The sequence below is a fragment of the Diadema antillarum genome, unplaced genomic scaffold (genome assembly GCF_040938485.1).
Source record: "Diadema antillarum isolate AM-2024a unplaced genomic scaffold, OU_Dant_1.0 seq00000160_RagTag, whole genome shotgun sequence".
Taxonomy (NCBI): Eukaryota; Metazoa; Echinodermata; class Echinoidea; order Diadematoida; family Diadematidae; genus Diadema; species Diadema antillarum.
This window is the reverse complement of record NW_027271231.1, coordinates 7,048-150,714: the sequence shown is the minus strand read 5'-3', so window position 1 is coordinate 150,714 and position 143,667 is coordinate 7,048. Positions and strand designations below refer to the sequence as shown.

The 143,667-nt window shown below is 38.5% G+C and overlaps 2 protein-coding genes across 2 annotated transcripts; one reads left to right on the top strand and one right to left on the bottom strand.

Annotated features, from left to right (window-relative positions):
* The first annotated feature begins 54,635 nt into the window (after positions 1-54,635).
* LOC139727928 (sushi, von Willebrand factor type A, EGF and pentraxin domain-containing protein 1-like) lies at positions 54,636-121,521 on the top strand. The gene is made up of 30 exons (XM_071638900.1): positions 54,636-55,117; positions 59,992-60,264; positions 60,712-61,044; positions 68,535-68,752; positions 69,964-70,152; positions 72,208-72,369; positions 74,786-74,977; positions 75,416-75,616; positions 76,367-76,567; positions 77,958-78,200; positions 91,691-91,930; positions 93,236-93,439; positions 96,168-96,466; positions 97,508-97,753; positions 98,110-98,239; positions 99,335-99,496; positions 101,417-101,578; positions 101,995-102,255; positions 104,552-104,706; positions 105,234-105,519; positions 107,235-107,505; positions 107,855-108,065; positions 109,681-109,831; positions 110,571-110,738; positions 114,151-114,279; positions 115,073-115,195; positions 117,904-118,002; positions 119,241-119,766; positions 120,468-120,781; positions 121,305-121,521. The coding sequence occupies exons 1-30, from the start codon at positions 54,636-54,638 to the stop codon at positions 121,499-121,501; spliced, it is 6,828 nt and encodes a 2,275-aa protein (XP_071495001.1). The 3' UTR covers positions 121,502-121,521.
* Positions 121,522-137,205: 15,684 nt separating this feature from the next.
* LOC139727927 (E-selectin-like) lies at positions 137,206-138,945 on the bottom strand (the record flags this gene model as incomplete). Its single annotated transcript, XM_071638899.1, has 3 exons — positions 137,206-137,450; positions 138,010-138,198; positions 138,835-138,945. Coding segments are annotated over 3 exons (545 nt in total), but the record flags the coding sequence as incomplete, so codon positions are not given.
* Between the last annotated feature and the right edge of the window lie 4,722 nt (positions 138,946-143,667).

The window sequence follows — 143,667 nt, the reverse complement described above, 5'->3', positions numbered from 1 at the left end:
TCACTTTCTGTCATTGGACTTAGCGAAACCTGGTTGACTTCCACTACGGAAGATTCCTTTGCAATTGACGGATACAATATGTATGTCAGTAATAGATCGGACAGAAGTGGAGGCGGTGTGGCATTTTACGTATCAAGTATTTACAAATGTATTGTTCATAACGACATTTCTAGAATGGATAACACCGTTGAATCTCTTTTTGTAGAAATTTATATCCCAGGATGTAGGAATGTGTTATTGGGCATAATATATAGACCTCCAAATTCAAATATTTTAGATTTTGTGACTTATCTTTCAGACGTGTTGAAAACCCCAGTTTTTCGAAATAAGGATTGCTTTCTTCTTGGTGATCATAATATTGATTTGCTAAAATCTGGAAATGATCATATTCCCAACGAGTTTCTTGAAACACTTTTGTCTTCATCCTTTCTGCCACTCATTTCCAAACCGACTCGCATCACGGATCACTCTGCTACTTTAATTGACAATTTGTTTTGCAATATCCTACCCCTTCCCGAATCTTTTATAGTTCTTTCAGATGTGACCGACCATTATCCAATTATGACCCACTTTACTTTGAAAACCTTAGTCAATGACGCAAAACCTTCATCTCCTTTATTCAAACGCAAAATTTCATGTGAAAAATTAGCCAGTCTTGATGCTGCTCTTGACAATGCTGATTGGTCACGAGTGTATGAAAGCGATGATGTTAATGAGTCTTTTGATAATTTTATGGAAATGTTTGATTTTCTTTTGGATGTTATTATTCCAAAGCAAAAAGGTAAAATGGATTATAAAAAGACACCTAGGTTACCATGGATTTCTAAATCAATTCTCCGTTCAATAAACAGAAAAAATCGATTGTATTATAAATACAAAATGGAAAAAACTGAACGAACAAAGAATAAATATACATCATATAAAAACACATTAACCAGGATTTTACGTTTGGAAAAGAAAAGGTATTATTCTCAGCAGCTGTTGAGATACAAGTCTGATATTAAAAATACCTGGAAAGTTTTAAAACAGGCTATGAATATTCCGAATAAAAAAGCAGAAATTTGTGAAATAAAGTGGGATGATGAAACAATTGATGACCCTGTTGATATTGCAAATATTTTTAATTCTTATTTTTCAAAAATAGGTGAAACGCTTGCTCATGGTATTCCGGCTACAGAACAGAATTTTACTGAATTCTTAGGCCAGAATAACCCAAATTCTATTTTTTTAACTCCAACAAATAGACATGAGATTATCGACATTGTATCCTCTTTAACAAACAAACGAAGTTCCGGTTATGATGATATAGATAATTGTATCCTTAAAGGTGTTATATCCTCAGTTGCAGATCCCTTGGCCCACATTTTTAATCTGTCAATTTCTAATGGTATTTTTCCTGATAAAATGAAATTGGCTAAAGTAATTCCAATATTTAAGAAAGGTAATAATCTGGATGTCAGCAATTATTGTCCAATCTCTTTATTATCTTCATTGTCGAAAGTTTTAGAAAAAATAATATACATCAGAACTATTAATTTTTGTAATGTGCATAAAATATTCACAAATTGCCAGTTTGGTTTTCGAGAGAGTCACAGTACTATCCATGCAGTTCTTCATTTTATTGATAAAGTTGTTAATGCAACCGACAACCATTCTCATTTAATTAGTATATTCTTGGACTTCTCCAAGGCCTTCGACACGATTAATCATAACATTTTGCTCCATAAGTTATCGCACTATGGAATACGCGGGAAGGCCTTGGAGTGGTTCAAGAGTTATTTAGCTAACAGAAAACAGTTTGTTTCAATTAAAGATAATCATTCAGTTATAAGAGATGTTAAGTGTGGCGTTCCACAGGGAAGTCTCTTAGGGCCGCTGTTATTCATTATTTATATCAATGATTTTTCCTCTGTTTCAGAGCTACTTTCTTTTATACACTTTGCTGATGATACCAGTGTTTTTCTTGCCCATAACGATATCGATGTTCTAGTTCAACAAGTAAATACGGAATTGAAAAAAGTGACCAACTGGGTCAGAGCTAACAAGTTATCACTGAATGTTCAAAAAACAAAATATATGCTTTTCAGCAATACTGTGGATTCTTTGAACTCAGAAATAGTTCTGAATGATTGTAATTTAGAAAGTGTGTCATATTTTAAATTTCTTGGTATTTTTGTAGATAATAAACTTTCTTGGAAAATACATATAGATCATATCTGCAAAATTATTTCTCGCAATATAGGTGTTATGAATAGACTGAAATTTTATATTCCTGAAAACACCCTACTGGTGTTATACTCCTCTTTGATACTCCCTTACCTTAATTATGGAATTTTAGCTTGGGGCAATACTCATCAGACACTGCTGAATAGAGTGTTATTATTGCAAAAGAAAGCCCTCCGTATCATTTCTAATTCTCCTACACGTTCACATACAAATGCATTGTTTGACTGTTATAAGCTATTGAAAATAAACGAATTATTCTTATTTAACTTAGGTCAATTTATGTATATGTATGATAACAATTTACTCCCACCTATCTTTGATTTTATGTTTCAAAAAAATCAATCCTTCCATAATTACCCCACCCGACGTTCTAACGAGTTTCATTTACCACTTCTTCGAACGATTTTAGCAAAGATTACACTTATTTACACTGGACCAAATTATTGGAATTCCCTGAACCATGATTTAAAATCTGCTCCATCTAGATACTCATTTAAAAGGAGATTAAAGTCTTTTCTTTTACAATCTTATAATGACGACTCGCAGAGTCAGATTAGTTTATAGGCTTACTTAGCTACTCATCCGCAATATCGGCATTGCCGTTCTCTTTATTATTGTAACTATTGCTCAAGCCTTGATTATAAGATTTTCGTTAACCTATACTTCGCAGTTGCAGGGTTTTTTTTCTATATTCTTTTTTCTTCTTCTCTTCCTTCCTCAAACCCCCGAGGATTGTCATGTGTGTTGCATATTCCTGTCTATTTTGTTACCTCTTTATCACGCTATAGTTTTGTTTCCTCTTGTGTCGTCATGTCAGTTTTTTTTCTTGTTTTTCCTCCTACAAGTTGTCTTATTGCTGTCCCAGTCCTGTTGCATGTTCATTACTCTGTTTGTAGTTGTTCTATGTATAACTGTTTGTTCGTCTGTCTCTTAGTGGGCTGCCAAACTTTTTTTGTGACGAACTTTTTGTGCGGATTTTTTGCTGTTTTCAATTCAATTTTTACATCGGACTTCTAATAACGAGGGGCCCACACTCTGCAAGCTCTGTCTTTTTAGTGGGTCCCTCCGTTTTTTTCACACAGCGCATAATTATATTGAAAACTATTTCACTTTCGTTGTCTTAGCAACTGTTGCAATGTATCGATACTGTTAGTTTTTTTTGTGCTATTATTGTTGTTTTCTCTGTACAATTGTATGCATTGATTTTGTCACTTAAGAAAGTGAGATTTATGTTTGTGTTATGTATTGTGGAAAAAACGAATAAATATGAACTTGAACTTGAACTTGAAGTTATAAAGGTAAATTCTATCCCTACGCGTAATTTTGAAAACAAACATATCATTGCTCAGAACAATGTCCATTTTGTAAAGGGGATTTGGAAACACTAATTGAACATATTTATTAGAGATTCCAAGCGGAATATAACAATACAAGATTCGAGTTGAAATATGTTGTAATATCATAAGTGATTTTGTAATATTTTGGAAGAATGTATGTCCTTATTCAACAAAGATATGTATATATCATATGCGTGTATGATGTTCAACATTATATGACAGAAACATTTGTGAGGAATTGTTCAAATACCGGAAACAGCTCAGAGGGGGGACAGACCTCTGAAATAGTTTCCTTTTTATGATCGGGGGGAAAATACCCCTGAGTTATGGCAATAACCCAATATTTTAGCTTTGCTTGCTGATTTCGATTAACATCATACACAATCATTCAAGAGAGTGGAATCATTTATTTATCTATTTATTTATTTATTTATTATTTCATCTATTTATTTGTTTATCAAGTCTTCCTTAAAAGCAGGGTAGTCCCAAACAAAATCCGCACATATTTCATCAAAAGAAACGGAAGATCGTGCACGGTTGACATAATTCAAACACTTTTGTCGTTGCTGATTTTTATCATTCTTGTCATTATTACTACAACATAGTTTGCTAACATTACTGAACATAACATTAAACTCTGTTGCAATCCCATGAAAATCTTCAGTCGGTTCACCATCAATACATACATTTTGACTCATCATATACTTTCTTATTTGGCAATAAATCTTTAAAAACTTTCCACCTTTTCCTCATATCATTACCACTGTCTGATGATGCATTACGATAGTACACCTTTTTAAAACTTTTTATTCAAATTATTTGCTTTATTTCTGAAATATTTATTTTTTCCTACAATGCCATTTCCTTAGTTTCACTGTATTTTCTTATTAAAATCACGTTCCCTTGCTATATCAATATATTGATCATTTATCCATGGCGATCCCTTTTTCTTTTTACGAACTGTAACATAAGGTGCATCTTTATTGCACATGTCTGAAAACACTTCATGGAATTTACACCATTTCAGATCAACATCTCTATTTTGTGGCCACAGTCTTTTCCAGTTAACAGCAGCCAAATCACTCAGAAAAGCATCTTGATGAAAAGATCGAAAAGAACGAAAAGACGAGATCTTAGGTTTCGACTGTTGTGTCTTTGACTTTGTCACTACATACATTAGGGAGTGGTCACTTAATCCGAGTGATTGTACACCGCAATGAACTTCCCCTAATGACTGCGACACAAAAATCAAGTCTATAAGTGTACTGATGTTTGGAGTAACCCTGGTGGGTTGTTGAATACACTGAGATAATCCCACCAATCCACTCAGCTCTGTCAGCCTTTTGGAGTGGATTTACCGTAGATATGTTACAATGAAAGTCTCCCAATAGGATGATTCTATCCGAGATTGAATACACACGATCGAGGCTTTCTTCTAACAGATCAAAGAAAGACGGTTGGCCACTAGGTTTTCTACAGGCTATCCCAACAAAAAGACTAGCATCGTTTCTGGGCTTCACTTCTATCCATAAGAGTTCAAGATCAACTTTTTATGCCTCCGCTAAGAAGTGGTGCCGGAGGCATTATGTTTTCGGGTTGTCCGTCCGTCCGTCCTTCCGTCCGTCCGTCCTTCCGTCCGTCCGCAATGGAGTTTGTGGACAGGGTAACTATCAAAACCTTTTGAGGTATGCTAATGAAACTTTGCATGTATGTGTATTAGGGGGTGAAATTGTGCCTATCTACTTTTGGGTGCACATGCTCAAGGTCAAAAGGTCAAGGTCAAATACATAAAATTTCACTATTTCCATCATATCTATGCAATGCCTGCAGATATTTTCTTGAAACTTAATGTATACATGTATTACTCGATTAAGATTCTCTGGTGAAAGTTTGGGTCATGAGGTCAAAGGTCAAAAGGTCAAGTAAAAATATTAAAACTTCACCTTTTTTCTCTGTACCTTGGAAATTGTTCAAGGTATCTTCATGGAACATAGTATATATACATGTACTGACTGGCAGTGATCATCTAGAGAATTTAGGGTTCATGGGGTCAAAGGTCAGGGGTCAAAGGTCAAGGGCAACACTTAAAAAATTTACTATTTCCCTCATGTTTATGCAATGCCAGCAGGATTTTTTATTACACTTAGGGTATGCATGTATAACCTAATAGAGATTCTCTGGAAAGTTTTTTTTTCTTTTGTTTTTGCCTCAAAGGTCAAAAGGTCAAAGATTAAGTGAAAGTTTTGAACTAAGTTTTTCCTCCATATCTCAGAAGTGGCTCAGGTTATCTTGAAACGTAGTACATATTTATGCATGTTCTGCCTGACAGCGATTATCTTATGAATTTTAGGGTCAAAGGCCAGATGAAAATGGTAACAATTTACTATTCAATACAGACATTGCACTTTTTCTCCATACCTTGAAAATTACTCAATGCCTAAACGTATGAATGGGTCAAAGTCAAGTTAAAGTCCTTAAATCCCAAGTACATGCTCTCCTATTCATCCAATTAAACCTAGGTCAAGGAAGGTAAACATTCAATACATTTGTGACAAACTTGTCATTCTAATATTTTGCCAATTTTGTGAAAATGTAATCGCACATTGTCCACATGTACTATCTAGACCTATTAGGAGAATCATGCGTTATGGCGGAGGCATACCAGTCGCCTTAGCGACATTTCTAGTTCAAAATCGTACCTCTCACGTAAGGAATATTTTCACGAATAAAACAACACACTCCGCCTCCATATTGATCACGATCTTTTCTTTCAAGTTTGTAACCATAAAGCTGAACCATATTCGAACTTACTGTACCATCTAACCATGTTTCTGAAAATGACATTATTTCAAACGGACAACACGTTAAAAAATTATTCAAATCTGCAATCTTATTTCGAAGACTCCTTATATTTAAATGTGCTACTTTCAGTCCTTTTACTGTTGGAACCTGTGCTTTCACATTCTCTTTTTTAAGCAGAATTATTCATATTCAGGCCCCTCTCTCGTGCTTTCTGGATAATCAATATCATTCATAAAGGGCAACTGAGTCAGCAAACATTTAGCACATACTAGTAGCCAGTCAAGGAAGGTTTCTTCGAGATCATCGTATTTCGACTTTGATATACAGTCAAACCTGCCTTAGTGACCACCTGTCTATAGCAGCCATTGAAAAATCCCCCCGAGACAAAAGCCATGTTTAAGACCCTGTGTATAGCGGCCACCTGTCTAACGCGGCCAGCGGCCACAAATTTTGTTTCCCGAGTAGATTTTAACCTGTCTATAGCGGCCACAGACCCGGTATTTCAGCGTGTTTTTCTGATTTGTGGCCCTGCCAGTCATTCATGGGCAACGTTCATCACTTATTCAGTCGTAATAATGCACTAGTGTTAAGCTTTCTTCACGACTGTACAACATGCTACTGTGTAACAATTTCATAAACGCCGGCATTGTTCGATGCATGAAACACACGTGTGCATACGTACGCATGTACATGTACACTAAGTACTTATAGATGTATACAACGATGATACATGTACATGTACAGTACATGTGTAGGCAATGTACACGTAGAGTTGGATAAACCTGTCTATAGCGGCCACCTGTCTATAACGGCCACTTTTTTCGTTTCCCTTGTGTGGCCGCTATAGACAGGTTTGACTGTATCTACATGTATATATATATATATATTCAATGTGAACCCATTTGTGGCACTGCGTACATTTCAGAGCTCTCTGATTGTTTTTGACATTTTTATCACACCTAACTCATGGAAATGAAATAACCATTGACACTAGCGATCAAAATAACACACTCTGGTCTTTACACCGATGTAACAAAGGTAAGTACAAAATGAGTAAAAGATGATGTACCTGTCATACAACCACAGTTCATGAAATGTTCAAATCAGTTCGTTTCGTTAGATCTGATTTTCAAGTCACCTTGATGCGGATGCCTCTCGGTGTTTTCACGACGATTGCTCCATCCTGTGTCCAGATTTTGTGATCTTTTTTCTTGTTTGCTTTATTGATTCTCCAGAACAGATCAGCTCTTTCCTTCGTCAGGTTCTCGTTGATGAAGATGGCTTCGTCTGCAAACTTGCGGAGATTCATACTAACACCGTACACCTTTTCGCGAATCCGATAATTTGTGAATTTCACGATGATATTGCGGGGCATTTTTCCTTCCAGGGAGTCTTCTGCGCTGAGCGCCTGGATCCCGTCCCGTTGTTGCCAGGCCCAGTCGGTGACTATATGTTGATGTCCATATGTCGAGTTTCTACTTGCACACGGATCTGATGATATCATCGGTGTTTTCGCCCTTCTTTTCTTCCACTCCAGCGAAAATGAGGCATGACCTTCTCGAATATTGTTCGGAGTCGTCGATGGCGGCTTTCAGCTCATTCATCTCCTTTTCCAGCTTGGAGATTATGTCGTCCTGGGCGCCTATTTCAAAGTCGTGGAACTTAGAAAGAAAAGTACAATGTACCCTCGTAGTCCCTTCTTTAAGCTTTCATTATAACGTACCTTAACTTCCATTGACTTGTATTGCGTACCAGAAGGATATGCGATCGTTTTGCACTTTGAGATTTATTTTTCTTGGTTTTTATTAGGCAGTGATGAATCGGGGTTGGGCACCCCGGGGGCGCGCCTCCTTTAATTTTGTTTTCTTTGTTTTCTTTTTTTTTTAAATGAAAAGAAAAGATAAGGAACACCCCTTTTAGTTTTGTATGCATGAAATCGCATGTCATCTGATTAAACCCAGAAGTAGCACTAGAATATAAACTCCCCCCCCCCCCTTCACGGAATTCCTGAATCAGCCCTTGCATTATAGTCAAGGGCGCTAATTCCTGTAAGGGGGCTTAATTAAGGAGTTCGTTCAACCCACCCCGCAGAAAAGGTTTGACCACACAGGGTGGTAGATGGGACCTCCATGAACACCCCCAGGTAGTATGTGATTCCAAATTGTGGTATGAATAAAATTTTACAGGCCACTTTTCATCATTATTTGTTGGAAAAAACGTAAAAAGTCTGCGCACGCCAAGACTACTACACGCACCACGGGCACAGAGTTTGCAGGAAGCTCTATGGGACGCACAGTGCCAGTTACGAGTGTAGTAGTCTTGACGCAGGCTTTTTTTTTTACCAAAAAAGTTTGTGTCTGCTAACTAACAGAGCTGTCACACCTTCGCTAAGCTACGCCGGCTTGCAACGAGTAGGGATTTTCCAGCAAGCAGGAGAATTTTCTGCGGGCGGACAAGGGTGTTGGCGAGTTCCGTACTTGCGTCTTACCTGCTAGACGCGTGCTACTTACCTGTTACTTGAGTGTATTGCGCCGTGTGACCTGCGTGAAAGCTTCGAACCGACCCGTTTTCAGTTACGAGCGACATACGGGGACTGCGAAGTACCTGCGTGGGAGTCGCCTGCGAGGTCTGCCACTACGGGCCTCTTACTTGTGTTCTGCGTGTACTGTACCTCTGCGGGCAAACCCCCGCGACTCACCCGGAACAAGTTTTGAGCATGCTCAAGGCCTTGTCAAACCGTGCCCGGGGAAGCCTTGCGGGTTGACTTGCGGGGAAAAAAATAGCTACCTGGTGCTCCCCGCAGTTGGCCCGCACCTGGCAGTACTTATCTGGTATCTCGCCCGTAGTTGCCCGGAGGTGCGGACGCTAATCCGATACATTTACCCGCAGCCAAGTTTTGAGCATGACCAAAACATTTTCCGAGTGAGTCGCGGAGATTGCTTGCAGAGGTCCACGCAGAACACCAGTAGGAGGCCCGTAACTGCCGCAAGTCGCAACCAGTTGATCCGCTTGAAGTACGTAAGTTGCCCGTGAATCCATGCAAATCGAATTCCTTTAGAAGAATTCCTTCACCAAGTTGTCAGCCCTCATTCGCCACCCATGCGCCTGACACGCAGGTCACACGGAATGCACTTAAGACGAACGTAAGTAGCACGGGTCCAGCATGTAGGACGCACGTGAAATTCGCCCAAAGCCTTGTCCGCCCGCAAGAGTTGTCCTGCGTGCAGGAAAATTCCCACACGTAATAAGCCCGCGTACCTTGCCCGGAAAGGTGACAGGGCCTACTCTCTAAAGAAAATCGAGTGAAAATATTCACTCTTAAAAGAGTGAATACAAAAAAAAGAGTGAATTTAGAGTGAAATTGGAGTGAATTTTGAGTGAAAATGTTCATATTCACTCATTTTGGAGTGACCTCAGGGATCACTTGAAAATTTGGGAATGATCCCTGAGGTCACTCTAAAATGAGTGAAAATGAAAATTTTCATTCAAAATTCACTCCAATTTCACTCTAAATTCACTCTTTTTTGTATTCACTCTTTTAAGAGTGAATATTTTGACTAGATTTTTTTTTTTTTTTAGAGAGTAAACTTGACTGCGGGTAAATGGGACTTGCGTGCGCAATTCCGGGTAACTACGGGCGAGTTTCATACCTAGGTACTGTCATGTGCGGGTTATCTGCGGGGACCTTTCCTCTGCTCTTTTCCAAGCTTGTTTCGAATAACCATTGCTCTGTGAATACTCAAAAGAGCTAACATTAGAATATCATTGGCTTAATTTTTCTCTGTATTCACATATATTTTTACAAGGGAAATTTGTGTCCATACATTTCTAAAACTACATTTGCGTGTACTTTGAAGTCAAATTTGTGTTGAAATCACGACGGATGCAACTTTTTCATGCATTTTACTATTCCAAAATGATATCTTCCTTTCAATGGCCGTTTATTCAAAATGTGTTTTTATATGCACTTGTTTACAAATTTTGCTGTAACTTGAGAATGCTTCAATATTTTCTTTTCATATGCGGTACTAGTCTTATGCAGAAGGACATGCTTGTCGAGCTTTCTGAAATTATGGGCTTTAGTTTCTAAGTTATTGACAGCTGAATCCTGATTGGATAATACTGGTCGCCATGGCAACAGCAGATTTTTTTTAAAACAATAATCAATAAAAATGTTTGCTTTTTTTCATTGCATCTATCTAAAAATATGAACAAAAATACAAAAGTTTGCAGCAGTAGGCATTTTGGGGTTACCAAACACCTGTAGGCATCTGGTTACCATGGTAACCATGTACAATATTACTTTACAATGTATCAAATTGTATTGCTGACATCTCTAGCAACATGTACATATATGGTTTAATGGATTTTTGATGAATTCTTCATGAAGTAAATGCAAAAACTGTGATTATTTTGTCGTTTTATAGCGACAAGCGTCACCAGCCCTAGTCTAGTTTCTAGTCGTTTTTATTTCGTCTTTATTTCTCTCTTGCAGCTTGTGTATGTGCAGAAGCCCGCTGGCCCATACCCAGTGATTGCGACGCCCGAAAAAAAAAAACGGTTCGGGCGTCTCAATCACTGGGTATGCGCCCTTACTCAGCTTGCTGCGACTCGGAAAAATTAAGACGAAATAAAAACGTCTAGAAACTATACTACACCGACCCTAGCTTGGCATAAAAAGTTAGGTTTCAGGCAAAAACCCTTGTTTGTCGAAGAAAAAGTCTGCATGTGCTAAGACTTCTACACGCACCACTCACCACTGGCGCCTGTAGCAGTCCTAGTGGTGCGTGTAGTAGTCTTGGCGCGCGCAGACTCTTTTTTCGAACAATAAGATCTTGTCGCAACTAAAGTGGCCTGTAAAATTTTATTGATACCACAATTTGGAATCACATACTACCTAGGGGTGTTCCAGAGGGTCCAACCGACCACCCCATGCAGTCAAACCGTTTCTGCGGGGTGGGTTGAAGGAAGTCATTTTTTCTGGGTCCCTCCGCCTTGACTATTAGGTGACTAGTGCAATGTACAGTCTGCAATACAACTACATAATCCTATTTATACGTCAACAAAGACGTTGAGGTGAAAGTAACTTTATTGTTTCTGATGACTGCGTGCTATTAAAATGATGATTGCTTAAGGCAGTTGTGAAGGTTGCTTACTTTTGTGAGTTTTGTCTGAGGGGACTGCAATACTGGTATACGATTACCAGTTATTCGATGTAACCTTCAATAATTACCCACGCCCATGAAAATCGGCAGGGGGTTATGTAAAGGGTTCCGTATGTTTGTTTGTTTGTTTGTTTGTTTGTTTGTTTGTGTACAAGATAACAAGAGAACGGGTAAACGGATTTGCGCGAAATGTTATGGGGATGTTTGGATAATGGCAGGAAAGAATCGAGTAGATTTTGGTGATAATCGGTTGACCCTTGCAAATTCTGTGTGACCTTGAAGTTTTGACCCCATGGTATAGTGACCACTCCGAAAATTTCCCGTTTCTCACTTTGCGATTTTCCGCTACCATACGAAAACATAAACTCCCAAACGATCCGACTTCGCTGCTCAAATGTTCGTAAGAATTCCGAAATTTACGTTTAGGCCTATTTGAGGGACTATGTCCTTCTAGATTTATGAAAGTTTGTTCTCCGTCATCACAAACTGGCCCGTATTTTGATGATTTTTCTAATTAACATTGATTGTTTTTTTCGCTGGAGGAGCATTTGCTCGGTCGCAGTCACACTGCACGATATAGTCCATGGGCCAGGTCAGATATTGGTACCACCAAAAGGGACAAAACCTTTGTGGTGCCGTTTTGTTTGTTAGGGATATATAAGCGTACCAAACTATGATAGCAATTCCAAATGAGTAGCTTAGTCATGAAAAATGTAGTCTTTAATCAATGTATTCTGGGCCGTAATAATCAGCCCGCGCGTCTGAACCGAGACTATACACAGGACGATAAAGCACGGTCTCTACGGAGCGCGCTGTTTTGAACACGGTGTATCTCTCTGTGGAGTGATAGTTTACGTTCAAGGCAGCCGCGGCCATATCCAAATGCTGTTCTAATGGTACATGTACCTCTCTTTATGTAGGAAAAATTGTATGGAATGTGAGACGTTACCGCAAAACGGTATTTTCATATTATTCATTGCCATTCATTTTCTCGCTAAAATACCCATGGAAATTTATTTCTACGATAAATTGCTACATTCCACTGAGCATATTTTCATATCTTTTGCCGAGCAAGAACTTACAATTCAAGGTTGTTTTCATACAGTTTTATAGCCAATTCAAGGGCTACATCTGGATGAGTGACTATTGTATCAATGAATATCTAAGACATAGCTTAATCAAGGCTTACATATTATTCTGATAAGATAAGTGATAACAAATTTCCTGTTTGAAAGAACAATGAAAATTGGAATTATGGAGTAATCACAATAAAGATGGCAGTTCAAAATGACAAGATTATACAGAGTGGAAGAGAGTACTGATGTAAATTCCATTAGTTAGATTACAGCGTCAAACAAGGTATTTGCAGATCTTGATACCAGCAAATGACCGCGGTCGTACCCCAAGGGTTGTATACAGCAACGGGGAATTGGAGGGTTTTGCCCATTCCCATTCCTAGACTTTTACCCCAAAACCAGACTTTTTTTTTACTTGGACATCACATTTTCAAATGATTTATCAGATATTGAGTAAGCCATTCAACAATTAAAGAAATTATCCTTTTTAGGGGGATAGGGGTTGTTAATTGTGCTTCTCGCAACTTGGTTATTCTAGCATGACGCATGGCAAGGAGCAAAGTAATATCGATTTAGCAATTTTATTTGTTTCTCGGTATCTACTGGGATTTTTTTTTGTACCTTGTGTCAGAGAGGATCGTTATAAATATTCTTCCCTGTTCCAGACTTATAAAACTCCACCAAAATGCAATTGCTCTGAAAATTCTGACAAATACTCTGCAACAAACACTAATTTGCTCCGTCGACATAGCTCTATTTGCATTTGCGGACATTTGCTACTCTCTAAAAAAAAATCGAGTGAAAATTTTCACTCTTGAAGGAGTGAATACAAAGAAGAGTGAATTTAGAGTGAAATCGGAGTGAATTTTGAGTGAAAATGTTCATTTTCACTCGTTTAAGAGTGACGTCAGGGATCACTCCAAAATCTTCGAGTGATCCCTGAGGTCACTCCAAAATGAGTGAAAATGAACATTTTCACTCGAAATTCACTCCAATTTCACTCTAAATTCACTCTTTTTTGTATTCACTCCTTTAAGAGTGAATATTTTCACTCGATTTTTTTAGAGAGTATACTCTCCAGTTATATCGAGGCTTGCTGACTTTCTGAAGTTGCATGGCGGTGACCAATAAAAACAAAACAGAAGAACAAAGCCGCCCCGAAACTCTCTCTTTTCGATTAACACCCATAATAATAGTATACATCTGCGTGCCTATTTTGTGTTTGCTCATTAGTTTGTTTGAATTAGAATTAATGTTCGTTTTTCGTATATCTTTTGGTATGATTACCATGGCACGATCTATCCTATTTCCTGTCACTTTATCCTTTCCATTAAGTGTCGAAGTAAATTTGCTCTGAATTAGTGTTTCGTATATTTAGTAACATTAACTCACCCGTTTTGCAGAATTATTAGTATTAAGAAGGATGTTTTGCTATCTCTCGTTGTGCTCTTAATTTTGCTGAATATGTAGATATCTCGCTATTGGCATGTTGGTACTTGGGAGTTGTTTGTTGAGGTGTCTATGTCAAAATGATATCGAAATGTTGGTGATGATAGTGGCTCTGATTATTTGGAGTAGTACAGAATTATTTGATTACGAATATAGTAATCATGATTTTAACAAAAGGTGACAGATACAACTTCGCCATTGATAGTGTCCTTTGAAATGCCGGTGTGTTTTTTTTTTCACTATTTTCCCCTAAATATTCCCCAAAGTGTTGATCGCATAGTTGAATAACAACTCTAAGAACACGAAGAATGCAACAGGTCGCGTGTGTGGAATGGGGATGCCCTCGAATTTGTTTATGTGACAGTGGATGAATTATTACTAGTATCTCCAAAATAGCAAAAAATTTGGAGAGGGAGGTGCTCCGCTGATACTGAAAAATATAATTAGATTTTGCTCACTATAAGTTTGAAATCTTGTCTGATCACCTCCAAATTTGACGTCGTTTCCCGAAACTTATTACGCATATACGTTGTATAAGATATGTTTAATTAGTGTTAAAGTATTTTCGTTACCATGGCAACAAATAAACATAAGCAAGTTCCGTTTCACATTTTGATCCTTTTTAGTTTCTTGTTACTTATCATTGTATGTATTCACAACATAAAATAATAAAATTTTATACTTTTAAAGGAAGTATTCAATTATGTTTGAAAAAGCTACAGCGCCCTCTTGTGTTTCGTCCTGATTTTTTTTTTCTGTGGTAAACACTATTTTTTAAAGATTTGGACCTGTAAATGCTCCGAAAAGGTTAAAATGAAGTTCAAATGTGTCTAAATATGTCTAGATAGAAATCAACAGCAAAAACTAGCTGCAATTTTGCCTTAACTGCCCGACATATGTCTTAAAATTAGTTAATTTGATATCATTTAATGGAATTCTCTTTGTTTTCTTTGTATTTTGACAAATTGCTCCCCCTTTATGGTTTCCAAGAAAGGTTTTGATGGTGCCATTTTGTAGAGTATGTCTTGATTTACATTTGTGCCACATTTCAGAGCAATTGATAGAAAAATATTGAAATTATAGAGGGAGCGGATTGTGCCCACCATGGTTTACCGAGCTTAAAAAAGGTATTTGGAGTTATGAGGGTTAACGGCTGATACTGAGACTAAGCTACTTCTCTGGAATTGCTATCATAGCCAAATATTATCTACAGATACATACCATTTCAAAATGCATAAGCAGAGTTTGTCCCTTTAAGTGGTACCAAAATCGCAAAAATCTGGTCTTGGCCCATGGACTAATATGCGTGCTCAATGTCAATGCGTGTGCAAGGCCGCTGAAAATGTATCGCGCTCTACACTGTTGGTGCAAAATTGCATCGGGGACGTTGCGGCGCTCGTTGGTGGCCGAATACTGGTGCAGTAGACATTTGCATTCAACCCTTGCATTGAACAATTCCCGTAGAAACTAATCATAGGGGTAATTGCCTAAGGGGTACGTAAATTTTGTTTTTCTTTTGCGCTTTTGTGGATACCATCAAAGATCGTACACTCATACGACCTTTGATATCATCACACTCTCGGCTTGCTATAATCAAAATATCCCGCAAGAAAACGGCGTATTTCTCGATTTTTAGCGCTTTTTCCGCCACCCGTCGCGTAGACAATACTCTTAAAACTGGACTTAATTCGCGCGCGCTTGGAAAAGTTCCGATTCTGCACTTTTGACGGTGGAATTTGGGATTTTCGATGGATTTTTGGAGGATACTTAAGGACTTTCCTGTACGTGAATGAGTGTTAATACCGTATGTGTAATGATGTGATTTGCGTGTGATGTGACTGTAGAACCAAAGATCGTACACTTCAGTGTACGATCTTTGGTAGAACTCACTGGCTGGTGATAAAGCACACTGGCAATAAAGTGGCCGAATTCTGGTAGATGACCGAATGCACATTATGTTTACCCCGACTTTGTACTTAGGCGTGGGTCTGCCGCCTTTGACGGCCCCTCTCTAGTTGATGTTTTATGAAAGAGGGTATATACAAACCAATAAAACCACCCATTTGATATAAAAACCTTCTATAGTCGCAGTATAGAGCCCTAAGATGTCTTTTATATGCGACCTGTCAATCACAAGGTACCAACGATCACGATAACGATACCGCGGCGATATCGCGATTCCGATCATCCAAACGATATATCGGACAGAGCCGCGATAATCGCGGCAGGGGACTGAACTGCACGCACACGGATTCTGCAGCAGCTGGGTTGCCCAGCACACGGAAATGCGGGGCATAGCCGGTGATTGGCCCGACTTGGCCGGCTCGGCCCGGGCGCGCCCGCGGGAAGGTTGCTTGAGCACAGGATTCTTTAGCTCTTTTTGTTTTCTATGCAGCGCCGCAGCGGTTTCAACATGCTTGATTTTATGCTTTCAATTTCAAAATGTTAATCTTGCATATGGTGTAAATACACTTGTTTATGATGTAAATAATTTTCTTGTTGAATTTATATATTCTTTTTCTGTATTCAAGGGCCAACGTCCACTAGCGTTGCTATTTGTTGGACCCTTTTACCAAATTTGTAAATATGTTTATACTTTCATATTCATATTGTTGATAAGTTCGATTCTATACGTTCATGTCTTATATTCCTGTTAATTGTATTATTATTATTATTGTATTCTCAATGATTGTATAAATTATCTGTGATTGTAAACGTGAACTTAAAAATTTGGTAATAAATCATTCATTCATTCATTCATTCATTCATTCATTCATTCATGCCTCGTGTCTACTTAAAGGACAAGTCCACCTTCATATACATGTGGATTGAGTGAATGCAGCAATATTAGTAGAACACATCAGTGAAAGTTTGGGGAAAATCGGACAATCCGTTCAAAAGTTATGAATTCTTAAAGTATCTGCGTAGTCACTGCTGGATGAGAAGACTACTATAGTGTATGATGTCATATGCGTACAACCATATAAAGAAAATAAAAAGAGAATTTCACAAAACTTTACTTTTTGAATTAAGTGAACATTTCTTCGACTTGTTACTGACATATGTTAAGGGTAATATTATTCCCCCTGCCTTCTGAAAGAGAGAAGTCAAGTATTCTTTTGTTATGCGAGAAAAGTGAGAATATGTTGAATTTTCTTTATTCTTTCTTTATATCGTTGTACTCATGTGACATCACAAGCTATAGTAGTCTTCTCATCCAGCCTTGAGTGAGCAGAAACTTCAAAAATTCATAACTTTTGAACGGATTGTCCGATTTTCCTCAAACTCTCAACGATGTGCTCTACTAATATTGCTGCATTCACTCAACCCACATGTCTATGAAGGTGAACTTGTCCTTTAATAGAGATCATATCCCACCTTTTTTTTTAAATGCTTTTCTACTTGTATACCGTGTTGAAAACTGTGTCATCAATGTCACTGCATGTCTTTCTCTTATTTCAAAGTACACTCGTGGAGACTGCCAAGTTTCACTCTTACATACTATAGTTATTGCCATGGGCATACAAGTGCAAATTTGTCTGTGGAGGGAGTGGCGTTGGTGGCTTTTGTACGAATATGAACTTTCACACAAATTAAATGATACGCCAGCTGACAAAAGTGTGTTAATATTCAAAGTAAACTGGAAAGACCCAGTGCCTGCATACAGTATGTTACTTTCCCACAACCCCCCCCCCCCCCCCCCCCCCCCCCCTTTGCGTGTCAATGGCTAGGCGCCAAGAACTGCACTAATATCACACCCATATAGAGTACCGAAGTGTGACGTCGCAGCTATTCATCACCACAATAAACAACAATAAATAACAATAAACGTACCCAGTTCCAGTCCGTCGCCTGAAGCCTTGTGCAAGGAGCTCTTGTGTAGAACCATCACTAGGCTAACACAAAAGACTGTGACATCATCACTTTGGTACTCTATACACACATTTCACATATTTTTGTGATTATAAAGAACACTGATAAAACAAATATTGCTACAACACAATTATTTCGTTCCCAAAGTTCAAAGTTTATTTTTTATTTCAGGTTTTTCTTCTTCCTGATATGACAAAATTTGGATGTAACTGAGGAGTTTTTTATAACAAGAGTCCACTGCATTTTCATTTCTTGACTTATCTCATTACACTCCTATGACATATTTACGGAGGAATATAACCCACCATGCATCAAATAGGATTTCTCAAATTAGGGATATTTTGAAATGAAAAAAAAAAGAGGGGCTTATCTGCCGATATCTATGGAGACAAAATATTGACTGATAACCAATTCCAGTTTTGATAAAAGAAAGAAAATTCATTGAAAGTTTTCCAAGCACCCTGAATTATGAAAACAAGTTTGGCATAAAAAATACTTTGTCAATACATTTTCCTGAAGTTGGCCTGTATTGAAATATATTGGCTGATGAGCAATAACATCAAAAGATCCCTCTCTCTCATACTGTTTTTGAAATCATCTTGAATTATCAACGCAATCAACAAAGCAAAATGCACAAGGTTGTTGTAACATCATGTCTGATTTCTTCAATATATTTACGGATCTGACCAGTAAAAATTTAGATTACATTTATAAATAAAGTCCGATGAGTATTGGTTCCCAGTGCTCCCATAGACTGTTTTATCGTCATGTATTTCCAAACTAAAACAAATCTATTACAGCGTCTCTGAAGTCTGTGAAGCTTTCACCATCATCTAAAGGAAACTCTTGACGAATCCGAGTGACAACACAAGCTGGTAACACAATGCGATTGTGTCTACCAAGTCGTTACCCCTGCTATCCGATAACTTGGTCACTCCCACAAAGACCAACTCACACAGTTCATTTTTCTCTGTTCATATTCAACACATAGTTCGCAGTGACATACCGTATCTTGAATATGCAGAGAGAAAATGGACAATGGGTTAGCATTTGTTGGAGTTAAATTTATCGACAACGTGGCCATGTTGAAGGTTATGGACCAAAAAAAAAAAAAAAAGGTAAGAAAAACACTAACCTGTAGTGGCCTGCAGGCTGGCCTGTTAATTTGACCGCTTTCACAGATCTCTCCCATTTAGTGAGACATCCATTGCTCTTTCACGATAACGCTCAATCTTGGAAAAGTGTAATTTGTTATTGCTGTCTTTAAAGGGACTGTATAGTACTGGTTGAGGTGGGGATTCAGGCTTATAACATTCCTAAGTGAGATTATGAGAAACCTCTTATGAAATATGAAAGAGCATGTAATTTCAAGAAGGATTGAACATTAATTATTTGATGAAAATTGGTTTTCAAATGGCTGAGATATCCAAGTGATAATAATACAAGGCGACAGGCCACGTATTTTATTAGTATTTCTTTGTTTCACCTTGTTTTTTTTATATCTCAGCCATTTCAAAACCGATTTTCATCAAATAAACTTTTGATAATTCTTAGAATTGCATGCTCTTTGGCATCTCATTGAGTGGTTTCTGAATATCTCGCAAAACGTTAAAAAACTAAATCCTCACCTCAACCAGAACTGTACAGTCCCTTTAATGTTCATGTGCTAAGTCATGCATGATATTTGTCAACATGATTAGATATCAATGGAAAGAGGAATAGTTTCCCTTTCTTAACAACCAACATTGCCCTCTCCATAGCTGACAATTATGAAATAGTAGCCCTGAAAAATTGGATTTCCTTTTTTTAATACGCACTGCATATTCAAACCACTGCAACGTCCTGTATTGGATAACTTGTTAAGATACATCCGGTGATGATGCAGAATAGTTTCAGGCTTTCACTCTTGCGTAATGTCAACTTTATACAACAATTATATCGCGTGACTGATTTACATTGATTGTCCATTTTAAAGGTAGCATAACTGACACAGCGCTGTCAAGATCGCATGTTTCATGTAAAACAGTCCTCGTGTAGCCTTGACCTATGTAGGAATTGCGATACATGGCAAGCATGGACGACTCAACTTTTTACATTACTCAAGGAAACTTTCACTTATTCAAAGATGAATACAACTTTTGTAATAGCGGTAGGATGAAAGTAAAATCAAATCTCACTGAGGGATTTGGAATGTCTTATACTGTAGATCTTGAAATGAACATTCAAATAACCAACAGGTGTTATACAGAAATCTGTATAGTTTGCAGATTTTGTTGTAGGAATGATTTTATATTGATTAGTAGAATTTTAAAAGACATGGAGTACAATGCCATTCTAATTCTAATTAACAACATTAATCACAAGCCGAGGCTTATGCAGGCAAAATCCTTGAACTTGGAAAGAAAGAATGATTGTCATTGAATGCACTTAATTTTCCTGGCCACTTCTTCCGCCTCGCGATGCGCTCGCAACTACACCACGACCTTTTTGGCTCGCGCTACGCTGCAATATAGTAAAAGGATATTATGTTTATCACACAAGACTGCTGATCAGTCTAATATTTCTAATAACACCACTGTTTGCGCTCTTAAAACAACACGAGCATGTGTGAATATCTGCCAAGTACTCATCACGAAGTTTGGTTCCGATGGCAGGTCTACACTCATAATATCTCGATTTTCTCCACTATGAGTTTAATAAGAAAGTATATTCATCTAAATAGGCACCAAATCATTTTAGCTCGTATACAGATAAATTATTTAGTGATTAAAGCGTAACTAATTTGATTTATTTCATTATTCCTCTAACAGTTATCCGCTATTTAGTTGCAATAAAAGATACTCGCAATCATGAATGCCTGTTTCTGTTAGATTACGACTTCAGAGCTGGATTGTAATGCTGCAAAATGCTTAAAGTATCTCAAGAATTATTTCCTCTGTGTCTTTTAATTTAACGGGGTGGACTATTAATGTTCTCTCTTCTCCATCTCTCACCCTTCCTGTCTCTCCCCTCTCTTCCTCTATCTATCTATCTATCTATCTATCTTTCTTTCTTTCTTTCTACCCACTTATCTTTCTATCTACCATTGTCCGTACCATCAGCCGAAACCTGTAGTCCGCTGCCAGACCCCAGAAACGGAAGAGTAAGCAGAAGCTGCGGCCGGGACCAAGGCGACACCGGTCTACCGGGTAAAGAACCGCAGAAAATTCTCCGCAATAAAACACTTACGAAGCTCTGGTACAATGCACTGCTCAAATACTGATATAATGGATTATCTATTCTATCACTAGGTTATTCTACTTAGTCTATAACTCGCCCTTTGTCCTTTCAGTACTTGTTAATGTAGCACTTGAAAAGCACAATTGTTTTTTAGTTGTAATGTAACTGCAACACCCATTCATATACCGTGTTCTTTATCTCTCTTGAATTACACAAGTGGAATAGATTTTCCTTGAGTGAGAGGGTATACTTGTTAGAATGAAACCTTATCGAAAAACAAAAATAAAAGGAATAGTCAGTGCATGATAACCATTAGAACAAACAACCTGAAACCTGGGGCCGACGAATAGAAAACTGCAAAGTAAGGGTGAATGTTCATAATCTTGAAAAGAGTGGAAAAAAAAGTCGGCTGAAATATTCAAGGCTTCAAGCCGTCACGCATAATGACTATGCTGTCCTATGTTGGCAAAAGGAAGCAATTACCATGTCGTCATAGTAATTAATGTGTTTAGACTGACTAAGCATATTTGTTTCGTTGCCGAACAGCAACACTCGTCCTACTGAGGTGTTATGTCCGAATCAAGACGTCCTATGGTTATATTGAACGGGTGTCAATGTAAATTACAGATAAATTTCGCTCATCTATATTAAAGAAACAGCATTCTGTCGCTTCCTTCTCTTTGTCAGGCTAGGACATAACATGCATTATAAACCTGTGCTCACCTGAGATTCAAGTTTCCTTCCTCAAGATGTAACACGACTTAATTTGCATATAATTTATCTACGAACAATATCGAATGACTATGTTCTCTCAATGTTGTTTCCCTCACATTTCTTTGCCATCAAGACTAATCACAATTACACCTTAATCAGTGTAATGTGAGTGCGATCTCATAAAGGGGGCCAAAGAGGCGCAAAGGCACCAATATGTATATGCCATCCAATACTATCTGGTTTTTTTCTTCTCTTTTTCAGTCCAATCAACATGCACGTATAACTGCAACCGAGGTTACCACTTGGAGGGCGACGAGCAGCTCGTGTGTACAGCCAACGGCCAGTGGTCAGGGGGAGTTCCCCGTTGCGTTCGTGAGTAACCGCATCGGCCACCCGTTTAATCTTAAGCGGAATTGTCGCCTTCCTTGTGATTTTTGTCACTTTTTTTCCCTCAAAATCTTATGATGTTATTGTATTGAATATATCAACTACACCTGCAAATATTTCAATTGATATGCATGATACTTATGAATAATATGTTGAGCTTGCACATGTTATTCCTTCCTTCCTTCCTTCCTTCCACTGGGCCATTTTCTGCGTCATCAGATTAAAGATGCGCTCATTTCCCACTTTCCAACGAGAGTGAAAAAGATGAGGAAGACAAGAAAACCTATTCGCATGACAGTGGTCATGATTTTTTTTTTTTCATATCATAGTACACATTCCATACCTTTCAGCCCAATACTTCTAGGAGTAGGGACCTATGTGAAATAAGTGGATGAGTACAAGTCTAGTTTGTCAAATGGAAAACCGCTTTGATTCTTGTTAAGAATAAAGTTTTGGGTAATGTATGTGTTTTTTTTAACCTTTACCGTGTTCGTAGTGGTAATGTTATTTGTTTAGCTATGGAATATTCCAGTGTATTTCGTTATGATTCATGTTCATGAATGAACAAATTCCAAGTGAAAGAGACTTTTTGTCGGGCTAATTTTCACTGAATTTTCAATCCGTTTTTCCATGTGCAGGAACCGACTGTTCCAGCTTTGAGCCTCTCGAGTTCGGCCAGATTCTGCCCGAGAGCTGTCGCCTTGGGCCCAGCGAGCCTCAGTCCGCCTGCACCTTCTCCTGCCAGAGCGGCTACCACCTTCTTGGTGCCTCGGTTGTGACGTGTTCGCGAAGGGGAGAATGGTCGCGGAGGGCGCCCATTTGTTCAAAAGGTAAAGGAGACCTCCTGATGATTTTCAGATTTTTACATTTGAACAACTATAGATTAGACCCCGTTTACAGTGCGAGGCTCGGCCGCGGCCGAGCCGCGGCCCAGCCCCGCTTCAGTGTAAACGCACAAAAGGCCAAATGAGAGGCCAAAATTGGCCTCGCATTTATTTTGGCCTCGCTCTGGAGGTGGTCTCGGTCGCGGCCGAGCCGCGGCCGAGCCCGGCCTTTTCTTGGTGTAAACGCAAACTGGGCCAAATGCGCGGCCAATTGCGCGGCCAATTTTAGTCTGGCTTCCAAACCCTCTGCCTGTATCTTTCGCTATTCAGGATATTAACCCCCTCAACGTCGAAAACTAGTATAGTTTAAGGTGGTTTTGTCCTGCAAAGGATTCTTTCCTTCGGCAAAGGCCTTTGCCCGAACGGCGACTTCGTCGCCATGGAATTCATTTGGCAAAGGGTCTGAAAACCAGACAATACCAAATTGCATTTGTTTACAAGCAGAGCGCCACTACGACAAAATATTGAAAGGCTTGAATCAAAAGCGCGGCCGAGCCCAGCAGTGTAAACGGACAAAATTGCGAGGCTCGGCCGCGCAATTGAGGCCGGTCTCGGCCGCGGCTCGGCCGCGGCCGAGCCCGGCCTCGCACTGTAAACGGGGTCATTAACTGAGGGCAGAATTTCAAAATTTATGATAATTGGGATGAAGAATAAGAGTATTTTCAAAATTTATAACAAATTGTTATGAACAAGGATGATGACATGGTAGGGTCACCATAAGAATGCATGAGCTGGGGCTCAAGGAAGCAGAACAAAAGTAGAAAGCATGCATAGATAATACACAGGTGAACTCGCGAGCAAGTGGTATTGTAATGGAATTACACTGCTACATTTCTGAAATATGTAAGCCTCTATGTCATCATCCTTGTTCAGTGTAATATGTTTAAGGTTTTTCATATCATTGTCTCTCTGCTCAAGAACCATAATAAATGCCGCAAATCTATACATGGAGCTGTTGATTTGTGTACTACATGATGTGATATTATGAAAATCGTCTGGAATGCCCCTTTAATAAATTCTTATGGTGCAGAACTCATAATACCCTAATTGTGCAGAAAATGCTATTGCTGGGTTCGATTGACGAGGCTAAACGAGTTGAACTCACGTACTTGAACGATGAATATGAACTTGATGCCGTACTGTATTAAGATTTGAAATAGATTTTGTCAAATCATTTGAAATCCAGATTTCTTTGACCCTCGTTCTTATTGGTAAATCAAGTTATGTTACCGTGAAATCACAGCTACCTCTGTATCAAAAGATAAATTGAAGAATGCCTTTGATCTTTAATCACTATGTAATATTGACCAAAAAAAAAACCAAAAAAAAAAAAAACAACCCCCAAACACCCCAACAGAATACTGATCATTTCATAGCCAGACAAACACAGAAAATACGATTATTGAGAAAGCAGTTTTACCCCAAGCTCTGTAAAGCAGTAGAAAATGAAATCTAAGAACGGGATCTTGCTTTTCGGCACATACCGGGCAACGGGTCACGGGTTTGATTGACAAGTTGTATATTGTATGTTAAAGTTTGTCATGATTTTTCTCTCGTTTCCGCGTCTTCTCATGCAGATTCTCGGATTCGATGCCCCGAAAACATCACGGCTATTTTACCTGAGGGGTCATCGCAGATGATCGTCCCCCTTCCAGAAGCTTATCACCTCCTGGACTTCGTCAACGCGTCGCATCCGCTGTCGGGACACTCTTTCGGGATCGGCGAAACCCTGGTTTCGTACACGGCCTACACGATTGAATCCAGGACGGCCGAATGGTGTAGGATGGCCGTCAACGTCGTGGGTAAGCCGCTGCCACTAAACCAATTACAGGGATGATGTAGTTTGTTTGAGATGGGGGCTTCAGGTTTCCAACTTTTTGCGAGATAATGAGAAAACGCTCATAAAATATGAAAGAGCATACAATGCTATGACCAGTATCTTTTGATTAAATGTTATTGCATGAAAATTGGTTTTGAAATGGCTGAGATATCCAAAAACAAAGTGGTCCTTATAAAAGATGGGACCCACCTCTTATTAGGATTAGGGCCACTTTGTTTCACTTTGTTTTTGGATATCTCAGCCATTTCAAAACCGATTTTCATCAAATAAACTTTAAATTCCTCTGAGAATTATTATTCTTTAATATTGATTTATATAAGTGGTTTCTAATTGTCTTGCAAAAAGTTAAAATCTGAATCCCCTCCTCAACCAAAACTATACCATTGCTTTGAGACTTGCTGAATAAAGTTTGGTTACTTTATCTTTCAGAGTAACGAATTCCAGCCAGCCGGCGATATATGTGTCTCTCTTCATTTTTTTTTTTTTTTTTTTTTTTTTTTTTTTTTTAGCACTGGCATTCTGAAAAAGACAGACGTAGTAAACAATAGAGTGGCATAATGGGCGTCGGGCAGTCGGGCGTCTTTGTGTACTGAGTGTACATGTATGTACATGTATATACCGTATGTAAAAAAAAAATACAACGGGACCCTCCGCAGTGAACTTTAAAAGTAGTGAATCAATCCAAATACAATTCCAGGGTACAAAACTATAACTCATTGCCCACATCATACAAAAAACCTCATTCAATTTGCTTCAGTGGTCAAAGAGAAATTAGGAATTTTGTCGAGCATGTCAGAAATCTCTTCCCTCCAAGTTCTGTCTATTGTGTTCACACACTAGAGCATCCAAGTGCTAAACTTTGAAGAATCAGACTCATGACATGCTTTACAACAATCCACATTTCTCTGTTACCGTTCAACCAAATTGAATGGGGTTTTCTGAAAAATAGAGCTAAGATTTATATTTTAAGACCCTGAAGTAGCATTTAGACAGTTTAATCATATTGCGTGTTATAAATGCGAAAATCTGATTGTAATTTTTTGGGGGGACATACTGTATGTATGTATGTATGTATGTGAGAAAGTTGCGTCTTAGCAAAATTTAGATACGCCCGAGCCAAGTAACTGAATGGCTCCGTATTATTATATATGTCTGCACCTTTGATATTCTTTGCCATTTGATGAATGTAGAGCAGAGAAAATCATCTATTGATCACTAATAACTCTGTAAAACGTCTCTTTACTCTGTAGTTGTTTATTTAAGCCACAATGTGAAAAAAAAAAACAGGTTATAGTTCACTTCACTTCAAGCTACCAATATTGCAACTTCCCTTTACATTGATTCTCTCGGATAACACACTTTGGTTCGGATTTCCGATATTTCGCAAGCACACGCGTCAGATAAGCAACATTTTTTTTTTCCACTTAGCTCGGAAATGAAGTGTGCTCGTTCACCATTCCGTAGATCATATTTCTTCACTTGTCTTTGTACAGTCTAACCTCGATTACCCGGTCCTCTCTTATCCGAACATCTCTATTTTAATATCTGGACGCCTCCTAGCAGTGAGGACAAAAACAACATCAACAAAGAAAAAGTGATTTGAAATTAAATCTAAACCCCATCAACTCACGCAATTTTTCTATGTGATGATGCCACAGAAACATGTGAATTTTACAGTTATAAAACCTTTCAAATTACATGACTGTGATTTTAAGTAGCCTAGCATGAATCACACTACTGTTGCGGTGTACACTACCTTCGTATAGCTACCACTGGACTGGAACATTGAAACATTGTTTCTCCCATGTCCGGCCAAATCGCTTACCCGGACGGGTGGCAGTCCCGACATGGCCGGATAACAGAGGTCGGACTGTATATTGTCACTTTGATGTTCCCATAAAAATAATATCATAATATACCACAATTCATCCCAACATCAGACAGCGAGTCCCCGCAGCCCCTCCAGTGCCCCCAACAAGTGACTTCGAAGGTTCAAGAACGCTACCCATCCTCGATCAACCTGACGCAGCCAACCTTTACTGATAATGTGGCGATCACCAGTGTCATACGTGAAATAGTGAGTCCAAAGCAAGTGCGTTTGTTTTTTAAGTTATTGTAAGATCTTGCTATATTGCTCAATTTATTCTGCAACTGTGCTTAAATGTTTAACACATTTTTGTTTCGGTGTTTGACGGCTGAGTTTTCTTAATGTTTCTCTCGAATATAAAACTCTTCTAAAATGTCAGTCCATGCAAGGCTGTAATGCATCTGATAAAGGTATGCGTTTTCGCCGAGTTCTAGTCTGTAGGTTTCAAACTGGTGAGCAAATCACAAACAAAAGCGTGTGATCTCAAAAGCGAAGCGACATTTGCTCCTGCGTCAGTTGCTCCGATCTTGTTTTCTCCAAGGACTTTGGGTTAGGGTTAGGGTTGTGATAGGGTTTTACTGGATTAGTTTGATGTGAGGACTAGGATTAGGGATAGGGTTATGTTTGTGGGTTGAATATCATTATGTTTGGTTAGTATGCAGATATTTCATGAGAGTAATTGTCGCAGGAGCAAATGTCATGGAACCGATCACAACCGACAAAAGATCTTTTGTCACACCATGGGCACTGATGAAGAGTGTGACCTTGCCTTTCAGTATTTGAGAGCTACGCTCCGTTTTTAAGATCTTCAGATCTTTGATTTATTTTTTTACGGCGTTCTTCTTTTACAAATTCTTTCACTATATATATATATATATATATATATATATATATATATATATATATATATATACATGCGCAGTGAGCAACATACGTTCTAATGAAAGGCTTAGCTGAAAGCAGTGGGTTCAAGACAATTTTGATTCCCGGAAAAGCAAACGAGTCCTGGACGCTAACACACGAGAAATTTTATGAACCCACAGTTTTGTTTTGCTTTCATCAAGTTCATTATCTTTTTTATTCTATCATGAAAACTGCATTTGGATCGGCAATCCTTGGCTCCTAATTGTTATGGCCTCTCTGTTCTTACCTAATAATCATGACTGATCCTTTTGCGTATAACTATTTAAAATCTTAGAATTGGCATCTTCAAGGGGAAGATCACACACATGCAAGCAAAAATTTAATATAATATCAAAATGTGGGATAGAACGTGTTGAAGTTCCTATTGCTCACGTTGGCTGCGACACAATGACAACGACTGTACATTCACAGACAGTAAAAACAACGCAGCCCCTTAAAGATAGAAGGTTGATTCTTTGGCTTTCTTGGGTATCTACCACTGGAACTGCTCTTGTGTACGTGCAGTTTGCAAATGTTGACTTGAATGTTGTCCTTTTTTCATTTCTGTTGAGCGAAAAGAACAGACATGTAAAAAAAAACGGATGTTGAACATGTTTAAGTTCAGGAGAGGTTACCGAGGGTATCACAGGATTACTTCCTGGAGCCAACTTTATGTGATTACGGAAGGAACTGTGAGGCGAGTTTCGGGAAACGATTTAGCCTTCAGCATCCGAATGGAGAAACTTTGATAAAATGTGTGAACTTGTCCTGATATGATTGTAATCTCATTGAGCTAACCTGTTTTTGTCCCTGTTTTTTTTTATGGATTTGCATAAAGAACTATGGTTAATTTCCCTTTTGGTAACAATTGCCTCAGCTCAAAAAAGAAAGGGGAAAATTCGGCGAACCTTTCTCTTGTTGTTCGAATGTGATTAATCACTATTTTGCAGCTTAAAGGGCTAATGTCGACTTAAGCTATAAGTAAGCGGATATTAGTCAGTCACCGAGTTGCAACCTTTTGCAATCCGGGTTCGTAGTTTGAATGCCCAGTCTCCATGTTTGTAGCTCATCTGTTTCAAAATGCGGTTATATTGATAACCAAGAGGTGCAAAGCATCATAATGCATATATATATGCGAAGTTTTCGGCCATTCTCGGCCTTAGTCGCGCCTGTTGTACAACAAACCAATAACCTAGTCTTAACAAATCAGAGTCTGGACATAACACAGTAATGATTAGGCCTATATCATAGATAGTCTAAAAGTGCTTTGACATTCTGTGTGATTTCGTTATAATAGACAAAGTCATGTTGTTCCTCCGCTTACAGTGGACTGTCCCCGTGGTATGTTTTCCGTGGACCTGGGTCCAGCCACGCAGCCGGTGTGTAAGCTGTGTCCTCGAGGTCTGTACCAGGACAGTACCGGGCGGACCTCGTGCCTCATGTGTCCAGACGGCACCACGACAACTATGAGGGGCGCCACCAGTGCCAGGCAATGTGAAGGTGAATAAGCCATTTTGTAATTAGCTCATGTGCACATTTTGGAAAACGACCTTTCTTTCTTCTTTTTTCTCAATTTTTTAGGCACTTCACTCGTGATCAAAGTGTCATGATACATAATCTTGCCAGAAGTAACCATTTAAGGCATTTATATGATGTTCAAACAAAGAATGTACAATGAACCTGTGCAGACCGGATGACTAGAATGGCTCGTTGATTAATATTCGGAAAGAATCTATTTCATTGTTTCGCATTGATGACATAATGGCTTTGACAGACTTTTTCTGGTAGTATTGCCAAATACTAGGCTGTAATGAATACTTTATTGCTGTCAGGGTGATGTGCTGCCAAGCACCAATAGCCCGTCTCTGTAATTGATTACAATTCATGGATATTTCTTTTCCTATATACAGTCTAGAAACGAAAGAATGCCATTCACCCGTTTGCTGCATGTAACTAAGTTCCATAAGCAGGAATTCATTTAGTTTTTCCTAGGTAGGCCAAGCCTCCGGCAAGCTTTGTGGTTGTTAAGGTCAACTGTTGTGTACACAGCAGGCATAAAATGTGAATACATTTTTAGAACCGGTTTAATCTAAGTATTACACGAATAATCATTAAATCACACTTGCTTGTCTCAGTGAATTTAAAAACAAACGTGCTTGCTTATTATCGCAAATTACTTCTTCTTCTTTTTTCTGCTCATGCGCACAGTGGAATTACGGACGGGTCTATTTATTAATCACGGGTCCCTGTTGGAGGTTATACCTTCTACCAGAGATCAGTGATTATGACGTTTCTCACCGTGCACTTTTCGCCTACCACCTGCTGATAATCACAAATGGCACACTCATACATTCACATAAATTTTCATTAGGGGTTCTTCGTAACCTCAAATGAATGGTTCTTATGCGTAATGTATCACTATAACACAATGTATTATTGTCATGATGCAACACTATGCCGACCTGTCAATTACTCTCGTGTGGCTGGCACTCGCGAAGAAAAACGCAGGGAATTCAAACTAGGGCCTATTTCTTTATACTTAACAATTATGTGCCTTGATTGAGCAAAGTTTATTTGAAATGCGTGTTTTGCTGCCACCTAGCAGTAAAAGATGGATTTGGGTGGAAATCAAAATGGCTTGCAAAGTCACCGTACATGCCATACGGTCTAGATGTACGGTAACTATTCGACGTAAACTCCTTGTGCCCCAAGTTTGGATAGAAAGGTCGGAAGTTTGTGGCGGAGAAAGAAAGGGGAACTTGAACTCTCACTGATTCAGGAAGTGCACTGTATGGAAAAAGTGTGCAGTAATTAATGTAATGCAAAAATAAATATTATCATAGAATACACGTTAAACTACAAAATAAACAGCCAACCAGCTTACTAAGGCTCAAAACGTTTTTCACTTTGTTTGAATTCGCGTGATTCTTACTGTTACATTCGTTGTTATTTTTTCAACAGTTTTCCTTCCTACAGCCTTGAATGTATCCGTTCTGTTTTGCCACAACATTATGTATGATATGTGATTATGCGACAAACGTACTTTAAAGGATGATATAATAGTTTTGGCTGAGATGGAGTTTTATGGGGCTTTCCCCCTACAGATTTTTCCTACTTGTGTGTGTGTTTGTGTGTGTGTGTGTGTGTGGGGGGTGCTGTGTTTGGGCTTTCGAACCCTGTTGACACTTACCGTTCAGACATTCTATGAACTTTGCATTTTTTCCGAAATTGTGACCTGATGATCATCCGAACTTTCGCATAAGCGTCAATACCAGACAGTTATCAAATCAAACCACTTTTTAATGTTCTTTATTTCAACTGTTCAGTGTGACAAATGCAATTCAGCTAATTCCTGTTTGTTCATTTGTTTGTTTATTTGTTGTTGTTGTGTTTTTTTTTTCTTTGCAGTCACAGTCGAAAGTACCAGGCGGCCGGCGCAGTGAGCAAAGATAGATCAATGCGGAGACATTGCGGGACGCCTTGAGGACATTACAATGACGAAATAATAATCTCTTGTGACGTCATTTTGTCAGAAAAATCGGTTCAGTCTATATTGTACGTCGGTCCATGGATGCGGCGTGAAATTATTAAACAAAACCACACCTTGTCATTATATCTAACACAATGCTGCATTTTTTTTTTATATTGATGGCTGTACTTGCATGTGGATTGTATGTGTGTTATGCGTGGTATGGTGCATCTTCGAGAAGTGATGAATGTTAAGGCGAATTGGAACGGATTGCTTTGGGGATTCAGGTATGGTCTGTATCAAGGCTACAAAGTTTACCTTATCACGGAGTCATCCAGTTGAGAATACCTATGTACTTCTATTCTGTTCATATATTTGCTTATATACTTCATTGTATATACTGTACATTTGTATTCTTGTAAGACTCAGAGAGAGAGAGAGAGAGAGAGAGAGAGGGAGGGAGAGAGGAGAGAGAATATTATGTGCGTATGTGGCCATTGATTTCGTCCAGTGATATTCATAACTTTCATTACTTGTTACGACTGGACACTAACATCTTCGTCCAAAACTATTGCAAACAATGGATGCATTTGAGCCTCCAGTAACTTGAGTGTCACAAGAGATGTGAATAATCATGTTTTCTGTGTGGATTCGTTTGCAAACCACGTGATTATAATCACTACAGCATTGATATGTAAATAAAGAGTGCTTCACGCTCTGATATACTGGAAAAGTCACTTTTTACATAATTATAGTATATTGTTATTTTGACTATAGATTGATAAAATGTGACTGTAAAAGGAGTGGGAAAGATAACTGATTATATACCTTGTTTTGTCTATGATAATTTCCTGTAACGATGTGTCCGAAAGAGGTATATATGAATTGGTAGTAATCTATGCGCTGATGTGCATCACACCAAAACAGAATGATGTGAGCCAAAAGTTACTTAGTACAACGTACTACCGACGAATGAAGTCGGGGAAAATATGATGATTTATAATGATAAAAGTTTTGTATCTTTCAGGGAATTCTCGATGGAATTTTGAGATGTCTGTCAGCTCTGTATTAAATGATTCTGACAAATTCTTCCTTAGTTTGAGTTGTGAAAAATAGGTATGTAATTGTAAAGTTACGCGAATCATTTACACATCTTTTTAATTGGGAAAGTGTTTAGAAATACGATGGTTTTCCCGTCTTTCGGGGTTAAAAAAGGCATGAATTAGCATATCGCTGTTGGGGCGATTAAACTTTGTATCTCAAAAATATCAAATGCTCAGGAGAGCGGAAAAACCCCACACAGCAGCCAAAGCACTATAACAAATGGGATTGCCTGTCCTTTGACATGCCGTGGTGGCTTCATTGGGGGAAGACCACGAAGACAGCTAGGATTTGGACATCACTCAACTGATCATCTAACAACAATACTCCCCCCCAAAAAAAAACAAACAAACAAACAAACAAAAAAAAAACAAAAAAACGTGATTTACACCAAAAATTTGAAATACAAAGCCTTGTCACCTCAGTGACGATTTGCATTTCACAGGAAATTATTCACTAGATAATGATATGATTGCATAGTGAGACAAGTTATGTGACAAGAATCATTTAACTCACGGATTTACTGTCAAACTGGTTGAAAAATCCAACATTCGTGACTAGTAGGAAATACTCGTGAAGTATCCCTTAGCTAAAAACGAAAAACAAGTAGTAAAACGCAGGATATGATACCCTCTAACTTTTTTTTGCCGCCATTTCCATTTATTTTGCACTAATTTTAGGTCAAATACACGTCTATGTGTATATGATATTAAATACAAAAGCTAACCTTGAAGACAACACCTACAACTTAAATTAGCACCTTTTCGTGATTTATAGTGAAAGGTCACTTGTATCATTCTATGCCTCGTTGTGTTGTTTAGTATTCGGTGAACGAAATCACGTTAATAGGTTACTTGACGCGATTACGGGTGTGTAATTCTTAAATGAAAATGCGTGCTTAAAACTGCACATTTTGTACTTTGCGATGTTGTCATAAAACATTATCATCCACAACATAAGCAATGTGAAAAGTAATTTGATAGGCCTTTTACTTGTCACATTCTTCCATTTGTGTGTGTGTGCATACGAGTATGTTGATTAATTGCAAAACAAAAACTTTGCCAGTTGTTGCTAATGTGTTCCGTGAAATAAAGTTAACAGGAAAAATGATTCAAATCAGTCCTGAACGATTTTGTATTCCTTTCACTACAGGCCCCACGTTGACTCGGGGAGCATTGGCTTATTATTTCCTTTTGACACTGAAAGTTATTATTCCTTTCTAATACTGAAAGTGACTATTCCTTCTGACACTGAAAGTGATTATTCCCTTTAGACACTGTAAGTAACTATTCCCTTCTCACACTGAAAGTGGTTATTCCCTTCTCACACTGAAAGTGATTATTCCCTTCTCACACTGAAAGTGATTATTCCCTTCTGACACTGAAAGTGATTATTCCCTTCTCACACTGAAAGTGATTATTCCCTTCTCACACTGAAAGTGGTTATTCCCTTCTGACACTGAAAGTGATTATTCCCTTCTCACACTGAAAGTGGTTATTCCCTTCTCACACTGAAAGTGATTATTCCCTTCTCACACTGGAAGTGATTATTCCCTTCTCACACTGAAAGTGATTATTCCCTTCAGACACTGTAAGTAATTATTCCCTTCTCACACTGAAAGTGATTATTCCCTTCAGACACTGTAAGTAATTATTCCCTTCTCACACTGAAAGTGATTATTCCCTTCTCACACTGAAAGTGATTATTCCCTTCTGACACTGAAAGTGATTATTCCCTTCTGACACTGAAAGTGATTATTCCCTTCTGACAATGAAAGTGATTATTCCCTTCTCACACTGAAAGCGAGTATTCCCTTCTGACGCTGAAAGTGATTATTCCCTTCTGACACTGAAAGTGATTATTCCCTTCTGACGCTGAAAGTGATTATTCCCTTCTGACACTGAAAGTGATTATTCCCTTCTGACAATGAAAGTGATTATTCCCTTCTGACACTGAAAGTGATTATTCCCTTCTGACACTGAAAGTAATTATTCCCTTCTGACACTGGAAATGCCTTTAACAATCGAAATTTGCTTCCTGTAAGAACACTTTAATGTAAAACCTTTGATAGTGATTCTAACAAGAGCGAATGTCACTTTGAAAATGCTCTTGAACCAAAAGTCGTACTTGACAATATCTTTTAGAAGGATTTCTACGATCGAAAATTTGTGTAAAATTTTAAGGGTAAATATATATCGCATGTGAATGGCACTTAAGGTATCAAAGAACAGCGGGACATTAGTCTTTTAGCTTAACCTGTTCACTGATTAATTTGAGACATGTCTTAAGGTTACCATCGTTTTCGAGATGATATCATAATTTTTTTTTTAACCTTTATTCTATTCTTCGATTTCGCCTTATTAAGCCAGATGAATTTGTTTCTTTACCTCTAATTATTTCCTTTCTACTCTTTTATTATCTTTTGCCATCCTTTAAAGATTCCCTCGAGAGGAATGTTAGCAGGAAATACAGAATTCGAGTCAGGTGATATGTCACTCTCTTTGGGGTACAGCAGCAGTTTACAAAAGCAGGACACCACTTTCGACATGTGGCTGTACATTTGCCAACCCTTGACAATCTAGTTCAAAACGCACAACACACAGCAAAACAAACAGACAAGGAAAAAAAATGTCAACAGGTGTGCGACGACCTGTGTCATTTACATCGTATACTGAGTGATAAATAATGATCAAAAATTATTTAAGGATGCTGTTCCAGCCCTCGTAACCCATCATCATGTTACCATGAGGCCTGGAAAGGTTGAAAATAAAGTGATCTGGGTGTAAAGTCCGAAAAAAACCCTCCCCAAACCTGGCGGTTAATTTCAATTCCTCGAGATATCAAAAAAAAAAAAATATATATATATATATATTTTTTTTTTTTTTTTGGGGGGGGGTATGAAGAGAGTGTTTATGGTATTATGAATTAACCAACAAAATTGTAGTGCGGCATCCAAATGTTTGTCATTACACTTCTTCTATTAAACTTCATCTATATACTTATCAACTTATATCTAAGGTACAAATTAAACCGGATTCCTTTAAACTATCATATTTGGAAGATTTTCTTTAACTGCTTTTTTGTTTATGCCTTTGTTTGAATATTATTCGAAGAGTTATTATAAACCAATTTGGATAAAAATTCTCATGATTGGTCCGTTCTGGTAGTTGAGCAGGTGTTCGGTTTACGTTGAACGTGGGCCGATGCATGGTCTGCATAAATCCAGGATTTTAGTTGTTTATCGAGGATGCGTTCACAGATCTGTAGTGCTAAGGCTCTCGGTCACAAATGCCTTTACGAACTGCTACGAACGCCGTACGAACGATTTTTAGACAATTTCGTAAGATCTTCTTAAGAAGGCCGTACGAAACCAGCGTTCGTAGACCGTTCGTAAACCGTTCGTAAGTTCGTAGCCTGGTCGATGGTCTTGTCCAAGATTTTTTTTAAAACTTTGTACGAAACCCTCTCTTCGCAAGGCGGATGTACGAACGTCGCGCAAACATCGTAAGAACTACGCAAGATTTTGCAGGGTCGAGAGACAATTCTAGAAGCCTTAAATTCTTACGATGATTACAAGAACGCCTTAAGTCGTTCATAGAGGGCTCTTACGTCTTTCGTAAGAATGCCTTACGAACGGAGATTCGTACGGCGTTCTTACAAACAACTCTTCGAGTTTGTAAGGGACTCATAAGGCGTAGGTACACAATATTTGTGCAACTGTTGAGTTTTAGGGGTATAAAGCCAAACGTGCGAAGTTCAAATCCTCACTTTGTTCTCGGTGGTCGACCAGAAATCATTTCTGTTAAATATGGGACCAAAGGGGAAGGCAATCAAATGGAAAAGAGGGAGATGAGGAGGAAGGAGCGAGAGGGGGAGAGTTGGAGCAACAACCTCCTCCTTCTCTACTTGTAGATGCAGCTGCAGTTGTAGTCCCCTTGGCACTACTGCCATCTTGAAGTATAAAACTTTCAACTGTTACAGAATTTTCGACAGGACACGGCAGCGTCTTTTTAACAACCCGACAAAATATATATTTAAAAAATCGTAAATCTTCTTACGAATGACTTGAGAGTGCCGTGAGTTGCACGAACGACCATCTTACGACAAAAAGAAATCGCAAGATGGCCGTAAGTCTGACGAAAGAATAACTCAAGGCATTCTTACGAAAAACGTACGAATTCTAGGGCCATAGATCATTTCGTTTCTCTGAAAGGTCTTAAGTCGTTCTTGCGAATTAAACAGCGTTCGTACGGATTTCGTATGAAGGCCGTACAAGAATCTGTGACCCATCTACGAATCTCTACGAACTCCAGAATTCGTACGAACAGTGACATTCGTACGAACCTTTGTGATTCCGTGACCTTGGTGTTAGTTTAAGCACCTCAAGTGCTGTTTTTTTTTTCAATGCTATTTGAATTAACTTCTTTCATTGCAAAGAAGTTAAAGTTTGAGGGATTTAGAATGGGATTTAAAATTAAAAATCAATGTGGAGCAATTTTATCCCCCACCCAACGTTTTCCCCAAAATGATGCCGAATCGTTGCAGGTTTTATTTGGTCTTTATGAAGAATGTGCAAGAATTTGATTGGCCATGTAGTTGTTCTTAATACAAAACTGTAGTTCAAGACGGATTACATACACTTTGAACATAGTAGTACTTGGACGGATAGACTTCCCAGTGCTGTGATATAAACGGCGTAGCGACCAACTGCCCTGAATGTTATTGTTCTCTTGCTTGTTTATATAGGTTCCTGTTATACGTATACACGAAATGCATGTATAAACTGCATATATACAGTTTTGTATATATATATATATATATATATATATATATATATATGTGTGTGTGTGTGTGTGTGTGTGTGTGTGCGTGTTTGTGTGTGTTTGATATGCAACATACCATGCCCTGAAGTACAAAGTCGGAAAGAAAAACAAAGGCTTTTCTCTAGTTTGGTACATACTGAGGACAGAACCTCGTATCTGGGCGGAAGCGAATACATATAGCTAAAGTAAATAAAAACATCAAATAAAAACAACGGCAACTTTTATACATAACTGTTCTGTAGTAATTACCACTAGCTACTATTCCATTAAGACCAAAAGATACATGATATAGAGCATTGCCCATACAAATCATTTCTCAAAAACTTAAAGAGGTATGCTAATACAGTTTCGTTTTCTTCACCACGGTCATTGTTGAAATCGACAGGCCTATCAAGTTGTCCTTATTGAATTGTCCAAATCACGAGAAAGCATTCTAGGAGTACAATTGGTAACTGGTGGTTTTTACATTATAATCATGGTTGAAAGTTCCTACTAATTTACTATGGGTTTTCATAGGCATCTCGGGATAGAACAGAACAAGGAAGTGATTTACAGGGCTTTAATACGGAAGTGAGGAAACGCGGCCTCGACTCTTTCTGTAGGTCGAACATGTGGCTGATGCCGCTCGAGGTTGTAAACAGGTAAACCCACGACGAAAGGAAGGAAATTCAAGAGATAATGGACAACTGGAATGTTGCCATTTTTATTCGTGTTTTAGTTTTATTTTTTATTTTTTGATGTATTGGTATTTTTTTCACCAGGACTTTGCTTGACTATTCCGCTTTTCAAACCCGAAGATACTTAATTGGCCCCCTTTGCCCTAACCTCGACTTGCCATTTAAATGCATGGATGCTGTCGATGGGGGCCATCGTCATGCTTCTCCACCACCACCACCACAACAACAACAACCACCACAACAACAACCACAACCACCACCACCACAACAAAAACAACCACCACCTTCACCACCACCTTCACCACCACCACCTCCACAACAAAAACAACAATAAAACCAAGAAGATAACATTCTCTGACTTCACAGAGACACTTCTTGCATATCTGGCATATGTCGATTTGAGTCTTCTTGTGATATCTTTTCTCGCCTGTCCTTTCTGACGCGATCGTGACTGAAAACGATGTTGCGAGCCAGCTGAAAGGGATTTGATTTTTTTTTTAAATCTTGATTTGATTTATTGGTTTCTGTATTATCATTGTACATGTACATGCATGTATACGTACATGTACATACATTGTTCGTGCCATATCCGTAAATATAGGTTGTTCACAAAGTATTTTTTTTTACATTGCCTTTACACTATGTGCAACAAAACGTATCAGCAATACAACAAAGAATAATACAGTGACTGTGAAGAAAACGCTGTACAAAAATGATGTCAATCAAAATATATACCACTGGCATCCTGAAGCACGATTTTTATTTTTTATTTGTTGTTTTTTGTTGTTTGTTTGTTTGTTTGTTTGTTTTTTTTTGGGGGGGGGGCACCTCTTTATTTTTGTTTGCAGCTGTAAAGCTGGCAATAATAGACAGGGCAGAGCCAGGTAAAAACTGCTTTTTTTCAGTCAAGGTTTTCTCACTTGATTCTGGTACTTTAGACCATACTTAACAAAATAAGCTTCTGCGCCATCTTGAAATCTGTCCCGAATCCAAGATGGCCGCCAAAAATCCAAAATGGCCGCCAGAGGACCTAAAAAGTGCCTTCTGTGGTTAATATTTGTCTGGGGATGGGTTTTTTTACTCTATTTGATGACAAATGGTAAGAGAAATAAGATTCAGTGGATTAAAATTAGAATCAGTTTCTTTCTTATTGCGAAAAACCAACATGGCCGCCAGATGCAGCTCACGAAATTAACAAATGTCATAATAACCGGAGGGCCAAACCATAAAAAAAACTCGCTTACTTAACGAGTGAGTTCCACTCTCTATACAAACTAAGTAGACCATGCTTATTTTCACATTTCTATTGTAACAAACAACATACCGTACCACTGGTCTACCTCAAAAAATGTGTTGCGAAAGCCTCCAAATCCAAAATGGCGTCCAAGATGGCCGCCATATATACTGAATTTGCTATTTGAAAGATAGAATTTGATAGAAACACCAGATTTCAACAAATGTGATGTCATATGAAAGAAAATAAAATTTCCTACAAGTTGATACCATTTTTGTGGGAGATTGTGATAACTGGATTGAGATTTTAAGGAAAAATAGTCATTTTTTGATATATTTCTGAAAAAAGGAAAATCATGAAAATGCTTGATTCAGCATAAATCAGAAAAAGACTGAAGAATTATCTTAAAACGTTTTTAAGAATTTTGTTTAACATATAATTAATGTTTGGAGAAAATTAGGGGTCAGTACCATATACGGTTCAGGAGTTATAATGTCTCAAACTTGAAAACTCACTATGTAAAAAATTTCCACTTTAGCTGTGACAAGACCTTGTTGGTCGTAAAGAGAGTCTGCACGCGCCAAGACTACTACACGCACCACTGGCACTGACGCTTGTAGCAGTGCCAGTGGTGCGTGTAGTAGTCTTGGTGCGCGCAGACTTTTTTGACAAACAAGAGTTTGTGCCTGCAAACTAACTTTTCATACCAAGTGGTAGCTCAGGTGACGCCGATCGCTATCATTTCAAAGTAGATTGTTCTGGAGCTGATGAGATGAAGCAAAAAATGTATGTCAAATAGAGGTAGAAGCTTGAAACAACCATGCTATAGAAAGTTTAAAACAAAATTTGGATCAATCACTCAAAAACTTCAAGATTGCAGGCCATCAAAGCTGATATAGTTTATTGCGCCAAATTAAATGTATTATTTCAATTTCGGTACAATTTTGTCTGTTGTGCTATCTATTTATAGTTTTTATATATTTTGAACATTGTAGTGCTATTTCAAACAGTCATGGGTTTTTATGGAGATATTTTTAAAACCAGTGATATTCTACTCCGAAAAAGAAAAAAAAATCGAGTGGAAGTTTCATTTTTGAAGGAGTTAATAACGGAAATCAGTAAATTTAAAGTAAAATTGGAGTGAATTTTGAGTGAAAATTTTCATTTTCACTCATTTTAGAGTTGTTGTTGTTCATTTTCCATCTGTGAAGATGGCTGGATAGCCCATATTCAGCTACACTAAGCTGGTCTTCCATGGGGTCCAGTTGGATGTGGGGTAGGACCACTTCACCGGGTTAGACACCCTGCTCTTTGCGATGAATGAATGAAGCGGGATCTTTTACGTGCATGAGCTGTGACTCTCTCATACACGGGACCTCCATTTTATGTCCTATCCGAGGGACAGAGTGTTTTGCCTCTTGCTAGAGGGGACGGTATGTTTACACACAACATTGCTCAGTCCAGACTCGGGTTCGAACCCGGGCCGCGTGATCGTGAGGCAGACGCGCTACCGACTGAGCCAACTCACCGCAAGAGTGACCTTAGGGATCACTCGTCACTCTTTGAGTGATCCATGAGATCACTCTAAAAGGAATGAAAATGAAAATTTCCACTCTCGAGTGATCCTGATATCTAAAATGTGAAAGCATCTACCAATGGCATTAGTTCAATTCAATTTTGACACTATAACCCACATGAAATCAGCCTAAAACGATGTAAGAAAAATCTATTCACAGCGAATACACTTTCAGCATGCTTATTTGTAAATTCGATTCAATTCAATTCAATTCAATTCAATTCAATTCAATGTTTTATTTTATTTTTCGACAAGAACATATAAACATCACTTCTTCTTTTTTGGTAACAGAAAATCAGGTGCTCAAAACTATGTAAGATGAAAAGAATACAATAATTGTAGCACCTTACAATCATTACAGATTATCATAAAACTCGAGTGATTTGAAGTAAGTAAACATTGTGGATAATTCGAAAAATGGAGGGACCCACTAAAAAGACAAGTCTTGTAGAATGTGGGCCCCTCAGAAATGTGAATATACAGCATAAATAATCATTTTGGACAGTGTTATTTGAACAATATACTGAAAAGTAATTTCGCACAACACATTTAAAAGCAACTTTGAGAAATTGCCGCCATGTCGGATTTTTCGGGGGGGGGGTGCTCGGATCAGAAGGGCTTTCAAGGACGGTTCCAGGAACACTGCCCCCTGGAAAACCACCCTCCGGATAACTACCACCCGGATAATTACCCCCCAGGACAATTCCCCCCTAGGGCAACTACCCCCCGGACAACTACCCTCCAATGGCAATTACCCTCCAGGGTAATTACCCTCTAGGACAACTACCCCCCGGACAACTACCCTCCTAGGGCAATCACCCCCTAGGGCAATTCCCCCTTAGGAAAACTACCCCCTGGATAACTACCCCTCGGATAACTACCCCCTCGGATAACTACCCCCTGGATAACTACCCCCCGGAAAACTACCCCCTGGGTAATTACCCTCCGGAGAACTACCCCCTTTATAACTACCCCCCGGAAAACTACCCCCTGGGTAACTACCCCCCGGAGAACTACCCCTGGGTAACTACCCCCAGGATAACTACCCCCCGGATAACTACCCCCCGGATAATTACCCCTCGGATAATTACCCCCCGGATAATTACCCCCCGGATAATCACCCCCCCCCCCCCGGATAACTACCCCCCCCCCCAGATATAATTACCACCAGGATAATTATCCCCATGTTAATTACCCCCTCCTCCGAAAACTAGACCCCAGATAACTTCCACCCGATAACTACCCCTTCCGATAACTTCCCATGGATGATTACCCCGGATAAGTAGGCCTACAACTCCCCCTCCCCTATAACTATCAAGAGGAAAATTACCCCCAGGACACTGCACCACGCCAATTACCCCCTGGGTAACTACCTCCCGGGTCATTGCCCCCACCCCCACCCCCAATCTTACTTTTAATATAAAAAAAATCATTACTACAGGAAACGAAGTTCTTTGTATTTGCCAGGAATCACGGAGATGCCATACTGATACATCATCTTATGAAAACAAGATCTTAAGGATTTACGATTTGTATCGTTTGCATTTAGGACGATTTATGTACAAGCTTAATTTCTCCCTCTGTATTTTGACTCTATGTTCATAAAAAACGAAGCTGTCCCTTCATATCCTACCCGGTAATCCAGTAAATGTCAATGCCTTTAACCAAAACTATTTTCGCTAAATCTGTATTTTCTTTTGCTGTTCCGAAATTTTGGATTTCTCTTGATAGTATAGTATAAAAAAAAGGTTTTAAGTTTGAATGCCTTTACCATTGAACTAAAGACATTTTGAAGAAATGTTACACTTTAGAATGAGTTAAACTTTTTGCAATATTTTTTTAACCACAATTGTCTATCGTTTACCACAACTCCATGTAACACTTCTTTATTTTGAGGCGCTTATATCTCATGCCTCACGTGCCCTGGTTTTGACCCATCATCTTCCTCTTCCCTCTCGCTTTTCTCTGTCCACCGTGAAGGTAGTCTATTCCTGTCATTCATAACTCACCTTTCCTCTTTCTCTCATTACAAGGGATTTATCTCGTGTGTGTTCATGTGCAGTGCACTCCCGTTAAAACGAAATGCTCAGGACCGGCAGTTTTTTTTTTTTTTTCGTTTTAACGAAATTTCGTTATAACCGAACAAATATAATATGCAATGTATAACGAAAAGAAGGAAACCACGCATAAAAAATTATGTTTGTTGAATCCTCATCATACGCTGGAAAGCTATGTGAAATGGGAGGATACCTTTTTAATTTCGTTTAAATATTACATTTTAAAAAGAGCATAAAGTTGTTTGTGTTGTCACACATGTGTAGAAAATGACGGTGTACGATTTGGTTACAGTTCGCTATTCCAAAGGTTTTTTCTTACTAAAGTACGTTACTCCGAAGGCTCCTTATTCCGAAGTTTCGCCATCCCCGGGATTCCGATGGTTTGTTTATGTGAAGGTTCGCATTTCCGCAGAATCATTATTCCGAGAGTTCATAATTTAGATCAAAATAATATATTGTTCATTTTCCGAAGGTTCGTTGATCTGAAAATGAAATGAGGTTCGTCATTCTGAAGGTTTATAAATCAAAAAAAGAGAAAGGTTCACTATTCAGAAAGTCCGTTGTTCCGAAGGCTTTTTCATCCGAAAATGAAATAAGGTTCGTTATTCCGAAGAAATTTTGTTAATGAAAAAAAAATGAGAAAGGTTTGTTATTTCGAAGATTTATTTATCTTAAGACGATTATAAGAATTGCAATTCTTAAGCTTTGTTAGTGTACTCTCCTTTTTCCACCATGGATTAACGATACTTTTTGTAATGTTTCGATTAACGAACGTTTTGAATTCCTGTCATTTTCGGACTAACGAACCGTATAAGAATAAGAATAAGGACCATATTTTATTATGGGATTAACGAACCTTTGGAATAACGCCAAAATGTGCTTAATAACAAACCCTCTTTCATTTCCGAACTAACGGACATTAAGTTGTATCAGAATCTGTGTGTTTTGTATTAAAGGACTTCGGAACAATGAAACAAACCTTATCTGAATTCAGATTATTGTATTACAATAACGCAAGTTCCCCTCGGAAACTGTGCGTGATACACGGGAGTGAACATTCAATGATGCGTTCGCTCATGCAGAGACGCTTTAAAAATGCTTGTTCCGCTATGCATTTTCGAATGCGATCCGCATTTCGTTATAACGGAGCACATTTCTTTTGTTTTTCTTTGTCAGTGGCGGTCAGAAAAGACTTCGTGATAACGAAAATTTTGTTATAACCGTCTTCGTTATAAGCGAATTTTGTATACATAGACTTTAATGGCCATAATTTTGGGACCAGAAGTTTTGCTTCGTTATAACGAAATTTCGTTATAACCGTGTTCGTTGTAACGGGAGTGCACTGTATCTTTATTTGTGTACTTCGTCTCTGTCTTAATGTGCTTTCTTTGTATTGTTTCATCAATTTTGTAACTATTTTACTGTTTTACCGTTAACGCTCATTTCAGAATTGCCCTACTGCATTATTGGCCATTAACAACTAGTATATCAAGGATGTGGGAAGAGATTGTCACCTCCTTGGTATGATCACCGCAGAGCATTACCTCCCTTGACAATTACTCCTTATTAAAATTAGGCTCCAAACAATCACCCCTCTTACAATAACTCTCCCCCAGAAAAGTACGTCTCTCATTATTATTTTCGAACAACGTTTGCTATTTGAATTGAAAAAAAAAAATCATATCATCTGGTTTTGGTCGAGACCTAACTTCAGGTTTTAAACTTCTTTTGGGTGAGATAATTAGAAACCCCTTACGAAATATTAAAGAGCATGTTATTCCAAGAAGGATTCAAGTTTTTGTGAAAAAAAATACTCTTGAAATGGCCGGGATAAAACAGAGCAGCCCTATAATGTAAAAAGGATTCTGTCAACTACAACCCTTTATAGATCTATTCAAAAAGAGGGTGCAGGACAAAAGACTTCGTTAACAACTAGGGGTGTTTTGTAAAAAAAAAAGAAATGCCGTTAAACTCGTAATATTTTACTCTTTCTAATGAGACTAACTTATATTTGAGCTGGATTTCCTCTTAAAGTGTCGAGAACATTTAATTTGAAAACTAGCACAATTCTACTTGTATGTAAAACAAGCTGTAATTTTACTCTTATGACAGATTAGGGCACCGTTTGATAAAAGTTGCCAGTTATGACATCTTGTTAATCTCTAATAATTTCAATAAAACCATGGGTTCTGCTTGATTGATAAGCTCGAGTCACTGACTTGTTACCATGGACCTGCTTCAATCGACCTCCAACGAATGGTAATTGTGTGGAACTGACAGCTTGTCAGGACTGATAACTTTCAAAAAACCGTGCTTGGATCCTATCAGAAATTATGGCTTTATATCGAAGGGTCCCTCGCTAATGTTAACGGAATATGAATTGCAGTGAAATCAACTCTCCTTTTCTTATGTTTATCGTCTAATGTGTTGTAACGGTAGAAAATGACAAGCCAAAAGAGTAAATGTGACCGTGCACCTCAAAACGAACATAAAGTCGCACACACTGATTTTGCGTGAGGACTGAAAATAAGTGAAATGCCGGGGTCAACCTAGCCGAACTTGACTTTTTCATATTTTCTGAAAGAGCGGATCTTATTTTACATTATGCTAAAATTTGGTATCATACAACGTGCAGAAAAGTGTGTTTTCTTAGCAGTTTATCTCGAACATTTTTGGTAGAATAGTGTGATTAGGCGTGTCTTTAGAATCCCTTTTTCATTTCTGAAAAACCTTGTCCACACTCATCACTTCCAACTCAAATAACTTTTGAAAGGATAGTGTTATACTGCTTTGAAAATTGGCATTAATTATGGACAGAATGTGTTAATGAGGCATGCTTAATTTCAGTTTAATCTGATAATCCCTTCATTGTTGTAAATCTGGTGGCTTACTTCCTGTTTTTTGTCCCATTCATCGCACAGCCAGCACGGTTTGGTAAAGATTAAGCGCTTGAATAGACACTGTACTTCAGAGCCTCTTTTCTCAGTTCCCACTTTTCCCGAGTTTGTGCTCTCTTTCCAATATTTAGATAGGTTAGGAGAGTCTATTTGATTTGAGTTATACATCATTTTAAAGCTTAAAGTATGCTCTTTCAGAATATGGTCTTAACTATAAAAATTCATATCTGGCGACTTTTTGTTTGTTTTGAGGTGCAGGGTCACAAATGATGACAGTGTAAGAGAAAGGTGCATCTTCTGATATGGTGTTATGAACTTGGAAAAATTACAACGGGTGGTAACTTTCGGGGGGCGGGGAGGGAGGGTTGTCCTGTAGGTAAGTATCAGGAGGGGCGGGGGGGGGGTTCGGGGTATGGTTATGGGGGGGGTAGTAATCCGAGTGGTAGTTATCCTGGGGGTAGTTATCCGGGGAGTAATTATCCGGGTGGTAGTTATCCTGGGGGTAGTTATCCGGGTGGTAGTTATCCTGGGGGTAGTTATCCGGGGGGTAGTTACCCAGGGGGTAGTTCTCCGGGGGGTAGTTATCCAGGGGGTAGTTATCCGGGGGGTAGTTATCCAGGGGGTAGTTATCCGGGTGGTAGTTATCTGGGGGGTAGTTATCCGGGGGGTAGTCATCCAGGGGGTAGTTACCCAGGGGGTAGATATCCAGGGGGTGGATGTCCTAGGGGTAATTGCCCATGGGGGTAGTTGCCCTAGGAGGGTAGATGACCGGGTGGTAGTTGTCCTAGGGGGTTATGGCCCTGGAGGGTGATTACATTAGGAGGGTAATTGTCCGGGGGGTAGTTGCCCTAAGGGGGAATAGACCTGGGGGGGGGGGTAATTATCCGGGTGGTAGTTATCCGGAGGGTAGTTGCCCAGGGGGTAAGTGCCCGGATACGTCAAGGACATGTACGGATCAGATATTATTACACATATGCCATCATCATTCACGTTTCTACAACAGCAGAGTAACATACAAGTACAAAAGCATATCTTTGATACAGAAGCATTTCTTTTTTAAATCAAAGAAAGGGGCTTACCCAAACACTAAAATGAGCTCCACCCCCCCCCCCCCCCCCTCAAAAAAAAATAAGTAAATAAACCCTCAATATGGTTTAAACAAGAACAATATATATGATAGACAGCAATACAAGAAATTCTAAAAATATATCAAATTATTAATCAAGATTTGACTCTGACGCAACACACTAAGGGTATCGTTTACCATTGGAAGAGATATCACATTCGATTTATATGTGCAGGTTAGTTGTATCACAAAACATTCTACCATGTTAAAAAAATACATATATATATATAATGAAGCCTAAAACATACGGAGATATCACCATTTCTTTTCAAGAAACCATAACATTGATAACTGTTGACAGCTTAGTATAAAAAACTAGAAATGTCGCTACGGCGACTGGTATGCCTCCGCCATAATGCATGGTTCTCCTAATGGGTCTATAGTACAATGTATTGACAATGTGTGATGACAGTTTCACACAATTGGCAAAATATTAAAATGACAGGTTTGCCACAAATGTGCTGAATGTTCACTTTCCTAGAACTAGGTTAAATTGGATGAATGATTAAAACGTCCGAGTGCAGGTATTTGGGGAACTGATGATTTCTACTTGACTTTTGACCCTTTTATAAGTTTATGCATTGAGTATTTTTCAAGGTATTGAGAAAAAGTATAATTTCTGTATCAAATGGTAAAATAGCATTATCTAAACCTGGCCTTTGACCTTTGACCTCACAGTTCCAAAGAGAATCACTGTCAGGTAGAACATGCATACATATGTAAGTTTCATGATGATACCTTGAGTTACTTTCGAAATAATGGAGGAAAAAGTGCACTTAAGCACTTTCACTTGACCTTTGACCTTTTGACTTTTGACCTTTTGGCAAAAACTTCCCACAGAATATATATTTGGTAATACATGCATACATCAAGTTAAAAAAACAAACCTTCAGGCATTGCATAAATATAAGTAGTGATATTTCAAGGAGTTGACCTTGACCTTTGACCCCCGACCTTTGACCCATGACCCCCAACTTTCCTAGATAATCACTGCCCATCGGTACAAGCATATATATGGGTCAGAATTTTGAACGATGTACAATTGAGCCAAAACAAGGCAAAATTCAAAAAGTACGAAATTCTCCAAATCATTCATCTTACCTGAAAGAGTATAACTCAAGCTTTAATATGAACCCAATTATACTAGGATTTTCCCAGAGGAACAAGTTTTTATTCACCGCTGAAGTTTACCATGTCCAGAGCAGCGAACGTCCGTAAGGAATAGTACTGCACATACATTTGAATACCATTTAACATAGTTTCCAAAGATCTGATTCAGTTCAATATCCTAACGAAATATCTTAAGGGACATGTGTACGTGATTGCAGAATATTAAGCTTGTACTCTTAACCTGTACGTAATGGTAGACAACTGATGATTTAACTAAATTCGTCATTTCTGTAAAAATATTGCTCTTCCGCTAAACACTTTCTCCACTTTACGCGCATTTTACAGAAACTCAATATTTTCACCTCTTATTTCACTATCCTATACTTTAATCCTCACTCCCAAATAATAATATACCTTTTTAAGATGTATCTCATCTGGGCAGTCTCTACAACCCAACAAACATAGCATAGTTTTCATCACGGAGGTTCGCATGTAGCTCACGGACGTTCGGAACAAACAAGATATTGAACAATGCAGTTCTCTTGAGTTGGAAACGCATTCTACTCACAACAAACAGCAATTTCATGTCGAGAACAAACTCCTCTGCAAAATCCTGAATAGATATTACCCATTCTCAATTATATAAGCTTGTTTATCTTCTCATACTGAGGAATGAAAGAAAACAATTTTCCATCTCTCGTAAATGAACGTACAAACGTACGTGTAATCTCAGTGACGTAGTCCATCCTTGAGAACGAATATATTTATCAAAATTTTGCCATCATGAAGTAAATATTCAGGTCCTAAACTTCAATAAAGTCTACAATGCAAAGTTTGCGTTTTATATAACGAACATGGTCACAGCTAAAATTATGACAAAGAATTAATATAGAAAAACAACAGAAATGTGCTCCGTTATAGAAATACGAAGTTTAGCTGGGGAGGGCAAACGAATACGTTAGGAAGAAATCCCTCTGTGTTTGCTTCTTGTGTTACACACTGTTACCGAGAAAAATTTGTGTTATTATATTAGTCAGAAATGATAATAGGTTCGATACTGCGAAGATTCGTCATAACAAGACACAATAAGTCCATATATCTTGGATGGATGTTTGTGACTTCGATATTATACAATATGGTTTGTTATAACAAACCTTTTGTAGCGCGTCATTTCGGAGGCTCGTTATTCATACAGTTTGTCAACACGAAAATTGATAGAGTTCGTATAATTATGACGCTTTTTTATTCGGTAAATGATAGGAATCTCCGAAGGTTAACCGAAAGGCTTCTTAATTGGAACATGAAAACTTATGTTCGCTTATCCAAATGTGGAGAAACAAGTTAACAACTAAAATCCTCCAATTTCAAAACCTCATAATAACCGTTTTCACCTAAACGAATATCAGACCCATTCCACTTTTAGAAGAATGGACCTAAAAATAATGATCCTTAATATCTATTTTTCGAAGAACATTTCTAACAACAAACCTCCTGAATTAACTTCATTTTTTTTAATATTTTGGAATAACAAACCCTTGGACATCGGAGTAACGAATCTTTGGAACGTATCAAAGTGCAACCTTAAACCTATTCTTAATCATTACTTTTTTAACATGTGTTTTCAAAGTAAGCACAAAAGCACAAACAAACTGACGATCTCTCTGTCTCTTAAATGTAAAATGAAAAAAGAAATCTTGGAAAAAATTACAAATGAATATTGCTTTTCATTGATGAGTACAAAACAACACCATGTGATGATAAGCGGATGATTTGTGTGTTTTCATCAGACAATAATTGTATACTGCATGATTTTTGTTCGCTTGTGACGGCATTTCAATGAATAAAAAACATAAACAAACAAACAAAAACTTCTCCAGAGGAATTTGGTATAACGGGAGTGCACTGGCAATTCTTTTCTCTGTTTGTTGGAGCTCGATCCCTTCTCTGTTTCTCAGTCATTTTCATTCAACTGCTTCCACGTCCTTTTGAAACTTTTCCGTTTCTTATTCAACACATGCTCATTACAGACTTCTTCCGTCATTATCCTGAATGTGATTGCGTAGCACTTTTCGGATATGTTTTGGTTTGTTTTGTTTTGTTTTTGTTTTCTGTTTGGTCGCAGCATGTTCAGGCTATTGAGGGAATGAGAGAAAAATCGTCATGAAGAGAAAAATAAGAATGAATTAAGGCATTTAATATCATGACAATTACAGCGAACGTCCGTTATGGAGACCAAAACTGGATGTGTTCTGTTTGAGACGGCAGCTACCATACTCAAAAGATAAACTCTTAGAGCACCTGTCACTAAAAAGTGGCACTGATCCTCTTTCTCCTACTATGTAATCCATTGACTTATTTAACCAACGAACATCCGTGAAAAAAACGTTTTCCGTTTGTTATTACAGGTAAATTGAGTGCTGAACGCTATTCATTTTCAGGTATGAGCGGCTCGGTGATTTGGTAATATTTTCAACTAACATCAATCTTATGTGCAGTGATATATTTGTAATTGTCAGAAATTTCCTTTCTCGGACAGAACGTCCGTGAGCGAAACTTTCAGAACCTGTAACAGTACAAATTGTCTCCAGAACCTCATTAGAAAGAAATTTAAACGCACAGAAATTACAGATTACGCAAAATTCCATTTTCCCATAACTTTGTTTTAAGCGTTTAGCTGTTTTTGTATAATTAGAGGGAAAACAAGCGTAAAATTGTGAGTAAATTTTCAATTGTTTGTTCATCATGATCACATAACGCCTTAAAAATTCTGAAACTACTGCTCTAAACTCATTATTTACTTTGTAAAACTTTATTTGTCGCTATTCGAGCCAAAAGTTTTAAAGAATACAGGACACTTTCGGGACAAGTTATCCCTATTGGAGGGATTGCATACGTCACGGACGTTCTCTGGAATTATCACGGACGTTCGTTCTACTACTAGGGTCATGTTCCAGGACGGATAACTAATCGGCAGAGAGTACCTAACCTTCCTAACTCTTTCAAAAATTTGAAAAGGTATTGTCAATGCAAATTATAAGAAATTTGACATCCTTACAACATATGTATTGCTCAGAGGGGGATCAGGAGGTGAATTTTCAGAGAAAATATCAATTATTTGCTTGGTTTTTGGTGAATTGCATGGTCCAAAAACTGCGGACGAACCTCAGTCCGCTCCAAAAATGGCATGCAGCTCCTCGGCAAGAGAGCCAAAGGTAAAATGCACCTTCGCCATCAAAGCAAGATGGTGTCCCACTCGAAAACGTTTTAATCATCACGGACGTTCTTTTTTTCTTGGAGGTTCGTCTAAAAACACAATTTCGGTTCCTATTTGACAAAGGATGGACAGAAACTCAAAACAAACATATTATCGTGTTGCTAGATCTTAGTTGATTACGACTCAGAACAATATCGCCGATAACGTTTCATGGGCTACGATCTTTATTAGAAAATAGCGGAAGCACGTCCGTGACGAAAACTGAGTATAATTTTGCATAAAAGAATATTACGTCCCATGTACAGCCAGCAGACGTACAATTTTTGCAGGATATGTTCATTAGGTGGAACACCAAATTTTCGTATATGTTACAGTTGGGACAACAAAGTAGAATTTGCAGCAGCGATAGAAATAAAAGCATCACGGACGTTCGTCTGTTTAGGACTTTAATATTTTAATTGTTCTCTGTAATTTTGTACGTGCTCATAAAGTTCTTATAATTTTGTGGTACATACCCATGATATGTAAGATCCAGAACATGGTCAGATATTAGATGCCACGTACCATTAAAAATGCACATCATTAGTTTGAAAAACAAAAATTATTGTGAAAATAGCGTTTTTACCGTATTTTTACGCTTTAAGTCCTTGTGAAATGAAAAATATCAGGCAAAAGGCAACCAAACCATATATTTCCTGAAAGGAAATTTACCAATCTTTGAGATGACATGAAAAAATCTGGTTTCTTAGATCATCCTGGCGTGTTCTAAGGGAAAGAATGTCAGAAGGTACGAAAATTGGCAATTGTACATCGTTCAGAATTCTCACCCATATACTAAGTTCCATGAAGATACCTTTAACCATTGGCGAGATATGGAGAAAAACATGAAATTTCAACCTTTTTCACAAAATAACCTGTGACCTTTGACCTTTGACCCCATGACCCTAAAATCCAAACAAAGTATTATCCCCCAGGATATACCCTCATACCAAGTTTGATGTAAAACCACCACACGGTTCTTGAGATATCGACAAAAACAAAACGGGACGGACGTCCGGACGTACGTACGTACGTACGGACGGACGACCCGAAAACATAATGCCTCCGGCCACTTCGTTGGCGGAGGCATAAAAACATATCAGAACAATCTACTTTGAAATAATAACGATCAGCGTCACCTGAGCTACCACTTGGTATGAAAAGTTAGTTTGCAGGCACAAACTCTTGTTTGTCAAAAAAAGTCTGCGCGCACCAAGATCACTACACGCACCACTGACTGGCACTGCAAAGTTGCTGCTGCAAGCGTCAGTGCCAGTGGTGCGTGTAGTAGTCTTGGCGCGTGCAGACTCTCTTTACGACCAACAAGGTCTTGTGACAACTAAGGTGGAAATTTTTACATAGTGAGTTTTCAAGTTTGAGACATTATAACTCCTGAACCGCAAATGGTACTGACCCCGAATTTTCTCCAAATATTAATAATATGTCAAGCAAAATTCTTAAAAACGTTTCAAGATATTCCTTCAGTCTTTTTCTGATTTATGCTGAATCAAGCATTTTCATGATTTTCCTTTTTTCAGAAAAAATATTTAAAAAATGAGTGTTTTTCCTTTATATCTCAATCCAGTTATCACAATCTCCCACAAAAATGGTATCAACTTGTAGGAAATTTTATTTTCTTTCATATGACATCACATTTGTTGAAATCTGATGTTTCTATCAAATTCTATCTTTCGAATAGCAAATTCAGTAAATATGGCGGCCATCTTGGACGCCATTTTGGATTTGAAGGCTTTCGCAACAAATTTTTTGAGGTAGACCAGTGGAATGTTGTTTGTTACAATAAAAAATTGAAAATAAGCATGGTCTACTTAGTTTGTAGAGAGAGTGGAACTCACTTGTTAAGTAAGCGAGTTTTTAGGGTTTGGCCCTCCGTTTTTTATTGATTTCGGGAGCTGCGTCTGGCGGCCATGTTGGATTTTTGCAATAAAAAAGAGACTGATTTTAATTTTAATTCACTGAATCTTATTCCTCTTACCATTTATCATCAAATAAAGTAAAAAAAAACCCATCCCCAGACAAATCTTAACCACAGAAGGCACTTGATTTTTAGGTCCTCTGGCGGCCATTTTGGATATTTGGCGGCCATCTTGGATTTGGGACAGATTTCAAGATGGCGCAGAAGCTTATTTTGTTAAGTATGGTCTAAAGTACCAGAATCAAGTGAGAAAACCTTGACTGGAAAAAAGGCAGTTTTTGCATGGCTCTGCCCTGTCTATAAATAAACGTGCGATGAGAAGTCTTAAGTAAAGAGACGAAATGGTAAATAGGAAAAAAGAAACGTACGTGGGCGTATGTGTATGATAATGTCGGGTATACACTGTTAAAGGCAGCCGATCGCCATCCCTAATGGTACGTAAACTCCGAACGACCGAAGTTTGTGCATGCAATTGCGCAATGCTAACACTGAGACAAGTGTGTGTGTGCGTGTGTGTGTACGCATCATACACAAACATTGAGCTGCGGTGATTGAAGGAGAGAGGCCAGAAGACGCTGCGGCGTGTGTGTGTGTGTGTGTGTGTGTGCGTGTGTGTGTACGCATCATACACAAATATTGTCACCGCGAGCTGCGGTGATTGGAGGAGAGAGGCCAGAAGACGCGTGGCTCTTTTGGCCTCTCTTCATGCGCATGCGCACTGAGAGTGGGCGTCCATTCGGAAGCTCTCGTGGCTCGCTGGGACAGCCATTTTGGGTTAGGAGATAAGCACAGGGAGCTTTCTTGTAGCCTACCGTATTTTCGCTGACCCATTGAGCCAGCGCTATTCTCATTCGGGGGTCACTACATTTGATACAGAATGGGGGAGGCAGCGTGTTGCGTTCGTCTCCGTGCCGCACAAACCACTCGCCACGACTGAGTGTCTTTAATAGATGTTGCCTGAAACATAAACAAAAACAAAAACAAGATGATCGTTCGTGTGTGTCTGGGCACATGTGTGCATCAATATTTTGTGTGTACGTGTGAAGTTCCTCCCCCTCCCCCCCCCCCCCCCCCATCAACGCCGCGCAAAACGCAATGCGACCCCGGAAGACATAAAACGATATGGTCGAAACCAGATGCGGGTAAATGGTTACTACTACTACCATGCAAGTGCGCGCAGATTCACCCAGTTGGATTCAGTGAGTGCGCAGTTCGTATGATATCACTCGATTAGTCCCATTATTCCTCTAGTGGAATAAGCTCTGTTGTTTCGGCAGTTTCAAAACAGTAATCCCCTAGCTGGCACTCATACAACGTTATTCAGGTCAGAAGACAATCCAAACGATAATAATTATTGTAGCGAGTGAAATCATTCGACGCCCAGGGATCAACCTCTCCAGTATGTTCGCGTGAACACTTCGCGAGGAAGCTTGTTTTTCTCGCATGATAACACTAACAGGTGACTGAATGTGTTCGAAAACTCTGATCCCGGCCCGTCAGATTGGAGTTGTGTGATCAAGTGTAGTGAGCTATTTTGGGAAAGATTCCATTTTGGATGGTAAAGAGCACCTTCTCAATCCAGCAGCGGTCGACACTCCACTAATGATAAGCTTATCCACTGTAAACAAGTCACAATGAGGAAAGGAGGCTTAGTGTTCGTGGTGTCCTACCTTTGCCATCTCCTGATTACATCCTGTGGCGGTCAGAGCACGACATCCAACGCTAAGACACTGTCAGTCGAAGCGAATAAGTTCAAGAAACAGATCGAAACCACCTTCGGTTCGGCGACCGAATCCAACCTTGTGTTTCTGCTCGATTCCTCGGAAAGCGTGAGCTTGACGCACTACAGACAGGCGATTGAATTCGTCCGGCTAACCTCGACCCTTCTCAGCGTGTCCGCCAACACCACACGTATCTCTGTCATTTCGTACTCGGCTTGCAAGTCCATCTACACCTACATAGACTACATCTCGGCTCCCGGCACCAAGAACAAGTGCACGCTGGACACAGACCTCGACGACGTGCGGTACACACCGGGTGCCACCTGTACGGGCGATGCCCTTGAGACTGCTGGGACGGTCTTACGAGCTGGACATGGGCGACCAAATGCTCAGGGGTAGGTGAACGTGCAGAGAGGGGTGAAGGAATGACGCGCTGTGTGACGTTTCGTTATTCCGAAGGTTCGTTACTCAAAAGCTCACAAATTCCTTATACTTTCATGTTCTTTAATCCGAAAACGAAATTAAGGTTCGTCAATCCCACAAGGAACAGAAGCTGCATACTAACGAACCTTCGGAATTACGGACCCACGGAATAACAAACCTTATTTTATCTTCGGATTAAGAAATCTTCGGAATAATGATCGTGAACTTTATTCAATTTTCGAAATAACCAATCTTCGGAATAACGAACCTTAGGAATAACGAAACTTATTTCATTTTCAGATTGACAGATCTTTAAGTGGTTTCTAATTAACTAAAAAAAAAGTTTAAACTGAGTCCCCGTCTCAACCAAAATTATTCCATCCATTCAAAGTGGTCTTGATGAGTGGGGCTGCTGCTCAAGGTCTCGATCTACGTCCTTTTTCGAATATTCCCTTCCGTGATCGAAAGAATACCATGACCTGTTGGAGTTAATGTTCCAGTTCCGTAGAGGACCTCCCAGCTATACAAGACTCTTACAAATCATTACTTTGATATAGTTACAGCATTAAATAGATTTGCGAATTGATATCCCCATCACATGGCCAATATTGAACACATGCACACACACGAGCAAACAAAAGAGGAAAATTAATGTCGTTTATGGAATTTGTTGTGTATATACTGCGCCAGTAAATAAGGAGAAACATCAGACGATCTTGGTATATGATGTTCAAGAGTTTATTGGCCGTGACCGAGTCAGCGGTACGGTACAGGTACACACGTCGGGTGTAACACGTTGCATGCACAACACGTGGAAACCGATCAGAGTATGGAACGCCACTTGATACAACCTAACTATAATTATAATCATAATGGCGTGACCCCTTTCTTCATTCCTCTTATTATTAAAATGATGGTACTACCCTATACACCCCTATACTCAAAACTACTTTTTCTGAAATAACCTTGATCAACAACACACTGTACGCATCTACTCGAAACTGCTGTTTCTGAAATAGCCTTGATCAACAACATGGTGTCAGGCTATATGCATGAGCAAAACGACAATCATACACACTATTCTTCACATCACATAGGGCCCAACTCTGAACAATGTAGCAATGTATAAACAAAACAACTACATGTACATAGTATTAACTTCCTTCTCGCTGAATAACTTAAGGCTGGTGCATCACTGTTATCTATAGCGGCCTACTCTTAAAATAAATGTTGATCACATACATGTATAAAACAAAAACAATCTCTAACATAACATTAGAACGATTTAGGTTGATTATGCAACTAGTATAGCCAGGTGCCCGCACCTCGTCAGGGGCCCGAATACCGTCACCCCGCTTAAAATCGTTTTGATCGCACTGAACAAAAATGTATGCCCGGGACTGTGTTCTGTACGCTTGAAACTTGGCAGGACTACCACAACCAAGCAAATTGTGGAGAAAACCGAACAGTTTTTCGCGAAAATCTAAAATTTTAATAGGGCTATAGGAATACGTGTTATATGTCATCCGCACGCATCTTTTACGTGTATGTCTATGGGAACATCACGGTCACCCGCACACGTCTTTTACGTGCTAAGTCTATGGGAGAGCGGGTGACGAGTTGCGGGCCCCTTCCTTAGCGCGCAACTTTTTCGCATCGTTCGCCTTTGACGACGATAGCTGCAAATTTTCAATATCGATCAGTGAACTTGCGATTCCAATGGAATTTTCAGCATTTTTCCTGTATTGGAGTTGGATTTCAAAGAATTTCAGTGGCGAAATGTGATTCAATTATGGGCAAACATTAACTATGACGAGGTGCGGGTCACCCAAGTATACATGTACATAACTGCACTATCACAAACACATATAATCAGGCCTACCTTACTGACACAGTGAGTGAGCATAACATCACTCAAAACACAATTATCATACTGAAACTATTTTGATTAAAACACCTCCATTAATCAAAACACTCTTTACCACCATCAAACTGCTTAACACATCTATAATTGCTTGAGCACACACAGTAACTCATAAATAAGTTACACTAAACTCCAAACTTTGACAGAGTGAAATCAATCACAAAATGTTATGTAAGGGACTGTACACAGCAAGAAATGAAAGTACAGACTGTACATACAACTACAAACTGTACTTACATACATACTTATAGTGTACCTCAATACGTACCCCTATCAAAAATACTCAAAAATACTTACGTCATATTCTACCTCACTTCCTCTTTACTCCTTAAGGCAAACACATCCAATGAATCAGCCTTGCAATAAGAAGAATAATGTGTACAAATATTAATATAACAGCCAAAAATTGATAATATCATCTTAACAACGATTACTTACAGGGTGTAAAATACTGAAAAAAGGGCCACACATATATACATGTATGTGTGTAGATGGGAGAAGTGTGAAAAAAAAACACCTGCAGTAGCCCAAGACTACAATGAACAATAAATATAATCATACATGTATTTAGTACAAATGCCCACAAAAAAAGGAAAAACACTATCCAGTATCTACCAATACTGGCTGTCAAGTGTGAAATCTATCTAAATATAAAAATTGTCCTGAAGTATGAATGTACAAGCAAACTGTTATGATATAGCAAAAATGGCATGTACTGTATTCACATTCATGAAACAGTATGTTACAGATATCCGAATAGGATACTACAAAAGGAGGACAGCGGGTCAGGTAGAGAGAATGGGTACATGTACCTGCCCCACAGACTGACAGATATTTAATGCTCGTAATATGTTCTTTAATATTTCATATAAGTGGTTTCTAATTATGCTGGCCTCAGATTTCTAGGTACCGGTAGCACTAGATCCTATCCAGTCAGCTAACCGCCGTACACACAATGTACAACAAGAATAAAATTGCAGACAGTCGAGTCGAACGTTGCACTCTTGTCTTTATTGAATTCTCCTTCTTGCTGTGCATGCGCAAGCCCAAATGCGTATGCGCATGTATGTGATGAACGAACGAACGGTAAAACTGCAAATGAAACAATGAATGATACACTGTATGAATATATCAAACATACATTTCTCTGGATCACAATAAATTGAATGTATATGGATATAATTCTCCATTAACACACAAAAAGGTTTGCTTCTTCTGAACAAACAATAGTACACTGTCTTGTACTGCATCATTATACATACACATTTTGTATATCCATGCATGCATTCACTACACATCATGACATGGCAGCTTTGGAATGTAATTATCCATCCACTGTTACACTATAGCAATGTTAATTATACACCTTGTACACTGTTGCAATATCCATTTTCTGTTGCAATATCAACAAGAAAAATATTGTTTAAAGGCTGTAATATACATGTAAAGACCCTATACCAGACTTACAGACTTGTGATCTTCCAAGCCTAGAAGCTTAACCCCTCTGGACCCATTCCGATTGCGATCCTGTCCCAAGCTGTGAAATAATACAGTAAGTTGCAAAGGATTGTATGGAAAATGCAAAATAACTTACATCACACATTGTATGCCTACATGTGTGGCACTACGCTTGCCTTCGTACATTTAAGCAAGGTAAATTATACTTTCTCTTAAGCTAGAGCTGCTTAAGATGCCTTAATAACGTACTGTGGTACACTTCATATCACATAAAAATGTGACAATATTTCAGTCTGTACGCTACCATACATCAAACCACATAAGTATGAATGAATACGTAAAGCACGTAAGTCGAAACACAAAAACACAAAAGACAATCTTTTATTCATCCTGACCTCTAAATGCATTATTTAGACTGAAACTGTCCACACAGCAAAATTATCACAAATCTTCATCATTACTAATATTGAATCCAACCTCATATCTATTTGTGAATCTCCACCTGGAAGTCTTACTCAACAAACCGAGTTGCTCAACTGTATAAATCAAACTCTATCTTTACAAAAGTTGTGAATTAATTCTGAATGTATTACCACCATATGAACCGAGTTCTGAATACTGCTCTACAGACTACACATCATATCAGCTCACGGCCAAGTGATAACACAAAGAGCCAATGCGAATCTACGACGCTACAATTACTACAAAAAGTCTTTACACGCAAAGTACAATACGCAGTGCGTAGCTGTCAATCCTATGCTATATCAATATGCACCGTACATAACCTACACTAGCGTTACTTACGCTAGACCGTCCATGAAATCCGGACACACAAAAGGCATTTAAATTCTCTTTTATCAAGAATTGTAAACAACGAAATAATCATAAACTTACGCAGAACCATCAGATGCAAGACTTCCATCCGGGATTCTGTGATTATCGTAAGATAATCTTACAAAATTGTTGCATTTTTGCTAGAGTCACGAACGAGCAAACCGTCGGTTCGTGCGCCATCTTTCTAGCCCATTATGGAAGGCCGAAAATCACACTACTATATATTGCGCGCGCGCATACACTTAACACACAATCATCGCTATGTTTGATGTGCTAACACTAGCCTACGTATGAGAAGCCGAAATTGCAAAAACAAATTCAGCGCGAACAGCACACTCCCCCCAACGTCCGATGGACGTTAAAATTTTCAAAACTTAAAATGTTACCTAGGATGTCCACAACACATCCACTATTGACTGAATACAAATGCACATAACTTATGGTACACATTACATGCGAAATGTAAACTCTAAAACTGAACAATTATCAACAAGTGGCCTTCAAACTGACCATGAACAGGCGTTTACTCCGCCTCAACCAACAAAATTAACTCCTGGATTGGAATACAATAGGTTTTTCCAGTTGCAGGCAGACGGACTTCAACTTGACGGACTAAACCATCATCTCCAGAACCAACACTCTCAACGATCCCAAGAGGCCACTGGTTTCGTTTGACCTCCCTGTCTCTCAACAGGACTATGTCACCCTTCATGACATTCCTCTCCGTACTTGTCCATTTGCGCCTCTGCTGAAGGCTTTGCAAGTAGCGGAGTCTCCATTGTTTCCAAAACCTGTCGGCCAGGATTTGGACGCGTTTCCACTGAGCAGTGTACATGTTACGCTTGCAATCCTCGACAAGCACCTCTTCAATGCTCCCATGTTTCTGAGTCAAGAGCACCGAAGGTGAGAGGAAAGATGTGTCCTCTGGATCAGAACTCAGTGGAACAAGAGGTCTAGCATTCACGATGGCCATAGCTTCCATCATGAATGTGACCAAAGTCTCATGGGTGAAACTTTTCTCTCTAGTCTCGAGCAGAATGCCATTGAGAATTCTCTTGAATAGTCCTACCATTCTTTCCCAGGCTCCTCCCATGTGTGGGGCATGGGGTGGATTTAGCTTCCACTCTGTGTTGTTCCTCTCAAGAAAGGTGCGAAACACCTTGTCGTTCAAGACTCCCACAAAATTTGATCCTCTATCGGACCAAAAGGTTTCCACTTTGCCTCGCACAGCCATGAATCGCCGCAGTGCATTGATACATGACGAAGTGCTCAGTTCCTCAAGAACTTCGATATGAAGAGCTCTGGAGGTCGAGCAGGAGAATATCATTCCCCATCTCTTGCTTTTCGCAGCACCTCCTCTGGTCTTCCTGGTGACTACTTCCCATGGTCCGAAGCAATCTACACCAACCTGGGAAAAGGGAGGTCCGATCTTCAGACGCTCTTGAGGGAGGTCAGCCATGCGTTGGAGCACAGTCTTCCCTCTGAGTTTGCGGCAGATCACACAATGGTGGATAACGGCAGATATGACTCTCTTGCCCCCGATAATCCAAAACCCAGCATCACGCAGAGAACCATCTGTCAACTGTCTGCCAGGGTGCCCGTTATTGTGATAGTGCATCACAAGGAGCTTGGCAATGTGACTCTTGCCGGGGATCAATACCGGGTGCTTCACTACCACAGGAAGTGAGGACTTCCTCAACCTCCCACCAATGCAAATCAAATCATCTTGGTTCAGGATGGGTGCTAAGTCCCGTATTGAAGAGTTAGAAGGCAGAGGTACTCCCTCTCTGAGACATTCATATTCCTCATGGAAGATCTGCTTCTGTACTTCCTTCACGATCATCATCTCTGCATGACGTACAGATTCAACATCTGTGTTGCCACATGTGTGCCAGCCATGGCAACCATTGCCACTCCTTGAGCTGAATGAGCGAGCAATGTGTATGAGCAGACGGAACGCTCTGACTAAGCTTTTCCAGGCTGAAAACTTTTCAAAACTTGGAACAAGTCCTTGCAGTTCCACACTGGTTTTGGTGACCTGGATGTTCACATCTTCCTTTATCTCTTCATCTAGGTCAGGATCTACAAGTGGAAATTCTGACACTGGATTCACTACTTCCTGAGTAGCTATCTTCTGAGGACCGGTAAGCCACGATGAGCCTTTCATCTCATGATGAACCTTATTCAAGGAGTATCCCATGAACTCCGTTGAGGAATCGAGGACTCCTCTGATTTTGCCTTTCTTTTTGGGATGATAAACCCCAACTAGTGGTAGGTAACAGCACTCTTCATGTGCATTAAGAGGTGGTGACACCTCTGCATGACCTTGGGAAATCATCCCTTCCATGAATGTCAACATGTGTTCTCTCTTGATTGGATCCCTCTGCATATTTGTCTGGAGGATTTGAGCTCTTTTCAAAGCTTGTGAACGATTGTTGGGAAGACGATCCCTTTGCTCTTTGAAGGGTAGTGGAGCTGTCCACTTGCCATTTTTCAGGCCTCCCTTCTCTACCATCAAATGGACAAACTGTTGTTCCTTGATTGACAGACTGATACTGTCATCTTCGTTGTCAAAGAGGTGTTTCAGCCTGACCTCGTTCGGACAGGGTTCAACACATGTGGGCCGGCCCGTAGAAAGAATCTGAGTGCGCAAGGGGGAAATCCTTACTGTCTGTCCAGCACTTCGGTGGACCCCTTGAAGGCACACATCACCAATGATAACCCAGCCAAGGCATAACTTCTGTGCAAATGGTGAGTCAGATGGCCCAATCTTTTGGTCTAGCACATGGTGCGCTTCAACCACATCCCTGCCTATCAACAGAGTTGCTGAGCAATTGTGATCAACTGGTGGGATCTCAACGCTCCTCAAATAATCATATGCCTGGACTATCTCCGGAGTAGGAATTTCATCCTTGAAATCCGGAATGTATGAACACTCTGTGACTGTTGGCAACTCCAAACAGACAGTGCCGTGGATATCCTCCACCACAAAATCATCAGCACATCTACCGTGAGCAGACACTTCTCCACTGCATGTGCGTAGAGTGTAGCTAATCTCATCATAGGCAACATCAAACTTGTCTAGGAGTTTAGATGTGGCTATGGTCTTATTGCTTTGGTCATCTATGACTGCATACGTCTTGACCACAATGCTCTTATCCCTCTTTGACCTCACAAATACTGGAACAATCTTTGCACAGGATTTGCCTCCTATGCATTTTGAACCCTTCATCTTGGAGCATGCACTTGTGATGTTGGTTCGAGGATTGTCTCTGGGAGGGTCTTCAGGTTTCTGCGTACTCTTCGCAGGTTCGTTGCTATTCTCCAAGTGAAGAATCGTTAAGTGGCGTTGACTTCCACATGATTCGCATTTCACCCTTGCCTTGCACTCCCGGGCTGCATGTCCCGGGAGGCAGCACCTGAAACACAGCTGGTACTGCTTGAGAAGATTCTTCTTCTCAGGTACCGTTTTTGCAAGGAATACCTTGCACTCGACGATCGAATGTGGCTTCTTGTGGATAGGACAAAACTCCTTTGGAGCCGAAGGACGAACCTCCTTCACGCCAGTAGCCCTGACACTGACCGTTTTCTTCGCAACCTCCTGATGCTTCATGTCACGAGGCAACATGAAGCTGGGATCATTGCGAATCTTCGCGTGATAGCGAACAAACTCGCTGAACACCTTGAAAGGAGGGAAAGTCACCCGGTACCTTTCCTTGTACCGGGATCCCTCCATTACCCACTTCTCCTGGAGATTGTAGGGCAACTTCTGCACTAAGGCCTGCAACCCTCTGGCAGAATCCAGATGCAGCAATCCTGGGAAATCCCCATTCTCTTTAGCATACTCGATCTCCAGGAGCAAATGACCAAACTGCTCTAGTTTTTCGTTCTCCCTATGAGTAAGTCTAGGGAAATCTTCAATCCTCTGTTGAAGATCGTGTTCTACTGCCTCTGGGGAGCCATACTTCCTGTCAAGGAGTTCCCACATTCTACTCACCCCGACATTCGGTCGGTCAACATGAATGTCATGAATGGCAGAGACCAGTTGGGAAGATTCCTTACCCAACCACTTCATGATCAAACCCATCTCTTGGGATTGTGTCAGCTGGAGCTCTGTGATAACGCGTCCGAGCGTAGCTTTCCAGGATCTGTAACTGAATGCACGGTCATTGAATTTAACCAAGCCACTTGACACCAATTCCTTCTTAAGCAATACATTACTTATGTCGGAAACTACGTTTACAGTGTCTAAGTTAGATGGGAAAGCAGTGCCTTCCCTACGATTAACACTCTTTGTTTCATTGTCACACTTTGACATCCCAACATGCTGGGATGAATACACACCATCTTCAGGAGGTACACCAAGTTTTGTTTGTACTTGACCTTCCTGATTTTCTTTTACAAACTTAGGGGAGGGAATTGAACTCCCCTGGTTGATGTGATTTCCATCAACTGGCATCTTACCATCTACATCAAGTGAGGACAAATAATCCTCCACACGTTCATTGACATCTTTTTGCATAAGATTCAATTCAACACCTTTTACAGACTCTTCGCATTCGTTTAAGCCTGCTTCGAGGACAGAAACCTGCACTGCTGCTACAGCAGCATCTCTTTCTGCCTCTAACACTACACGTTCTGCATCCTGAGCAGCCCTTTGCTTTGCAAGATCTGCTTCCTGAGCAGCCCTTTGTTTTGCAAGATCTGCTTCCTGAGCAGCCCTTTGTTTTGCAAGATCTGCTTCCTGAGCAGCCCTTTGCTGTGTAAGATTCGCTTCCTTTCGAGCAAATTCTAATCTTACTCTACTTGCCTCTGCCTTTGCACGAGCTAATAAAGCCTCAGAGGCCACCGACGAATGTCTACTTGCATTAGACGGTCTTGAAGACACGCTCCCCGTCTCACGTCTGTCACCCTGCGTGGACAGCGACGGCATTTGCGGTGACTCCGCTCCTTGTTGTCGAGGTTCTGTTTTTGTCGACATGATGAATCCTCGCGTACGGTAAGCGATGTGAAATCTCTTCACTCTGCCTGACGATTAAGTCCTTTTACTCGGCCCGAAGAATAAGTCTTTTTACTCGGCCCGAAGAATAAGTCTTTTTACTCGGCCCGAAGAATAAGTCTTTTTACTATGCTGGCCTCAGATTTCTAGGTACCGGTAGCACTAGATCCTATCCAGTCAGCTAACCGCCGTACACACAATGTACAACAAGAATAAAATTGCAGACAGTCGAGTCGAACGTTGCACTCTTGTCTTTATTGAATTCTCCTTCTTGCTGTGCATGCGCAAGCCCAAATGCGTATGCGCATGTATGTGATGAACGAACGAACGGTAAAACTGCAAATGAAACAATGAATGATACACTGTATGAATATATCAAACATACATTTCTCTGGATCACAATAAATTGAATGTATATGGATATAATTCTCCATTAACACACAAAAAGGTTTGCTTCTTCTGAACAAACAATAGTACACTGTCTTGTACTGCATCATTATACATACACATTTTGTATATCCATGCATGCATTCACTACACATCATGACATGGCAGCTTTGGAATGTAATTATCCATCCACTGTTACCTATAGCAATGTTAATTATACACCTTGTACACTGTTGCAATATCCATTTTCTGTTGCAATATCAACAAGAAAAATATTGTTTAAAGGCTGTAATATACATGTAAAGACCCTATACCAGACTTACAGACTTGTGATCTTCCAAGCCTAGAAGCTTAACCCCTCTGGACCCATTCCGATTGCGATCCTGTCCCAAGCTGTGAAATAATACAGTAAGTTGCAAAGGATTGTATGGAAAATGCAAAATAACTTACATCACACATTGTATGCCTACATGTGTGGCACTACGCTTGCCTTCGTACATTTAAGCAAGGTAAATTATACTTTCTCTTAAGCTAGAGCTGCTTAAGATGCCTTAATAACGTACTGTGGTACACTTCATATCACATAAAAATGTGACAATATTTCAGTCTGTACGCTACCATACATCAAACCACATAAGTATGAATGAATACGTAAAGCACGTAAGTCGAAACACAAAAACACAAAAGACAATCTTTTATTCATCCTGACCTCTAAATGCATTATTTAGACTGAAACTGTCCACACAGCAAAATTATCACAAATCTTCATCATTACTAATATTGAATCCAACCTCATATCTATTTGTGAATCTCCACCTGGAAGTCTTACTCAACAAACCGAGTTGCTCAACTGTATAAATCAAACTCTATCTTTACAAAAGTTGTGAATTAATTCTGAATGTATTACCACCATATGAACCGAGTTCTGAATACTGCTCTACAGACTACACATCATATCAGCTCACGGCCAAGTGATAACACAAAGAGCCAATGCGAATCTACGACGCTACAATTACTACAAAAAGTCTTTACACGCAAAGTACAATACGCAGTGCGTAGCTGTCAATCCTATGCTATATCAATATGCACCGTACATAACCTACACTAGCGTTACTTACGCTAGACCGTCCATGAAATCCGGACACACAAAAGGCATTTAAATTCTCTTTTATCAAGAATTGTAAACAACGAAATAATCATAAACTTACGCAGAACCATCAGATGCAAGACTTCCATCCGGGATTCTGTGATTATCGTAAGATAATCTTACAAAATTGTTGCATTTTTGCTAGAGTCACGAACGAGCAAACCGTCGGTTCGTGCGCCATCTTTCTAGCCCATTATGGAAGGCCGAAAATCACACTACTATATATTGCGCGCGCGCATACACTTAACACACAATCATCGCTATGTTTGATGTGCTAACACTAGCCTACGTATGAGAAGCCGAAATTGCAAAAACAAATTCAGCGCGAACAGCACACTAATCAACTAAAAAAAAGTTTAAACTGAGTCCCCGTCTCAACCAAAATTATGCCATCCATTCAAAGTGGTCTTGATGAGTGGGGCTGCTGCTCGAGGTCTCTCTACGTCCTTTTTCGAATATTCCCTTCCGTGATCGAAAGAATACCATGACCTGTTGGAGTTAATGTTCCAGTTCCGTAGAGGACCTCCCAGCTATACAAGACTCTTACAAATCATTACTTTGATATAGTTACAGCATTAAATAGATTTGCAAATTGATATCCCCATCACATGGCCAATATTGAACACACACACACACACGAGCAAACAATTGTAAAGAGGAAAATTAATGTCGTTTATGGAATTTGTTGTGTATATACTGCGCCAGTAAATAAGGAGAAACATCAGACGATCTTGGTATATGATGTTCAAGAGTTTATTGGCCGTGACCGAGTCAGCGGTACGGTACAGGTACACACGTCGGGTGTAACACGTTGCATGCACAACACGTGGAAACCGATCAGAGTATGGAACGCCACTTGATACAACCTAACTATAATTATAATCATAATGGCGCTGTACCTTCCATACACGACTTTCTTGTTTTTTTTTTTCTGTTGTTGTGTATGATATGCTTGCGTTCAGTGCTATTGCTCATTGGTTAAATTTATCGGAACCACACTTATAAAGCGTTTAGAGTCCAGCGTTTACAACAGTTGCATCGAGCATAATGGCAGATCGTCCACCCGGCGAAAGATTACATCAATGTATGGGGTTTGCTCTTTTGTTCTTTGTGGAATACATAGGCCATGCCTTTTCTTCTTTTTTTTTTTTGATGATGAAAAGAGTTGTACTAGCCTATAATTACGTTTATGGGTGGTGTGTCACTCACGTTATAGACAGCTTTCTCCGCATGCACACACACACACACACACACACACAGTATACATTTCATAGACACATAGCTAACATCTACACACGCACATTCACACACACACACACACACACACACACAGAGACACTTATTTTCACATTCTTTTTTACATGTTTACAAACATAAAATTGATTAATAGATCCACGCAGAATTAAAAAAAACCCAATTGTAATGATAAGAAAATAGAAATAGAAATAGTAAAACTGTAACCTTACACACGCGCCCTAACTCACCTTGCACTAATGTATTCTTTAATCACCCCATCTTGTCATTAAATGATTAGTAACGATAAGTAAATCATACGTTGTTTTTGTTTTGTTTTGTTTTGTTTTTGGTTTTTTTCGGGGGGGGTCATCAAAATCAACTTAAGATGGCGATCTCCTGCAATTTGTTCCTAATAATTTGAACGAATGAATAACGATTTTCCATTAATTTTGTTCGTGTAGGACTACAATTTACGTAGCCTACACTGATTGGTACATGATTATACATAATATCAATCCTTTGTCCACTGTATGATTAATCTTGGAAAATTGTTCGTTGCGTCATATTCACTTTGTGAAAATCCAGAAATCAAATCAAATCCATAATTATAGCAAAAGCAAAGTTCTATAGGCAATCGCCATCCTGTAAATTAATGACGGGGAAGATTATATGCAAATTCATCACTAGTTTCTAAACAATAAAGTTCGGGCTGCATACAATGCAATTCAATTATTTTAATTCAATTCAGTTCAGTTCAGTTCAATTCAGTTCAATTCAGTTCATTCAATTTAATTTAATTTAATTCAATGCATTCAATTTAGTTCAATGCAATTCATTTCAATTCAATTCATTTCATTTCAGTTCAATTCAATTCAATTCAATTCAATTCATTAGTTTTATTTCCATCACCAAAAAAAGAGAGACATAATTCAAAGCGGTAAAAATTGTTGATTTGTCTACAATATTAAGTCAGTTAAAGTATATGTGCGCATGTCATGAAAAAATGGACAATGTACACTTTTTCATAGTAACAAAAAAAAATGAATAATCATAACGACGGAAAACAGTGTTCAACTAGAAAGACAAGCTTGTAAGACGTGGAACACTGAAAAAAAACGACAGCAATTTGTTATATACCAATGAAATATATTCATATCAAATTTATCTATACGCCATTGTACATTTGCTCATTGAAATGCTGATAATACAAATATACTATATATAAATAGTACTTACTATGATTTTAAAATGCAAACGGGTATATAATATAGCAAATTCACGGCACAGACACTTTGATTTGGGCCGTGCATGCCAGGAAAATGTGACCAAAAGAGAAGATTCTTTTATATATATACACCACACGATGACCATGCCCTTCCTTTCTGCCATCTTGTCTCATATCAGAGTCATTATTCTGCTGACCGACGGTGTGTCCACTGAGGGCGAACGACCCGGCCCCGTCGCCGACCAGCTCAAAGGGAGAGGCGTGGTCATCTTCTCAATCGGACTGGGAACTACTGTGAGTAGTTTCGAACTGGAAAGCATTGCGACATCCTACGAGTACGTGTTCTGGCTCGCAGATTTCGGCGACATCAATTCGTTTGGTTCGGCGGTCAAGCAAGGTGTCCTTTCTTCTTAATTATACACTTGAATTCATTAATGATGGTTTCAGATGTCAGTGTGATTTTCGTTTGTTTTTTCAGTTCCATTAAGGATTATAATCGTTCTATAACCGAAGACTCTGCCTTCACCAGCAGTGGTCCAAATTGAGGTACGAACCTGATAAATGGGAAACAGAATCTTAACACATTATTTGATATAACCCTGGCTTATTTCCAGTGAATAGCCTGTCAATGATCTGACAAATTTAAAATCACTGTTTGTTTGTTTAGTTCTGTTTTATTCTTGCTCTCTCACTTGTTTTGTTCAGTAAATATTGTTGATTTCTTGCATTTTGTTGAAATTACAGAAGCGCTTTGAGTCTCATACAAACTGATATGGAAAAGGAGCTATTTAAATATTGTTATTATCATTAGTATCACGTTGTAGAGCTAATTAGAAGGAGACTGCATTATCAAGCACACGTTCTCTGTGGCAAACGGATAGTGCATAGCGGAAATGGACAAGTCTATTATGAACAGCAATTTTAGAGTTTAAGGATGATTTTTTTGAACTCCACAGTAATCTTTGATTTTGTGGTAAACCAAAGACATTGATTTCTTGTTTTCTTTTGCGCTTCAGTCAGTCTCGTAGCTGGGCTGATATATGTATACAAACACGGCTACTAGAATTCTCTTCAATTAAAATCTTCGGAAAGGAGATATCAAGATGATAATAAGACTTTTTGAATATCTATAAATTGGTTAGATTGGGCACTGGGTTTCAGAATGTATAGTGACTGGGATGAGGAATAAGAATGATTAGAACATTTACAACCACACTCAAAATTCATTACCGCAATGAACAAGGATGATGTCACAGTAGCTTTACCCAAGAATACATAATTGAGTGCTCAAGGAAGCAGAATAAAGAGGAAGAAAGCACGCATACATTCTACACAGGTGAGCTTACAGTTGCGCCTTACTAAGCAAGAGGTATTGCATTGGAAGTAGGCCTTTATATTACTGGTACATGTGCGCTTCTTATGTCATCATCCTTGTTAAGAGTATTGTTATGTGTTGAGTTTTACAGAGCATTGATTTATTTGCTCAAGAACCACAATAGATTAATAATTCTGTATATGACACCAACATCTTCTCTACTACACCATGTGAAATGATATTATGAATTGTCTGGAATGCCCCCTTAAATATTTCTTAACGCTTCTCCAAAGATGTCAAGGATAACAACGCCGTCTACGAACAGGTGGACGTAGCAAAATGTTATAATAACGACACAACTCAGTGTGACGGTTTGGGGAACTGTTGTGGACAGAATGCTGCGTGTTCGTGCGCTACCAGGAGCGGCTCAATCGCATGCACCTGCGAACCTGGATACACTGGGGACGGCTTTAGCTGTAAAGGTACTAAAAGAAACAAATGCTTGAAACCCTAAATGTGACGAGTTTGATCGCAAAAACGAATTCCCTCCATTTTTGTTGATTTAAGATATTTGCGATTAAAGCTACCAGTTAACGAAGAAATTAGTAAGAAAACATGGGGCATTTCCAATCTTAACTTCAAGATTTTTCTTGTTATATCCATCTGTAACAAGTGAGATATCACTGCAAAGGTTTTATTTTGCTCCTTTTGCAATCAACCTCTTCACAATGTTTTCGTAATATTTTAGAATGCGTCTGACGATAAATAGATTAAAACTTATACTTAGTACTTTAATTTAGAAGGGCCAAGATATAATCAACCTAATCCTAATAACATTTTTTCAAAATAAAGAAAAGAACAACCAAAGTATGATTAGAATATTAGTTATTTTCCAAAGGAAAAAAAAAAGAGAAAAGCACTTGCTGAACATTTGTCTGTCTGATTGAATTATATCTGTGCGTCAAATTCTAACTATTCAAGTCAATTCAATTCAATTCAATAGTGTATTCATTCCCATCATCAAAAAGAAAAGAAAAAGTTGACATAATCCAAAGTGATACATTTTTTTCCATTTTTCTTACACTCGTCTGATAAAGTTTTTTTTCAAAAAAAGATACAATATAAAGTATATGCACGAATTATGTCTAAAAAACTATAGGGGCCAGCTCGATACCATAAACATAATCCGTTCTTCCCGTCTTTGTGTATTGAAGACCCTTCAACCACGATGCCCTCCTTCCTTCTGTCGATACTTGTAATGATGTTTGTGGCTTGTGGATAATCCGTTCCATACGGGAATCTGGTGGCTTTCTATCAGCTCCATGGGGATTTCAAAATTCAGTATGGGATGGGTTAATTGTGTAAAGATTGGTGGACTGTTACTATAACTTCGACTTCTATTACTACAACAACTACAGTCATGTACTACTACTACTAGGCCTACTACTACTACTACTACTACTACTACTAACTACTACTACTACTACTACTACTAACTACTACTACTACTACTACTAGGCCTACTACTACTACTACTACTACTACTAACTACTACCACAACAACTACTACTACTACTGCTTCTACTTCTACTTTTACTATACTACTACTACTACTACTAACTCTCTAAAAAAAAATCGAGTGAAAATTTTCACTCTAAAAAGAGTGAATACAAAAAAGAGTGAATTTCGAGTGAAATTGGAGTGAATTTTGAGTGAAAATGCTCATTTTCACTCATTTTGGAGTGACGTCAGGGATCACTCGAAGATTTTGGAGTGATCCCTGACGTCACTCCAAAATGAGTGAAAATAAGCATTTTCACTCAAAATTCACTCCAATTTCACTCGAAATTCACTCTTGTTTGTATTCACTCTTTTTAGAGTGAAAATTTTCACTCGATTTTTTTTTTAGAGAGTAGGCCTACTACTACTACTAACTACTATTGTAACTACTACAACAACTACTACTTCTGCTTCTACTTCTTCTACTACTACCACTACTACTAAGCGCGACAATAGATACTCCGCAAAAATCTGATTTTCAAGTGGCAGCCTTGCTACAAGTCACCGTAGGTGAGGTCCGGGGTAACCATAATCACTACACAGTTGGGTGCTTGGAAGCATTGTGAGCTACATGTAAATCAAACAGATATTCGATAAGATTACAATCACGATCTTTATTATTTTGTTCTTTTTCTCATCATCCGTCGTCCTTATTATTCTACTTCTGCTGACCCTCTTCAAAAGACCGTGTGTAAAATGTTATATTTGTGGATGTTTCTTTTCATTTAGCTTCGTAATGAAGCATGTCATTCACCTGCTCCCTCTCTCTAAATTTCGTAGGCAGAAATTTATTTAGTTGTTGCTGGGTAGGGCAAGCTTCCTGCAAGCTTTGTGGTTGTTAAGTTCAGATTTTGTGAACACACGCTACAAAGCATGCACAAGATGTGAATGAGTCACAGAACGGGTCTACTGTTTAAAGAGCTCACAGACACGCTTGGGTTTGTGAGATTGATAACAAATGGTGGCGCTCTCTTTAGTTTGTCAGCAGGGTACGTATAAGTCGTCGTATGGCAACCATCCGTGTACCCCGTGTCCAGCCCACTCCTCAACAGTCTCCACAGCCAGCACGGACAGCATGGACTGCGAGTGTGACCTGGGTTACGTAGAGAACACCGGTATGAACGGAAGCAGCTGTCATCGTGAGTTTTTTTTTTTTTTTTCATTATAGCAACTATAATTCTACAAATCGATGGTTCAGATTTGGAAACTCTTTTTCATCATGATTAAACATGTTAGGGCATGGTCAATGTTCGCGAAGACTTGTCGACGACCTCAAGCAACCAAACATTTCTGGCGACTATCGATCGACAACCAATCGGGGACCACACTCCAATATTTTTGATCCGCAACTGGTTGCTTAACTGGTTACTGACAGGCTGCTTACCGGTTGCCTACCATTTGCAAAGGATTTGACGACCGGTTGGAGAGCGCTTTGTGAACGGTTTTCCAACAAAAACAAATTGACAATGAATGGGCGACTGCTAGCTAACAGAAAGGTTTATAAATGGTTGGCAACTGGCCGCCGATTAGTTGCTAATTTTCGTTTGAGGCTCGGCAACCATTACTATAAATGGAATACAAATTTATAGGCACGTGGACACAGACTCTCTAAAAAAAGATTTGTCTGTATAAATAATTTGTACATGTAATCAGCTCGGCAACCGCTTGGTAAAAGGTCAGCGATCAGTCTTTATTTGGTTGCCGATCAAAATTCTTCATGCCAAGAGCCAGAAATCACTGCAGACCAGTCGTAACGAGGTTAGCAACCAGTCGGCAACCGGTTGCAGATCTTTGAATGACCAATTAAAGATTAAAAAAAAAAAACGTTTTGCCCAACGGTTTCGTAGGCAGAAAGTTTTCGATGAAGCTAAAACGTCAAGCTGACCAAAACTATTCGCTGACAACCATTTTGTTACCTTAAAGGGGGGGGGGGGTATTTCATAACATGTGACAACCAACTGCCAGCCAATCATTGCAGAGGCCGTAGAATGTTCGGAGACCGGTCTGGGCTTATGTGTGACCATAGCCTTAAAGGATGTGTACAGTTCTGGTTGAGGTGAGGATTTAGCTTTTAATGTTTTGCGAGATAAATGTATTCAGAAACCACTCTATGAGATGTCAAAGAGCATGCAATTCTAAGGGGTATCAAAAGTTTATTTGATGAAAATCGGTTTTGAAATGACTGAGATATCCAAAAACAAGGTGAAACAAAGAGATCCTAATAAAAGGCGTGGCCTGTCGCTTTTATTATTATCACTTTTTTGGGGTATCTCAGCCATTTGAAAACCAATTTTCAGCAAATAAACATTGAATCCTTCTTAAAATTACATGCTCTTTCATATTTCATAAGAGGTTTCTCGTGATCTCACTTAGGAATGTTATAAACCTGAATCCCCATCTCAACCAGTACTGTACAGTCCCTTTAAGTAACCCTTTCTTGTGCCAGCGATTTTGAACAGTGAGCACAACGCCATGGAGTTTTCCTTGTCAATCGACACTTAGAGCACACAGAGGGTTAAACCGTGAGCAACGGGATTGAATTGCAAATCGATACCATGTTTAAATTTACTTGATCATGGGGACTAAATAACACAAAAGATAACTTATGTGATTATCTTATCGACACCGGATGCAGAATTTCGGTCTTCATTGCAAAATAGCGGGCTATTATCTGATCGGGCTAATTCTTTGGATCAGAAATGGTAGGCTATTCTTCAAGGTCGAGCTGATGAAGACCCACCTTGAAAGTGGTAGAGTTTCAAGTTGTTTTTTTTTTGTTGCATGTTTATGAAGTGACACTGGTTGCAGCAGTGTATACAGATTCGATGATGTGATACAGTCAATGCTCCTTTAGTCTTCTGTTAGCTTCCACATAAGTATTCAAAAGTTTCCACCGTAATGTACTGTATTCACAGTAATGACTTGTGTGGATGAGGAGAAGAGACTGTACTTGTTGAATTATTTCATAGAGGCGTGGTTTTGTTCGAACAAAAAATGTGAGATAGTGAGTTTGTATCATTTGCGTCATATTATTAACAGATGTGAAACTTTTCAGGTTTTATACGTTTTATTTCTTTGCCCGACTTTGCTGATATCTTTACTCAGTAAAGAAATCAATAAAGAAACTTTTGATTTGATTAATTGTTCTTCTAAAATTCATCTTGATCACGGTGCGACTCTTCTACTCCAAAACATTGAGACGCAAACTCATGACACTGCTACTTTGCCTGAGGCCTCCTCCATCATCTAAATCAGGACTAATGTCATATTTAGTGAAAGAGATACCCTATTATAATAAAAATTATCAAAGCATGATAACATTTAATACTTGTTAATCTGCTTTAAAATAAACCAGTTTTATTCTTGTCTTGTAATTTACGCGTAGATATTGCACTTGCACACACACATTTGTGTGTCGCAGATCATAAGCATATGACCACACATGTAAGCAACACTTAGGAGTGAATTAGTCAGATGTTGTGATAATTATGCTTATAGTATGATGGGAGATTTGTAAGACAATATTTTTTTCTTATGAAAATGTTTTCTACTTAGCTGTTGAGTGCACAGCGTTCAATATTACCATCAACGACACGTCCATAATGATGATACCTGCCGACTGCCAGAACACATTCGACAGCACCTGTACGTTTCAGTGCAAACAGGGATACCGGATCGTGGGTGCAGACACGAGTTCCCGTTGCCTGGAAACTGGGGATTGGTCGGCCACGCCCCCTACGTGTGAGAGTGAGTGCACCTTTGAAGATGATTCTTTACGATTAGTTGTGGCATACTAAAGATGAAATTAACTTGTCATTATGCCACATTTTGTTTTTGTAAATAAATAAATGAGACTGTTAAATCTAACGCCAGGTAGTATAATATCATAAAATAGAGGTCAGATAGGATCCCGGTTGGCATGTGTTCATTCATTTGTGTTCAGGTTAGAAATTCTCACACCTTAGAATAATTTAAAAACTGTCTCGACACTCTAAATTTCGACTTCAAATCGGAAGAATCACCATTAAGTTGGAATTCCTTTTGCCAGCATTTCGAGCAAATGTGCGTCCTTTTGTAATTCAAAGTTTCCCATGAGTGTGGCATCAAAGGTAAAAACAGACTTTTATTATTCAATTCGTTCATTTTATCTTCGGCAACTATTTTTATGTGGTAAAACGTGAGCAGAAGTTGCTTGCAGTGACTTGCCCGAGCCGGAGGACGGTGAAAGTGACTGCGACACGAATGATAATAGCATCGGGACAGTGTGTACCCTGAGATGTGACGAGGGGTACCAGCTGGAGGCTTCAGGAGTCAATACGACAACCTGTCGGGAGATGGTCCCTCCTACCACTGCCGAATGGGACAGCCAGCTTGGTGCTTGCCAAAGTGAGAAGCGATAATACCAAAATATATCAGAGGTAACATTTGTTCCTTTTTTATATTGGGTGGTTTTAAGGCAAGTTTAAATTCATACAGCAGAAATATGAGATTTTTGGCATTTCCGTATACGAAATGAATATGAAACTGTGAGAACATGACATCATCAACTTGCTGATTTGAATATTCATAACAATTGGTCAAGAAGTGCTTTTTGAAAAATTGTGAAATTTCAGGATGTCAATCATTTCCTTATTTCTTATCAGATTTTGATTATTTTTTGCACTCCTCTGCAGGGATTTTTTTTTCTCTTTCTCGTGAAATCAATGCAATTTGGGAATGGACTTCTTTTTTTAGCAATGATTGTCTCTACGAATTGAAATAACAAGTTGTGTTTTTTTTTTTTCTAGAAGCCAAAAGTCTACACAGTGCATTCAGGCCATGTCCTTTCTTGTTTTCTATATGTTAGGGTTCATGGCTGATGCAGTGATTAGTAATAGAATATAAACAACCCTTTTGAAGTAATACATAAGTATGCAAGGAGTGAAACACCATAGCAGAGTAGGTAAGGGCCTAACCACCTTTTTTCAGTTCTCTAAGGGAACTTGCTATCCAGGTAATAATCAGTACTTGCGTCATTACCTGGACTTGTATATCAAGGATTTAGCCAGTCCTTCCTTCACGCATGATTTCGCCCTATATCCACCAGGCAATACATGCCTTATTCAATATTTTCTATCCCCACCCCCTTTCTCTCAGAGATATCCTGCCCAGGGCTCACGGTTACATCTCCGATGACGATTAGACCAGTGGTCTGCCAGAGCTCTCCCAAGTACGACCAAGATTGTTCCTATGGTTGTCAGACCGGTTACACACTGAACTGCACTGGAGAGGCTTTCATCAACACGACTTGTCTTGCAAATGGAACTTGGTCCAGCATTCCTCCGATGTCCTGTGAAGGTTAGACTTTCGAGAGCCACTGATCATTCAATTGATTGATTGATTTATCGATGAATAAACGTTTGATTGATTAACCAACATGATAATTGATTAATTTTTTTTTGTTTTAAAGAATATTTTATTCTTCATCAATGGAAACATAATATACAAATAAATTGATACAGAAATCTCCGGACCAATTTTATAGTCCTTTTCATCAATGGATGCAAAACTGATATCAAAACTTAACATTGATTTAGCATGTTTTGATACACTCTGGTACATTTTTTTCACAATCAATATACACAATCCATATATAAACATCTCTTCTTTTCTAATTTTACATTATTAATTCCTCAATCTCTTAACAATTTTTTTCTTTCATTACATAATAAATTATATTAACTGAATCACTTACCCCAAAAATAATTTCTTTTCAGCTTTCATACAATCCAACCTAAAATATCAATATCCATTGATTGAAGTTTTTTGTTAAAAAAACAAAACAAAACAACCCCCTCGCCATCCCCCCCCCCACTACTCAATACCCCCGTCCATTCTCCCTCTTACTACCCCACCCCATCCCCCCTCCCCCTTCCAAAACCCCCATCACAACAAAACCTCAAAAGCAACTGAAACCTGTGTGTCCTGACTTACATTATAACACTTAATACGAGTGCGTGGAAAAGGCATTTCCTGGTGGATGTACGGCAGACCATACTCTGTTAAATAAACGCAAAGCAAATTCTCAATTCTTTTTCCAGTTTTCCCACTTTTGTAAATGTATTGGCAACGTATTACGTATAACTGCTAATTTTTCTTCTTCTAACCTATCCTGCTCTATAGACCTTTTAATGAAAGATTCCGTTGGGGGTGTCTTATTTTTCCTTCCTAAAAAAAGCAATTTCTTCACCAAAATTATAACATGGTTAACTAACTGAGCTTTTCCTTTATCTGGTAGCTCTATACCAAAAAAGATCTCTTCCCAGCTCAACTGTTGCAAATCAACATATTCAAAGAAAGTACTACATTTTCCCCAAACTTTCCTAGCAAAATCACATTAATGGAATGATGGATCGACTGACTGATTGATTTATTTATTGATCGATCGATCGGTCAATTGATTGATTTATTGATTGATTGGTTGATTGATTGATTGATGGATGGATGGATGGATGGATGGATGGGTTGACAGAATTTTGTATTCGTTCCCTCATTGCTCTCCATGTCAGTCATCGTATTTATTCACAGGGACTGGCAGAGAGTATTTCAATTCCTAGGAACGTATGTTTTTTTTGCACATCCCTATACAACCCACGTTGGTATGACAGGGATTTTTTTTAACGTTTGTCTTTCAGCCAGTTGCGAAGTTCATAATGTGATTCCGTCATTTTTGTTTTTCCCTCGATAGATAACTTGCCTCCTGAAGTGAGGTGCCCTAGCAGTATCAATGACACCACCGATGATTTAATGCCGACACGAGAAGTAAACTGGACGGTACCAGTGCCGACTGACAATAGCGGCATAAGGCCGGATCTTGTAGGAAGCCACAACCCGCCGCACCACTTCCATATCGGGCTCACTGTCGTAACGTACGTTGCGACTGACACAGCGGGGCTCACCTCCCAGTGCAACTTCACAGTGGAGATTACAGGTGATGAGTTCTCACTCAAAGTGTGTATGTGCGATCAGAATTTTATTATTCAGGCATTATAAAGTAATCCATTGCAGCTTAAAGATTGTAACAGAATCTCACATGGGAGCGTTGTGGCATAGTGAATAAGCTCCAGACTCCCAATCGGAGGACGCGAGTTCGATTCCCGCCCAGTGCTTACGTCCTTGGACAAGTTGTTTTTACCCACCATGTCCCTCTTGCTTGACCTAAGTGTATTTAACGGGTACCTGGCAACATTAGGGTAAAGATAATGATAGGGTCCTCTTCTAGAGCAGTGACAACACTGAAGAGGCCTACCCTGGATAAAGAAGTTCTCTATAATATCAGTGGTATTTTGTATTTAGTATAACATAAAATGATATCGATGAGATAGCTCTTGTTCTTGCGAGGACACGTACCTACAGCAGAATTAGTGAAAAATACCCAGCTCATGATATTCATTGTTCAGGGCACAACTTCTATTGTCAAGTTGGTGACTCTATAGGCTCCCTTTGCACGGCTGACTAGGCAAGATTTGTGTGTGGGGAATGGATTCCCACTTCAAGTAGAATCCCAAGAAGGCCAAGATTAAAATTGTATATATATTTTTTTTAATTTTGTATATTTAAATATTTTTTCAATTTTTTTCAATTCTTTTTTTACTAAGAATTCAAAACCAAATGGTATCGAATAAGGTTTTAACACAGTGAAGATTATCAATTGAAGCCGTAATTTCATATGATACAGTGATAAGCTGCTTATACTGATGTCCTTTGTATGCTATGACACTAAAGCATCAGTTATGGAATCAAAGTGTCTTTTGCAAAAATGAAAAATGCCTGCCTCAGACATTTTATAGTGTGTATTCATTTTTTTTTGCATTATAACTGCACTCGGATTTAAATAGATGGCTACTTTAATATGAAATCATATAAAACGAAGTATTTTTTTTTTCAAATTGTGAAGCAACATTTGATGTGGTGCAGTGATGAACGTTTCTCTTTCTACATGTACATTCATATTTATATCGATGCTCTTTCTATATTTTGGAGTGCACGGTGTAATAACATTACATATGAAATTAAAATCTCTGTTTTAAAGTCAAAATGTCTGACTAACGCATTTAATGCGTGTATCCATTTCTTACCATTGCACTGTTACTGCTATACGTACAAGCTTGGGTTAAAACAGATGGCTATTTCAAAAGAGCAAATTAAGTCCACTCACTGCAATGTCATTTTTTTGAGACAAACATCATATATTGTAAGGTTATGTAATGTGTGTGCTATTTTGTTCATGTATTTTACACCTTGCTACATCTGTTGGTACAACGATGAACAATGAACTCGAGGTCGACGCATGATCTTTGGAAAGGTCGATCTTTGGAAGGATCTATTTTAAAGACAAACTTTCTGGAGAGGTGTTTTTACCTCGTTCCGGGCTTCTCTGTCTCAGGGTGTGTTTATCAACTTTCCCCAGTTTAAACGACTTTCAAAAGCCCTTTCGATAGCCCTTTTGATAGCCCTTTCCATAGCCCTTTCGAAAGCCCTTTCCATAGCCCTTTCGGAAGCCCTGTCCACTCCCTGTACTATTAATGTGCCGCTTGTTTTCGTCGGCTGCGTTTATCAACTTTCGATAGCCCTTTCGATAGCCCTTTCCATAGCCCTTTCGAGAGCCCTTTCCAAAGCCCTGACTGCCTGTACTATTAATGTGCTGCTTGTTTTCTAAGAAGGGACGGCGAAAAGCAATTACCATCATAAAGACATATCTTACTTTGAGAGTGACGAGTCATGATACAATGCCACATGAATCAATTGTCTTCCTATCTGTGAGGCAGCTCCAGTTTAGCACATACTTCAAATATTTCTGAGTGGCGGCATGAGACATGGGATCGAAGGGAATGAGACTGTTGTTACTCTATTTCTAAACCTTGTTGGTGAGAGAAACACCTCCTTGTTCCAAGCATATGCGTGCATTACACACAGCTGTATGTATACACCTGTGTACACGTACTCGTGTGCACTTTACGTGGCGCGCGTCTTTTCAGAAACTGGAAACGCATGGTTGCGTAACCGCAGTAGGGCGACCTAAAGGGCTTTAACAAATTTCGGGCTTTCGAAAAGGCTTTCCTAAAGGGCTTTCAAACAGCTTTGCGTTTATCAACTCGTGAAAATTCCTTGAAAGCTGTTTGGATAACCTGTTTCTGCCGAGAAAGGAGAGTTGATAAACGCACCCTTTCGTAAAAGGCTTTCCTAAAGGGCTTTCAAAACAGCTTTGCGTTTATCAACTCGTAAAAATTCCTTGAAAGCTGTTTGGATAACCTGTTTCTGCCGAGAAAAGAAGTTGATAAACACAGCCTGTCAGCTTCTTTCTACTATTCAACCATTGTCAGCAAGATGAATGCAGAATTAGCACCTTGTGCACCAGTAGTTAATAGACCTAACATAGGCATTTACACTCCAACGAAACACCCATTCCTTTTGTAATTCAAACGGTTGAACCCGCTATTCGCGCCATTTTAGATTGGCAGTAACCTTCCTTGCTTCGCTGCCCACTAATCAACCCCACCCAATGCCCAAGTTGTAACACGCTATACGCTACGTTGACTTTTATGTTATAGTAAAAAGTACATTTGAGTAGCAAAAATGAACCTTAGTGGCATTGTCAACTTTTCATGATCTATAACTGAATTATTTTTGACCGCACCAGTCTTTTGACTAAGAACTCAAAGCAACTGGGATCGCATAAAGTTTTCATACAGTGAAAATTACAGGCAACCATTTCATATGATACATTGATAAACGGTTTATACTGATGCCCTGTGTATATTGTGTAATTAAAGCATCAGTCATATATTGAAATAGTGTTTCTCATTAAAATCAAAATGTCTACCTCAGACATTTATAGTGTGTATTCATTTTCTTTACTGCATTTTTTGCACTCGGATTTAAATAGATGGCTACGTTAACATGATAAACTGATACATAATGATATAGGTATATATATATTTTTTTCTTGAAGCAACATTTGATGCGGTGCAGTGACGAACGTTTTTTCTTTTTGCACGTACATCCATGTTTATATTTATGCTCTTTGTATATTTTGGAGCTATAGCAATACACATGAAATCAAATTGTCTGCTTTTAAACTCGAAATGTCTGACTAATGCATTTGGCGCGTGTATCCATTTCTTGCCATCGCATTATTACTGCCACAAACAAGCTTCCAGGTTAAAACAAATGACTATTTCAAAAGAGCAAACTAAGTCCACTCACTGCAATGTCATTTTCGGAGACAAACCTCATATATATTGTAAGATTATGTAATGTGCGTGCAATTTTGTTCATGAATTTTTCACCTTGCTACATCTGTTGGTACAACGATAAACAATGAACTCGAGGTCGACGCACGACCTGATCTTTGGAAGGATCTAATTTAAAGACAAACTTTCTGGAGAGGTGTTTTTACCTCGTTCCGAGCTTTAGTGTCTCAGCTTCTTTTTATCATTCAACCATTGTCAGCAAGATGAATGCAGAATTAGCACTTCGCGCACCAACAGTATAGACCCAACATAGGCATTTACATTCCAACGAAACACCCATCCTTTTGCAATACAATCGGTTGAGCCCACCATTCGCGCCATTTTTCATTGGCAGTAATCTCGCTTGCTCCGCTCCACTAAACAATCTCACCCAACATGCCCAAGTTGTAACTCGCCATGCTACCTTGACTTTTATGTTATTGTTAAAGGTACGTTTGAATGGCAGGAAGGAACCTTAGTGGCATTGCCAACTTTTCATGATCCATAACTGAATTAATTCTGACCGCACCAGTCTCTTGACTAAGAACTAAAAACCAACTGGTATTGCATAAAGTTTTCATACAGTGAAAATTATTAAATAAGGTGACCATTTCATACGACACATTGATAAACTGTTTATACCGATGTCCTTTGCATTTTGAGGCATCAGTTATGATACTTAAGTCTTCCTTTCTAAAAGCAAAATGTCTACCTCAAAAATTCATAGTGTGTTTTCATTTTCCTTTATTGCATTATGACTGCACTCGGATTTAAACAGATGGCTACTCTAACACGATAAATTGATACATAATTAAGTATTTATTTTTTTTTAAATCGTGAAGCAACATTTGATGTGGTGCAGTGATGAACGTATTCCCTTCTACATGTACATCCATGTTTATATTGATGCTCTCCGTATATTTTGAGTTATATGGCAATATACATGAAAACCAAATGTCTGCTTTGAAAGTCAAAATGTCTGATCAATGCATTTTTCGCGCGTATCTATTTCATACCATGGAATTGTTACTGCTAGGAACAAGCTTGGTTTTAAAACAGATGGCTAATTCAAAAAAGTAGAATTATCAAACTGAGTCCACTTCCTGTATTGTTATTTCCGGAGACAAGCATCATATATTGTAAGATTATGTAATGTGTGTGCTATTTTATTCATATATTTTACACCTTGCTACATACTGTTGTTCCAACGGTGAACAATAAACTCGAGGTCGACGCACGACCTGATCTTTGGAAGGATCTATTTCAAAGACAAACTTTCTGGAGAGGTGTTTTTACCTCGTTCCGGACTTTTTCTATTATTCAACCATTGTCTGCAAGATGAAGGCAGAATTAGCACTTCGCGCACCAACAATATAGATCTAACATAGGCATTACACTCCAACGAAACACCCATTCCTTTTGCAATTCAGTCGGTTGAACCCAACTGTTCACGCGCCATTTTCCGTTGGCAGTATATTTTGCTTGCTCCACCTCACTAAACAACCCCACCTAAGTTGTAGCTCGTTATACGCTACCTTGACTTTTATGTTATACTAGTAGTTAAAAGTACATTTGAGTAGCAGGAAAGAGTCTAAGTTTCATTGTCACGATTGTTTTCTTTTGTCACATGCATCCCAACGAATATAGCATACAAGGCATGTACATGCAAAGATTTTTCCCCAGTGTTGACGTATTACAGATTAATTGAGTGATTATGAGGAAAGTGTGGTCACCACATTCTCCTCCAATGTATTTTTTTTCCAATTCTTCTGTTATAGCGTCATCACATAATGTGATGATAAAGATTCAAAATGTGTTCAATTCCAGTACAGTAAATGAACAAATTAAGCTATATATATCAAAATTCAAATGATCAAAAATCCACTTGTGTTCCATTTCAGTACAGTGGATGAACAATTCAAGTTATGATATCCCGTGTTTCAGTAGTACCAAAAGATAATTTAATCGAGGTACATACACACACCCCACTACCTTTCACTCTTGACAACGTCGCTGAATTAACTTGACAAGTATATGCATGAAAGACATTTTTGTGACTTGTCGACCTCGACTTACTCTGGTTTTTACTGTCACAAAAACATGAATAATATTGTTGCACTCTCTTCATTCACTATTCGTATCCAACAAATTGTTACGTTTCTGTTGATACAGAAACCAACAGTGTAATTGAAGTCAAAGTATTATCAGTTTGATTGCTTGTTAGCAAGAATATCTTTATCGTCCTACGCTGTTACGTCATTGTGTGATTACCTTGTCACTGCTTTTGTTATGAATGATTGTTAGTTAAATTAGTTGTTAAGGGCTTCAAATTTAAATGCCGTACCTCCCCCCCCCCCCCCCGTTTTCAGTGACAACAGCAGCTATCAATCAGTTGTATCACAACCAGTTCTATCCAGTTCTTGTCTTCTTTGTCTCCACAGCTTATGTCTTATGTACCCGTATTCTACCCTCTTTCAAATTCTCATCTTCCCTCCGGTATCTGCCTTCATATCCTCCCTTTCTTCTCTACTCGCATTATACACGGTTATATCGAAACCAGCTATCTTGTGTTCACCCCCCCCCCCCATTTCTGGAGTCTGCCATTATTTCTTCCTCTTTCTTCCACCCGCATTCCATCCCGACTCACTAATGTCAAACAACAATAATTGTTAGAATGTCACTTTCCTTTCAGAAAGGAGATTGTATTGATATAATGAAACTGTTTATTTTTCATTATACATGTGTAATCTACAGTATTTGTTAGGTCACCCCTAAAGTATAGCATATTATTTGAATTTGTGTTTTTATGTGTCTACGCTCTGTAGTCCTGCGGATCATGTCAATAATTTCGTTTCAATCACTCCTCTATTGTTACAGCACAACACGCACCGATGCACCTCATCGTATACACCCCGTGTAAACGATGTGCACTGCACTTCCCGTTGCACCATGATATGCTGCGATCACGTAATGTCACTCATTTTAAATGGATTTTGATTTTGGAATAGATGACCAACAGCTAGTCAACCACACAAGTCAGTACTTCACTATAAATGAATTCAACAGTCACTTTTTTGTCAACAAGGCAAACCAGACTTGTGCTAATTTTAGTTCACTCCATCTCAATTTAAGGAGTTTAAACAGAAATTTTGAAATGTTTGAAGTACTTTTAAGCTCCCTCAATGATTTCGCATTTTCTGTTATAGGAGTTACCGAAACATGGTTGCACACCAATTCCCCGGATCTATTTGGCATTGAAAATTACAATTTTATTCGTAATGACAGAAAGCATGGCAAAGGAGGTGGGGTTGCCATGTACGTCAATAATCAAATTGAATTAAAAATTCGAACTGATTTGTATATTCAGGGAGCGGAAAGTTTATTTATTGAAATCTTAAATGATAATGAGAAAAATATTATAGTAGGTACCATTTACCGTCCTCCACAAAATGATATTCAATTTTTTTTTGACAACTTCGATCAATGTGCAAATGAAATTCTTGGAGAGAGAAAATATTTTTTTTTTGATGGGAGATTACAATATAGATCTATTACAACCCACCCATTTCCATGACATATTACTTTCCAACTCACTGCATCCCCACATTAATAAACTCACCAGAATAAACAACACCACCCATCGTAAAACATTAATAGATAATATACTGTCTAATGTTATTACTGAAATCTGCACGAACGGCATTCTTTATTTAGATATATCTGATCACCTACCGATTTTTATGATTAACGACAAATCTGTAACGACCCCAATACGCCGTCAACCAAAACAATACTTGAAAATGCATAGAAATGAAACACCACAAAATATTGATTCATTGAATCAAGATTTATTCGAAGAACAATGGAATGACGTCTTCGAACTCCAGGATGTTAATTCTTCTTATGAATTTTTTTTACAAAAATTATTAGATTAATATGATAAACATATTCCTTTAACTACCAAAACAAAGGGAAGGAAAAGAGCTCGACAGCCCTGGATTACTCAAGATATATTATATATTACATTCTTACTCGAAATCGTCTTTACAAAATATCTCTGAGAAAACCCACTCCTGAAAATATTAAAAGGTATAAATATAGAAACAAACTAACTACTCTAATTCGAGTTTCACGTAAATCATATATTTCTAATAAACTCGAATTTTTTGATAAGGTCGATTAAAGTGCTCTTTGGCGGACTGTTAATGAAATAATCAAAATGAAACCTCCCGAATGTCCTGATAGCATTACTCATAATGATAATGTTATTACTAATCCTGATGAAATTGCAAATACTTTTTATGATTTTTTTTTTAATGTTGGTCCTTCATTGGCAGCATCTATTTGAATAAATGAGAGTGAATATGAGAGTGAATGAATACCTGAGAGTAATCAAAATTCTTTGTTTTTTACTCCAATTAATGAATCTGAAATTATTGATACTGTTCGCTCTCTGAAATGCAGTAAATCCTGTGGGCCTGATAATTTAACGGTGAATTTGTTGAAAAAAATAATGTACTCCCTAGCAGCCCCTCTCACCCATATATTTAATTTATCTCTACTTAACGGCAAGTGTCCAGATTCTTTTAAAATAGCAAAAGTTATTCCTATCTATAAAAGAGAAAATCCATCAATGGCGAAAAATTATAGACCCATCTCATTGTTACCTGTATTATCAAAAATTCAAGGAAAAATAGTTTATAAGCGTCTTTAATCGTTTATGATTGAAAATGACATATTAAATGCAAATCAGTTTGGTTTTAGGAAAGGATTTTCTACCGATTATGCTATAATCAAATCTGTCGACAATACAATTGATGCGCTTGCTAAAAAGGAACACATAATTGGAGTTTTTATGGATCTTAGTAAGGCATTTGACACTATTGATCATGACATTTTACTTGAAAAATTACATAATTATGGCGTGAGAGGGATTACTTTGTCATGGTTCAGAAGTTATCTAAATCATCGCAAACAATATGTTGCATTTAAATCCAGTCACTCATTATATTCTAACGTGCCATGTGGTGTCCCTCAGGGATCTATACTCAGGCCCCTGCTTTTTTTGGTTTACATTAATGACATTATCAATTCCTCCCCTTGTTTGAACTTCATCTCATTTGCAGACGACACTGACGTTTTTTACTCCTACAAGGACATTGCAACACTGGTTGATACACTTAATATGGAATTAAGTAACATCTCGAAATGGTTTAAATTTAACAAGCTTTCATTGAATATTGATAAGACATGCTTTATACACTTTCATACTCTACAATCTCAACCCACCCTTCCCAAAAGTATTTTTATTGATGATATTAGCATTGCTGAGAAACACTCAACCAAGTTTCTAGGAGTGACCCTAGATAGCAATCTAACTTGGAATACTCATGTTCAGAATATTACTACAGCAATATCTAAAGCAACTGGTGTTTTAAGGAGAATAAAGTATTTGATTAGTGATCAAACTTTAATGATGTTATATAATATTTTATTTTTACCATATGTAATGTATTGCAATATTGTATGGGGCAATTGTAGCAAAACTAAATTGAACACAATTTTTATTCTTCAGAAAAAGGCTCTTCGTATCAGCACACACTCAAACTTCTTGGCTCACACTGATCCCATATTTTATCGCCTAAAAACTCTAAAGGCCCATGATATACATTTATACCTAACTGCCATATTTAGGTATAAACACACTCGAAATTTATTACCATGTTTTCATAATGCCTTAGTAACCAATGACCATATTCACTCATACCCAGCCCGTCGTTCCCATGATTTTCATTAAATAAGTAATCCAAAGCTTCTACTCGCTCAAAAGTCAATCAGACATCACGGTCCGGATACATGGAACACTCTTCCTGAGGAGTTGAAACAGTGTGCTTCCTTGTTTTCATTCAAAGCAAACCTAAAGAAGCACATTTTATTACAGTATAATTTCAATACGAATTAAAAACTAATAATTTATATGATTAATGTTGGTCTCCCAATAGCAATATCGTATTTTGTTCCCTCTTCCAACAAACCAATTCTGTTATTCTATATTCCAGCGTATCTGCCCTTGTGCACTTTTTAGCACTTGCACGCACATTCACCACCATCACACATCAGAGTTTATTTTTCCCCTGCTATCTTCGCAGCAGAATTTGTTTTGTTTTGTATCGTATTGTTACGAATCTAGCATACGTCCCTACCTTTCCTCGGGCCGGCCATCTTTTCAAGCTATGCTTGCAATGGCGGCCCTCTGCACAATCGCTCCATAATTGTAATTGTTGTAATCCCCGCTGCATAGATTTGCATACGGTATATTATATCATTATTTTCCTTTCATGTCTTTGTTTATGCAAGTCAAACGACTCTGTTTTGAATTTACTTTGTATATTTCCCACATGCTCATGATTATGTGCCTTATGTATATTGAATTGTTGATTGATTTATTGATTTGCAGAAAAAAAATATCTATAAAAAAAAAAATCAGTTTCACAAAATGTGGCACAACCAGGTCACAATTTCCAATGAAATTTGTCCAGGAAGGTCAGTGTAGTATATCACATAATTTGGTAACAAGATTAACTGAAGAAGTTGGCCTAAAGCAGCAGATAAAGGTATAGAAGAGGAGAGGAGTCAAGCAGCTGCCTGGCGCTCGACATGTAAGAAGCAAAACATTTCCACGTAACGGTAAACCAAATGGCCATTCCTACGAGCTATCCCAACGAATTGTTTTCAAAGATATTCATTAGGTGATATGCTATCAGCGTATCACCTATATTAATTGTGCTTGTCAAAATCTTCCTTTTTTTAGAATTGTTTTCTGCCAGGAATGACTGACAGATATCGAACAATAGAGCTGCCAGAAAAAAAAGTCTGCAGAGAAAGCCGCCGTTATCGGTGAAACCCAGTAGTTACGAATTACTTTTATTCATTTCGATTTCAGTTGTTCTAAAGACTTTCAATAGTTCGTCTAAGCTAGGAACAAGTAAAATCTATTGCAACTGATTGACAAATTGCCCTACATCGACGTAAATAAGCACTGAATTGATCGGTGTTTTTTTAGTAGTAGCCATGATAAAAAATAAAAAAAAAATCATGGGCGTACATACTCGAGCAGGATTCGAACCTACGACCTACAGTGTTGGTTCCAATCCTTTTAGCATGCAGCGGGTACTGCTTCATTATTCAAATTCATGAAATTCTTCCGTCGAGATGTTTTCATTGCAACTGATTGACCGGTGATCAGAGGTCGTAGGTTCGAATCCTGCTCGAGTATGTACGCCCATAATTTTTTATCATGGCTACTACTAAAAAGCAATAAGAAAACGAAAGAGATCTTTTTTTGCTGAAAAATTCTCGGCAGCTAACACATCTGGTGAGATGTGGAATATTATAAAAACAGTGTTGCCTAAAGATGTTTCTGGCGTGTGTGAATCAGTTACAGGTAGTAGAGATCAAGATAAATCCAATGAATTTAATACATTTTTCGCCAATGTTGGTAGAGATTTGGCTGCAAACATCCCGAATGTTCATGACACTTTAATACAAGAATCTGACAACGTGCATGAACCGGTTGATTCGTTCTCATTGCAACTTGTCACTCATGAAGAAGACATTTTTTTAGTGTTTAAAGTAATTCGTGGTATGAAAACTAAGAAATCATCAGGACTTGATGGTATTTCTATGTATATGTTAAAAATGGCTGCTTCTGTTATAGTGTACTCCCTTACTCATCTGAAAAACAGGTAATTGTCCGAAGGCATTATTCCGTTACGATGGAAACAGGCAAAGATTATACTACTATTCAAATCTGGTAACAAGCGTCTCCCGGAAAACGACCGTCCCATTTCTATTCTTTGTTTTGTTTCAAAAATCATTGAAAAAAAAAATCGTCCATAAGCAACTATCCCGTTTTATGAAATTGAATGGTTTACTTTTACCAAGCCAGTCTGACTTTAGAGAAAAGCATTCGACTACCACTTGACTGTTAAAAGTGAGGGATGACTGGTTACACGCCGTTGATAGAGGCAAGTTCACTTGGGGCGGTTTTCATTGACATGAAAAAGGCGTTTGACACCGTGGAGCATTGCACAATGATAAAGAAGCTGCACTCTATTGGAGTTTCCGATGAAAGCCTTCGCTGGTTTGAGAATTACTTGTCTGGTCGACAAATACGTACATACTTTTGTAATGCAATGTCAGATCCCCTGGAAGTGTGTTACGGAGTACCACAAGGTTCCATTTTGGGGCCTCTCCTCTTTACAATCTATATCGATGACATTGTCAAACAGATCGAAGTGTGCAGTATTCATCTTTATGCAGATGACACTATTTTATACTTTTCTCATTCTGGTATTAATCAAACTGAACAGGCTATCAATATTGCTTTGAATAGCATCAATAGATGGATGTGTTTAAATAAGTTGAGTTTGAATGTTGATAAAACTGAATGTTTGTTGATAGGATCACCCGCAATGTTCAAAAGATGCAATATGATAAATGTACAGGTAGATGGTAAGCGTATTCAGTCCAAACAAACAGTGGAATATCTCAGAGTTATAATTGATCAAGAATTAAAATGGAATATTCATATAGAAACATTGTGTTTGAAGATAGGTAATTTGATAAGGTTTTTGGGTCGTCTTCGTTTCAATTTAAATGAACAAAGTATGATGATGATTTATAATTCTATAATTAAACCTTTGTTTGATTATGCAGATGTACTTTATGATTCTGCCCATAAGAAGTATACTGATCGATTACAGAAATTACAGAATAGAGCGGAGAGAATGATCCTGAGAGTCAGTCCGTATATGCATATTTCGAATCACGTTATTCATCAGACATTAAATTGGGAATCTTTAAAAACACGCCGTTTAAAGCATATCTTGTTAATGGTATTTAAAACTCTTTATGATTTCAGCGCTCCTTATTTATTGGACCGGTTTAATTTTGTATCTCATCAATATTCTTTACGATCTTATGGAAGATTGACGCTGTCAAAGCCTAAAACAGAATATTGCAGACGCATGTTCGCGTACCGTGGGGCATCAATGTACAATACTGTTCCCTTGGATATAATATCTTCATCCTCATGTAATTCCTTTCAGAAAGCTATAAATAATTATGTATACTGTATTACACTGGATTTTATGATAATGATCACGTATCTCTGTATTATGTAAACGATGATGTTATATGGGGAGGGCTGCGGGTGGGGGAGGGCACATTGGTAGTCGGTATGGGGGGGGGGTATCATTTTCACAAGTTTTTTTGTAATGTTGTCTTAGTTGATTTTGTACACTGATGTATCATTTTTTTTTTTGTTCGCATCATATTATTATGTGTAAGTAAGTGTTTGTATAATTAGTTTTATTGTATGGAGTTTCGACTATTGTAATTTATCATGTGACGTTGGACCCCTCGGAAGACCAGCACGGCCATGAAGGCCGAGCTGAGCAGGGCAATCCATCCGTTTTCCTTCATTTATATATCCCAGTTGTATTGTATCATTGTTATTTTTGTGATTTTATACGGTGAATAAATAAACAAACAAACAGACAAGCACTGATCAATTCAGTGCTTATTTCCGTCGATGTAGGGCAATTTGTCAATAAGTTGCAATGAAAACATCTCGACGGAAGAATCTCATGAATTTTAATAGGGAAGTAAAATCTAATGATCAACAATTATATCAGTAGAGATACAGGTTTACAAAACCATTCTGCTCTGATTGGGTTATGATTTATGTGAACCAGAATTATAATTTGTTAATGCAGCCTACAACGTTTGTAATCTAGGCCGAATTTCAGGTTGACTGAAATATTTCCTTCGCGCAACACGTCAAAGGTTCTCGGAATGACGCTATGTTGAAAACAGTCGTGGAATTATCTTTACATAATACAATGTAGCAAATGGCTACGATCATTAAAAATTTAACACGAGGTGTACTGGATTTGATGCTCTATCCAACAAGAGGAAGACGAAAACGTAATCATGTAATAGCACATTTCAGCGAAAATCACGTGATGAGCAGTTGACCAATTGGGTAGCAAGAATGTTTTTAGATGTCGTATCAATTGCTATTTCATGTACAGCCAACGGCGTTGTCGTGGTTGTCCCGTTGTTTTATATTCATCTAAAGTCGTGGGATAACTTCGTAATCTTTCCCGTAACCATGTTAACACAGATCAAGAAAACCCCAGAGTCCAGAACTGTTCAGATGACATCAACGAGCAGACTGCGTTGCCCACTGTCAACGTCACTTGGAATGACCCAGTGTTTGAAGACAATTCCGGTAATGTGACCATCACCCCTCCTGAGAACGCTTCCGGCTCAGCGTTTCCGATAGGCGAGCATGAGATCATATACACGGCCACTGATCCGTCCCAAAACAAGGAGACGTGCGAGTTTACCGTGAGCGTCACTGGTAAATGAAATTTATTGCAGTTCTTATCAACCTTTTGACCAAATGTAATGTCTTTACATTTGTATGAATCCATACCATATGACTTTTATTATCATTATCATTACCATTATGATACAATTGCCGGCATTCTGAAATCTAACCATAATCTTTTCTGCCCATGCTAACCTGTAAGTTGGATATAATCAGATATTATATTCATATTTAGCAGAAATAAGTTAGGTTCAGGCTGCATAAGATTCCAGTTCCGTAGAAAAGCAAAAAAATAGTACTGAAGATATAAAAGTTGACGACAAGACTGCTGTTTGCAAGCGATAGCAACAAATAATATCTTCTAGAAATCGGATCACAGTCACTCCACAGTATATAATGATAATTTACATTTTGATATACTATAGTCCAATTCACAAATTTCTAACGGGGGGGGGGGGGGGGGGGCTTTAAGTATGCCTAACCAAAAAAATATTATATATATGTATTATGTTTTAAGCACTGACAAAGCAACGCACTTGGCTAATTGCATAATCCATTGAAAGTGTTTTTTTTTTCTTCTTTGCAATCCCCCTCCCCCATTATGGCCGCCGGGTCATTAAACAGTGCTCTGAAGTCGAATTCATCCGTAGTTATTAGAGGATTCTTCTCTACTCTGAAATGACACACACACACACACACATACACATACACATACACACAAAAGCTGTATGTGTACTTGATCATAAGTAATACGCCTACCCATGCCTACTTATCATTAAATTTCATATAACGCCTGAAGAGATCCTTGTCATTTGATTGGTTGTTTGACATTGATCATTCGGCCTATATCACTATGACGTGCCATTGTGGCTCCATTTACCTTGCAATTTTTGATCCATACGATTTGCTCCATTGCACGCTCGCTGAGAGCCCGGCACACGACGCGTGTAAAACGTAAATATATGACAGCACGCTAGCGTCAAGCGCTATGACAGCACGCTAGCGTCAAGCGCTCAGTGAGAACTCTCGCAATCTCAGATTCTCTCTTGTTTCTAAATTAATAAAACATCAAAAGAAAATGACAAGGATCTACTTTAGGCGTTATATAAAACAAATAATATATATATATATTTCACTCGTGCAGTGGACAGAATATTTTATTCGGTGAAAGATGAAATGTTTGATCCATTCAACGAGGCGCGAATGGATCATTTCATCTTTCACCTCATGAAATATTCTGTTCATTGCACTCATAAACATTCATTATTTGTATACTAGTCGTTTGTGTTGGACTTTGAGATCCATCGCCCAGGCTCTTGTTCTTTGCAACCCTAGAGTATTCATGCCAGCACTTTCCGCCACCTCTCAACGGGGCAGTAGCCTGCACCCAGCAACTCGGAGGACAAATTTGCAAGATGTTCTGCAACAGGAAGTACAGATTTGTGGAGTTACCGGAACGATATTACAACTGTAGCCAGGGGAGCTGGCTGGCTGCATCAACCGGTACACCAGCTCAGATGCCCTGGCCAGACTGTTCACGTAAGATATTCAATTCAATTTAATTTAATTCAATTCAATTCAATTCTTTTATTTTTTCATTCTCATTTTTCTTTCAATAAAACATAACACAAAGTAAATCAAGAATTCTATCCTAAACATATATGTGACCCTGCACCTCAAAACAAACAAAAAGTCGCCAGACATGAATTTTTAGTTAAGACCATATTCTGAAAGATCAGACTTTAAGCTTTAAAATGATGTATAACTCAAATCAAATGGACTCTCCTAACCAATCTAAATATTGGAAAGAAAGCACAAACTCAGGAAAAGTGTGAACTGAGAAAAGAGGCTCTGAAGTGCAGTGTCTATTCAAGCGCTTAATCTTTACCAAAAAGTGCTGGCTGTGCGACAAAAAACAGGAAGTAAACCACCAGCGTAACAACAATGAAGGGATTATCAAATTAAACTGATATTAAGCATGCCTCATTAACACATTCTGTCCATAATTGATGCTAACTTTTTTCTAAGCAGTGCCACTATCCTTTCAAAAGTTATTAGAGCTGAAAGTGAAGAGTGTGGACAAGGTTTTTCAGAAATGAAAAAGGGATTCTAAAGACATACCTAATCACACTATTCTACCAAAAATGTTCGAGATAAACTGCTAAGAAAACACACTTTCCTACCCGTTTTATGATACCAAATTTTAGCATAATGTAAAAGAAGACCCGCTCTTTCAGAAAAGATGAAAAAGTCAAGTTCGGCTAGGTTGACCCATTTCACTTATTTTCAGTCCTCACGCAAAATCAGTGTGTGCGACTTTATGTTCGTTTTGAGGTGCACGGTCACATATACATTACAAAGTACGAAATATAAACGATAGTCAACAAACTAATAAAGATATGCATACATACTGGAAATACAAAGTTATGTTTAGAGGGGAAAAAGAGAACTGAGAGGTCCACTAAAAAGCAATGCTTGTAATTTGTGGACCACTCAAGAATTCCTTCAAAGATACTTACTGTAATTACAAGTACATAACACAAAAATAATTAAGAAAAAATGAAACAAACAACAAAGACACAACAACATGATCTGACTAAACTGAGGGGGATACGATTGAAAGGAATGGAACAAAAACAAAATTAAAGGAAGAAAGAAGAGAAAGAAAGAGAGAGAATGCCTAAAGTCTTATACACGCTGTACAAGAGAAACGGAAGAGGGGATTGAGGAGGTACTTCGGACAGCTATTTCTAGAACAGTCTAACAAAACAAAATATGAAAAATAATTCAATATTTTGAATCTTGAGGGTGTACCACGTAAGAGTTTTAGTTGGATCACTACCAGACTTTTTATCTGATTATATGATTTTTAACCATAAAAGGACCCTTGCACTTTACAGAGAATGAGATGTCGACCGTACAGTTCAATGCAATTTTGTATTGACACCTTGACACAGTTATCATAATTCTTCGGATCCACAACTGTCGTGCCTAACAATGCAAGTAATGGGTTGCATTTGCCTTGGGCCAGGTAAAAACACAGTCATTGACCTTCTTCATTTGATAACAGGGAGCTTTAGACTTGCGATGCGGATGTTCACAGGAATACAAAAAAGAAAAACTGTTCTGCACATGCACAAGATCGCTTATCAAAATCGATCTTGCGTCGTCTGAGTTTTCACGACGTTTCTGTACTATTTATGCGTCCGCTAAAATCCACGACGCAGAGAGCTACTGGCACCAATGATCATATTGGGGCGCCATTTTACTTTGTAATGGCTGCGCCTACAAATTCTGCTCAACACGACGCAGGGAGAGAGAAAAACGGCCTACGCAATCGTCGTCTTAAAAGTCTGCGTCTCAAATTTAAACCTCCCTGTTCGAAAGTTAAATTCAAATTGTCACTTAAATTAGCTCTAATGAAAAAAAAAAATGTCATCCCAATGGACTGACAATAGAAAAAGCATTGCTTTACACATGCACAAACACTTCACGTCTATATGAAAACACAAGATAGGTAACAGAATTTTCACACACACACATACACACACACACACTTATAACCATCATGAATAGAAATCCCTAGGGTGTTATCTAAGTGATGTATAAACTGTAGACACAAAATGTTAAGACAAACAAGGTATGTTGTCATACCAACAATAACTCATTGTAATACTCCTCTTGACTCAATTATTAAACCAGTATTTGATTTAAAGTTTTTCATAACAAGTAATTTCACACAGCAAGATGTAAAGATAAATGAATGCATTGTTTTCATCTTTTCCTTTTTTTTTCTTTCTAATAGATAAAGATGTACAAATGACATATATTGATAATTTATAGCGAGTTTTACGAATACCTGTCTCAAGTGGTAGTAGGATTTCATTTCACCTACCAGCACGTGACCAGTATACATTTCAATTTTTCAATGAACTCTCATCCACATAAAATAAATACTTAGTCAGGCCAGGGAGGTAAGACGTGGCCTGTGGATACAAATAGTACTATATGCGTACGGTATTTTTTCTATATACCGTGATAATTCGAAGATTTGACCATTCAAAATATTTTTTTTTTGGATAGATCAAAAGCAAAATTGCCAAAAATACGATGAAAAAAAAAAAAGATTCTCGTAAACCTGAAATCCTGATATCAGAAAATAATGACTTTTAATCCTCTCTTCTTTTCAAAAGAGAGAAAATCTAGTACAAAAACAAATAAAAATCAAGTTACGTTTGACAGTGCTCTTGCGCTTTATTTTTCCCAGAATCGCGAGCTAAGACAGCGGAAGTTCGACTGTCGGTCCAGTTTTACCGCGGCAAATGTAAACGTGCGTCTTTGGATATCATTACGGAAAAATTCGGAGAATACTTCCACGATTTGTTGTCAGAACTTGGAACAATTAACACGTCCTGTGGTCCTCACGTCGTCTGCGATTTTGGGGATCTTAATATCACGTGTGGCCAACACAATCGACGCAGACGACAGGCGAACACTGATGACATATTAACATTGACTTTCACGTCATCTGTGACGTCAAACACAAACTTCGCAAACGTGGACGAGGTACTTCAACAGGTTTTTATAAATTCAAATGTTTGCAGGGCTTGGGACAGTCGTTATAACATGTTATAAACTGGGACATTGTATGGACAAGAAAATGCAGCAATGTGCTTTATTTCATTTCTAAACGATCTATTGAATTCATCAGAAAAAAATTAAGTTTTCTCAGAAAATCCTATAATACCAGTTTCTTTGTACATTGTATTCTTGAAAAAAAAAAAGTTGCAGATATAAATTGCAATTGAAATGAATATGAATATATATGTATATATATATATATATATATATATACATTCAAATGTATACATATATATATATATATATATATATATATATATATACATACATACATACATACAATGAAAGATGTATTCAAGATATACCATTTAGGAGAGCATGTTTGTTGGTCGCTAAAGGGATCATAGGATTTCATTACAATACTTTATTCAGCCATCATGACGCTTCCAGGTCGCATCGTAATCGGGTTCAAGGCACTTCGTAAATGACTTAATTATGCCAGCAGTATCACATCACCAATCTTTTATGTTTTTGCTCAAAATGTGAATTGAAATTCAAAGCGATGGCATTTCAGATATCCTGGCAAAACTTCGATGCTTGGCTGACAATGGTTAATTTGATGTTTTATTTTCTAAGTGCGATAATTACGGTCAAGATCGCGGAATTATTGCGTGATTTGACAACCAGCGACAGATGCTTATAAAGTGTGCTATATCTTATCTTCACTAATATTCTTATAGCTTACAGTGAATTGAACGGACGATTGCAATTAACTATGCGCCAGGAAATAACGAATGTACCTGTCAGCCGAGAAAGGCAAGAATCTTTCCCTGTACTACTGTGCATTTCTAATTTTTCAAAGGAAATGTACAGATAAGTTCCAGGTAAATAATCAATTTGGAAGAAATATCAGTCAAAACATGTTTGGCATGTACATTGATTATCATTAAGTAGTTGGTTGCCGAATGTTACAGAAGTAGACGAAGACATAACACAGTGCTTGGTATTAAACATCTGTCTATCTAGGATGCACCCACAGAGCTGCCGAACTTGGATAATCGAGCTGCTTTGGACTCCCTCGTTTCGTCGATACAAGATTTGGTGACGTCCGGGAACTTCACTGTTACACTGGACGACGTCCCGTTATTGCCCGCGGTAGAAACATTCACCGTCGGGGAATATTACTCAGTCCCCTGTGATCCCGGCTTGGTTTCATCGAATGACTCGTGCTGTAAGACCAGAATCTTCTTCTATTACTTTTACAAGCAGGGGGTACGGTCTGTCGAAGTCTTTTTGACGCAATGGCAAATCAATATTTCTCAAACCTAATTTTTAGAAGTAGTGGCCGATGTCATGCATCCATGAAATGTGTACGCAATCTATGATGGGAATGCATTTTTGACATACAATAACATGCATTATGTACTTGCGTATTGATAATTAGAAAAAAAGTTTCAACTGTGTAGAAATAGTAAAAATGAATCATCTGTTTTTCCTGTTCTCTTTTGCTTGCGTCTCTGTGTGTTTGTGTTTGTGTGTTGTTGTGCTTTGCTCACGTGTGTGTGTGTGTGTGTGTGCGTGTGTACGTGTGTAAAGTGCCGTGCACACCGGGAACAAGACACAACCAGACATCTGATACCTGCGAGAGATGTCCCGAGGGAACTTATCAAGGCGAGTACGGTCGGACTGAGTGCCTCAGCTGTCCCGAGGGAACTTCAACGGCCGCAGCGGGAAGCAGAACGGCTAAAAAGTGCAAAGGTTGGGAAGAAATTAGAGTTGATTCATTCGAATATTCACTCAACACAAATAAAAGGCTGCGTTTCCAAATGCAATATAGCAGCTAGTTCCATGTTAATGTAAACAATAGAGAAAGTTAAAATGCTGTTCACATGAAGGGGGTCGCTCTGTAGATATCATTTTTTTAAATCAATTTTATGATTTCCAGATGAGAATAATGCTAAGAGGTCAAACAAGCCAAAGACAAGGGAATAACTAATGCCTGAAACCAAGGCATATGAATCGTGATGCTCTCCTCATAACAGAGACTTGAACATGACTGCAATGAACATGCATGGCGTTTTCTTCTCTTTTTTCTTTCGCAAGACGAGTCCCCGGGATACGAGGATGATGCTGATATCTTAATAAAAATATTCATCAAACTATTCATCATTACCAGTGTCCATGTCGAAACTCCCCCCCCCCCCATTCCATGACAACCCTTTATAATCATGCGTAATGTTGCAACACTAAGTATCTTGATTGTTGTCCAGCTCAGTAGAAAAAGGAATACTAGGTCGTTATCATTCTGCCAGCGGCCGTTTGCTGAGCAGTTCAAGGAAAAGGGAAAAAAAAAAGAAGAAACAGAATATTTTCGCAGCGGTGTACCGAAACGCAAATAGTGATTTACATCATGCAAACATCTGAACATACACTCAATAAGAAATCCATGGCATTATTTATTGCTGTGAAATAGGAATGATAATAGGCCAGTTCTCAGTGGACTGTACTTTATGAGTATTCTTTGTTTCTTCTCATAAACAATCTATTCAGTGTTCATTGTCCCATTGAATGCGTGTCAGTACTTGGAATATAGTTGTTACTATATCATATCATGGCAGGCTCCTGGAAAAACGTTTCCTGCTTTTAGTAACAAATTTTGGTCTAAATAATATTTTGTCTGGCCTGATTTCATATCAAATGCTTATAATCATTCAAATGTGTTTACCAAGCCTGTCTCTCGAAGAAGGCTCTCAAATTTCGACGTACACTTCGTACCACCATATTGGCTAGTCTATTTGCGAAATAAAATCATTATTTTCCTGTCCAATGTCTCCTCCAAATTGTATCCCGCAGCCGTGTGTCAGCCAGGTACCTTTTCGAGGACGGGAATCAAATCGTGCACTGCATGTCCCAAGGGCTCGTACCAGCCGCATCGCGGTAGCACGTCTTGCATGGCCTGCCCGGATGGTCTAACCACCTGGACAGTCGGTGCCTCTTCCATGGATCACTGTACAGGTACTGCTCCCAATGGTTTGCCTTTTTTTTTTCGTTCGGCATGATAACTAAACCCCCATTAGAGTCAGTCCCGTACAGGGCTATCTACATAATGTGGCAAAATGTGTATTTTTGTTGTTAATGTTGTTGTTCTTGATGTTGTTGTTGTAAATAGAAAAAAAGAAAATAAGAGAAAAAATGGGACCCTATAAAAAATAATAATTTGCCCCAGACAATACTGACATACAAGACTTTCCTACTTACATCTTAATCAATTCAAACATTATTATTAGATATACATGTACAGTACAATGTCATTTTGAATGTCATTTTGAATGTCTCCACATAGGAGCTTATGCAATTTTTTTTATCATTACGGCAATATTAAATAATCAAGATAATCACATCTCCAAGAAAGATCCCATATTAAATGGCTACTCTAAGTGGAGAGTATCTACGCTGATGAATTACCTCACTTCCATCACACACACACACACACACACACACACGCACACACACGTAACCACACAACTTATATATATATATATATATATATATATATATATATATATATATATATATATATATATACATAGGGGTCAGTCCAGAGTGATATTGAGAATATATGGCATGATGATAAAGTTATACCGGAAAATAAAAATCACACACAGTTAAAATTATGTATTGCAAGATAAAGGAAAAATACAAATAGAATATCGCATATTGTAACAAACACTAATCACCTTCTCAACCTGATTTTCAGTAGCAATCTCTTGATCATTTTTGCTCTCGTTGTTTAGATCTGCCTTCAAAATCATGTCCCGGCCCTAAGGAGTATCGAAATTAATCGTAAGCCGTCTCTCCCTTTTTAATCCTCTACCTGTTAGATTTTTCCGGATCCTTCGAAGGTGTTTTTTTTTCCGATATAGACCTGGTAATCATTAATATTTTAAGATCAGAGAAAATCTATATACTTGGGTTTACACCGTCATGCCATACAATGTACTCGGGTGCCTTCGGGTATTTAGTTGTAGGGATACTCTTATTAAGGGGTACAATCTTATCAAGGGGTACAAGCGACGCCGACAATGAAAGCAAAATGTGAACGTCGTAAGGTAGCCGTCGTTTCTGTATTTGTTTTCAATAAAAATGAAAGCAGCATCAATAGAAAATCCACTCAATAATTATGATGCTCATAATGATTATGATAAGAATGGAAATGATAACAATAATGCTGACACTGATAATAGTATTTATGAGAGTAATACATTGTATTTGTCACGCGCTTAGTAAAACGTTTCCAAGAACAAAAACAATTTGGGGAAAAGAGGAAAGGAAAGGAGATAATGAGAGTAACCAAAGAAAGAAATTAAATTCTACTTAACTAGACAAAAATATGACATACAGTCAAACCTGCCTTAGCTACCATCTGCCAATAGCGGTCACCTGCCGTATACAGTCACTTAAAACAATTCCCCCGAGAGAAAAAGCCATGTTAAAGATCCTGTGTATGGCAGTCGCCTGTTAATATAAACGGCCGCCTTTTTTCAGTCCCCCGTGGGTGGCCACATTATGGGCGGGTTTGACTTTACATCAAAACGTTTATTTTTTATTGTTCCATATTCCACACTTCAATAAATAACTAAACCATAAACATAACGATACAAATGCATGGATGAATTGTCAAGTACAGCGTTTAAGACAATTTAACATGTGAAATATGAGGAATCTACATAGAAGCATTGCTTGTAGGTTGTAGATTCCCAGATGCTGATGCGAGATTAATTCTTACTTGATATTTACAATTAAACGGGTAAATTTGAAGTTGTCATAATGTAATAAGGTATTCGCTCAAAACAGTAACTGGCGGGTGGTTGATTATAGAAAAAGGACGGGTTTTCAGAAGTAAGTTATCAAACTGTTTTTCTTTTGCATCATCAGATATCTGTCCACGAGGTTCTACGTCTCTCACCGGCTTTGCCCCTTGCACGCCATGCCCTCGGGGCTCGTACCAACCAGCTTCCCAACAGACGGAGTGCATACCTTGCCCTGATGGCACATTCACTCACAAAGCTGGAGCACATGCTATTCAATATTGCCAAGGTTTGAAGAAAACGATGCTAGTCTGTTTAATCTTTTTGATTTAGATATTTACCGATTCAAATTCCGCTAGGATTCTTTGTTTCTTTTCTCAAATATTCATTTTTCGTTTCTTCTAATTTGTAAATGCACATACAATTTAAATATTGTTTGACATCGATCTGAATTGAAGTGAAATACACGTGTGATGAGGTAATAGATATCTTCTCTTGTCAGATATCGGGCTTATTTATCAGGAACGAATTGAAATGCATTGCATTGACATGATGTACAAGTAGATAATATCGTGCCAGTGGATTATGAACCCACTTCCCAAAATATCAGACTAAGGACACGTGAGTTACACCATCACACTCACATACGCTTATCCCGTCGTGCTGAAATGATTCGTTTTCAATGAACCAACTCGCCCTGTCCAGTTATCAACGAGTGTGACTTCAACGGACGCAACCCCTGTCTTAATGAAGCGACGTGTGAGGATCTTCCACAGGGGTATCACTGCGCCTGCCTACCCGGCTACACCGGCCAGAACTGCGAGGTAAACATCGACGAGTGCTACAACAACGACGCGTGTTTGAATGGAGGCACTTGCTTGGATCTAGTCAACGGCTACCAGTGTAGTTGCCCTACGGGATTCCACGGTGTCAACTGTCAGAACGATGCCGACGACTGCCTTGGAGGTGAGAGCCATTTTCATTCAAAAGTCATACCACAACATATCGACCTCATCCGTTCTTTGTATCCACATTCACTTTCTTACACAGTAACACAGACAAACGCAAGTCTTACACAAGCGCACATCGACACAAATACCTTGCCCAACATATTGCGTAAAGAACTCTCATTTCTTGAATAATTTTTCTCCTATTAATCCCAGGAATGAGGATGATATTACAGTTTTGCAAGCATGTTTACAAGTTTTCAGTTACTTTCCCTTCCTTGCTGAGGTCACCATCCGAGTCAAATTTTGTATGTTAGGGTGGCAGTATCCTTTATTCTCTCTCTCTCAGGCGCAGTGCAATAGCAAAGCTTTTACCAGTATTAATTCAATTCTCTCTGTGGCAATGACAGAAACATTTATAGTTCTTTCCATGCATTCATGACAATAGGGCTTTTTACACTTGTAAATTTTTGCTTAGCCCCGGACTATCGGTGGGGCTAAGGGGGGGCCTTAGCCCCACCGTTGGTACGGGACTATCCTTAGCCCACTTTCTGTTTACACTCGTTTTTGCCAAAGTGGGCTAGCCCCACCGATAGTACGGTACTATCTGGCCCTGCAAAATAGCAGGGGTTAGCACCGCAATTGCGGTGCCAAGCAAGTGAGTGTAAACAGAACGAAAAAATAATCCTGGGCTAAGCGACGGAGACGAAGTCCGACCCTCACTGACCAATCAGAAACGAGGCAATCAAGTGCTGCCGGTGCGTGCGTGTACGTGTACAGTACACAGCGTAATTATGAATATTCATGTGGTTTGGAAAGTCCGGGGCTAAGAAATACGAGTGTAAAAAGGTCAGTTTTCTCCTTAGCCCCGGACAAGAGATAGTACGGGACTAATTGGCGAGTGTAAAAAGCTGAAAAAATTGGTACGGGACTAACGATAGTCCTGGGTCAGAGAAAGTCCGGGGTTAAGAAACACAAGTGTAAAAAGCCCTATAGTGTGTTGGCATTCTAGGCCGTTTATTCACTCTTGTACCTGAAAAAAAATTAAAATCTCTAATCTATATACACTCCGACCTCTGCTATCCGGACATGTCGGGACTGCCGCCGGTCCGGATAAGCAATCTGGCCTGATATGCGACAATTAATGTTTTGTTATGTACATGTGCCTGCAGCTACCGACAAAGTAGTAGCTATACTGCTATACATGCTGTTGGTACATAGCGTTCATCGCAACAGTCATGTAACTCTGTTCTAGCCTATTATAACTTGACCCTAACTAGGCCGGGGGGGGGGGGGGGGGGGGGACTCCGAGGCCCCCCCCCCCCCCTCGACGTTCCGCGCGATGTATCGCAAGCGCAAAAAGCTATCGCCGCGACATTTCATGACTTTTTTCTTTCGAGTCTCCTGCATCTTTTGACACCAAATTTGCGACGCCGGGGCGCGCGGTTCCAAAGTTACGCATAAATATGTACATGCATGTCAGACCAAAAATTGCTCAAAAACGTTAATTCGTGTACAATTTCAATGCAAACTGTGCTTACTGGCAAATTTCATAAAAGCATGATTATTTTGGTGTTTTATTGATTAAAATCAATGAATAACATATTTTCTTGTTCGGAGCGATGTCGCGGACAAATTTCATCGAAAAGACAATGAAAAATATAAAGTAAAAAAAACAAAGAAATACATAAGAAATTCAAAAAAACAATAAAATACTTAAGAATTTTTTCTGATATCACAATTTTTTTTATTACATTTGCTAAGGACACGAAAAAGAATATTTACACAAAAAATGTGCCTGTTTTGAGCTTTATTTTGTGATTTATACCAATAGTCTGACTTTATGCATCATCACGCATAAATTAGCATAATTTAGCATAAATGATGATTTTTTTTTAAAAAATTAACTTCATGGTATTTTAGATTACATCATAGGCAATGTGTGTGCCAATTTACGTCGCGATCGCGCGGTCAACGGCCGAGATCTGGATGGGGGGGGGGGGGGGGGGCCTGGGAGCCCCCCCCCCCCCCCCCGGCTCTATCAACTACCTAAATAGCCCGGCCTAGTTAGGGTTGAATTATCTGGAATTTGCCAAAGTTTCTTAAAATCACATTGTAGGTACATCTTGTGAGTCTTTAGGAGTTCCAGTTGAGATTGAAATCACTCTTTTTTTCGTTTTCACAGCGTGAACACGACCGGATGATAGAGAGGTCCGGATAAAAGATGACCGGGTAATCAAGGTCGGGCAGTATCTCAGTCTTTTTATGCTAAAAACGCCTGCCTCATTTTTGCATTTGCTTACTTATTTGGTCAGCTGATTGCCGCTTTGGTGGAACGTGTGTCGATGGGATCGACTCCTACACGTGTCGTTGCCAGGACGGTTTCACCGGCGAACACTGCCAGATTAATCTCTTTGATTGTGCATCGGATCCTTGCCAGAATGGGGCCTCCTGCATAGACCTCAAGTCGGTAAGGATTGCTCTCAAATCAGGAGGCTGTACATTCTTGTCTTCACAAAAAAAATCTCATTTTAATATTCGGATGTCGTCTGTGTTACATTAGTAGAAGAATGGGGCCAATCTATAATACAGACTTATCTTCATTGTTGTATTTCTAATGTGCATTTTACCATGAATTACGCTGACCATGTAGTTAAAGTCAAAGTTAAAGTAGACACCGGGCATGTTCAGGTTTAAGTATGGTAGAATGATGTGGGATATTGCATGTTAAATACTTTTGTCTATAAAAGCTAAGTACTTTCGTTCAGTCACGTATTTCATTCTAAAAGAAGGGCTTATCTAAAGAGAACGATGCATTTAAGCCCAATAGATTACAGATTTTTATAGTTTGTAAACCGTTATGGTACAGTACGCCAACTGGGCATAGATACAATTAGATTTACTGTACTTCACCGAATCTTCTTTCTTTGCTGCACGTGTCAATGGCACCGCAGCTTTGTGAAATCAATTACTTTATATTTTGCATTGAAATCGCAGAACTTCATGTGCTGCTGCCCGCTAGGATACACTGGTCGTTACTGTGAGTTAATAAAGGATTACTGTGTGTCATCACCGTGCTACGGCAACGCTACCTGCTCCTCATCAAACACCGGCTACGCATGCGCCTGTCCCCCTGGGTTCGAAGGTCACAACTGTGACGTAAATATCGACGAATGCCATACAAGAAATGTCACCTGTGAAAATGGTGGAATCTGCATTGATGCCATCAACGATTATCATTGCATCTGCCCACTTGGTTTTGATGGCGTTCATTGCCAAACAGGTACAGTTGCAAAAAGTATAGAGACGAAAAGTATTCATGTGGAGGCCAAGGTGACAGGCAGCCATGATTAGAACCTGTATACATTTTATACCCGATGCCAAATACAGTTAAGTGCCGTAATGTATGTTGCCTCACAGTTTACGTTTGTCTGCTAATTACGGGTGACGAATCACAGTTTACTGAAGACGAATCGCAGAGTCGTTTCGTTATCTTTGACTTTTAACTGAATATTGTGATCTGTATATATATATATATATACATAAATATATATGTGTGTGTGGGTGTGTGTGTGTGTATAGATGAATAGCAATTAACGGAACAGAATGAAGGACTGCTAATGCCATTGAAAGTATATAAAGTAATGTGTAGAAGCATAATGATGATCCCTGAAGAAATATATTTGTATCAAACACTGAAAAATCTATACCCACTGATATAGTTGCATTTCTCGATTAGGTTAACAACGATTGGACCAAGCTGTTTTGAAGTCAATACTATATGTGACCGTGCACCACAAAACACACAAAAAGTCGCCAGACATGAAATTTTAGTTATGAGCATATTCTGAAAGAGCAGACCTTAAGCTTTAAAATGATGTATTACTCAAATGGACTCTCCTAACCTATCTAAATATTTGAAAGAAAGCACACACTCAGGAAAAGTTGAACTGAGAAAAGAGGCTCTGAAGTACAGTGTCTGTTCAAGCGCTTAATCTTTACCAAGCGGTGCTGGTTGTGTGATGAATGGGACAAAAAACAGGATTTAAACCACTGGAGTAACAACAATGAAGGGATTATCAGACTAAACTGAAATCGAGCATGCCTTCTATAACACATTCTGTCCTTAATTAATGCCAACTTTCAAAGTTGTGGCATCATCCTTTCAAAAGTTATAGGAGTTGAAAATGAAAAGTGTGCACAAGGTTTTATAGAAATGAAAAGGGGACTCTAAAGAAATACTTAATCACACTATTCTGCCAAAAAATGTTCGAGATGAACTGCTAAAAACACACTTGCCTGCCCATTTTATGATCCCAAATTTTAGCATAAGGTAGAAGAAGACTTGCTCTTTCAGAAAATATGAAAAAGTCAAGATCGGCTCGTTTGACCCGTTTCATCTTTCATTTTAGTCCTCACACAAAATCAGTGTGTGCGACTTTTTGTTCGTTTTGTGATGCACGGTCACATATGAAACATACTATCAGACACCACGACAGTATTTAGCCCTTCGAGAAATTAATAACCATAATTTTGTGCACCCTAACCCACATGTCGTCACCATCTATTCCTTTTTCATTTACATTTTTAGTTACATTTACAGTATAGGGTATCCCTTTGTAATGTTCATCCTTGTTTTTTTTATGTTTGTAATGGTTATGATATGCATCCTTTGGTCACTACCTTGTCGAATAAGTGAATGATTAATAATGGTAATAGTGATAATAATAATAACAATAATGATAATAATAATAATAATGATAATAGAAATAACAATAATTACTACAATGGTAATAATAATAGAAATAATAATTATCATAATTATTATTATTACACTGTAGAATACTACTACTACTACTACTACCAATCATTATAATAATACAATTTTATTCTACATGATAGTAAAGGAAGTTCATTACTAAAAACTTCAGAAGAAGAAACATTTCAGAACAAGTATTTTGGCTGACCAAACTGTCTTATCTCCATTTCTATTTTCAGTACTTTCGTCAGATTACGATCTTCATTTTGACACCGTGAGAACTGTGAATAGAGCAGAATTAGAGGGCGTCCTCCCAGACCTCTTCGAATTCACATTGGCCTTCTGGATGCGCACGTCGGACCGGGTCAATTTTGGTACACCAATTTCCTATGCAGTGAGAGGGGCGGAAGGTGAAGAGGATGTTGACAACGCCCTCACGCTGCAAGATTACAACAACTTCGTCCTCTCCGTGAACGGGGAAAGTGTGGCGACCTATGTGTCGGCGAATCAGTAAGCTGCATGCTTGCCATGTCAAGAATGATTTTAAATTGAAGTCAATCACATCATAGGTTGTTTCAAAATCGTATTATGCACGGATACATTAGGTAAGACCATTTAGCACAAATATATTATATATACTTACAGGTAAAATCGTTTGCTGCTATGTTAATTATGTTTCGTATTTTTCAGTTTCAAGGGTCTTAAGTTTTCGTACACATGTTTGCAGTGCATTAAGATTGTAGAGACATCTTGCTTTGACATCCAAATAAGCCTGCATGGAAATACATTTTTGGTGTTTGAGATTATTTTTCTGTAAAAATTGGTCAGAGTCGTGTTATCTCTTGAATATCTCTCTCAGAGATGACCGCTGGTATTTCATCACCGTCACCTGGTCGAATCATAAAGGGGCGTGGTCGCTTTATCTGGACGGGAGACTAGAGACATCTGGTAAGAGGCTCTCCAGTAAAAGACCTATCAGGGGGCGTGGCATGTTTGTCGTCGGGCAGGAGCAGGACAGTTACAACGGGTCGTACGTCCCAAAAGAGTCATTCCTTGGAGCGATTACACAGGTGAATACATTAACTTAGGAAATATTCGTTATCCCTCAAAACATCCCTTGGGATCATGTCTTACTTCTATGGCGAGCCAAATGTCCCGTAAAGGAGAAAAGCAAAGCTTATCGGCAATAAACTCGGTTTAGTGCTCATAAACTGAGTTTTAAGATCGATAAACTTAACTAATTGACGGAAAACTTAGTTTATCGGTCGACAATACCAGATACATAATAGTATATATATATATATATATATATATATATATATATATATTGATAGAACTGAGTTTATCATGATAAAGTTTTATATCGAAAACCTAATCTATCTACCTATAAACTGATTTATCAGTGAATAATCCGAATTTTTCAATTTATGGGACGTAATCATATGACAAGCCAAATGTCTCATAAAGGTGATAAACTGAGTTTATCGTGGTTTATTGCCAGTAAAACCTAGTTTATTGGTCGATAAACTAAAAAACACTAAGTTTATCACAAAAAATGGAGTTTCTCTCGAAAACATAGGTTTTTTTTTCGATTTATGGACATTTGGCTTGCCATATATGTGACGTGAAGACCCAATATCGTTCATGGGTAGCACCTATCATAGAATAATGGTTATTATGTGCATCGAGGCGTACGTTCATCGGTAACGGTCGACTCTAGTCGAGATTCTTCGGCCGTGTTTGTACCAAAGACACAGAGAGCAGTGATAAACCTGTACACAATTCGTTACGTAAACGGTGGTTCTCGAATAAATGGGGCAGGGCAGCTTTCCAACTCCTTGATATCTCCTTAAAACACAGACACCAAATTTAGCTGTTCATCTTGATTTCTGTATCGTTGTAACAAACGGAAGAGTTACCCAACATCGCAAGGAATGATTCACTGCAATCTTGATTACATATTCAAAAGGAGCCCCCTTGAATCAAAGAGGAAGTTTTCTTAAATACTAATGTGTACGTTGCATGGAATAAACTTAAGATTTGTAGAAATTAGTCAGTATCTCTTATTCTCCTTCTACTACGACAACATGAAGTATTGTAATGTTCCCCACTACAAACGAAGGGGGCACATGGGATCGACCGACCTTTAAGAACTCATGACTTTGAACTCATTGTCCCATTTCCTGCTACCTTTCACTGTGTGTTTAAATAATTCCGCGTGCTGAATGCTTGTTTATCTTCGGAAATATTTCTTATTTTAAACAGCCGGTTTGACGTTCTCACGTTGAAGATGAAGATGTACATTAACCATTTTATTAGACATCAAGCTAATTTATGAAATCACATGAATGCAAACGTGATTACATACCGAAATAACGAAACACATATTGATTTAGTGTTTCTGTAAAGTGCTGATGTCAAATGTCATTTCCGCATATTAGGTTGATATGTGGGACTACGTCATGCTGAATGCTTGTTTATCTTCGGAGATATTTCTTATTTTAAACAGCCGGTTTGACGTTCTCACGTTGAAGATGAAGATGTACATTAACCATTTTATGAGACAGCATGCTAATTTAACGAAATCACATGAATACTGACGTGATTACATACCGAAATACCTAAACGCTTTTACTGATTTACTGCTTCAGTCAATTGATGCCAAATGTAATTTCCGCACATTAGGTTAATATGTGGGACTACGCCATGGACTTGGACGAGATTCTTAATCTCAACGCTTCGTGTTCTTCCACCGGCAATGTGCTGTCCTGGGCTCAGCTGTCGACGGGAATCAACGGCGAGGTCCGGGTCCAAAGCCCATCGCGACAGTGCTCGGGTAACATATTAAGATCCCGTGGCGTGTCTGTTCGCGTTTCTGTTTTTGCAGTCATGTCAAAGAACTGTTTTGTCGAAATCAGTCTTGTCTGAAAAACTACGACCTATTGTTCTGACACTAGCTTAAATATGCAGTATCTACTTTGAACATCTGTGATAGAAACACCTAGTGTGATGTACCCATCAATCCGTTGAAAATATCAAAGTTGCTCAACATGTTATAGCAATCTTACTTGGACAGGTTTTGAACCAAGCACATACATCGTACTTATGAATCGATGTCATACATCAACTTTGCACACTATTTACTAATTTCATATTGATGATCACACACAAGAGTGATTTGCACAACTCCATATCTGAGGTATAGAATTCAATGAAATGACGATTTGCAACAGGCATGCTGGGTCCACTTCTCTGGTATGATCATGCCCCTTTTTTGTGACAGGTCATGGGCACTTGTGAAATGTGACATCAAACGTGACATTATAATGTCAAATGTGGGAACATCTTCGTACAATTCATGGAGTGTTCTAAAGTAATGTGAATAGCACAAGACCGCTCAGAAATTAATGACATGTAAATGGCTAAACTCGATAAGCATACAGATTCACACTAAACCAAAAGTAGTACTAACATCCCCTTATCAGCACAATAAATGCATGGTCACGTGTCATCTCTGAGCCAATCAACTGCTCATGTCTCACGTCTTCTGATATCTTGCACCCTTCTCTCAATAGCACTTGATGACTGTGCCGCGGCACCCGATTATTGTAGAAATGGCGGCACGTGCGTTGATTCGCACGACGGTATCTCCTGCAAGTGTCCGCCCGGTACCTACGGACCGACGTGCGAAAACTTGGCGATACCCTGCTTGCCCGACAACCAGTGTCTTAATGGGGGCAGCTGTACTCCACGGGGCGATGGCTGTCTCTGTCCCATGGGATTTTCAGGCGAGATGATGCTGAATTCGAACCAATTTCTTTCACTTTTACTTCCGTTTCTGATTTTCATTTCCATCATTATCGTTTATTTCATTGTCGGCAACATTGTTGGAAGTAACTCTGATACTGCTGCTATGGTAGTAAGGCCTAACTTGATATGCTATCATTGGTGTTATCATTATTATCATTTCTACGATTTTATCATCATCGTTATCTTCGTTGCTATACGACAACTACGACTACTACTATTATGATGAACATCACTACCGTCCTAATTTATTGCCCTTGCTATATTGGGGTCAAAAGGGTCCACAGCCACACCTACTTTTACCAGTGTGCTCCTATCGATTAACAAAAAAAAAAAAAAATGTGTGTTTGCGTGTGTGTGTCTGTCTGTCTGTCTGTCTGTATCTGTCTGATTGATTGACTGATAAATGAGTTATTCATATTGAAGAGAGATTAATTGCAGTATAAATTGAAAAATTGATTGTGTTTTGAATTGTATTTGTATTGGTTTTTTTTTAATAATGTTACACCCAGATTGGATTAATTCATGAATGATTTGAATGAAATCAATGAATATCAAGGAAAAACCCCAAACTTTTGTTTGTTTAATTTTTGTTTTCTTAAACTGTTTGGCAGAGATACAACATTACGATACCGAGAAAAGGAGCAATAAATGTGTAGGCCTACTCGGCAACGGCGTAGCCAGGATTTCATTTTAGGGGGGGCGGTTAGTCTGCGAGGGAGCGAAGCGACCGAGCCCGAGCGAGCGGAGCGAGCGAGGGGGGGGGGGAGGGTGTGGGAGGGGGGTGTCCCCCCTCCCACGGTAAGAACTTTTTGCATTTGGATGTTGTAAATGGTGCAATTTGATGCATGTTTTTGCGCGTTTTATCGACGTGAAACAGTCCCACTTGTTTATAGTGGCAGTTCATTTTGATGTAGATTATCATTGAACAATTTTGCCTATAAAAATGGTATATATTTTAGATTCACTTCTTGTATTAATTCTTTTCACTGAATATCATGAACGCAACTGAACCCGAGCGAGCGGAGCGAGCGAGGGGGGAGGGGAGGGTGTGGGAGGGGGTGTCCCCCCTCCCACAGTAAGAACTTTTTGCATTTTGATGTTGCAAATGGTGCAATTTGATGCATGGTTTTGCGCGTTTTATCGACGTGAAACAGTCCCACTTGTTTATGGTAGCAGTTTATTTTGATGTAGATTATTATTGAACAATATTTGCCTATAAAACGTTATAATTTAGATTCACTTCTTGTATCAATTCTTTTCACTGAATATTATGAACGTGACTGAACCCGAGCGAGCGGAGCGAGCGAGGGGGGAGGGGAGGGTGTGGGAGGGGGTGTACCCCCTCCCACAGTAAGAACTTTTTTGCATTTTGATGTTGCAAATGGTGCAATTTGATGCATGTTTTTGCGCGTTTTATCGACGTGAAACAGTCCCACTTGTTTAAGGTAGCAGTATATTTTAGTGTAGATTATTATTGAACAATTTGCCTATAAAATGGTATAATTTAAATACACTTCTTGCATTAATTCTGTTCACTGAATATCATGAACGTGACTGAACCCGAGCGAGCGGAGCGAGTGAGGGGGGAGGGGAGGGTGTGGGAGGGGGGTGTCCCCCCTCCCACGGTGAGAACTTTTTGCATTTTGATGTTGCAAATGGTGCAATTTGATGCATGTTTTTGCGCGTTTTATCGACGTGAAACAGTCCCACTTGTTTAAGGTAGCAGTATATTTTAGTGTAGATTATCATTGAACAATTTGCCTATAAAATGGTATAATTTAAATACACTTCTTACATTAATTCTGTTCACTGAATATCATGAACGCGACTGAACCCGAGCGAGGGGGAGGGGAGGGTGTGGGAGGGGGGTATCCCCCCTCCCACGGTGAGAACTTTTTGCATTTTGATGTTACAAATGGTGCAATTTGATGCATGTTTTTGCGTGTTTTAACGAGTTGAAACAGTCCCACTTGTTTAAGGTTGCAGTATATTTTAGTGTAGATTATTATTGAACAATTTTCCTATAAAATGGTATAATTTAGATACACTTCTTGTATTAATTCTTTTCACTGAATATCATGAACACGACTAAACCCGAGCGAGCGGAGCGAGCGAGGGGGTAGGGGAGGGTGTGGGAGGGGGTGTCCCCCTCCCACGGTGAGAACTTTTTGCATTTTGATGTTGCAAATGGTGCAATTTGATGCATGTTTTTGCGTGTTTTAACGAGTTGAAACAGTCCCACTTGTTTAAGGTTGCAGTATATTTTAGTGTAGATTATTATTGAACAATTTGCCTATGAAATAGTATAATATGAATACACTAGTCTTCTTGTATTAATTCTTACACTGAATATCATGAACGCTGTCTGTTCAGCAATCAAACAGAAAAAGCATGCACACGAGGGTGTAGATAGGGGCATATCCCCTCCCACACGAAGGTGATTTTGCGTTTTCAGACCTGAAATTCCGCGATCTGGTGCAAATTTTTGGTGCGATACTTTTTCATCGAAGTGTTAAAATCACGGAATTTAGCTCTTATTCCGAATGTGCACCATCTGTGCGTATGTATAAAGTCTTGTGAGGTAGAGCTTAGGGGAAGGGGGATTTCCCCTCCCGCTCGCGGAACTTTTGCGTTTTTAGAATTGAAATAAAGCGATCTGGGTATAGCCACAGTCTACTTCTTTGCATGGCGGGGGGCGAGCAGGGAGAAGGCGTGGGCGAGTGTTATCTCCACCCTTCCCTTCCCTTCCCATGGAGCTTTTATCTTTTTAAGGTTGAAATTGAGATATCTCGTATACGCATATTTGATGGAATCAACATTTGGGAAATCACCAAAAAAAAAAGAAACCTGATTGGGGGGGGGGGGCTGAGGGAGGAAAGGGTCGATTAAAAGGGGAAATTCCCCTTATACATGAGGGAACCTTCAGTTTTCGGAATATAAGTGATACGTCTTGTGCACTCAGAATTATTCAGAATTTCTTTTGTAAATCTAAAAAGTGTACTTAGCTAGGGAAAGAGGCACAGAGGGGGAGGGTTTGGGAGGGGGATACCCCCTCCCAAGCACGAGAGATTTTGCATATTTTGAATTGAAATTCAACGATCTGGTGCACACTTTGAGTGAAATGTATGTGCATGCATACAGTATACACGCATTTTTTTTTTCCGCCTCTCAAATCCCCGGTCCAAATCTTAGGGGGGGGGGGGGGGGCGACCGCCCCCATCGCCCCCCCTGGCTACGCCAGTGCTACTCGGCATATATACCGTCGCATCCACTCTCTTTATGATTCATGAAAAATGCCGGTGTTTATATTGTTATGACGATGATTTTTTTTCTGTTGACTTTTAGGCCGACGGTGTGAAGATGCTACAGCTTGTGCAAACCACAAATGCAAACGCAAAAGCAAATGCACTCTACTCGATGGGCGTGCAACGTGCATATGCCGACCCGGTTTCACGGGTAGATTTTGCAAATACGGTGAGAACTACAATGCCTACTTTCTCTCCTTTTCACATAAAAAACCCAACAACAACAACAATTCTTAACCACGAAATATGCTTTGCTGTGGTTCTTTGATACTCCACTTGTGTATCAAATCAATTGCTTATAATTCAGGAGCCAGTTGCCATTTATTCGCATTTCACATTTTCAGATACGTGCTTATCAGCTTCGTTCTCTTCTGCATGTCGATTATGTTCACACGTCATGGAGAATGCGGCACATAAAAGAATAAATGAAGGGGGGTAATTTGTTAAAATTGTGCATGCGTTTGATTTACCCCTTTCTACAGTTCTAAGTGTTTATATTCGGACAAGTAGGACACTGTTTGAGCACGAGCACAGCTGACCTTCCTTTTGTCAAATTTGGAATGTAAACAGATAATCTACTCTTGGACTTTTTTTTCAGATATGAAATGATAGGCATGGTCACATTGGCATCTTTAAAAATGTGATGATCTCTTGTGTGATAAGAAAAAAATTAAAAATGTGTTTTACCTGGGTTGTTTTGTGATCACGAGTAATTGTTAAATCATATCAGATTTTATATGAACATCATTTTGAGACGAATCATCATCATTGACGAAGTAGCACTATATATTAGGTGTAATTCAGCTCCCAATTTTGTTGTAGTCACGAGTTTTGGCGAGCTTGTTGCTAGTGTCAACTCGCGAGAAACTTTTGAGTCCCTGCTATGGTGAGTATCAATTCTGTGTTGCTTCCTCTTTCTTTTGCTGGAATTAACACTCATCCATTCCCATCGTTGAGAGCAGACATGGACGAGTGTTTGGCAGACAACGGAGGATGCGAGCATTCCTGCAAGAACACAGCCGGGTCGTTCCAGTGCTCCTGTCGTGAGGGATACGCCCTGCAGGATGACGGCAAAACATGCATCGGTGAGCAGGACAAACTAACTAGTCTTTCATTTATTCATTGTTTAGTACATTGTAATTTGTATCAATATATCAATAAACCACGTTGAACTAGCTACGTCCGTTGAACGCTTCATCTTCTCGCACACACATATTTATACACACACACATAAATATATATTCATACATTTATATATTATGCATTTTATATTACATATTTTACACCCAGAGAGATAAAGAAAGAAAGAGAAAGAGAGAGAAAGAGAGAGGGGGAGAAAGAGAATTATTAACAATCACCATAAAAGCCTTTATGTTTAGAGCCTACTTATGTTTTGAACGTTTCATTTTTTCCTGTTTTACTGTGTGTAGAAGACCTGTTCAAAATATCTACAAAAATATTTTTGATAACATTTTTTAAAGGGGAAAAATCCAGTCCAAATATGAATTAGTCTAATAAGAAAGAGTGAAATATAACTAGTTAAACAGTAAAATTTTGATCGAAATCGGATGAAAAATAAGGAAGTTATGACATTTTGAACTTTCGCTATTTTTTTAGGAAACAGTTCTCGAACGGTCAATATGGATATGCAAATGGTGAATTGAGCATGTCATCCCCTCACAACTGCCATATTGTTTGCACATAACATTTTGAAATTTCCAGTTTTTCATTCAAACGCAACTATGCCCGAGGCTCAAATCCTGATACATCTATCGGATCACTATTCTGAAGTTATTCAACCAGAATAACATCATGTTTCAGACTTCAGTGACAGAAACATTGAATTTTCGTCATTTCTTTTAACACAATCAATGGAAAATTGTGAGGGTATGACATAGTCACCTCACTCATTTGCATTTTCATATCGACTGTAAAAGGACTGTTTTGCAGAAATAAGCAAAACTTCAAAATTTCATAACTTCCTTATTTTTCATCCTATTTCAGTCAAATTTTTACCCTGAAACTCGTAAGATTTTACTCTTTTTATATCAGACGAACTTATTTTTGGACTGGACTTCCCCTTTAATACTTATCTTATATAAACGAAGTCAGATCAACTTCAACTTTCGAGTGGTAGACACGCATTCAAATACATTACGCCTGACTGTCTGTGCAGCCGCTTGTCAAATCCAAGCCCATAGTGGAGGGAAAATGAAACATTTGTGTCTAAAATTGTGTTTTCTTTTCGATTTTGTCAATTAGATACCAGTTTCTGCCGACACCGAGGCACCTTTTATTCGGTGAGTTCTGTGTTTTAATATGTTTACCATGACATTCGACACAGACTGATTTCCCGTAGTCGGGCGTTTCAGTTATAAATTTTTTTACATAGATGATATTACTTAATTGATTTTTTCGTGTTTGTTAACCTGCTTCCTTTCATGTTCCATTTCATCAACAAGATTGTCATTTCGTCGACGAAATGACTGATTTCGTAACGAAATAGGCCGTGCGACACTTGGCGCTTCATACATTAAGTTGTTCATGGTTTAAACAATGGTTTCAATTGTACCACCTTCCTGAATTCGGGCCAGAAAGTCCATGCAGAACACTATCAATATGAATTCAGAAGAGCGATTTTGAGTTTATGATTAAATGAACTAAGAAACTGAAATTGGAGGGTTATTTCACTATACAGGTCATTCCGAATTTAGGTCCTGTGGTAGATATTGTTTATAGAGCAGATTCAGTCCGTACAGGAGAAATATGAAAAGAATTTGTCTCGTATTTAGGGTAAGAATGAATTTCAGTATTCTTAACGAACATCGATGAAAACACGCCTGGAAGACCACCTGTATTTAACTGATACATAATGATCCTTATTGAATTATAATATATTGAAATGATCCAATAAACATAGTTACATGATTTTTCGTAAAGCATATCGTCATTATCGTTCTAAAAGCAGTTTATACCAGAAACACACATCGAACTACGAATAAACTTTTGCTGGTTCCGTAAGCTTCATAATCTCATTTCGTTTCTCTTTACCTGTATTTCGTTTGATCATCTTTTCATGGAAACTAAGAGCCATACTTTAAGTGGACTTGAAATTGAGCAGCCCAGACTATGCACTCTTTATACTGGGGAAGGGAAAAAGGAATTCAATGTCATCAATAACGCAGGCAATATTGAAATTGAATACCTGCATGTAAGAACGACCCAAGTCCAAATTTGGCTATCATCTTTGGAGACCCTTTACGAAGTCATGCGAATATAGATAATCAGTCAACTGACGTTTTACATTAAAATTTGTATGAATAACATTCCATTAACTGAAAAAAATAAAAACATTAGAAAATTATTTACAGCTATATTTCTATTTTTCTAAGAGTTTTTACTCTTGTGTTTCTACTTTTTTTTTCTAAATTTCCTCTAATGGACTTGATCCAAATTATACAGTTATAGGTGTGTTTCAAATAACGAACAATTCTACGGAGGCTACTTCAGTGTCAGCGTAGTATTCAAATCTCACTATACTCTCACATGTTTCTGACCAGAAACATCCTCGCGGACGTAGGCATAAAATCGCGTAATCGATAATTCATACTCTGATCGATCACTCTCAAGTTTCTGATATCTCGTAATGTTACTACAAAATGCAGCTATGAGTACTCTGAAATTGTATTTGCAAGGTCGAATAGGCCCATAGCTTACTCTATAACCATCATTCAGCGGCATTACATTATGCTATGTCTGTGTATCTGCCGTCTGTGCCTATATTTCGATGTAGAGGGGAGCAGCATGGGATTCTGGTTGCGATTCGTGTGTCTGCCAGAATGGACAGGCTCAGTGTACCCCGAGGGAATGTCCATCCATAAGTTGTTCCCAGGTGAGATCATGAGTGACATTTAGAATTTTATTGTCTTTTTTTGAAACGAGATTTAGAGCTAAACCTGTTTAGGAAAACATTCCCATCTGCTGCAACCATATGATATGCGAAGTAAAATTATAAGTCTTTCATCGGTTTGTCCACTAAATATTGTAAAGAACCTAATGTTGAATATTTGATTTTAATCATCACAATTCCCTCTCCGGTAGATGTCTTTTTGTCAGTAATGCAATAGAAATGTAGATAAAATGTCTGTCAATGGGAGACTTTAAAGTCCTACTACCTTCACCTAAGCTATTACACAATAAATTATTTTTTACCAGTGATATCATTTTGTTTTATCTTTATTGTTTTCCTCCGTTTCTAAGCAGAGGGCTCATTCTCTAACTTTAATGTTAAACATGTACAATTGCGATTACTTATGCTTTTTTAATTCATTTTTGTTCTCATGAATCAAAAGAAATAAGGAAAGACCGAGATATCAAGAGACGTCAAAATAAAGTACTCGTTTGGCTCACAAAAATGCGAAATTAATGCAGAATATTTGCTATTAAATCTTATCATTCTGCAATCCTTGCCATAAATATCTCCAGTGTCCCCCCCCCCCCTCTTACATGGAGATTTGTTCCGCAAGTTGGCTGTGTACACAGATGTAACTTATGATTTTAATTTTACAATTTTCCCCTCCTAATATAGGAAGAGACGGAAATAAGGCTTCCGGGTGCTTGTTGCACATCATGTCTGCCAGGTAATAAACAAAATCAGAAGAAAAACAAATGAAACAATATTATCTATGGTATGTGGAGGAGACGAAATTATGGGCTCTATACTACTTAACAAAGACTTTTATCCGGGTCTAGAACACGCCATCAAGTTTACACGCTTTTATCGAAGGATTGTCAAAAAAGATGTGAAAGAACACATGAAACTCCTGCAAGCCTTCCGTTAGACAACACAGCACTATAACCTAAATCGCTGTGACTACTAGTTATACCTGTGATTACATGATAATTTACAGATATTCTGCGGATCCGGAGTGATGGTATGGTTTTGTTAAGCAAAGTTGAATTAATCACGAGACTGCTTAATACAACGTTAAAGCAGTTTTCTTTGTGTATCATGTGTGTGTGTGTGTGTGTGTGTGTTTATATATGTGTATGTGTGTGTTTATATATGTGTATGTGTGTGTTTGGTGATGACAACCAAGCCTTTATTTATTTTCATGTCCCCTCATTTAGAACTGAACACGTGCTCGGTGGATAGTCGGGGCCTATTCATCACTTTCGACGGATATTCGTTCAGAAAGATGGGAAACTGTCGCTACATTCTCACCCAGGACTGCAGTGGGGTGGCTAACTTCGAAGTGCACGTCGAGCACCGTCAAGACAGTCACGACGTCGCGACTTATCAACCGGTCGTCTTCATCTATATCGATTGTGTAGAAGTTAAAATAGATGCAGACGGTACTGTGTACGTCTTCGGTGAGCATGTGACCCTGCCATATCTTCACGACAGTCCCCAGACTGTACAGATAAACTCAAGAGGACCTTCGGACATTTTAGTTGCAACGAACAAAGGAATGTTCGTCGAGTGGTCTTCTGAGAGGGGGGTTAGTGTGCATCTTTCGTCGCAGCACAGTTCGAAGGCGTGCGGTTTGTGCGGGAATATGAACGGGAATCCCGAGGACGACACGTTGACCAGACAGCTGATCACTAGCCAAACGACGAGGGAGCTTCTCCACAGCTGGAAAATCGGTGGCTACAAGTAGGTATTTTCATCTCCCTCTTCCTACCGTCAATTAAGGCTCCAATCGACAACCGAGAATCAAGCTTCTCATTAGTCATGCGTAATGAGTGAAAAGACAAACTTATCTTTCCATATTTTTTTCATTTTACCATTATTATGAGTAAAAATCACCTCCTGGCAATGCCGTTGTATTCATTTCATTTTTATTGTTTCCGCATGGTACAAGTGATCAACTATGATCACTTTCGGAAATATACACATGGTTCATCGTTATTCATGGCTATTTTGCACATGAAAGGTAAGCAAATCATTCTAATTCTAGACAGAGAACAGAGATGTAATAACAAAAAATCGAAGTGCCATACAGGAGGATCCCCAGTAAACCGAACTTAATATTTTTGGGCCACATTGAATACACAAAGAAGTAAATAAGCAGTATCAGCCAACTATCGACTTACTCAACTATAACCAAAACAAACTATTTTATACAATAAAACATACATGGTCATGTACACAGATGATGCTAAGAAAGAAAAACAAAGAAGAAAGGGCTGGCGATAATGGAAGATGGTGAGAAGGAACAGGAGAGAATGAAATAGAAATCACCGATGTTATTTCTTTGCTTTACTTGATTTGAAAGAGATGAACTCCACCGTCTGACGTGATTACACCTGGAACACGTCTGGTCAATGTTTTGTTTTGTTTTTGTTTTTCAACAGGTACTGCAGGCCAGTGGAAAATCGACCTCAACAAAACGCTCTGAAATTTGGACGCATCTCAGCGGAAGCCTGCGGGCTCATGAACTACCTAGATTTCCGCCGGGCGAGGGAGAAGTGCGGGGTGTTTCGGCACGAGCGATTTGCAGTGTGTCACGAGCGAGTCGATCCCACACCATACTTGGCACTGTGCATCGAGGATGCGTGTACGTGTGGAGTGACGGAGCCGTGTCACTGCGAGGCCATCTCCGCGTACGCCAACGAATGCGAGCGCAACGGTGTGACGATCGAAGACTGGAGCGCCATGACGGCGTGCCGTAAGTAACCCGTGAACGTCAATTGGTTGGCTTGGTTTGGTTTGGCTTAGCTTGGTTTCATTTCTGCATTTTTTTTCTTGCCAGGTTCAGCAACAAATGGATACCAACGGATGCAAAGTTTGCAAAGAAAGCAGAAAATTATTTGTGCTGTAATAGTAGTAATAGTAGTAGTAGTAGTATATTAGTATAGTAGTAGTCGTCGTAGTAGTAGTATTGTAAATAGGGGTAGTAGGAGTAGTACTAATAATAATGATAATAATAACAATAATGATAATACATGTAATACTCATAATGACAATGATAAAGATAATACACACTTCTTTGTGATAGCGCATTTCCAATCGAACATAAACCGCGATTTACACGGTAAAAATCGTCTCAATGGCGAGATCAAAAAGAATATCGGAACACATGATAATTGTGGTCGTACATGAACAGATACCACGGGTCCGAGGACGTCGAGAGTTGTTCTCATGGGTTATTGATATATGCGTCCGTTTTTTAATTGTGGTTTGTTCTATAGACTTGACCTGTCCGCCGACCATGATTTATGATGACTACGGCCCACCATGTCGACCGACCTGTGGGGACCCACAAGGAACGAGCTGTCCGTTCTCCAGCAGTCAGTACGTCGCGGGTTGCCAATGTCCGGCTGGGAGAGTTCTGAACAATTGCCAATGTATCACCACGGACGAGTGCCGGGAACTGAACGGAGAGTGAACGATCGTGTTCCGAATCGACTTCCCATTCATTCTCAGAACATTCTTGTCCATACTCCCGATATGCGACAAACTTGACTCGAGAAAAGTTTACCTCACCAACCCCCTTCCCCCACACAGCACCCCTCCCCATTCTTACGGAAGAAGAACTATCCTTTACCGTTGTCAAAACCACATCAGCTGTCAATGATAACTTGAAGCCGCTTGGGATTTCTATAGCAGCAAAAATATGAACTTTACTGAATATTATGTAGGACCACAAATGAGGCCATCCCATTTGGTAACAATCTCATGCAGCTCGAATGAGAGTGCCATTAGACCCCCTAACTCACTTAGAGGAAGCCCCCCTCAATCAAAACCTGAGAAACTTCTTCACAGGAATGCCAAACGCGCATCAAATCCAAGCACCTGTATGGAAGAATTGGACGCCTGTTGCATAGGACTCTTATCCCTTAAAGTTGAAATTTATAGAGAATCTAGAAATATGACAAGTTTGATATCTACGGAAAGCTAAGAAGCTATAGTTAACAAAACTGGATATCTTGTAGACGATGTAACTTTACCCCCAAACTGTTTTTGAGATTGAAAAAACACCCAATTTCCATGACCACGTAGCTCCGTTCGCTACCAGAAACATCGAATTTGAGTGACGTCACCAAATGTGTATGAGCTGATTTGCCGTACGGCTATATGAGACCCGCTTTGGCAAAACCCGAAACTTCTCGGCAAATGTGATTTTGCGCTACAGCCCGAAAAAGGTCAAAAAATGACCTCAGGGACCAAATTGACATTTTGGCATCACGTTGTAGGGGAAATTTTCTAGTTTCTGATGATATCAACAACATTTCGAAATACAACCTACAAAATGTGGAACTTTGAAGAGAAAAGTGGGATGTCAATCTCAAAAGTTGGCCAAAATCTTACGTCTAAAGACCAAATCGCCTTCGCTTACTGCAAAAATGACTGTTCTTTTGGCGATCGTGTCTTAGATATTCTGCGTTGAACTCTGACACATTTGGTACCTACCGAAAGCTCTACCTCTGCTTATTCCAAATATGGTCATGGCATGATGTCATGCTACTCACTTTTATTCATAAATTCATCTGAAACATGCGTAAGTTTATGCAAATCGTCTCCCAGACGCGTAAACAGCCTTGTTACCAAGACGGGTGATCGAAATACGTGTTCGAGATTGGTCAACCACGCCGAGGACCCTCTTGTTTACAAACAACCTACGTGTTATACTATGGGGATCGCTGCAGCAGCGGTGCATGCTTGCATGCAACACGTGTATCGTGACTGCTGCTCAGCACGGAAATGTTGCAGTTTCCCACTTTGTTAGAATGTTTTTTTTAGCAAGTTGAGGTAGACATTAGAATTTAAACCAACACACAAGAGAAAAAGAAGGTCACATTTATCTAACAAACCTTCATCATGCCATTTCGAAGAAGAATCAAGCTGATATCACGGCATCAAGGAATACCTCTTCACTGCCGATTCTGCTGGTACTGTTGTGCGAACACCTGGTCACGGCGATCGCGAATCTTGAGCTGATTACGGTAGGTTTTGTGCTTTTCAAACGTCGTATTTCCGTAAATTTATGGGTGTAAAAATGATTTCCAATCAATTACAGCTCTTTGACTTAGTTATCATCCTTCATGAGTATGTAAGATTACCTCAGCTATACGCAATTCCCCCACAATGATCGATTTGTTGTGTCAATAATAACAGCAAATTGTGGCTGTACGAAGGAACATCTGATCACGGCGATCGTGAATCTTGAGCTGATTACGGTAGGTTTTGTGCTTTTAAAACTTTGCTTTTAAGTAAATTTATGGGTGTAACAAATGATTCCAATGAACACAAACAAACAAACAATTTCACGACGTGAATATAGTTTTGGCGGACGATTTATTCTAGATTGACAACAAATTACACACCAATTTCCTGGAAAGTGCACACAGTTTGCATATAGATACGTAAATCCCACTGGGTTGCATTCTTATATTCAAAGCAGAGACAACTCTATTGCATGATTTATGTCAGAAGTTAATCAAAATAACATTAAATGATGGAAAACAGTCAATTTGTATGATATCATTTCCTATAAATTTCAACTTTAAACATTTGGAAGAATCTGGATCTTATTTTCATTCACATTATTCTAATCTAAGTTCAAAGCTGAAAGAAAATAATAAACCAATAGAGTTCCGAAGTGATGATGTCACAGTCTTTAATTTATAAGCTTAGGTTGGAACCAGGTGAGGGCATAGCCACTCGGGCCAGGTGAGGTTGTTTAAAACCTGTTTCCATGGCGATGAATGGCTATGACATCACAATCTCGAACTCAACACACACACACACACACAGCCGTGTACAATAAGTAACTTTGAGAGCTAAGGTTGAGAGATAGTTTCCAGCCCTCTTATATAGAAGACGTATACTGCTTCCACCTTCTACTACTGTAATGAATGATCGAGTTTAGTTGCTGTTTCTAAAATAGGCAACAGTCAGAGTCGTAACGAGTTAATAAAATCATGGTCAAGTCAACTCGACACTTGTATCATAACTCATTCATTTCTAAATTATGAAGGTGAATTCTGTACTTGTTATCATCCTCTGTCTAAATGATCTGAAGCAAAATTGTGCCTGGTTTCTTTTAAACCTACGCTTAATTTTGAAAACAAACATATCATTGCTCAGAACAATGTCCATTTTGTAAAGGGAACTTGGAAACACTGATGGATCATGTTTATTAGATGTTCCTAGAGGAGTATAAAAATACAAGATTCGAGTTGAAACATGCCGTAATATCGTAAGTGATTTTGTAATACTTTTGGAAGAATGTATGTCCTTATTTATAAACACATGTATATATCATGTGTGTGTATGATGTTCAACATTATATGACATAAACATTTGTGAGGAATAAATTGTTCAGATACTGGAAACGGCTCAGAGGGGGACAGACTCTGAAATAGTTTCCTCTATGATAGGGGAAAATATCCCTGAGTTATGGCAATAACCAAATATTTTAGCTTTGCTTGCTGATTTCGATTAACATCATACACAATCATTCAAGAGAGTGGAATCATCGCGGAACTTAAAAAGCCAAGTACATTGTACCCTCGTAGTCTCTTGTTCATAGCAGGCTTTCATATGTACATAAACTTCCATTGACTTGTCGTCCGTACCAGAAAGAAATGCGATAGTCTGCCCATTGATTAGGCGATGACTAGTGCAATTGTACTGTCTGCAATACAAGTACATAATCCTATTTATTATGTCAACAAAGGTGATAATAAATATTGTTTCTGATAATTGCTTGCTATTAAAATGATGATCGCTTGGGGCAGATGTGAAGGTTGTTTACTATTGTTTGTTCGAGGGGACTGCATATATACAAGCTAAGCTTTTGTACGGTCCCATTCATTTCCAAAACCCTACTAGTATATGATTACCAGCTATTCGATGTAACGTTAAATAATTCTAAATGACTTTGTTTAAAGTTTATAATTTTCTCATGTAACGATTAACGAGCTCGTTTAAATATTTGGAAGAAAATAAATGTGTACATACGTTGCGCTTATGATTGTGTACATTTCTTTTTTTTTTAATGAAGAGGTGAATAAAATGAAATTAATCCATGTACAAACTTCCGGCAAGTGTGTTATCATTGTTATGGGCTTTTTCGCTTTTTCATACTATCATGAACAGAAAGGAAATAAAGGAATAAGAAACATAATATATGCAGGTTAATGGGCATCATCTATCAAAATGCAGAACAACTTTGCCATCAGATCGCCAGCATGGTACTCTGTAGATATTAAAAGAAAGATTTGTTGTTTTGACCCGAATGAACTGAGTGAATGATAAAAGCCAGCAGCTCAAATTCAAAAGCAACCCAAACCAATCCATATTCCATTCGAATTTAAAGGGTATGGATACCAACTGTAACTGATTAGGGAAGAATGACTGTTCCATTCTTTGTGGTATTCATGTAAGAGAACATTTTATATCTATTGTTGTGTGAAAATTATTCGTCTAAAATTGGTCTCCTACTCAGGTAATGTGAGGTTCAATGTTTTCGGGTTATAGCGTCGCTGGTCAGCGACGGTCCTATCCGCAGTGACGGCTCAAATTTAAAACCGAAAATCAATTTCCACAGAAAAAGAGAGTTATGACATTTTGAGATTTTTTTTTGGACATAATATTAGTCTAAACCCATGTATTGTGCATCAGACAGGTGGTGAAGAAAGTTTGAGCTGTAAAACTCCATAATTATGGAACATTTACCAACTCATTTGTCTGATCTTCCTTTTTTATACAATCCAATTCGAACATGGTGTGGTAATGTCAAAGGTATAGAGCGTGTTGCATGTATCGCGAAAGAGCATGCTTGGTGACGTACTGATGCATAAAATAATGAAATGGAGAGAATAACGCCCGTTGCAATAATCTCAGCTGTAATAGCTGCAATTAAAAAGGAAATCCACCCCTCCCCCCCCCCAAAAAAAAATGCATCTACTCTAGAAGGAAGAAAAAGTATTCCCTACAGAACAATACAAAAATGACAAAAATCGGATGAGAAATAAGGAAAATATAAGAGTGCAGGGCAAGAATAAAACAAACATATTATCAAACACTCTCCTTAATGCTGACTCAAATGTTAAAACACAAAGGAACGCTGTCACTTCTAATGCATCTTTACCTCCATCATGTTCAGCACCACTCATTAACTATCCTAATTCACTACCTTACTCCCTAACTAACCCATTGTACTTCCTGTAGGTTCTTAGACTGCTACAATCTACTCTATTACATCAATCAAAGCTATTCTAAATCCAATTATTATCATTTCCCGTTATCATTATTCATTATTATTACGTATATTATAACTTCTAATGATTATCACCGTAATATACTAAACTATGCAAATAGATGACTTCATAACATCGCTTAATACAAAAATAAACAAACACATGATTCACCTTATTAGCTAAAATAAAATGTCTAAATAACTTTACAACTGTATCTTATTAATAACGCGAATTTTCATCAAACGAAATGTTCGTAATCATAAAAGACTGCTTACTCTGAGTCGCCATATTAACGCAAATAAATCCCGAACAATATATTTATTTGCTCTGTTATATACGAAATGATTTTATTTCTTATCCTTAATTACAAAATAATGTATTTAGGCCTACTTTAAATTATTGATTTGTCTGAATACTGTAACTACTCAAATTTCCAAAAATACCCGTCCGTGTAGCTTGATATCCATGCCAATTTAATGGACTAAAGCTACAGATGACAACTGATAATAAAAATAAACAAAATGTACAGCAAAGTGACAATGATGACCATCCATATTGTACAGTATGTGCGGCCAGGGTTTTAGTCGTCTCGATTCGTGGATTACAACGATCTGACCTACAGACCTACACATATGGATCAAATGTGACATCTTGAATTATTCTTTTTAAATCACTGCTCCCAAAGGTAAATAGGACTTTTATGTAACATGCCACTTTGACCGCGAGTGACATGCCTATTAAAGCACCTGAGAAAAACAGAAAGGTCAGGTTCCAAAATGTGCACATGAGCTGAATACGTAATGACTTATTCACCTTCACACTTCCTGGCACTGGTGGCGCCCCTCATAGTTGTCGTGGTGCCGTCTGGACAAATGAGACACGAGGCCCGCCCTGTCTTAACATATGTATATGACATATATATATATATATGTGTGTGTGTGTGTGTGTGTGTGTGTGTGTGTGCATTATGATGCTTTACACCACTTGGATATCAATATAACTGCATTTCGAAACAAATGAGGCTATAGATCTGCACAAGGATACGGACGGGACATTCGAACTACGAACCCGGATTGAAAAAGTTCGCAAATCGGTGACTGACTAATATCCTCTTACTTAGATCTTAAGTCAACATTAGCCCTTTAAGCTGCAGACTCAGTGATAAACATATTCGTACCACAAAGAGAAACTTTATCATTGTTTGCCTTTTCTTTTCTTTTTTGTTTTGTTTTGTTTTTAGCTGAGGCAACTGTTGCCAAAGGGAAATCAACCATCGTTCTTTATGCCAATCAATAAAAAGATAAAACAGGGGACAAAAACAGGTTAGCTCAATGAGATTACAGTCATAGCAGGAGAAGTTTACACATTTTATCCAAGTTTCTCCATTTGGACACTTTTGCTGAAGGCTAAATCGTTTCCCGAAACTCGCATCACAGTTCCTTCCGTAATCACATAAAGTTGGCTCCAGGAAGTAATCCTGTGATACCCTCGGTAACCTCTCCTGAACTTAAACATGTTAAACATCCATTTTTTTTTCAAACGTCTGTTCTTTTGTTCAACAGAAATGGAAAAAAAAAGACAAATTCAACTCAACATTTGCAAATTACACGTACACAAGAGCAATTACAGTGGTAGATACCCAAGAAATCCAAAGAATCGACCTTCTATTTATATCTTGTATCTATATATATTCAATGGTAAACAAAAATGAAATGCAAACAATATTTTGAGTTTGCTACTAAACATATTGGAGGTAAATTTATATTTTGTTTATCTTTTGAATTTGTTTATACCGGAATTTACAGGGAACTGTTGAAAACATGGGTAAAACAAGGGAATTTAGGTGTAATTATAATCAAATAAGGAAGGAGGTATGTTTGATAATAAAATGCTTCGTATCGAAAGAAAATGTATTTTTAATACAAATTTGTTTTTGAAAAAAAATTTCAGATTGGAACATATAAGGAATAGAAATGGGAAATTATTCTCTGTGGAATATTTTTACAATAAATGACTACATTATTTAGATATTTTGAGTATTCAGACGATATATGAAGCGCTTCCAATTGGTTGGAAAAGGAATGCAGAGAACACAGAGTTAGAGAAGGATATAAGTGTGGGTGAAACGATTTTTATATGAAATGAGAAAAAAAATCACTTTGGAAAAGACTACCCTCAAAGATACTTTTGTGGAATTGGTGAAGAAAATGAATGATGATTCGTTGGTAAAAGATAAAAATGAGAAATTTATATTTTTGTGACTATTCTAATAAAGATATAAAGTGTATTTTTAGCAGGATAAGAAGTAGCACTCTGAGCTCTGTTTTGAGGGATTTTCAATCTAGATTATTGCATGGAGTAGTGTACACAAATCATCTTTTATTTCAGTTTATGTTTGTAAATGACAATTTATGTTCCTTTTGTCATGGAGAGGAAGGGACGTATAAACATTTATCTTATACATGTTAATTCTGTAGGAATGTTTGGGAAAAATGCAGTACTTTTTTTGATCATGTTGATTTACAACAGCTGAGTTGGGAAGAGATTTCTTTGGTATAGAGTTACCAGATAAAGGAAAAGCTCAGTTAGTTCATCATGTTATGATTTTGGTGAAGAAATTGTAGTTTGGTTGTTTGTTGTTTTTTTAGAAAGGAAAAATAGGACATCCCCCAACGGAATATTTCATTAAAAGGTTTGTAGAGAAAGATAAGTTAGAAGAAGGAAAGTTTGCACTTCTACGTAATATGTTGTCAATACATTTGCAAAAGTGGGAAAACTGGAAAAAGAATTTAGAATTTAAATTTGTTTTGCTTTTGTTTACTAGACCTGCTAGAGTAGGGCCTACTGCACATCGACCAGGAAATGCCTTTCGACGCAATCGTATTGAGATATGTGTTATAATGTATGTCAAGAGATACGTGTTTTAGTTGTCTCTGAGGTTTTGTTGTGAGGGGGGATTGGGTAGGGTAGTAAGGTGGAGAATGGACGGGGGTAAGGGTGGTCTGGGTGTTTTTTTTTAAAGAATAAACTTAAATCAATTTATAATGATACTTAAAGTTGGTTTGAATGAATGTTGAAAAGAAAGTGTTTTTGGGTTAGTGATCTAGATAATGAAATTTGTTATGTAATGAAGGAATAAAATTGAAAAGAGAATGAGGGGTTAGTAGTGTAAAAATAGTATAAAAAAAGAGGTGTGTTTACGGATTGGGAAAACTGTATCAGAGTAAATCAAAATGTATCAAATTGATGTTAAGTTTCGGTATAAATTTTGTTTCCATTGATGAAAATGATTATGAAATTGATGTATAGAGTCTTGTATAAATTTGTTTGTACATTGTGTTTCCCATTAATGAAGTATAAAAGAAAATAAGGAGCTGCGTTGTTTCATTGTTTGTGAATGTACAGTCGTTGGCATTGTGCCGCAGGCAACGTGAGCAATAGGAACTTTGCGCCTAGAGCACTCTGCAGAGTGGATTTGGCGCTATATAAATCATATCAATTATTACTTCAACACGTTCTATTTCCACATTTTGCTAAATTTTTGCCTGCATGCGTGTTATCTTCCCCTTGAAGATGCCAGTTCTAAGATTTGAAATAGTTATGCGCAAAAGGATCAGTCATGATTATCAGTTAAGAATAGAGGGGCCATAACAATTTGAAGCAAAGGATGGCCGACCCAAATGCAGTTTCCATGATAGAATTTAAAAAAGTAATGAACTTAATGAAAGCAAAACAAAATCGTGCGTTCACAAAATTCCTCATGTGTTAACGTCCAGGACGTGTTTGCTTTTCGAGGAATTGTCAGATTAATAATATCTCTAGAAATGAGACCCTCATTGATGTCAGAGATTCATTTCCTGACATAGGGGATAGAGGTTCATTTCAGTATTCTGAAACAGGTGTTTTGTTTTTCTTCATGTGTTTAGTTTGTTCTCGTGCTAGTAAGACTATCTTTATACCCATAACAGGCTACCTTATCCATTTGTTTGTTTGTTTTTTGTTTTTTTTTTTGGGGGGGGGTTGTTGTTGTTGGGTTGTTTGTTTGTTTGTTTGTTTGGTTTTTTTTTTTGGGGGGGGGGCTTGTTTTATCTGACTGATGAAACTTATCCCACTTTCAACAAAGAACTTAAGAAACAAGGCTATTTATCTATAAGGGGGTAAATGATAGGGCTATCACGAAAAACATTTCGGGAATAATTATTCTCTTTTTTTCAATAGAAGCCAACAAATATCACGATTATGTTTCAGATCTTTGATATTATCTCATTATTGTGGGGACATGAAAAGTGATGAAGAGGACAACGTGCTATGTAGTACTAGGGTCGATCTACAGATTATGTGACGTGATTATAAGTTAACATCTGTCCTTACTGCAAGCTGGGCCGCTAAGAGCGGGGAATGTCTTCAGCTGCTCTCCCGCCGCACACGGCGCCGAGGCGTTCCTCGCGAGCTCGACTGCTGTGCAATCTAGGACCTGTTTCGATGGGCTCCACTGTGCGTTACTGTTGCAGGTGTAAGTAGCTCTAGGGAGGAGACCATCGAAAAAGTAGAAACCAGGTAGGCACGTCGGCTGGCACATCTGTCCCTCGCGCCAGGCGGTGCAAAAGTGGTGGCCGTTGAGTGTGCCGTCCAATACGCCACAATCCATGGCGAGAGCTGTGTGCACATCCATAATTGCCGTTTCAGAAGGATTGATGTTAGCGTCAAAGTATATTTTTGCTAATGACGTCACACAACGAACTATGAAAAATACTCAGCTACTAATACTAAATCCCCGCAATACTTAAAGGACAAGTCCACCTTCATATACATGTGGATTGAGTGAATGTAGCAATATTAGTAGAACACATCAGTGAAAGTTTGGGGGAAATCGGACAATCCGTTCAAAAGTTATGAATTTTTAAAGTATCTGCGTAGTCACTGCTGGATGAGAAGACTACTATAGTGTATGATGTCATATGCGTACAACCATATAAAGAAAATAAAAAGAGAATTTCACAAAACTTTACTTTTTGAATTAAGTGCACATTTCCTCGACTTGTTACTGACATATGTTAAGGGCAATATTATTCCCCTGCCTTCTGAAAGAGAGAAGTCAAGTGTTCTTTTGTTATGCGAGAAAAGTGAGAATATGTTGAATTTTCCTTATTCTTTCTTTATATCGTTGTACTCATGTGACATCACAAGCTATAGTAGTCTTCTCAACCAGCCTTGAGTGAGCAGAAACTTCAAAAATTCATAACTTTTGAACGGATTGTCCGATTTTCCTCAAACTCTCAATGATGTGCTCTACTAATATTGCTGCATTCACTCAACCCACATGTCTATGAAGGTGAACTTGTCCTTTAAAATTTGATAAGTATGCCATTGCTATTTAGCAGTAGTAGGCATCTAGTAGTATAGGCCTACTGAATGTGTTAACAAGCAAAACAAGCGTCTGTGATGTAAATAAGGCAACACTAGATTTTGATCAATTATGATGCAAATTGGTGATTATGATACTAACATTGATACTAATAACGATGATAATAATGATAATCATCACTATCATTTGACAATGGTCATGATGGTATAGCAATGGTTGTAATCATGACAGAAATTATCATAATTATGAATACATGTCCGTGTGTTTGTGTGTAAACTCTTGTGTGTGTGTTATTCACGTTGCTTATACTCACGCTGTATAGTGATTCCGAAAGTGCAAGTCGCTGTGTTACAGACGTGTCAGTGGCGACATACCGGGCTGTGTATTCTCCCCACATGATGACACCGTCGGGGAACTACACATGGAATAAATACGTCACACCGCGGTGTTTAGTAATGGCCCATAACTAAAGCTTACATTTTACTGTTTATTGCTAAGTTTGTCTAAGTGTAATCATTAACACACAGTCTTTGATACAGGTGCATGGGCACCTCCAATTTTACATTAGTTTGAAAATGAAAATCATTCGAAGTTTTTGTAGAAGTTACATAATATAAATAAATACGTATTTGGGAAGTAAATAAATATGAATTTAAAAAAATGAAAATATGATTTTTTTTTCTTGTCTTGCATTATTTTATTCCTATTTTGTCACTACTTTTGTAACCTATACGAAATGGTACTCTTTGAATGTGATAAATCGCAGTTTAGTGATTTAGACGAATTCGAGAACATATTACGGACTTGGTATAGGTAATCAAAGGAGAAAGTTGTGACCGGTTCCATGACATTTTGCTCCTGCGACAATTACTCTCATGAAATATCTGCATGCTAACCAACATAATTCTACCCACAAACATAATCCTACGCCTAATCATATTCCTTACATCAAATTAATCATATAAAACCCTGTCACAACCCTAACCCTAACCCCTAAGTCCTTGGAGAAAACAAGATCGGAGCAACTGAACTAAGATGTATAAAGCCCCAGTCACATAATGCTCTGCGTCCGGCGTTACGTCCAAAAAAGTCGTTTTTTTCTGCGGATTCCCTCGGATCCCTTGCCGTCACCAGAAAATTCTTACAAAACATACGGGGAAAAATGCGGGCGATACGGAGAGATACGACCAAATGCGAATACTTGCGTCCACTTGCGGATATTCTTACGAATCGGTACGTAATTTGATCTTTGAACTTGCGTAAACTTCCGAATAGTTCTGAACACTTGCGGAGAGTTGTGAATATTTACGGAGAGTTGCGGATATTGTCGGATAGTTACGGATAGTTACAGATTGTTATAAATGATTATGGACAATATGGTTTTCCCTGACGATCCCTGCCAAGTCAGTGTATTATGACAGCAAGTTTATCACATATTGGACTGTCTTATATTGTACACTGGGGGAAACTGAAATTGACTTACGTACAAGTTGTAAAAAAATTACGTATTCCTTTACTTTGCTTTACAGTAATAAAAGATGAAATTTTGAACTTGAAGTTTCAATTTTATTTGTGCAACTTAAATATGAATAAACATCATAAATGTAAAGAATACATAACCTAATCTATACCACAAATAAAATACAATATATATCGATAAGTTAAACAATAGAGTAAGAAAATATTTCTTACAGTCACAGAATAGGCAAACTGTGGTTACGCTGTCATTGTGCAGTGATATTCATGACTTACTGGGTTACGTTAAGGAGATTTTTATAATAAAGCAATGCTTATTCAATTTCCAGAAAAAGACATTGGGACTTTCGAACATCCCCCCACACCCAAATACAATAATTAAAAAAGATGTAATACACATTTCACATAGCCTAAGAGTGGGTCAGACTATAGAGAAATATCAAATTTGTTCTCATTTAATATAGTTTATCGCTGTCCAACACCTTCCCCGGCCAGAAAAGTGAATAAAATGCTGTCATCCCATCCCCTACAAAAAAAAAAATGCCTTTTTCGAAAAATATACATTCAAAGAGTGCAAGAAAAAAAAAAGGTTTAGCACCAAGGGTCAACCGATGTCATGTGTATATTGGTGCCACCTAAAATGACCATTTGTCGGAGAAATGTCATAACTTGACCATGCGGTTCTGCCTCTCCATTGCTCAGACTGTGTTGTAGCATTCCTTCAGGTAAGGGCGCTGCAGCATAGCAACACGAGTTATGTGGCTTCCCACGAGTCTCTGTGTTCCCATGCGAGTGGAAAACGGAAAACGTCGAAGGACGTAATCGTCCGCAGCATCCGTAGCTGTCCGCAAATATCCGTAAGCGGACGAAAGTGTTGTGATACGTTAACTTGCGGTTACTTTCGGATACTTACGGTGGACGTAAATGAACGCAAGCGGACGGGAGGTAATTTTTTTTGCGGATGGTCTGCGTCCAAGCTACGGATAGTAACGTTCAGTTACGGATAATTACGTTTGGATACGGTTACTTGCGTAATTCTGCATCCGTGGAGTCCCTCTGCGAAATTTTAAACATTTCAAAATTTCGCAGGCTTGGCGCCGTCATTTTACGTTTCGTTACGGATGAGTTGCGGACAGTTACGTCTACATACGTCCCTGCGGATGCCTGCGTCCACGCTGCGTCCCCCTGCGTCCACTCATCTGTATCTATCCACGGCGGACGTAACCCATCGTAAAGCACTGTGTGACTGGGGCATAACACATTTAAACGCAGTTGCAGAATAATAGAACAATATAGTACGATCTTACAAAAACTTAAAAAAACAAACGCACTTGCTTTGAACTCACTATTTCGCGTGTGACACTTGCAATCGCCACACTTTCAGTAAAGGTTGGCTGCGTCAGGTTGATCGAGGATGGGTAGCGTTCTTGAACCTTTAAAGTCACCTGTTGGGAACACTGGAGAGGCTGCGGGGACTTGCTGTCTGTGGTAGGGATGAATTGTGGTATATTATGAATAAAGTGAAAATTATTTTACCTCTGTAATCCGGCCTTGTCGGGACTGTCACCCGTCCGGATAAGCGATTTGGCATGATATGGGAGAAGCAATGTTTCAATGTTCCAACTAAGGGATAGCTACGAAGATAGTGTACAATTGTGTAATTTATGCTAGCCTGCTGAAAAATCAGTCATGTAATTGGAAAATAAAAATTCACTACATGTTTCTGTGGCATCATGGTAGGCAAATTGCGTGAGTTGGTGGGGATCAAGTTATACTTTAAATCACTTTTTCTTTGTTGTTGTTGTTGGGTTTTTTTTTTCTTCTTCTTCTTCACTGCTAGGAGGCGCCCGGATATCAAAATAGAGATGTCCTGATAAGAGAGGGTCGGATAATCGAGGTTGGACTGTACTATTACAAGTGAAGAAATGTGATATACGGAATGGTGAACGAGCACATTTAATTTCCCAGCTAAGTGGGGGAAAATGTTGCTTATTTGACGTGTGTGCTTGCGAAATATCGGAAATCCGAACCAAAGTGTGTTTCCGAAAGAATCAATGTAAAGGGAAGTTGCAATATTGGTAGCTTGAAGTGAAGTGAACTGTAATCTGTTTTCCACATTGTGGCTTAAAATAAACAATTAGGCCTACAGAGTTATGGGTGATCAATATATAATTTTCTCTTCTCTACATTCATCAAATGGCAAAGAATATCAAAGGTGCAGACATGTATATAGGTTTTCCCATTCATTTTCAAACTTTTTTTCATTCAATTTCACAAATTTTTACTTCAATTTCGTCGCAGGATGTCGGGAATAGGCCATTCTTACTTTCAAATTCGTTTTTTGTCGTTCATTTTCAAATAAAGTCCATTCAATTTAGTCATTTGGCATACATTTTCGTCACTTACAGTTCAAATTCGTCAGTCTCACTCGCAGCACTCAAAACAGCAGGATCGATTTCGTCTTTTGTCAATCATTTTCGTTAAACTTTCATTCATATTCGTCTCATATCTCTACCCGGTGTGATTTTCCAGTCATTCATGTATCTTTTTTTTCTGTAACCGTTCGCATTTTACATTCAGGAGTTAACATACACACAAGTGACCCCCCCCCCCGCACACACACACACACACACACACAGAACCATAGATACAGACACACACACACGCAATCCGAGTACACACTGATACAAACAGACGTACCGTCTCGCAAACGAAAACACTGATAAACAACTTCTATAGGCAAACATGATTTTAGACAAAATTTAAGAGTAGAATTGTAGCCTGTTTAAAGTCATGGAATGGATAACATAATGATGTTTGCTGCTTTCCAGGGTACAAAATTAAAAGTTTGCTTCATGCATTATGACGCGAAAACCTGAACATTACGAGTTAAAGTTTAAAATGTGACACTGACATACTGTCCTGGGTTATGACTTTTGACTGTCGTTTATCCTTCAGTCAATTTTGGTTGGCAGTCATGTTTTTCATGTGTATTGTCTTAGGAAATGGTTAAGGAATAATGTGTAACGATACAATTTACGAGAGAAAATAAAAATATGTCGGCTTAAAGTTGGTCCACCATCAAAATAAAGAATCGACAACATCTGACTAATTTGAATGAAAAATTCATGAAATTGTGTGAACAAAAACGAATTTGATTTTCACATTCTGCGATCCGTCAGCGGGAGGGATGAATTTGAATGATAATTGACAATTCTGAATGCTATGTCTTCGAAAATGTTTGACGAAAAACGAATTACAATGACAATTGACGAAATTGAAGTTAGGATTTGCGTTCCGCGTGCTTCTCGGGACGAAATTGAATAATAAGTCTTTGAAATTCAATGATAAAAGTGCGAAAATGGATGGGAAAACCTGTAATAATACGGAGCCATTCAGCCACTTGGCTAGAACGTATCTAAAACGTACTTGATAGAGACGCAACTTTCTCATATACATACAAACTTGTACACACAGCGCACAAAGACGCCCGACTGCCCGACTCCCATAATGCCATTCTATTGTTTGCTACGTCTGAGTGTCTTTTTCAGATTGTCAGTGCTAAAAAAAGAAAAAAAAAAAGAAAACATGTATATCACCGGGTTGCTGGAATTCGTTACTTTGAGAGATAAAGTAACCAGATTTTATTCAGCAAGCCTCAAAGGAATGGTATAGTTTTTAGTTGAGATGGGGATTCAAATTTTTGCAAGATGATTAGAAACCTCTTATATGAGTATAAATTCTCAGAGGAATTTAAAGTTTATTTGATGAAAATCGGTTTTGAAATGACTGAGATATCTAAAAAAAAAAGAAAAACAAAGTGGCTCTAATGGTGGGTACCATCTTTTATAAGGACCACTTTATTTTTTGGATATCTCAGCCATTTCAAAAACAATTTTCATGCTATAAAATCTAAGCAAAAGATATACTGATCATAGCATTGTATGTTCTTTTCACATTTCAGAGCGGTTTCTCATCATCTCGCAAAAAGTTGGAAGCCTGAAGACCCATCTCATCCGAAATTGTACAATACTTTTAATTGGTTTAGTGGCAGTGGCTTATACCCACGACATTGACGGCCATCCTACACGATTCGGCCGTCCTGTCGTCACTCGTGTAGGCTGTGTACGTAACCAGAGTTTCGCCGATCCCGAAAGAGTGCCCCGACAGCGGATGCGACGCTTTGACGAAGTCCAGGACGTGATCAGCTTCGGGAAGGGGGACGATCATCTGCGATGACCCCTGTGGTAAAATGGCCGTGATGTTTTCAGGGCATCGAATCCGAGAATCTGTGAAGAAAAGAAAGGGAAGATAATAATTATGATAATCCTTAACATACAATACACAACTTATCAATCGAACCCGTGACCCGTTGCCCGGTATGTGCCGAAAAAAGCAAGATCCAGTTCTTAGATTTGATTTTCCAATGCTTTACAGAGCTTGGGGTAAAACTGTGCTTTCTTAATCTTCCTATTTTCTGTGTTTGTCTGGCTATGAAATGATCAGTATTCTGTTGGGGTGTTTGTCTGTTTGGGTTTTATTTTGGTCAATATTACATTATGATTAAAGACCAAATGCATTCTTCAATTCAATTATTGACACAGAGGTTGCTGTGGGTTTCACGGTAAAATAACTTTGCTAATAACAATGAGGGTAAAAAAAAATCGAACTCGAAATGATTTGATATTTTCCATTTCAAATCTGAATAGAGTACGGCTTCAAAATTCATATTCACTGTTAAAATACATGAGTTCACTGAACTCGATTATCTTCGTCAAACGAACCCAGCAATAGCACTTTCTGCATAAGGTATATATGATAATGTGTCCTGCGTAATAAGAATTTAACCTTTTGAACAAATGGGCGTCCTCCGCGACCATTCTCCCCTTCGCGAACACGTCACGATCGAGACACCGAGAAGGTGGTAGCCGCTTTGGCAGAAGGTGCAGGCGGACTGAGGCTCGCTGGGCCCCAGGCGACAGCTCTCCGGCAGAATCTGGCCGAACTCGAGCGATCCGAAGCTGACACAGTCGGTTCCTGCTCATGGAAAAACGGATTGAAGATTCAATGAACATTTGCCCGGCAAAAAAGTCACTTTCATTTGGAAATTATTCATTCATGAACGTGACTCATAATGAAATACACTGGAATATTCAATAGCTAATCAATAACATTACCTCCAAGACCAAGGAAAAGGTTCAATAAAGCACACATTCCACAAAACTTGATTTCTAACAAGAATAAAAGCGGTTTTCCATGACGAACTAGAATTGTACTCAACCTCTTCTTTCACATAGGTCCCTACTCCTAGAAGTATTGGGCTGAAAGGTATGAAATATGTATTATGATAGAAGAAAAAAAATGACTACTGTCATGCGAACATGTTTCCTTATCTTTCCCATTCATTCACTCTCATTCGAAAGTGGGAAATGACATCATTTTTAATCTGATGACGCAGAAAATGACCCAGTGGAAGGAAGGCAAGCAAGGAATCACGTGTGGCAAGCTAAACAATTATTCACTGATGTCATGTGTAATTGAAATATTAATTGCAGGTGTAGTGGATAAATTCAATACAATAACATCATAAGATTATGAGAAAAAAAGAGGCAAAATTACAAGGAAGACGACAATTCCGCCTAAGATTAAACGAATGGCCGATGCGGTACTCACGAACGCAACGGGGAACTTCCCCTGACCACTGGCCGCTGGCTGTACACACGAGCTGTTCCTCGCCCTCCAAGTGGTAACCTCGTTTGCAGTTGTACGTACATGCTATTTGGACTGAAAAGAGAAGAGAAAAACCAAACTGTATTGGATGACAGCAGAACAACACTCACACACCCGTGCTTTTTGCGCATCTTTAGCCCCCTTTGTGAGCTCGCACTCATACAATGCACGTTACACATTATAATCATGATTAATTAAGGTCATGATGACCCCCCCCCCCCCCGGAAAAAAAAAATGGGAGGAGGGAAACAACATTGAGAGAACATAGTCATTAGATATTGTTCATTCGGGTAAATTATATGCAAAGTAAGTCGTATTTCTACATCCTGAGGAAGGAACCTTGAACATGAAATAATCATAAGATTATAATTGTCCTACCATGACAAAGGGAAGCAAGAGACAGAATGCCGTTGCTTCAACATAGATGAGCAAAATTCACCTGTAATTCAAATTGACACCAGTTCAACACTTGACGTTTTTACTCGAGCATTTCTTCAGTACGACAAGTGTTTCTGTGTAAATGTGGCAACAAGGCAAATCTTTGCCTGTCCGGCAGAAGGGCCCTAAGGTTTGCATGCTCTAAAACTTGCTATGGCAGGGCTCTACGACTTGCATGCCCTTAACGCTTAGTAGGGACCTTCTGCCCTTCAGTCTAAACACATTGGACCGAATTCACGAAGGTGATACAAATGAAACCATGGTTTAAACCATGGACAAAAACCATGGAGCGCCAAGGGAAGCATGGAATATTTCGTTACAAAATTGGACATTTCGTCGACAAAATGACCGTTTCGTTAACAAAATTATCATTTCGTGGACGAAATGTTCATTTAGTTTCAAAATGTTGTCATTTCGTTACAATATAATAATTTCATCGACAAAAAGACTGATTGCGTAATGAAATATTCCATGCGGCACTTGGCGCTCCATGTTTTTTTGTCCATGGTTTAAACCATGGCTTCATTTGGGAATTCGGGCCATTCACTACTCTGACGACATGGCAATTGCTTCCGTTTGCCAGCGTAGGACTGTGCGGTCCTATTATGTGACGGCTTGAAGCATTAAATTATTCAACAGACCTATTCCCTCAGTCTTTTCAAGATTGTGTACTTCAATCCTTGCTGCGCGATTTTCTACTTCGGCTCCTGCACATCAGTGTTCATGTCATTTTTTATGGTTACAATGCACTGATTTCTTTCTTTTTTGACAAATTTTCATTGTAATAAGTATTTACTCACTATCTATTCCACTTGTGTAATTCAGGAGAGATAAAGACTACAGTACAAGATGGGTGTTGCATTTATATATAAATTGCGCATTCCAAGACCACGCAATCACAGCAAGTGAGGTGTCATTTTAAAGAAAATAATCGGGCTTTCTTATGATGTCATATTTAATGAAGATAATGCACGTATAAGAGAAATATGATATATCAAACTTTAATTGCAATACTTATTTTGAGAAGTTTAAATATATATACAATATTTCAGTATATTGCTGGGACAATATACAATATACATTACAACTGATAAAAAAAATCTCAAGCTCTACATAAACAAGCACTTAATCCATTACATAAGTATTTGAACAGTGCATTGTACCAGAGGTTCATAAGTTAGGTTTTTTAAATCTATTTATTTTTAGTTTTATTGCAGAGGGTTTTCTGCGGCACTTTATCCGGCAGACCGGTGTCGCCTTGGTCCCGGCCGCAGCTTCTGCTTACTCTTCCGTTTCTGGGGTTTGGCAGCGGACTGCAAGTTTCGACTGATGGTATTGTTAATGGTGGATAGATAGATAGATAGATAGATAGATAGATAGATGGATAGATAGATAGATAGACAAATAGATAGATATATAGATAGATACATAGATAGAAAGATAGATAGACTGATAGACAGATAGATAGACGGATAGATAGATAGACATATAAATAAATATATAGATAGATAGATAGATAGATGGACAGATAGATAGACAGATAGAAAGGTAGATAGATAGATAGACAGATAGAAAGGTAGATAGATAGATAGATAGATAGAGGGATAAGGATGAGAGATCGAGAAGAGAAAACATTGTCTACTCTGGCAAATCGGAAGACACACAAGGTAATTCTTGAGAATCTTAAAGCATTTGCAACTTTACAATCCAGCTCTGAAGTCATAATCTAATAGAAACCTGCATCATGACTGCGAGTATCTTTTATTGCAACTGAATAGCGGATAACCATCAGAGGAATAATGAAATAATTCAAATTAGTTACTCATTAATCACTAAATAATTCATCCGTATAAGAGTTAAAACGATTTGGTGTCTATTTAGATGAATATACTTTCTTATTAAACTCATAGTGGAGAAAATTGAGATATTGTGTAGACCTGTCATCGGAACCAACTTCGTCATGAGGACTTGGTAGATATTCACACATGCAAGTGTTGTTTTAAGTGCGACATACAATTGTGTTATTAAAAATATTATACTGATCAGCAGTCTTGCGCAATAAACATTCTATCTTTGTACTATATAGCAGCGTAGCGAGAGTCAAAAAGGTCGTGGTGTGGTTGCAAACGAGGCGGAAGAAGTGGTCAGGAAAATTAAGTGCATTCAATGACAATCATTTTTTCCTACCACGTTCAAGGATTTTGTCTGCATAAGCCTCGGTTTGTGATTAATGTTATCAATTGGAATCAGAGTGGCATTGTACTCCATGCCTTTTAAAATTTTACTAATTTATATGAAATCATTCCTACAACAAAATCTGCAAACGATGCAGATTTCTGTATGACACCTGTTGGTTATTTGAATGCCAATTTCAAGATCTACAGTATAAAACATTCCAAATCCCTCAGTGAGATTTGATTTTACTTTCATCCTACCGCTGTTACAAAAACTGTATTCATCTTTGCATAAGTGAAAGTTTTCTTGAGTAATGTGAAAAATCTAAGTCTTCCATGCGTGCCATGTATTGGATATATACGCACGTATGCATAAACTTTTTTTCCCTTTTTTCTTTACTCGGGGAACTTGATAATTGCACAAGCTTTGCTTCTTTTGCAAGTTCTAAAGCTAGTGCTATTTCAACTCAAAGTGATTTTATGAAGATCAAATTATTTGTTTTTCACACAGTGCATATATTGACAACTATTTCACTTTCGTTACCTCAGCAACTATTGCAATATATCGCTATTGTAAGTTTTTTTTTTTTATAATTGTTGTTTTCTCTGTACAATTGTATGCATTGTTTCTGTCACACAAGAAAGTGAGATTTATGTTTGTATATTGTGGAAAAAACGATTAAATTTGAACTTGAACTTGAACTTGTATATTACGTAGATTCATATGTGCTTGTAGTTGCAGATGTGTACAGTATGTATCATAATGTGTTATACTATTGTCTGTAATTGCTTTATGACACTCCCACCTTCTTGTAAAAAATAGTAGTGGTTAATCCTACGTAGCAATAATTTTGTATTATTTGGATATGCAAATAAATAAATGAATGAATGTATCGCGGTTCCTATAGGTCAAGGCTACACGAGGATCGTTTTACATGAAACATGTGATCTTGACAGCGCTGTGTCATTTGTATTACCCTGAAAATTGGCAACCAATGTAAATCAGTCACGCGATATAATTGTTATAATTGAGTTGACATCACGGAAGAGTGAAAACCCAAGGCCACAGTCACATAATACTCTGCGTCCGGCGTTAAGTATAAAAAAAGTTAATTTTTCTGGGGATTCCCGCGGATTCGTTGTCGTCACCAGATATTTTACAAAACATACGGGGAAAAATGCGGGCGATACGGACAGATACGGATACTTGCGTCCACTTGCGGATAACCTTACGAATTGGCACGTAATATTTTTTTTTCGACTTGCGTTAACTTCCGAATACTTCTGAACACTTGCGGAGAGTTGCGAAAATTTACGCACAGTTCCAGGCATTTTCGGATAGTTACGGATAAGCACAGATTGTTACGAATACTTATGGACAGTGTGGTTTCCTGTGCCGATGCCTGCTCAGTCAGTGTAATCATGACAGCAAGGTTATCACATATTGGACTGTCATAATTATGTATACACTGGGGACAACTGAAATTATGCTATGAACAAGTTGTGAGGTCTTTTAGTCTTCATTAAATATGTTTTAAAACAATAAAAGAAAAATGAAATCTTGAACTTGAAGTTTGAATTTCATTTGTTCAACTCAAATTTTTATTCATATCATTAATGAACAAAATACATGATACAATTATACCACAAATAAAATACATTTATCGTCGATAAGATCAATAATAGAGAAAGAAAATATAATTTACAATCATGGAATAGACAAACTTTAGTTACGTTTTAATTGTTCATCGGCCAGAAAAATAGATAAAATGCTGTCACTCATCCCCTACTCTAAATATTTACCTTTTTTCGAATGATATACATTCAAAGAGTGTAAGAAAAAAGTTCAGCACCAATAGTCAACCGATGTCATCTGTATATGGGTGCCACCTAAAAATGACCATTATGGGAGAAATTTCATAACTCGACCATGCGGTTTTGCCACTCCACCGCTCCGATTATCTTGTAGTATTCCTTTAGAAACGGGTGGTGTGGTTTCCCACCACTCTCTGTTCCCATGGGAGTGGAATACGGAAAACGTCAAGGGACGCAATCGCCCGCAGCATCCGTAACTGTCCGTAAGCGGATGTAAGTGTTGTGATACGTTAACTTGCGGTTAATTTCGGATACGATGGACGCAAATGAACGCAAATGGACGGGAGGT

What these genes read in the sequence shown, in the direction of transcription:
- LOC139727928 (XM_071638900.1), top strand. Translation starts at nt 54,636, where the DNA reads ATGAGGAAAGGAGGCTTAGTGTTCGTGGTGTCCTACCTTTGCCATCTC. An exon ending in CACGCCCCCTACGTGTGAGA is followed by an intron (nt 74,978 to 75,415) that starts GTGAGTGCACCT and finishes AAACGTGAGCAG; the next exon opens with AAGTTGCTTGCAGTGACTTG. An exon ending in CCTGCATAGACCTCAAGTCG is followed by an intron (nt 104,707 to 105,233) that starts GTAAGGATTGCT and finishes TTGAAATCGCAG; the next exon opens with AACTTCATGTGCTGCTGCCC.